The sequence below is a fragment of the Labrus mixtus genome, chromosome 4 (assembly GCF_963584025.1).
Source record: "Labrus mixtus chromosome 4, fLabMix1.1, whole genome shotgun sequence".
Lineage (NCBI taxonomy): Eukaryota > Metazoa > Chordata > Actinopteri > Labriformes > Labridae > Labrus > Labrus mixtus.
The window spans coordinates 21,173,231-21,295,759 of NC_083615.1; the positions used below are offsets into that span (position 1 = coordinate 21,173,231).

Below are 122,529 nucleotides of genomic sequence, written 5' to 3' on the forward strand. Positions count from 1 at the left end.
TCTGTGTGGCATTGACCTGGTCTCTAATCTGAGCTGCTGTTAACCTGCGATTTCTGAGGCTGGTGACTCGGATGAACTTATCCTCCGCAGCAGAGGTGACTCTTGGTCTTCCTTTCCTGGGGCGGTCCTCATGTGAGCCAGTTTCTTTGTAGCGTTTGATGGTTTTTGCGACTGCACTTGGGGACACTTTCAAAGTTTCCCCAATTTTTCGGACTGACTGACCTTCATTTCTTAAAGTAATGATGGCCACTCGTTTTTCTTTACTTAGCTGCTTTTTTCTTGCCATAATACAAATTCTAACAGTCTATTCAGTGGGACTATCAGCTGTGTATCCACCTGACTTCTGCACAACACAACTGATGGTCCCAACCCCATTTATAAGGCAAGAAATCCCACTTATTGAACCTGACAGGGCACACCTGTGAAGTGAAAACCATTTCAGGTGACTACCTCTTGAAGCTCATCAAGAGAATGCAGAGTGTGTGCAAAGCAGTAATCAGAGCAAAAGGTGGCTACTTTGAAGAAACTAGAATATAAGGCGTATTTTCAGTTGTTTTACACTTTTTTGTTAAGTATATATTTCCACATGTGTTAATTCATAGTTTTGATGCCTTCAGTGTGAATCTACAATGTCAATAGTCATGAAAAGAAAGGACACTCATTGAATGAGAAGGTGTGTCCAAACTTTTGGTCTGTACTGTATATACCTATCTATTACACGCACACACACACACACACACACACACACACACACACACACACACACACACACACAATTAAGTATAAAATGGAAGAACACTGGTCATACAAAACCGCCCCATGATGCCTTGTGGCTCTTAGACTGTACAATCGCAGAGCAAATAACAGTAGCCATACTGAAATAAGTTTCACATTTTAATGACTACGTAGCTACTGACTATTAGTGATGATCTAATGTATGTTGTTGTTGAATTCGATTTATAGACTGACAATCGCGCTAGCCCCACATCCGTTCCCAGTGGCTTTCAATTATATTTTAGTATTCATTTTTATAAGCCCCATACTGCTATGCTAGGCTGCAGAAAAAATGTCACATATGAAAAATAATTTATTTAAAGGGATACTTCACCCATTTGCATTAAGCTTTGTATCATCAGAAACCTGGTAGTATTTTTGAATGGTCGTGCATCCCGCCCTCATTTTACCCTGAGATGGGAAAGATCTGTATTTCTTGTCTGAAAAGGAGCCTCCGATGATGCGAAAATCCTCATATTTTCGACCACTGAAGCTACAGACCTATCACAGATCAGTGGGTGGGACCTCACTCCCAGAATCAAAACGTAACGTCCACCATATTGCTTGGAAGCTATGCTAACAGGCTCTATGAAGAGAGCTGATGAAAATCAACAATGGGCGAAAAAAAGTATGTTTCAACTTCAAACTGATATGGATGAAGGGGATTGTGCTCAAATCGGATGTTCGTGGCTATCTCTATGAGCAGCAATATAGCGGCAAAGCGGCTGCTGCTGACAGGCGGGTCTTATGCCTCAGCTGCTGCTGCTGCAGCGTCCGTCTGCTGCAGCAGCCGAGGAATAAGGCCTGCCTGTCGGCGGCGGTGAGGACGAGGAGCCGGGGCCGGCTCGAGCTGGGGCGGACTGGTAGTGTCGGTGCTCTCACTGTTTGCCAATGGACACAGACATAGAGTCTGTTTTCTGCCAGAAATTTACAAGATGCCAATTCTTTCTGGAAGAAATCTCGGAATCAGTTGAGGAAACGGCCGTATGTGTTGTAGTTAATATCTGTAAATAGAGCACCCTAGCTTCAGTTGGAGTTGCCTGTGGTGCTGTGCATTCTGGGAGTTGTTGTCTTTCATCAGCCAAAAATACACTTCAGTCAGGACCACTTTGTCAAAAGAATACTTTGACGCAATTATTTATATTTGGCGATATGGCTCTGTGAGGGATCTCCCTCGCCTTCCACGCTCTTAAGCATTAGGCAGGACAGCCCACATTCCTGCCCTTCCCGTGCATACAAGGAAAGCTATAAGGCAGGGAGATAAGCAGCAAACCCCCAAACAGCAGGCAAACCTGTACAAAGTACAAGTTTAAGTGAAAGAAATTAGCATGAGGAGTGTGTGCTAACTACATTCGGGAAAGCCTAAAGAGTTAAATGAACCAATCATATACTGAAACAGTTATTTAAAGCTGGTAGATTAAAGACTCAGCTTTTTGAGCATCTAAAATAGCTTGAGCCTCGGGGCGGAGATAGCGTTTAAAGGTCGATGATGACCAACTGCCCGTAACTTTGAGTGTCAAAACAGGTGCGATGTATGAAGTGATTGTTCTGCTCTTATACGAATGGAGTGAGCAGAGTAGCGATCTGGAAGAAGCCCACAGAGGAGGCAAAGAGTGAACCAAGCTCTGGATATCGGTTTTCCCTCATCCGTGGCAACGAGTGGCTCAGAATGGCTGGCTTGCGGTCGGCTTCTTAAGTAACGCCTCATGCAAGACAGGTGACAAAAATAGAACTAGTTTCAGATAACAGAATGATGTTCATTTCCTGGTCCTATCGGTCATTGAATGGTTAAGGAAGATAGAAAAGAGTGTGAATTAATATAAACATCAGCAATGTGAGGTCATGTGATGGATCAAATGCAACTGTGCATGTAGTGAATTCTCTACCTCTGAGAAACCTGTAAAGGCCGTGAGCAACACGGTTTCTAATAACATATCAGAATAAGGAACAAAGCACCGTGCCCTTAAATGGGTGATTAATTTGTGCACAAGTTGGAGAGTGAGAGGAAGACATGGTTTTTTCCTCTTCAGGACATTTAGCAGGAGCTGGATGGAAGCATTTTCAAGCAGGCTAAAGGTGGATGGATCCAAACACTGCAGTGAAAATGAAACCCTCTGATGGGGATAATGGAGGAGGGCTGCATTTTTTTGAACTTCAAAACATTGGACCATACGCTATTGAAAAACCCCCAAAACCAATGGAAGAGGCTGCATCTGTAAATAGCTTAATGGCAGATGAAGATTCAAGATTTTCATTATAGAAGAATGAGATGCCATCCCATTTATTGCACCGAAGGGACCAGAATAGGAGCTCGGATCTGCAGCCTGCATCGATTTTAACACATCCTGGAGTTTCTCTACAATTCTACAATTGCTTTGGCAGACGTTTTTATCCAAAGCAACTTACATCGAGAGTAAGTACAACACAAGCAAGGATCTAGAAAAGAGGAAAACAATGTTAGGAAGTGTAAACGATCAGCTTTAAGTCTGATCAGACCCAGGTGCTGACAGGAAGAGACCAGAGCAAAGCACAACATGACGGCAGTTCTTGAGAATTCTAATCAGTATAGAAACCATCTTAAAATCGTCTTTATCAAACAAACCAACATAACTGTTTCTCTACAGTTTTTTGCAAGGTCTAGGAGCCTGGATAAAAAGGAGCGGCCCTGTGGAATAACACGTATAGCAAATTAAGATGGCCGAGCAAAGAAAGTAATTCCCATATTTGCTGCCACCTGCGCTATATTCATAATTTCTCGAATGCAAATTCATTTCTCAAGAGGCAGGGAGGCTTGAATTAGGTTGCTATCCAAAGTAATGCTTAGAACTCTAAAGACTTAAGTGGGCCTAATGTTTTTTCTTCTGAATTTATATGTGGATAATCCACTTGCAGGAAAACATTTAAGAGGTGAAGCACAAAAGAAAGCTTGCAGTTGTTTTGGGGAATCCAGCGAAGCGCCTCTGGTGAAGTATCAACAGGGATGTGAAGATTAATCGTGAGGCAGTTAAAAATAGATTCAAAGTTGCCAAAGGTTCACATCAGGATTCTGGAAAATGAATCGCAGTAATATCGTGAGCGTCAGCAGCTGTAGAGCCGAGCGGTTGAATGTAACAAGCAGGCGTTATCATGGCAGCTGCGGAGACCAACCCATACTAACAAGCGGGTTTGCAGCCCCGCTTTCTTAATTAATTTAATGGCATCATCACGGTAGCATTACACATGGAAAAGTGGGCTAAACGAATAAGACTGTTAATGCTTTGCGTTTCATCATTACAAGGAGCAGATGGACAATGATTAGACGTTTTTTCCCAGAGTATTTGCGGCTAGATATACCTATGGAATTGATACGAGTAGTTGAAAAAGCTGATGTATCAAATGGAACGATCATAATCCATCCTCCAGCAGAGCATCAACTACCTCAGCCCTTTTAAAGCATATTGTAAATTATTGGAAGTGAATGATACTTTTGTCAACCAAGTCAGACCAGCCAAGAATCTTTCAACCAGACCTGTAATCAATAATCAACAAAACAACGGTGAGGAGCAGAGCAGCACTAAATCAATGATACTTTCAAGGTTCTGGCTTCTTAGGCTGGGGGAAATTGCAGTGACCCCTGATGAGATTGGGACTGCAGATACCAGAGTTCTCCTCTGATTCATGACATCACCCAGCGTACAGGAGTGACTTCATCGATCCGCGACGTAGACGCAGAGGCGGCCTCACGGCTGAGGCGGAAGATGGAGTGGATTCGAGGGCCTGGAACCTGGAGTTCATGCCGGCGAGTGACGACTGGTTGCTGGCTAAGCTGACAGACTGGATTCCCTTCAGGATTGGTGACGCTGGAGCTGGAGCTGGAGCTGGAGCTGGGGTCCAGGACACCAGCACTCTTGGACAGCGGAGCGGCGACTGGAGCTGGGATGGCAGCAGAGTTGCGGGTGCAGTTTTTTTTCCGCGGTGGATTTCTTGCCAAACGAGAGCTCCGGTGAATGGAAACTGGGCTCTCTTCAAGAATCGCTCCCTCTGCTTCAGATTGCTGATTGTGTGTCCAATACAGTCGATCTGCCATGGATCCTCAGCGTTGACGGGGACCGACATGACGAGCAGCAGAGTAAGTAGAACAGTGTTTACCAGTGTTTGTCATTGAGCTTGCAAATGCAGCTTGCAAATGCAGCTTGCAGAGGGAGCAGCGAAAGTAGGCAGGCTAGAGCATTTTATTTAGGGCAGCATGTACTATTTGGCCAATAGGACGCTTCGAAGCAAATCAGCTGGCCATCAGCTGATGCGGCTGCGTGAGATCAGCTGTTACCGAAACTTTGGCATGATACAGAGCGTGACTCCGTGGCCTGCCTGAACTAACGCTACGTTCCATTTTCTGCCATTTCTCGGTCACAAAGGCACCAACTTCAAAATGTATTTCACATTTCTACTACATATATGACTCAATGTCAATACAGATTCATCTTTCAATGGGTAAAGTATCCCTTTAAGGGAAGAGAAAGAGATTCATATCTATTGTGCATTAATGATGACAAAGTGATAGTACTGTATAAGCCTTCATTATTCATTCATACAGTGACTTTTTTCTGTCGGGAGCTGCATTTGTTGCTGCTTTGTTGATTTTTGTTTGTTGATTTTTGTCGTGATTATGTGCTTAACTCTACTGTAAGTATCCATAGTTTTCTCTGAGCTTGTTAAATGTGATGACTACAGACTCATTCATAGTGAAAGGATGTATGAATCTGATTCTGCCCCTCTTTGTGAACGCATCCAATAGAAACAGAGGGTAAACTTATTGGGTTGATAACCAGCTTGTGAAGGGAGGTGAGACTGAACCATAACACAATGTCTGTTTATTCAGAAAGGAGGTCGGTACACAAGAATCCAAAATCACCAAGCAAAGGTATAAACATCAGGCTAAGGCAGGTCAAAACTTCAGAAACTGGTCGAAATACTAAATACTTAAAATACATTAAGAATGCTGGAACGTAGTCACAAAGGAACGAGACGAACTGGCACAAAAGGAGGAAACTCGGAGACTAAATACTCAAGGGGAGTGAAGACAATTAGACACAGGTGAGACACATCAGGTAATCACAGATGCGGGAGACACAGACGGGAGGGCAGGAAGCAAAGGATCTGAAACGAGACACAGGGTAAATATCAAAGTAAATAAGGAAGCACAAGACATAAAACATGAGAATAACAGAAGAAAGAAACTATACTATCCTGGAGACGTAACAAAGTATTGTATTCAACAAATTCCATTAAACCAGGTGATGGGTGCTACATGATATGAGGGATTTTGCAATCATTTTTTCAATCAATGCAAATCTTGCAAAAATTAATTTAGGACTGGAAATGTGTCTTCTGTGACATAAATCTAGGGAATACAAGCCTCACCTATTTCTACCATGTTTTTTTTTTACATTTAAAAACATATAATTTATTTAAATTTTAATTTAGAATGTATCATTCAACCTCACAAACCCTGAAGCTGCTTAAGAGAAAGCAGTCGGTAGGGTGTAGCTTGGAAAGCTAATGGTTTTTTTTATGGGTTTCTGTGGAACCAAAATGGTGGATGTGGCTTCTGGTTAAAGACGCTAAAGATTTACAGTATGTCAGACACAGCCTGACGTTTGCTACTGTACATTGAGGCTGCAAAGACATTATATGCAAATCATTTCAAGAATAGAACAAAAGTTGTGTTGAGTTACTCTGTGTAGTTGCTGTGAAGAAGCCCTGACTGGCACTGTCGAGGCCAAAACCACAAAGGTGTTGGCCTCGTTGAAAGAGGGTGGTGTGGAGAGAGAGGGGTGTGGAGTGGAGCAGTGATGGGAGGAACCAGACTCGCTTCTATATGAGGCCTCCTAATGACAAGGCGTCTTTGAGTTTGAAGATATAAATATTTTTTTAAAAAGCTGTTCCAAGCAAAATCTGGAAAGAGTTCACCATCCCTCCTTAAAATGACAGGGTGGAGGGAAAAGGAGTATGGGTGGGGGTGTGTGTTTGTGCAAGTGAGTGTATGTGTGTCACTTAATTCACACACTGAATGGACGGTGTGCCTGTTTTACTTGTTCTTTCATCCACAATGTGTAACTGTGGCACAGATGTTTTTCATGTTTAACACCCAGCAAACCCACACACCATCATCTGCTGTAAAAATGTGACGGATTTACATTCAAAACATGTTGTGTTACATACGCTGGAATGAGTTACTGTACTTTAAAACACTTGGTTTGGCCCATAATTCAAAATCCTATTCCTGTTGAACAAATATTTACACAGATGTCTTCCTTCTGTTGACGCATGACCATGTACACTGTGCAGCTAATCCAAAAAATGGCAAGAGCAGCTTTTACACTGAGAATCCTTGTTTGTGAGATACACACTTGTATTAGATTTTTTATTATTTTTGGTGTGTTACCCAGCCCACAAAATTTAATGAAATATTTCCATAACTACTTGCAAGTGTTTATTATTTTTATGGGTTCATAGATTTACAGATACTTTCAATTTACTCATACCTATCTTGCCTCCACCTGAATGTGCAGTACTAGCTTGAATTTATATAACTTGTTGTTATATAAATTCATACACATAAAACTTACTACAATAAAATTCATATTCTAAAGTACTAAAAGCTCATAAAACATTGGTTAAATAGTCTTATGGTTCTTAACAGACCTGTTAAAGGATATTTTTTTAATTGCATATTAAAATACTCTTATTCTGTTGTTACAACAGCTCACTCTAGAGGCCAAATGTAATCAAATAGATAAAGTTATGGAAAAATAAAAGAATTCTGAAATAATAAAATACAATAATAAATAAATATATAGAAAATGTACACCTTCCCTTGTGGGAAAAGATGAACCAGTTTTCAAAACACACATGGTGTGTAGCATGTTGATATGATAGCAACGTTGTCTTTGTCTTGTTGGCTTTGAGCTTTTGGTGGTTCAACTAAAAAGTAAAGAAAATGTTCATGATGACCTGCCTGTACTCCTGTTTGTTTTCCTCAGAAACACACCTAACAATGGCTCTGTCATCGGAGTAACTCCTGCAGGTGATAGCTGTAAGTGTTATGTGTACAGGGTGAAGAGAAAGGGGGCGAGTACTGTGCCCTGTGGGGCCCCTGTGCTGCAGATCACCATGTCAGATTCACAGAAGCCTCACAAACTGTGGTCTGTTGGTGAGGTAGTCCAGTTTCCATGCAACCAGATGACAGTTTACTCCTGCTCTTTTTAGCTTCCCTAGCAGTGCAGGTGCAGGCTGGGTTGTGTTGAAGGCACTAGAGTTAAAGAACATGACTGCCAGTGTTGCCAGTTGAGCCAGGGATCTGTGTTGAAGGTAAATATTAAGAATGTAAAGCAATTTTTACCAGAATCCTGATTTGGATATTATAAATGAATTCAAGGAAAAGTACTTTATTATCTTGAATTTTAGATGTATTACTAAAATAAGTGCTGCACTGCTACATCAGATTGGTCTGAAACTAAGACTTTGAAACAGGAGACAGCTCCAAAGTGCTTGTTCTGTGACCTAGAGTGTTTGTTTTTACTTTTTTACAAGGACAACACTGTTACACATTAAGAAATATGCAGAAGTGCATGTACAAAATAACTAACTGACGTCCAGTGATCCCTGGTTAATGCTACTGCATTTGCACTTTTTAGGAGTTCCATAGTTGCTTTCTCTGTTTCATATAGGTCCTCATGAATCAATTGTACAATGAAACTATTGTTCCCAGCAACATCACACAACATCCTGAGGGAATTCCTGTAGAAACCTGAGTCTTTCACAAAGTTGACTTGCCTGCAGTCAGTTACAATATTCAAACACTACAACATAGTGCTCTTTGGTGATGCTGTTGCCCTCTGATGTTTAGCTTGTTGGTGAAACCTTGAACTCAAAGTACTTCACGTTTGACAAAAGGTGCATATTACATTTGACTTGTCATCTGAGCCGTCCAGATGTTTGTTGAAGTGAAATGAGCCATTCAGAGGAGCAGCAGTGTTGTTCCTTTGCATAACTGTGGCAGCAGGAAGACACTAGGGTGGCTCAACTACGGTACGCTGAAAAATAGCATTAGTAATGCATTTTTTTAAATTAATAAAATACGAATTTCGGACCTCCGTCACATTGCAATCAATGTGTTCAAACTGCCCTTTTCCTAGTGTTATAGCATACTACCATAAAAAAATACTGTGTATGCTGTTGTCTACTGAAAGCGTTGTATATTATGTCCATAGTTTTCCTAACATTACTTTGTTGGGGAACGTAGGTTATTGTAATAAAGAACTGAAGAGAATTCTCCTGGACTGATAGGGTAAAGCTGCTGAAACTGAATTATTCCAACGGTTTTTGTGGCAAATTTACGAAGTGATTGCAGCAGCACCATGAACTGCGCTCACATGCCATCGCTCAAGGTAATATTTCCAATTAACATTGTGACAATGATACTGAAGCACAAGTATAATCATGAAGATTACCAGCTGAGTTCAATTCCCACTTGCTATGGGCCGGATTGCAGAGAAGACATCAGCACTAATACTCAGTGATGTGAAAGCCACATCATGCTGAGTTCGTTTCCACCTCCAGAAAGATGATTGTCTGAGACAGAAAGGGGCAGCACTTTGCACTGAGATCACTGGTTTGTGATATACAAAACTTCCATTCAATTTTTTTATTATTTATTTTTTGAAGCCCAGATTGACGGTTGTGCTTCTGGTGCAGGCCAGCTAGAGTAGCTTTTACTGAACACATAATGATTTGAAAAAGTGTTTCTATCTTCCAGGACTTTTGCAGACAGTATTTGCTAACCCTTTTTTTCTTGTTAGGTCACAAAAGCTGGCACATACTGAGCACTAAAAGCAGAGGCATGACATACTCAACAACAGTTCCTCAGTAAGCACAAACCCTCTGAAGACCTTCATTATTTCTCTCCTTCTGTGTTTGGACATTAACCCTCCTATCTGTGACTTGGACATTTTTAAAATGAGTCTACTCAAATGTATGAATATTGCCTAATTCAAGCAAGTAACAGTAGTGCACCAATTCGGTATTTGTTTTATATTGTAGTTAGATTTAATTTTATTTACACTGGTTCAGTGACCCCAAAAAAAACATGCAATACTTGTTGATGAGATGTTTTCAGACCAAATTAACCCTGGTTTGTGGTCTATACACTGTATCAGAATATGCAATATCAATCAGTCAACCAATCAATCTTTGTTTGTAAAGTCCAAAATCATAATAAATATTATAATTCTAAAAAAAAAGAGCACACTGTACCCTACCCCACTGTAACACACAGTGAGCAAAGTTTCAGTGGCAAGAAAAAAATATCCTTTAAAGAAATTCGTCTCTGAGTGCATCTTCACCTTAGGACACACCTGTTATTGCTACCTCTCTTAGACAACACATGCATTTGTTCACAAGAAGATGGTGCCAAGCCAGTGACGACGATGTGAGAAGCTAAACAACCGTGTTGACTGACAAGGTAAAATATTGTTACCGGATTTTGTGCAAATATGTCTCTGCAGGCGTCTTCAGCTCGTCGTTTGCAAACAGTTTGCATGTGGAGTATGTTTATGTGTATTCAAATGTTACCATGTTGTCCATAGACCGTGACTAAATGACTTCATTGCAGAGGGTAATTTATAACATGCTAGTTTAGATAGGTTTGTAAGGTTCCAAACTTATAAAGCTAACTTCATGATCAACAATGAAATGGATTTATGGATTTGGACACAGATTTATTTTTTTTATTTGTAAGCAAGCCTGAGACATAACTTGGGTCAGATGACTTTCTGCAACTGGCAAAGCTGCTAAACATTAGACCACAATGACACCGATAATAATACAGCCTTGTGTTACGTTGCACAAAGTTATGAATAATATCTGCAGGGATGTACACCCTGCTGAAAGTTTGATACTTTCCTGTTAGCCGTGAGACGGATCATTATACTAACACTTGTTTCTGCTGCTGTTCCCCAAAGGTCTCACCAATGTGTAAAAGCCTGCCCGATATTTACTACACTCTTTTTTTCTCTTCTTGGCTTCATCCGTCGCCCACTAGATCAGCAAATTAACAAATTAATCCAATAGGGACGTTTACATCAATGTTGGCTTCCAACAGGAGCAGCACTCCATTCACTGACCTGTACGGTCCGTGACCCACCTCTTCCCTCTCTTAGCCTCAGCCATACATACAGTTGGTGTCGCGTCATTGTTGGGAGCGGGGCGTCAGCATGGTGGAAACAAATTCTTGACCCCAGCCTGCAATGCTGTGAATGCTGCGATTGCATGGATTTTTAACTCTGAAGCTTATGCTAACAGGCAGTCATGTCCCACATTGAGTCATTACTGTCAATTGACAAATAATGATAAAATAATAACTAAACAGAACAGGAATGGATTGTTGACCATACATTTTATTTAAGACTGGACTAATGATCCCACTCAATGGCACAAAGTGTCTTTCCCAGATATCTTTTGCTACCTGGTTGAATCAACTGGTAAAAAACAATATCACATTTGCAATAGATATTATTAATTAAACTTTACACGAGTACCCATAGTGCTACTGGACTAGCATGTTTTAATTCAATGCCTTCCTATTATTACAATTGAAAATGTGCTATATCACGCAGGGATTTACACAGAACAGCCTCCAAAACTACGGATCCCTGGAGGCTCATAGTTTTTTTACCAGTGGCTTTGTTGGGTTCTGCTTTTTCACAAAATGTCAGCATCGGACACTGACCTGTTCCAGTTTGATGTGAAGCCATCCATGAGGGTGACAGAAAAGCTGCATCAGACGTGGGTCTACAGGAGGGAAGGTATATCCCGGCTGCCCTCTGGGACTACATGGCAGGGGAAGTTGTGTGCATGTGTCAATATTAAGCGTTATATATTTAAAAATAATTCAGCTTTTTGTATTTTTAGTCTTGTTGAAGTTGTTCCCATGTGGCTGCTGTTCTTCTTAAATTAGAGGCTTGTGTTCTGATGGGGATCACTAAAGTCTCATGCACAGGCAAAGCTTGTGAGTGGAATACAATGTGTGTTAAAAAGATTGAGCCCATCCTTGTTGCAGAGACAAGTTTTTACACGGAAGCAAAAGAATAGACATTGTTTCTGAATATTTCCAATCTTTCTGAGTGCCTCCTGCTGATCCACTTGCAGACGCTTTTTGCAAAAGCATCCCTCGGTGTCCTCCATTTTTCTTTGCAAAGATCAACTGAAAAAAAACAGAGATAGGTTAATTAAATAATCTCACATGTAACTTTTTATTTTGTTTATTCCCTCACAGATACTTTGCTTCTGGGGACTCGCTGATCGGTCTTTCATTCAACTATCGCCTGGGTCACACAACAGACATTAACGTAGTTTATATGGTGTGTGCAGCAATAGAAAAAGTCACGATGGAGAAGTTCCTACCCAGGCCGACCCAAGTCACCTGGAAGGAGGTGGCAAAGTACTTCCGAGAAAAATTAACTTTCCAAATTGCCTTGGAGCCCTTGACGGAAAACATATAGCAATTAGGAGACCCACAATTGTACGATAGCCAATACTTTAACAATAAAAATACTTTTCTATTGTGCTTTTGGCTCTTGTGGATGCAGAATCAGAATCTGACTTGGGCAGAGGAATGAAAAACAAGACACTAAATGTGCCACCAAGTACCTCTCTGCCTGGTGCTGCTCATCTAGGTGATGTGCCTTATGCCATGGTGGCTGATGCAGCTTTCCCTCTGAAGCCTGACCTCATGAGACTTTACCCTGGACAGAATCTCAGTCACAAAAAGAGCATTTTTAACCACCAGAGCAAGGATGGTGATTGAGAATGCCTTTGGTATTCTGGCATCCCAATGGAGGATTTTTCATTGTAGGATAAATCTGCACTCAAAAAATGTGGACTCTCTTGTAGTGGCTGCATGCATCCTGCACAATTTCCTCCTTGCCCTGACCGAAAATGTGAGGCTGCTGGAAGAGGCTGAGGAGCTGGGCAGACAAATGGCACCAGTGAGAAACATGGGAGGAAACAGGGCTTTTTTAAGGGAGGCTTGTGCTGTGAGGGAGTTCTTGGCAACTTTCTTCACCTCCCCCACAGACACTGTATCATGGCAGGACAGGATGATGTAATGACTTCACAGACATTGGTGTGGGCAATTGTACATTTGTTTTCAGGTTGGGGGTTGCTTATTTTGTAATGTAAAGAGTTGTAGAAGTGTGTGTGTAAATAAAGAATTTGAAAAAACATTTGATGGAGAGGTTCTTGTCAGCCCACTCTCAACATTTGCACCTGTGAAACGACCCCCCTCCTGTGAAGAGAGGCCACGAAACCAACAAGAGCAAGGTAAAGTGTACGGACGCTTCATCTCCCCACAGCAGACTTTAGTTGAAAAGTATAGCTTTTCAAGAAACCTTTTAGAACTTTATTTTTTAGTGATTTTCAGCCTTTTAACAAATGTCAAGCAACGTTATAAAATAAATGGTTAATTATAATTAACATTAAATTATTACATTAAAAGGGTAGCTTTTCAATTCACATCTCACAGCACTGTAATGATGTTATTTCACTTTTTTTTAATGGGTTTTCAAAATGGATAACTACATAATTGCTCTTGAAAATCACATGACTATACAAATGAAATGATTTGAGTATTTACAGAAAAACTGACCATTGACTCCTATAACTCCTGATATGGTGTTATATCTTTTTTAACGTTGTCCTTATAAAAAAGGATGTGTGGTGTCATAAATAATTTTGTGGTTTTCCACTTCAATTCTAAGTTTCTCCTCATCCATCTTGTCGTCAGTGGCCTCTGAAAACCTCTGACGTGTTGACTCTGGGCCTTGATCCGCCCATTATGACGTTTTGTTGATGAAGTACAGTGAAATAAGGTTTAATGGTCAAAACGGAATGTTTTATTATGAAAATTCACCGCACGACTGACTTTTCTTCTGCTCGATCTTTTCTGTGGTAAATTGATGCCTGGTGCATCTGGCAAAAGCCTTGCTAATATCTGCTGCTGAGGGCTCCGGACTGCCGGAGCTGAGACGCAGTGCAGCTGAGCCAGTGAAAGCACACACATTAAATAAAGTGAAAACCTATCAGCTACGCAGCCATAACAGAAATGAGACAGACCGAACGCACGTCATGTGGAATTTGGACGTAAGGCTCTTATTGGCTATAATAGCTTAGGAACAGTGAATGGAAGGTCCTGATTGGTCAAATGAAGTGTTGCATGCTTTGTACAGAGAAAATAGCTGAACAGACATGGCAGACTATTTTAATCAGTCAGTGGATATTTCTGTCTTTATTTGTTTGGATTAAACCTTTCACTGGATTTGGATCATGAGGACCGTTGCCAATGCAGGACTGTTCTATATATGTATACCGTCATGGAAACAACTTCTTTCTATTTAAAGATATACATATAGATATATGTAGCCTATATATCTATATGTATATAGATATATAGATGATGTATATATGTATGTATTGGAATATAATGACAGGAGGAGTAGCCTACAGTAGATCTTCAGATGGTAGGAAAAATGAATCAGAACGATTTGTTTGTTTGTCCGTGGTCTGACAGATGTGTAAATCGTGGCTGTGGTGTTGGTTAGATCTATAAATGATTTACATGGTCAGAGTCAAGAACCGAAGGTTTTTAGCCATGTAGCATGTGTGATATACACTGAACAGCAGTAGTTTACACGACGGTGATAATATGAAAACACACAGACGGCCTGCGGATCAGGGGAGGAAATAAATGAAAACAGTTTCAATTACTTTTAGATATTCAACACAGACAAGTGTGTCATTTAGAGTTTTTCATTATTACATTATATTATATTATCATTATATTATAAGTCATTATGGCCTCTTCAGAACTCACATCTATTGACATTACAGAAAACTGTTTTTTTGTTGCTTTTTGGTAAAAGTGGTTAATGTTTACATTACTTTCAACTTCTTTTAAATATGAATGGATATAAGGGATTAAATGACATTGAAGTTAACGTCTTTGTGACGATACTGAAACTATACAATATCAAAAATCTCAACACCAACAAAATTGACAAAATAAGATCCTGACATGACAGAAACTAAGAGCTCTAAAAAAGGAACAGAGGAAATGTATCCACCCTACATTTGACCTGTTTGATAAACAATTTGTCAACAGCTTGTTCTATCATGAATTGATCAACATTCTCATTGTAGAAACTAACTTTTAATTGGAACTTTTACTGCTCTGCTCAGTCTTTTTGCATCTCTTGAGTCTTTGTCATACTTTCTGTTGTTTTCGAACACAACAGACCTTGCTGTTCACATATGCACCTCACAGCGGCTGCCTCAGCTGGGGGGTTGCAGATTTTGCTGGCATCTGTTTGGGTGCCTTCTGGTGTGGGAGAGAAGTTATGCTAATGTTAGTTACAATAGTTTGATAATTCAGTTTTATAGCACATAATAACAATATACACAAATAACAGTGACTGTAAGTCTGGCACTTAGTGATTATAAAAGCTCATTATTAACCTGCACAATACAGCAGTGCACCAAAGTAGATTGAACACAAACCACAAAATACTCGGAGGTCTGCACTCTGTATGTACGTATGGGGTCATGTAGTTATGTTGCTTATCACATTTGTGTATACAGAACACCGACCTTGCTTGCAGCTACTGATTATAACCACCAGAACCGCCAACTTTCTGCTCGAAACCGTGACGGACACAAGATGTAAGAATTTAGTATTACAGTTGTCTAACATACAAACGTATTGTTGCTGTTACCTAAACAGTTTTGAAAATATGAAACCACTCTAATACAAAATAATATTATTGTCCAAGGTCCTGAAGTTGCTGCAATAAAAATCAAAGAGCTGGAGTGTGAACGCCTTGAAAGAGATGAGACTACGGCCATTGATGCAAAAGAGAATTGAAAGATGAACAGGTCTTCCTACAAAACAGAGTCTGGTGCTGATGATCAGCAGACATCACCCACAGCTGAACTTTACTCACATTTCACAGGGGGAAGCTGCTCCTAAACTTTCTGCCTGCCTGTATCTACAGCTGTGCATCATCAGAGCTCAGGTCCATCATAACAAAGCTCCAGGATGGTGTAGAACCCCCTGAATCTTGAAACCTTGATAATGTTTTTGTTATTATGTAAATATAAATAAGAAGATAGAACTAAAAATCAGTGAGCAATGCACACAATTACTAATTGTTATAGCCATTACCAGTACAGGTCAATTACATGTACTAAATGCAATCACAACAATAGAGTAGAAGGAAAGGATATCTGTTTTATTATGTAAACTGGTCAAAACAAAAGACTTCAAGGAACTCAACATACAAACTCAACTTGAAATGGCACAAAAATACTGAACAAAGCCACAACAGGTATGTATGTACAAGTCTGTAAGACACATTTTTACACAAGGCAACACACCCTGTAGCCAGGATACTGTACTTGGGAAAGCATCTCTGATTTTCCAGACGCAGCAGCTTTGATTCATAACTCTGTTTCCCTCTCCCAAGCAGCCATGCTATCATAACACACACTGTCTATATGCTGCAGGCCTGTGATGCTGCTCCACTCCAGGCTCCTGCTCATCACTGATGGCGAGTTGAAGTTGAATCCTGGAATAAAAGGAGAACCGATGTTGAAAAACAAAAACCTCATACACTTATTTCATATACATGGTCGCAGACTAGTTATAATATTGCCCAAACAAGTCGGTATTATGATTCTTCTCACGTCTAATGGGAAAGCATTAGATGACAGAATGAACATCCTTGCAGATTATGTATAACAGATAGAGAGATAACGTGAGGCTGCATCATTTCCAGTGTCATCGTTGTCTCACGTTTAGCAGCTTTACCAGGAGCAGAAAGTCAACACAAGTTATGTCTCCGGTTTGCAAACAAATAGGTAAATATATCCATCTTACGTTGTCTCCAAAAAGTTTATAAGCTTACAAACCAATAACTATCATACATATAGTTATTTAGCTACGGCAGTGTTTCCCCTACCATTATATTGGTAGTTAACCATTAGTTAATGGGTAGATAGCAGTAACTTCTCATCCAATTCTATAGAGTAGCTTTTGATTACTATATATATATATACTACTATAATATAGATATCATGGTAACAGTTGAATACATACTAAACATTGGACTGCAGACATCCAGGTTTTATCAAAATCTGGTAATATTACTGTACCTTTTGAGTCAACATGGTTCTTTATCTTCTCACGGCGTATGTGTCGGTTTCCTCACCCTCTGCTTGTCAACAAATGCAACAAATTGTTTCAGATTAGAAGCGTAACCGTTTTACGACAGTGCAGTTGCAGTCAGAGACCTGCTGTTGGCGCCAAAGTGCACCAAAACTGAAAAGTTTTATATTATATTGGGGTTTTAAGTGTTGAAACAGGTGTTCCCCCGTGAGGTAGCAACGGTAGCACGGCAGGTTCTGCACAATACCTGACGCTGTGCAGCGTCTTCTTAAAAAAACAAAACGACTCCACACAACCGACGTACTGCTCGTCTTTGACACAAAAGTTTCCGCCGTGCCAGCTAGGTTCTGCTGAGCATGAGGCCATTGTTCAAGAGGTCGAAGTTTGACGTGCCAAATTGCTGCCTCCATTATAAGCCGACTCCTCTCTCTCGCTTGCATGTGACGTGACCAGAATGTAATCGCAGCCATTGCTGTTACAAAATCTTGTATCATATTGCGATATTATCGCGTATGCAATTAATCGTTCAGCCTTACTCCAGATCAAGCCACAAGGAACAAATGTATATCATCTTGCGCTGTGTGACATTGCAGCCAAAGCCTACTTTTTAGGAATTGTGTTAGTTCAGGAAACTACAGGCCTTTCAAATGTCATAAAACTGGAAGAGCTACAGATTCCCTTTGACAACTGCAGAGGACAAGCCTATGACAATGGTGCAAGGAAGGGAAGAACCAAGGTGTACAAGCAAGACTGCTTAATAAAAACACTAGAGCCTTGTTTGTACCTTGTGGAACACATACCATGAATCTCGTCATAGCAGTTCATCAAAGGATGTAGGCTATTTTGGTTTAGTGCAAAAGCTTTCACATTCTTCTCAGGAGCCACGCAGAAATGGAGCATCTTGTCCAACCGTTTGAATGTGACACTGAAGTCCTGGAGTGATGTGAGATGGAAAAGCAAGCTTCAGAGTATTAAAGCTGTCAGACATCAAACAAAACAGATGCTCTCCTTGAAGCCAGGGAAACTGTGAGTGACCCAGCTGCCAAAGTAGAGGCACAGGCTCTGGCTGAAGAAGTGGCCTCATACCGATTTGTGATGTTGTGTGGTTTGAAATTCTCTCATTAATAAACCTGGTTAACAAGCTGCTTCAGTCAAGTTCAATGCAACTTGGCATCGCTGTCACACTCCTTGAAAGTGCAAAAACCTCTCTCTCCATGCACCAACAGTCTGGATTTGCTGATGCTCGGGACACTGTCAGGGTCTCTGTGAAAACCTTAACATAGTGCCTGAAATGAAGGCGAAGAGGCTGAGGAGTACTAAAAAGCAGTTTGCCTATGAGGCTGCTGATGAGCCCATCAGTGAGGCTCTAAAAAAAAACTTGAAGTTACATTCTTCAAAACAGTTGTGGACTCTGCTCTCACCTCTCTGAAGTCAAGGAGAAATGTAGTGTGCCACTGTATTCAGCAAACTTAAGGGGATGCCCAAGGAGACCGTGCAGAAAAACTGCACCAAGAAAGAAAAGACACTGACTGTAGCAGGAGAGTCCGATAGTGATGGCCCAAAACAACCACCCTGGAGATGTTGTCTTTTCTCCATGAGAACCATTTGCAGGAACTGTATCCAAATCTCTGGATTGCCCTCCGTATTGCATTAACTCTCCCTGTTACTGTTGCCTCTGCCGAGCGAAGCTTTTCAAAACTAAAACTAATGAAGACATAACTCCGCTCATCAATGTCACAAGAACATTTAAGTGGTCTGGCAATCATAAGCATCAACACAGAATTGGCACACCCCTTTCACGCAGAGAAACAAATTAAAATGTCGTTCATAAAGCATCGGTATTAATAGAAGTTGGTATTGTATCGTTTGGTATGACATTTCCATCCACATCATCCATTTGTCAATTTGCTGCTTAACAACCAAATGTGACAAATTGAACATGACATAATATTTTGAAACAATAAGATGAAAACACACCATGGAACTGTATTTTTCCACCTGACTGATGGACGGATGTACAGATGGACTTTCATCTGTTGACCTAGGCCTCCAACCTTCTTAAATGTTTTCTTACACTTTGAAACACTTTCTTTTACCTAAAGAATAATTGTACCTGTGCCCTCTGTTGCAGTGTTTCTGCTTTACTTCAAAAGTATTTGTGACATTTCAAACCCTGCAATGAAACTTTTGCGCTTTGAAAATGTCTGTAGTGCAAATTTCTCTGCCTGTCATGAGAATAACTCAACTTACAGCATTTCCACCTGTGGGGATAACGCTGTGTCCTGTGGTTTGACATTTCTAACAACATCAATGGCCTTTCTTCCTTTTGAAGGACAGTAATGCAGCATTAAAACTTTTCATTTTTTTAAACAGCTCAAGAAAAGGGGGAAGTTATTGATGCTTAATGGTTTATATTAAGCTGTGTCATCCACTGACTTTAGAAGTTGTAAATGGCAACCAATCATCTTTATTTTCTTTTTCTTTTTTTAATCTTAACCACTGGTGTTGCTCTGTTATCACAATTGAGAGAAAAAAAGTGTGGGTTCTGGTGACAGGCAAAGTGTCTCTTTAAACATGGGGAAAATGCCTATAAGATATTTAAGCTTGTATAACATATTTTATTTGTCTTTTTTAATATCAAAGTAACCTCACTGCACATTGAGCACCTCAGAAGCTTTGAACCCATTTTAATTTCTTTGTTGCAAAAGAAAAGATCTGACTTTTTCCCTCAGGAGTTTGTGGAGATCTAATTTGAGCTATAAAAAAAGAGAATATTAAATTTTCTTTTATTATGTAAAAACAAAGAAAATACTCTGTAAATGATTACACACATGACCATGATTTATAAAAACAATAAGAAACTATTTGATAATTTAAAAAAAATTGTCTTTAGGATTCCCAAAGGTTTACATGATCTCAATTAATTCCACTTACTCAGCGAAGTAATGAACTTGGGATTGAGTTTGGACATCGCTTTTCTAGTCTTCTGACTCAAAGTGCTTGGTCACATTTACCCATTCACAGCGCATTGACACAAGGATGGCAGAGGACTCTTTGTAAAGTGTCTGTCAGTATCAACCTTTTAACCAGACACACATTCACACAACACTGATATTGCAGTGGGTTTAGTGTCTTGCCCAAGGATGCTTTGACATTGGACTGCAGGAGCTGGGGATTGAACCCCGAGACAATCAGCTCTGCCACTGACCCACTTCCCCCCAACAGTCACAATAAGAGTTAAGTTCAGACATTGAGGCATAAGGCAAACGCTTACTAGCACAGACCTGTCCTGTAAAAAATCAGAGAAAGAACAGTTTAATTTTCATGACATGATCTCCTGCCCAGGAACTATACGACAATCCATTTGGCACCAATGTTTTTCCAGGAGGCAGGAAAAACTAAGATATCAGGAATCTGGGCTAAAGCTTGGCAAGTTAAGCGGTTGGTTGTTGGTGGTTGCAATTGCTTTTTTTCAGCAGTCAGCACATTAAAGCTCTCAACAATGGTTTTAGTACAGACCTAATCCATGTTGTTGCCAAATGAGGTGTTCCTTGGCACTGATCAACCTATCCATTAGGGCTCATCAAGTGTTGGATTAAGTGCCTTTATTGATGATTCCTTAGATAAAACAATTGTAAGTGGGTCCAATGGTTCACTATCATGTCAGTAAAAAAATGTATAACTATAAATCCAGCATACTGGGAGATGTGTACTAAAACGATTTTAGATGGAATCAAGAACAAGCCTGGAGGTGTCCACTCAGGGTTAGACAAGACCCTTTTCTCTTCATTGGAGCCCTGATTACACTTTCAGGGTTCCTTTCAGCTATACCAATCCACTATACATTATTCTTGTTACATGTGGGTGTGATAAATACCTGTGTCGGATTAGCCAATTACGTATAGCAACAGACTGCTATTACGAGAGAGCAGACAGTTGCCATGACTAACTGACCATTGCTAGGAATGCGGCTCTAATAAAAGACTCTAAGGCCTAATGTAGCTCTAGCCAAAGTTCAGTCAGGAAGACTATATTCTGCATGCTGGTTTATTGTTTATTCTCATACTGTGTCACATGTACTCCTCCACACATATAGTACTTACTAATTTTCTTGTAATCATTAGCTGTTTACATCACCTGGTCAAATCTATCCCATAATACTGCTCCAATCCTCTCATTGTTATATTACTGCTGTCTTTTTTAAATACAGCTTTCTCTTCAACAACTTCATTCATGCCATCATTACATGCTACCCTGTGGGGCGGCTGTGGCTCAGATGGTAGAGTTGGCTCTCAACCGAACCATCAGCGGTTCGATCCCCAGCTCTCAGAGCCACATGTACGATGGGTCCTTTGGCAAGACACTTAACACCAAGTTGCTCCCGCTGCTTTGTCGCCGGTGTATGAATGTGTATGAATGAGTTTATATTGATGGTCACTTAACATAGCAGCCTTTCTCATCAGTGTGTGAATGGGTGTGTATGGGTAGGAGTAACATGCAGTGAGTAGTCATAAGACTAGAAAAGCGCTATACATGCTCAAGTTTCCATTCAACATTTATCATTAATCCTCCACTTCCCCGTCACCACTAAGCTTTCGCAGTTCCATCACCTTCTTCATCCCATCAGCCTCAGATCACATTCTCAACCATCTTCCCATCAACCCCTGTTTTCACAGTTCAATCAGCTTCTTCCTAAACCCCTGAGCCTCAGGCGACATCATCACCTACCCGCTCCAACACCAGTGTCTGGACTCCACGGGGGAATTGATCTTTTTGGCACTCAGGGCAGACATCTTTGATCACCCTTTCTCCCTATAACGAGTTCAAACACAAAAGATTCTCTGACATCATATTAATTTTTGAATTATTCATTAGTCTCTCATTATTGAACTGTAATGGATATTCATCTGAGATAGCAGTCAGGTTTATTTTATGTTGATTTATTTGTTTAAAAATGTTAAAAGATCTGAAAACTGCAGGCAGAGAAATCCACAAACCTAACCATGGAACCAAACCCTGATGGCTATGTTGCTGTTTATAGACATTTAGTAGAAAATAAATATTCAACCAACACTTTACAGTGATGAGACATGCACTACTGAAAATATCTAGATCATTTTAGGAGGACTGCTCCTGAAATTCTCCTGAGATTCCTGTTCACATATAAGACTCAGCAGAAAATACTTTTCTATCTATTATTGTGATTCTGTCTTTTATGATTGTATGCTAAAATGATAATAGATGAATGGATGGATGGATTCTGAACATTTAAGGGTACATCCCATGTATATGCTATCATATCACGTCACATTGTAATAAATAACAGTGTTATAATGTTGGTGTTGTTATGTAATTTAAATTCAGATATAACTTAAGTGAGTCACACTTTTTGTATGATCATAACTAAGTTAAATGGTACGGTAACTGTCCAGGGACTTGTACAAAGTGCAAAGAAACTCCGGACCGAGAAGTAACCATCAAACCACCACTCTGCTAAATACACAAGATAGTTGACATCTAAATAACTGGCAACCACACAGCATCCTTTGCCAAAGGCTCTTCAAAAAAAAGTGAGGGTCAGTGATAATGAGCTGGAGCAGGCAGAAGAGTGAAAGCACTTGGGGAGTGGATCGGCTCAAAGCTTAATCGCATAATCCTTATAGAGTAGCTCTTGTTAGCTGGTTTTGGCCCAAGAGGCAAGAGGCATGCTGCCCCTGCTCCTCTTTTCAAGACTATTAGCATCACATCAAAATGCAGGGGCACAGACCATTGACAGCAATATACACACTTACAAATTACACGTTCAGATGCTTAAGGCTGATTAAATGAGTCCAGATTGTTGGATAACATGATACAAAATGTTTGACTTAATTGATTCATTAGAGCATCTATCGAATATAACATGTCTTTTTGTGCCACTTCTCTCTCATCCCAGTATTGTTAATCACTGACTCTGCTTTTGTAGTAGTTAAACACAATCTCTTTACAACTTCCTTTTTTCCCCAACATCTCCCCATTCTATTCCCCAATCACGTTCATGGTTCAGCCCTGTGTAATGTCTCTATCACTCCCGGGGTTAGGACTGTATCATACATCTCTCTGACGGGGGACTTCCATTTGCCAATAACTGGAGGCTGCTCCACACAGTCTTGGTTGTTTCTCTGTGAGCTGGCAAGTAAAAAATGGTGCAGTTTAATTATTGGGTGTTTTTGATGATACTCACTTTTGTAAAACTATTGCTGTTTGCTTTATTCCCCTTACATTCAGTTGCTTTTTCACTAGTCTGCTTGAATTGCTTCGAAAAAAGAAAAACAAAAGAGATGACTTGAAAACAGAATGGTGTTTTGGGATTGCTTGCACCATGCCCAGTTGTTTACTGTGAGAAGGCAGACTCAGAGGGAAGAACAAACACATAGCTGTGGTGGAACTTCTGTACCTATTTAGATTTAGATGTACAGACATCATTTTGTTTATTTACTCAGAGCTGATACAGTGAGCTTTGACACGAGCAAGGACAGCTTAACGTGTCAAGGGTCCTCCCCCACATCTGCAATATTGTTAGGCTTAGTGTCTGCCTTAAATTGTCTGAAGACATAACATCCTAGTTTATGTAGGGTAATATAACCCTGACATCAATAACGTCTATCAGATATATGCAGAGCCTTTGAGAGAGTCTGGCAGAATTGACTTAGCAAGACAAAGTATTGCACTCTGTTCTGTTAGCTCATTCTCCTCCGGTGTCTTGTATAAACTTTCATAAACTTAAGTCATCTGAGTCTCCCGGAATCATTTCTTGTGTGAAGTCAAGTTCGTACTTATTTCCTCAACACTAGCTGTGGGAGTGTCACCCACCTGGGGGAGGGGTTACTGCCCTTTGTGATGTCATGAAGGGAAAATCTCCAATTGGCCTGTTTGACCACACAAAGTGAAGCTGGCAAATGACGGAGAGAATGTACTTTTCTCATAACTGGGGGTTTGTTGACGGTCTAGGTACACATATTTGTGTTATAAAAACATGGTTTTAGTTTATTTTGCATAATATTTGGCCTTTATTATGCTCTTATTCTGGTTAGAGCTAACAATGTTTTATAGTATGACCACACAATTTACCGTAATTTGTGGGATAAAACCAATCTTTCATAGAGACCACATGTAAGAGACAAGCCTGACAAGTTGTAGGCTTGCCTTAATAGATAGAGTTCAAAACGTCTTTCTTTTTTATTTAACTATTGTATCCGCTTTCTCATGGCCAACCTTATCAGTGAAAACTTGTTTTCTATGTTGTTTTTAAAAATCTAACTACTTTCTTTAATTACTTCCCCATGCCTCCTGTCATCTGCAGGTTGTTGTTTGTGTGTGTGTGTGTGTGTGTGTGTGTGTGTGTGTGTGTGTGTGTGTGTGTGTGCGTGTGTGTGTGTGTGTTTGTGTGGTAGCCTCTATAGTGGAGGCTGTGTGTAAGAGGATCAGCGGCTTCATTAGGGAGAGCAGCCAGGCATTGACAGCAGCTTTGTGGACCAAATGACTGCTGAAGCGATAAGAGCACATCAGGTAGACCGGCTTTCCCTCAGTGTCTCTGTAACAGCAGCTCTGGCTCTCGTACACAGAAACACACTGCTCTTCTTTACAACAGAGCTGAGCCACTGATGGACCCAGGGGATAACTCCTTTAACTTTGTTTTTTTCAGACTCAGCCAAGAGTATAAGAAAACATGTCTCTTTTCAGTTTTTGGACCTGTTCAAACTTTCTGGGCTGATGGCTGACCAAACAAAACTTAAGATTTCTCCACAGTGGGGTGGATGGACTTAAAGAGGAGGGGTATTCGGCATTTTGAGAGTTTAGATGAAGGTTTCCTCTTTTATGAGAAGACACTACAGCATAAATATATTGGAATTATCTAACAGCATGTCTATGTTCTCTATGTGAGATGTGATTGTCAGCTGCCTGGCTCAGAGCCTGAGGATGGGCAGACGCACCTTTTCCACTGTCATTCCTAACACTGGAGCAGACTATAGGGCTGTGGTTTAGCTCTCTGCTGTAATCCCTGTTAACACACAACACAGCCTCTCATGAATTTGACACCATCACCAACACAATTAGAGGTCCTACCTGAAGAAAGTAGAGGGCTCCACCTGCTCGTGCTAGAACGATAACATACTCCTCGACAACACAGCAAGTGTTAGAGACGGAAGAAGTAACACCACCAATGTTTTATCAAAGGGTCCTCGTAGGTGAAGTATCTTGAAGGACGGCCTGGCCTAGGAAGCTGCATAGTTACTCAGAGGTGAGAACAGGTAGAGACTGTTTCATCCAGATGCTTGAGGAGTTTCAGGTTGTCCCCATAAATACAAAAAAAAATGTTTTTCTTGCACCATCGACAGTGGTGCAGAGAGTGGCAGGGAACATCACTATCATACGGAAAGTGCACTAAATTGCAAAGAGTGGTAAAATAATCTGAACAAAAAACAAACTGCCTCAAGGATATGTACACCAGGTACTTGTAGAAGAAGGCTAAGTGAAGTAGTTTGGATCCTAACCACCTGCATAATGGATTTTACTCTGTGTGCCGGAGGGGAAGAAGACACTGGATACACTAAGCAAGCACTTATAGGTTCAGGCAAGACAAGGTCGCTGCCTAAGACATAAGATGATGCATATATTTAAGATGCTAGTATTGGTGTAACAGGTAATGCAGCTACATCTTCTGAGTACGAAATAGTGGCAACAGTGGAAACTGATTGACTCTACAGAGCTATCATGTGATTCCTGATGAGCAATTAACAGATTATTTAATGATATTTATTAAGTTCCAAATAACAACAAAAGCTGAATCCTGATCCTGTCGTTATCAAGTAAGCATAGACTCTACTCTTTGTATTCCTGCAGGTCCTTGGATAAGACTTGCTTTAACAGTAATTAGATTGTAAGCCATGTTAATAAGTTTGTTGGTGATTATGAATCTATTACCGACCCCCATCCATAAACTGCAGATTAAAATCATACATCAGTTGAGTATTGCATAATAAACCTAAATACAGGATTGATAAACAGGTAAGAAAAGGAAAACGAGATGGACAGATGGAGGATGAGTCATAAAGCAAATCTGCAAACACCAAATGACATGTTTTGTTATAGCACAGCATATTTGACTCATTTCGTTTGTTCATATTTGTTATTTCAGTTATTGTTTTTATTTCTAATTCTTAGTCATTGTCATCAATCTGTGTGTCTATGCCTGCGTTACTGTTTGTTTTTATGCATCTCAGATAGCTGCTTATCTTGTGTTTGGTGCAATTTTCAGATTTCTTTTTTTTTCTTCTGTTTTACAGAGTTGTTGTATCATGTGTGTTATTTCCTAAAAGCCGTCCGAGTTACAAACAATGTGGAGTGAGAGAGACAGTACATTGATGTGGTGGAGGCTCCACTCAGCTTCATCCTTTGAATAAACCCAACCCATGTAGTCTTTAGTTATTCCAGATCAGAACATAAAGGAATGAGTATGTGAATATGTACTGTCTGTGTGTTATTCATAAGAATGTATTGTATCAGATTGTCATGGATGAACTATCTGTGAATGAAACAGAAGTCCTGATAAACATGACATTGGCAGAGCTTATCACACAGCTTATTAAAGTCGTAGTCTCTGTGCACTTTTTGTTATTGTCTGTGTCTTTAGGATATGAGTTTTGGTTCAGATATCTGTGTTTTAAAGCACCGACTGATGCCAGTACGTCACAACACTGTCAAAGAAATATTAGTAGATTTGGCTGATGTTGGCTCACTGTACTGGGACTGCAGGTATTGAGGTTTAATTCTGTATGGGAAGAATAAATGGCCGACTGACAGTAGGTCTATTCATTCCTGTGGATGCCACCATGCTGGTCAGCAGCTGATGTTTTCAATTTAATGAACTGTCACCTGCCAAAAGGACTTCTTCTCTTCTCTTCTCTTTCTTAGTTGCCTACCAGTGTGGTTTCAGTTTAATTAACTGAACTCTGGAGTCCCTGTGGCCCGCTCTGAGAAACATGCTTGTCTGAAAAAAAGACTTTACCAAGTAAAACTTTCAACTAGTTGGCTCTGCTGGAGATTTTTTCATAGCTACTGTCTTCAATTGCTTGCTCGTCGTTTAATCTTAGGAAACATTGCAAATGATATTATAAGGTTAAGATCTGCTCTTAATCTGCTCTTAATAAACATAAATGAATTGACTTGACTTTGTTTTAGTGAGACCAACTAGAGGTTTGGGGGTCTCCCCCTGAAAATTTTGAGTACCTAACATCTATTTTCCTGCATTCTGATCAGTTTTTATAAACCAATTTGTGCCTTTTCTGCACAACTTTATAATTATGATCCAATCTTTTTATCTTTTTAAAAACGTTTTAAGTGTTCATCAGACACATGTTCAAACAAAGAAGAATGCATTCATTTGAATACTTTTATAAACATGTGGACTGGGGGGTTGTAGTGTTTCTGCACTGTTTCGGCCCTGCAGAAATTCCAAAGTATTTTTATACAAGTAGTCTCTGTATAGCTGATGTATAATTTAGTATTTAGTGTGACATTATTTTGGTTTGTTTATGCACTAGTTAGATAACAATATGAACATTTAACATAATCCAGAATTTGATTCATTTCTGACACATGGTGATGTAGTGAAGACATGATCTTTCTGGGTTCCTGTTTGTTTGTTTATTTATTGAAGAGGAGTCAGGACAATTTCAATGACAAACACACTCGCACCAGCCATAGAAATGATTGCCAACGTCCAAACCCCTCTTAATTGTCTTTGGTGGCTCTGTGCAACACAACAAAAGTTCCAATCCTGTAATCGCAACGTGTGACCCGCGTGCCGGGAGATTTCACATCAAGACGCAGCAAAACCAAAAGAGAGCCGAATCACATCTGCAGCAAGCAGCGGCACAAAACGGGAAAATACATTGTTTGTTGTTTTGAAGGTCTGAAATTAAAGCATTTAATCACTAATAATCGCCTTCTATTTAGTCCCTTTAGACCACCATGGATAAGCCTCTGCAGTGTCTCACAGTGATGCAAAAGAAGGATACTCCTGCATCTTTGAATATCTCTTTTGACTTTATGGAAACTTCTAGACAGCTCAGTTGACGAGTCAAAAGTAACATTAAAAATTTCACTTTTTTACCGTTCCTTTTAGCTGTTTTAATTTCGTTTTTCATCCCTAATGAGTTATTTTTCCATGGTTACGTTAATGTAGTAACCTTCAATCTACCAGACAGTCCTTACTTCAAAATAAAAGCAGATTTCGCTTCAAACAGCAAGTAAAGTACTTTCAGCTTAAGACAGTGTAAACATTAAAAATAAAAGATTTTCAGATTTAAATTTGAAATACGAAATAATGGAATTTCAAACAAATAAAAAAAATTCATTAATTGTGTTTAACTATTGAAATTTTGCTTTTAATCAGGATTAAACATTTTAACTGTTGACAGTCCTACTGTGTGAATATCTTTTCAACAGCGTTCCCAGAGCTGGTGATGGCTGAAGTTTTAATGATAGTGTTTTGAGGAAAATGATGACATAGGGTTTGTACCAGAGGTATGCATTTCCCTCTATGTTTTAAGTCCTTGTTTAATATAAATCCTGGTTTTGTTATGATTGACTTGTTTGATTAATGCAAGCCGTTACACCCTTTTGGACCATCCCCCATTGAAATGTACGGTCAATGTTGGCAGGTATGCCTTGAACAGCACACATGTTAGGGCCAAGTAGGCTATTTGGTACTGTGGATGCTTTACAGATCCAATTTATTCCTCTGAACAGCTTGCAGACTCACTCGGGCCACCGCAATCTGGATGCTAACGTCAGAACTCTACAAGCAGGGAATGAGAGAGAGAGAAAGAGACCACACTGCTGAAAGCGTTCCAAGCAGAGGTAAACATTGTAGCCCTGAAACGTTTGTAGTGTCAGCCCTGCTTATTCAAGTTAAACAGTCTCTTCTCAAGGTTCATTAATAAGCTCTGTAATTAGTTTGTTAACAACTGTTTCCCACAGAACGAGAGTCTATTTGTGGTAGCTAATTAGAGAGGTTTTCTGTTAGACAAAAGAGCTAAGATAGCTCGATGACTCCACACTGAACACAACTTCAGGGGAAAGTCACTCAATATACACAAAAAAATCTCCTTCAATTTATAAATCTTGCTTAGTGTTTCTCTGCTACTTAATGATTTAGTCAACTTGTCATGATCTCGCCTGTACCTCCCCTCCTCGTTCCTAGTGTTTCTGTGTTTTACCCCTCCCTTGTGTGTGTTGTTGTTTCCCTGTTTGTTTCTGTGTGTGTGTCTGGGCGTGGCACTCAATCACACTGGGACTCATCCGCACATCAAGCTCCTGCAGTATTTATACCCGGCTCTACACACCAGTGCTCAGTCTTCTGTGCTGTGGCAAACCTAATTCTTATGTTTTACAAACCAACTTTTGCTCTCCCTGTCTTTCATCTGGACTCTCAAGTCCTGTGCCTCACCCTGCTGTGTTCTCAGCTCCTGCAATCCACCACCACTTCAACTAAACATCTCCTCCTTCACCTCAAGTATCATTTAATAAATAACTTCTACCTATAACCATCTGTTTCTGTTTTGGGGTCACAGAAGTACTCAACCTGACATAACTTTTTACCTGAAATTTGTTTTTTTGTGCCTACCTGCCTCTGCATGTGAACTTTCTCTTTTTTTCTAAGAATCCACTTCTCAAACCTCATGTGCATTCGCAGCGATATATGCCATGAATTAAACTAAGAAACTCGGACATTTCACCATCAAATTCTGCGTTATTAACACACAAAACATTTTGATCTTGTGCATTCTGAATGTAGAAACGTGAACACATTTCTCCACTCCTTTACTTGTCTGAACAATAAACAAAAACAGTTTCTAAGGATCCTAATTCCAAGAGAAATATGCAAGGAATTTTTGCATTTCATCTACATGTACTTATTGTTAGTTTTGCTTATTGTGATGGCATTCTTAATAATGTTGTTTTAATTTTGTGTCAATCTAAACTGTGTTATGCAGACATAATCTCCCACAGCCACATTGACCATTACTTTCTGTTTGTCTGTTTCACAGCAGAGCAGAATGTCTGAGAGCAATTTCACTTCCTGCAAAGTATTACATTAATTGGTGCAGACAGTGTCCACAAATTTGCAAAGAGGATGGCACACAGTTTTTTATGCAGCAATACTATCCGATTAAACCAGGCTGCAGCTTATAAGTGTAATGTAGACCAGTGGTTCCCAAAGTAGGGGTCACAAGCCACCAAGACAAGGGTCGCAAAATGCCTTCCAAAGAATTTATAAAAATGTAAGGTTCTTTAAAATTTTATATTTCACCCTTTATTGTAAAAAATACATACAAAAAAGGAGTTCAATTTCAAGTAAAGCCATATCATTAAGTGAACTGAAAAATTAAAAGTAATGTTTAAAAAATCTTCAAAATGTAAGTTTGCACATTGTCATGTTTGGGAGACTAATGACATAGAGAACTTAATGTAACAACAATAATACACCCTAGAACATAGAGGGACACAAGGATACAAAATTACAAAATAACACAGGAAACACTGATGACTAAACTGGGAAATAAAACAAGCAAATATAAACTCTGAAAATCTACAAAATGTAAAACCAAATCCGACCAAATCATGACACACATGACAACAAGGCATCCTCATTTTATCACATTTTGTATGTCAACTCAGTGCTTAAGTCTCTACATGCAAATTACTTTTATTCTGCTTCTTGCCTTTCTTACAATAAAATACTATATGGACTAACTGTATTGTGTTTGTTAGGCTGTTGTAGTGTTTTGTTTTGTTCCTTAGGGTTACCAGTGTTTGGATAGGCCTATTAGTGGGTGTGTGGTGGTGCCCAGTCTCTGGCACCCGTATTTTGGGGGTCTCGAGCTGACAAGTTTAGGAACCCCTGATTTAGACCACAAATCCGTCTCTGCTTCATGTGTTGTTACATTAATGAATATCTTGGGGAGGGTAGCAGATAAACTATAGTAAAAGTTCAAATAGCATCAGGACTATAAGAAGGTCAGCCATCCATTGCTACTCCCGTCCTGCTGCCGTTAGTTTAGCTCACTTGAAAGCTCAACCTCAAACAAGCATCCACCTGTAGAAACTGAGTCTCACATTTCCTTCATGTTTTCTGACAACCGTCCCTCGTACTGATACATGAAGGACAAAATAGTCAAGGTAAGAGGAAATAAGGTTCTATGTTTCAGCTCAGAGAGCAATATCTATGGGCAAAACTTGCAAAATGCATGTATATTGTTTATTGATTACCTGTTTTCAAACTGTTAAATCATGTTTAATCACCCACAATATAATGAGGGTATCTTTTGAACACTTGAAATAACTCCTTCATACAAAGTCCCTCAAGGTTCAGTAAAGAAGAAATACAAAGACGTTTATAAATCCATTCCCATAGTTTACTTATCAATGCCTGGATTTACAAATCCGTGAGCACGATTTATTATCCGTTTGTAAATCCCAGGGATTTTTTAAAACTGTGCACTTGGATTTGCACAAGACACATGACTTGTAAACAAGCTGCAGGTGCTTCACATACACACACACAGACACAGACACATCGCACTGCCTTCCTTTACATTTTACAGTGATTATGTCTTCACACCTGAAAAAAACACTGTTATTACCTCTAAAGCCGGCACAGCAGTGGGACAAGTTGGTCCCACCATTAGGCTGACATTTACAATGAAGGTGAGATTTACAGGTGCATAAATATTCCACCATGAACCTGTAATATAAGGAGCGATAGATTATCATCAGTATTCAAAGTGACCAATAAAAGATTGGAGACAACAATCACTGTCGTTTAAATCCCAACTTCAAATGTCTAACTTGTCACTTGTCTGTGCTAGCTTTTGTTTTTGCAGAGCAGAAATGCTTCCACCTGAGATGCAAACCATCAGAGAAGCATCTGACAGCATTTTACAGAGCTTCCTGAACAAATATGAAAATGACTGATGCTGATCTATGCAGTGTTTCACATGCCTTTGTGCCTTTGTGTGTTTAATCTACCAATAGTTGCAATCAATATAAATGGAGAAATCAGGGCGGTCAAGGAATTAATAAGGCATTCCTGCTAATCTTCCTTCCAGACAATTTTCAGCCAGACTCCTGGTTTAGAGAGAGTAATAACAAATATTGCTGACTTTTCTTCCTAATAATTCTGGCACTCTGAAGCAAGTCAAGGTTTTATGATTAAGGTTGTTTTCCTCCTGCCTCCATGTTTATGAAAAATTACAGCCCCTACAAGTAAAAAGCACACACACACACACGCACACACACACACACACACACGCGCACACACACACACGCACACACACACACACACACATACACACACACACACACACACACAAACACACACACAACAGTGTACACTGGTTTTTCCAACTGAATGTGACTCCCTCATCTTGATTCAGCTCCATGCTTTCTGTGATGATCAATCAGCGAGTAACCGGGCTGTAGTCTGTGGATTGATTATGAGCCAGACAGGAAATGTGTGCTTGCAGACTCTGGTCTTCCCCTCATTCGCACACACAAGAACCACCAGCTTGTTTTTGCCTGAGCAGGAACGACATGGTAAATGGGCTCTCAGGACGAGAGGCTGCTATGGGACTATTTTGTATAATTCATTTGAATGACTGTAAGATGAGTTTGCACCCAGTTAAGCTGTATCTGCTCTGTGTGTGTGTGTGTGTGTGTGTGTGTGTGTGCGTGCGTGTGTGCGTGCGTCAAAGAGTGTTTCAACTTGACAATCTATCAAAAAGCATCTAAAAGCACTTCACGGTGCTTCCCAAGTCTGTATGCCACATAAACACACCGCAAAATGCTGCTCTCAGCTCACTGTCACGCAGGGTGGTGGATTGAGAATTTACAAGAAGCGTCAGTTTGACTTCCCGCCAGATGTTGTTGGGTTGTTGTTTTTTTTTTTTTTAGAGTAAAGAGCTTCCTGTTGCAATAACTGCACTGTTACCTCTCCGTGCTGAGCAGGTGTGGACAGGTGATCTACCTCCCACCTCACTAAAGAAGCCATCACGTCAGCTCGATGCTAGAGCAGGCTATAGGGACACATAGTGTTAGAAAATCCTGTATTTTTTATGTCTGATAAATCATAACCATAAGATGTTTCATATTGCTGTAGTCACTGGACAATGGCGTATGTTGCAACATTGCCTATTTTGGCGGTAAACAAATGAGATACATGAATAGTAGCAGAAACAGAAAAAAACATTCAATATCAACGAAATCGCAACTTTTCAGCTACATTAATGAACAAAAAACATAATTCGGTTTTCATCATAATGTCTCCTCCCTATTATTGTTTAATAACATAGAGAAAAGTGGGTGCTTGTTTAGCTCAGCTGGTTGAGCACTCTCCTGTGTACAGAGGCAACTTGAAACACCGATCGCTGGTTCAACTCTGCGACCATATGGTGCATGTCATCCATCTCTCTCTACCCAAAAACCCAGTTAGAGCAATCACTTTATTTCGTCCAACCACTTCCTCTTCCGAGATGGAGACTCAAAAAGAGGGGATAAAACTTTTTTGGTTCTACTCCTTAGTAATGGAACAGTTAAACGATCCACAAAACAACTGCTCAGTCGCTTGACACTTTCAAGAAGACCCATCTTTTCTCTATAGCCTTCAATGGAGCTAAGCCCTTCATACTCATATGATACTCCATGCACTTATTGTATTCTTGCATTATTCTGTTTATGGTGTTATCTTATACCCTCATTTGTTTTAATCACTTTATTACTTTTTAGGGTTTGTGTTTTCCTGTGTACATGGGTGCTATATAGTCTTCTAGCAGGGATTTAATCAGATTTTCCCACCTGCCTTGGTTGCACAGCTCTTTGGTCAACATGCCTTATTCATCCGCTAATAATTATTCTTGGACAAATTGTGTATCCTGTGCATTAAAAAATATGTTTGTTTTCTTAGAATTGTCGTTTTTGGAATCTCAAGGATCTACTTTGACAAAGTAGTCTCTGCTGTAAAGGATTATCCCCTCTACCATTAACTGAAGCCAGGTGCTGCTCTCATACTGCATGGTAAATCACCTTAGACACAATCTGACTCACAGATCAGCCAGCCACTGTGATGTAAGCTCCTACAATCCCTAATGTCCTAAATTTATTGTTGAAGCGCTCATCCTTTGCCTCTCCACCTTCTCTAATCACTCAGAACTCTGTCTGCAGGGTTGCTAAGGACTACACCTGTAACTCACCGGGCTGTGCCTCAATATCTCAGAGCAACAAACTCTCAAGGCCTTCACTATTCCTCTCTATCCCATAAATCTCATCTGTATTCAGAGGTTGTGCTGTCTGGTCAAAGTTATAATCCAAGGATTTGCTCTCAGTTAATCATTATTTTAGTTAAGATGATGTTTATTTTACATAAACTGCAGAATCCCTCAGGGTATAGTAATATTTGCTTATTTCCTGGATGTGGAAAAGGCATTTATAAAAAACATCAGACTTTTATTGCATAATGAAGTACTGGAGACTCAGTTCCCCCCCTGATATCTGGACTAATTTAACACACAGAATGCAGCATTTTGCAATAGCAAAAGCGCTGCTGCTAATTAATACACAACATTGTTATTGAGTTAAAAAAAATGTTTTTTATGGAAATACATAGATAAGATAAATGTGATTCCTGTGATGCTCTGTCCATAAGATGCACAAAACGTTTCTAACAACTTGATTCGTCATTCATCCGGTAAGACAGATGGGCAGAAAAATACAAGACAGGCTTTGAAAAAAAAAATATTAATATTAATAATAAAAAATATCTAATCTAAAGACATTTAAAGACCTTCTTAATTAGCTTGAGGAAATGACCGACTGGTTAACTCACTGGTGAATCGTAAAATGGTCAACCAAACTGTCCGCCATAAAAATCCATAACACTACTATGCAGTACAGACCAACTTCCAGCTGAAGCATTAGAAATTAACTTGTCAGACATGCTTGATTTGTTATTGTTTAAGATAATGTGGCATTTGCAGTAGAGCCTAACCGATCCGCAATCCAAGAATATCAGACGAAATTAGCATATCAAGTGACTATCGGTATTGGCTATACGAGCATGAATTACTAGATTTATTTAAAAGTCAAACAGCATCCAATTTGAGTATGATTGAATGACACAATAACACTAGCAGTTCCCTCTCTGGCTTTCACCAGCAGAATGTGCTATATGGATTACAACAAGCATTGTCACTCCCGAGAGTGTCAACTGGTGATGCCCGTACATTCTCAGCTATCGCATCGGCCCCAAAAATCCCATATCTGTCGGCACTTAATTGGCAGTATAATTGCTACTCTCTTTGTAAATCTCAGCAATTTCCTTGTTGATGACTTGTGACTGAGGCAGAAAAATACACTGATCAGCCTTGGAAACAAAGTGCAAAGATAGCTGACTAAACCCCAGAGCCAGATCAACCATACCACAGCAAATGATGCAATCGCCCCAGGGAGCGGGGGTAATAGCTATGCTAACCTCTCTTGGACCTTGGAGGAAAACAAAATGATTAAGACAAGATCCCCTTTGTATATGATAATCCTGCAGGATGGCTGAATAAGGAGTGTGTATGCCAGTTTTGCATGTCACAAAGAACCAAACAAAGCCAGCATATTGCTGCCCCAGTGTTCAGCATGCAGGCTTTCAGGAGCAAACAGGTCATGAGTAACACAACAGATATCTCCAGTTAGCTGCTTGTTTAGCTCCATAGGGGCGGCTGTGGCCCAGTTGGTAGAGTCAGTCATCTTTCAACCGGATGGTGGGGGGGTTCGATCTCCAGCTCCTGCACCCACATGTCCGATGTGTCCTTGGGCAAGACACTTAACCACAAGTTGCTCCAGCTGCTTTGTATAAATGGGATCAGTTACTCATGATGGTCTCTCTACAAAGCAACCTCTGTATCTGCCAGCCAGTATCTGATTACTGAGTACAGAAGTTGTACAATAAAACACTTCTTAACTTTACTCCAAGACCTGTGTCAATATTGTGGATGCAGATTAATGTAGAGGGCTATAAGCTGCAACAGTAGCCCAATAAATCAAAGTTGGTGTTCTCTGAAATTTAATCATTTGTAGTCAAAGTCCATGATTTATATGTACGTACATTTGGACTGCTCTTTGTAAATTATAAGGCACTAACCATGCATATAAATCGCCATATAAAGATACTTTACTTAATTGTCTTATGAAGTAGAATAAGTTTTGCTGTGGCATCATGTTCAGTTCAGTTAAGACCTGTATTATCCCTGGAAGGGAAACTTTTATTTACAGAAGTGGATAAAAACACAACAAATAAAAAGACAGACAGTGCAACACAATTTGATGAAATACAACCAAGAAAATGAAGATGTAACTGTTCTTTAAAAATTACTTGTTGTGGCAATATACTGTAAATAAGGTGCTATAGTGCTGCTGGAAAGTGTACTGACTGCCGGAGAAAACTCCAACACGCTGTAACTTTGTTAAAGTAAATGTTGCTTTTCTGGATGCTACCAGGCAATAATAAAAAAGCCAATTGATTTACAAACAGCAACTCCAGCACCAAGCTACAGAGAATTAGTTGTACTACAAACACCGCTATGTACGTCATAAATGCCCATCACAGCACTCCTTTGACTGTAGCACTAACAGCCCATAGTTAGAGTTGCCACCACTCGGAGAAACACATCAATCCATCAAACCTCATCATCACAGGCTGCATGAGGGCCCCATCATGTGTGATACCACAATGACAGATGGGCTTAACTAAATTTATGCTTGCTTTGATGTCGTTAGAAAGACTACTCCGCCTCCAGAAGACCAGCCGCTGTCATTATCAGAGCAGATAAGAAACAAACCCTGCTCAGAGGGAATATGAGTGAAGCTGTTGGGCCTGAAAAACACTCATGTCATGTAGTTTGAACAGGTGCCAACTAGGCAAGGCGAGATTATATAAATTGCACATTTCAGCACTAAGGCAATTCAAAGTGTGTCTCACAAGACATCAAAAGCATCATGACAAAAAGAAAAAGAGACATTGAAAGAAGATGTAAAAAATCACCAAAATAAACCAATCACAGAGAAGATTAAATATAAAATATGTGTTAAAATAAAAACAATCAAGATCCAAAATAAAGAAATATGACATTATAGAACACAACATTCAAAATGAGCCCTTGGTCCATCACCCCCATAAGTGCACACTCACTGCAGGACATGTATGTGCATTTACTGCTTGTACAACAAGTTAACACAAACTAGCACAAGCTAACCACTGGTGTTTGGCCCCTACCTGTCCAACAGAAAGCAGGCCAACTCTGCTTCTGCTGGTAAAAGCCAGCTGGATGTTCATCCCTGTTTTGGAACTAGTTTAATCTGCTGGGCATTTTGACTCACTATAGCCTTGGTCCACCTAACATTTTTTCCGGGTAGAAAAGTGCTGGCTGTGCGCTCGGGAGAGCTTACATGAAGCGTTTGGTGCGCTAGGTGGAAACGGGGCCTAAGATTGTATATTCTCTTCTTTGCCGCTTACGTCAATATACGTTATGTCCGCCTGGTTGTATCATGATGAATTGTATCCACTCACCTGCAAGCAGTCATTGTCTGGGGGAAATACACCATGTTTTGCTTGTCTTTCAGTGTTAGTGCGCTGAAGTCCCTGACTACATAGTCTCACCTTCCCAATGGACAAAGTTTCACTTGCTGGTCTTGCCTAATTAAAATGGATTTTGCATAAAAATGCACCCTAGAACGTCTTCTGGATTAATTTGGCTCACAGTTTGCTCTGTCTTTGTCAGGCACAGCCCTAAGGTGCCCTGGAAATCCCACCAAAGGGTGCTGTGGTGGTGGAATCCATACACCAATTTGTTATCAACAATAGAGTTGGGACTGTCAATAATGGTGAACGATGCTGAAACTGGTTCCCAGCACATCAACAACAACTTATGTTGGCAGACGACACCAACATCGTTGGCTAGATTTCACACATATAGGGAAGCAGAAGGTTAATTAATTTAATTTGGGAGTGATGCATGGGGAACAACTTCTGCAAAATGTTAACCAAATCAAGGAGCTAATTGTTCAATTAAAAATAATGACACTAAAATAAATAAAAAATAAATAAATAAGTGCATCTTTAAGGTGCATCTATGACAATATTTTGGGATATGGTTAACAGATATATCATCACCAAAATGAACCATCATACTTCTGTAACAGATCAGGTAAAAAAAAAGTTAAGTTATATTGTGTTATCTCATCTATTGTTTTGGTACACTCTCAACTAAAGGATGTTGACAATTGATTCAGTTCAATTTAATGATGAGGATCATTACATTTCTGATTTCCTGTGTTTGTTAAATGGACTTGGTAAATGGACCAAGTGCTATAAGCTCAAAGTGCTTTTACACCGCAGGTCACACTTACCCATTCACACCCATTCACACTGATGGCAGTGGTTGCTATGTAAAGTGGCCATCACAAATAATTAATGTAATTCATACACATTCATACACCACTGAAAAAGCAGCAGGAGCAACTTTGGGTTAAATGTGTTGCCCAAGGTCACATCAGACATGTGGCTGTAGGAGCTGGGGATCGAACCCCCAACCTTCGGGCCACGGTTACTCCCAGTAATTCATGAGCCTCATGTTGAACCACTTGAACCACAGTGTAGGTATTCTGTTGTGTCTTTTGTCTATAGTTACACTTATTGTACATAGTTGTTCCGATTAAATGCTATTGTTGTATTACCTCAGTACATATTTCACTCCAAAATATGTACCTATCCTCTGGAATGACAATAACCCTCATCGAATCCATGGCTCCTTGAATCTACCCTTTACAATTACCAAGGTAAATTAATGTTGCTAATTTTGTGAATTCTTTTTTTACTCCAATGTTAATAAATGAGTTCCCTTCAGAATTAGAATTAGAGGTAAATAGTAAAATAAATATTCAGAATGTGTGAGTAATTACAGTTAATTGCTATGATTTACAGTTATGAAATGATAATTAGTAACAAGATAAGACTTGACTGACACCTTGTTGTTAATGCCTTGCTCATTGATGTCTTTGGTTGTTATTTGGGGTTGATGTAAAAAGTTGTAGATTAGATAAAAGGGTTGTAAAATGCATGAATCAATCAAGATGTTTGGACAAATTAGCTGTGCTTTTTTATGACACTGTAATAACTCATTAATTCCCTGCTCCCTTCTCACTATACAGTGAGTCGTACGTAGTGGACTATAAAGCGCACTTTTCGGAAAAATTTCAAAACATTTCGGACGCTACTCGCTCACTCACCAGCCGCCGACAGTGATGTCATTGTTTTAGCAATAACAACGGTAAATAACGGCATGCATTTCAGTAATAAAGTATATTATACTGAATGTATTTCCACAAAACATTTATAAATAATGAATAAATATAGAAACATATTTTGGCACCTAAACACATTCATTTGTGCTCACAGACTCGTGTCTGCCATCATCATTTGGACAAACTAACGTTAAACCGCAGACCATCTTTAACTCTTTTTAAAAACAGATTGATCCAAATATTCATTCAGTGTTCACACTGGCCGCTCCTGTCATCAGTCTGAGAGTCAAACGCCACTTTCTACTCGCACAAATCTTTGAAGCACAATGCATCATGGTATGTATTGTGATCGGTTGTACAATACTTTTCACAATGCGTTGTGGGATACGATGAGTGGACTATATAGTGGATAATCATAGTATTCGGACACGACTTCAAAATGGCGTATTCACTATGTCGTGTACTATAGTGAGTGATTTCAGACACAGCCTAAGTCTCTTAGAAATGTTTATCTCATGAAAAAAAAAAAACCTAAAGCAGTAAGCTTTTATAACATAGGCTACAACATAATATGTTCAAATAGTTAATACATTTTTATTCTGTGGCCTAATGACCTAATGATACAAGAACCCCACCCCCTCTCTCAATTCAGTTCATCAAGCTTTATTGGCATTAATGTTACATTTACAATATTGCACAAGCATCAAATAATAATAAGAAAAAATACAATAGTTATAAACAATGTTATATAGTAATAGTAATAATTATATCAACATAGAATAAATATTTCTTTACTATACAAATACTAAACTATACTATAAAAATTCTCTCTCTCTCTCTCTCTCTCTCTCTCTCTCTCCCATCGTCTTCCCAGAGGCGGTAACTAGATGAGTGGGCGTGGCGTCGTAGCCAGGCAGTGACGTCACTTGGAGCTGTTCAAATTGGTGTGGTGCTGAAGAGACAACTCTCCTCGCCTCTGCTCGCCGCTCAGTCGGTTCAGACAGTCGCTCGCTCGCACGCACGCTCTTTTCGCCGGCGCCCATCAGCTGGATTTCACCTCCTCAGAGCTCGTTAATTAGCGCTCAGTACGTGAAGATACAGAAACACAAATCCAAAACGAACAGCTCCGTTTGCACATCGTCTGAAGCTCGGCTGAGGGAGATTTACAACAAGTAAGTCGCATCTTTTGTCTATTATTCTCTGTGTAAATTGTCGGATTTGGAGGGGTAGTCTACTTACAACCTTTCCTGGGTTGATCGCGCAAATAAATAAATAAAGTGAGGTAAGTAGTAGCCCACAGATAAAGATAGGCTATTTCACTATTGTGGGTAATTGTTAGCCCGTGTGTGTCCACTGTGGCAAGGCTTCCAGCCGCGCCTAATTCTTACTCTGTGCCCGCCTAGGGTAAAACATTTGACTCATATTTGCATGATCCAATGGTCAGAGAGGCTCTCTCTCTTCTCTCTCGCACTCTCTCTCTCTCTCTCTCTCTCTCTGCCTTTCTCTTTCTCGCTCGCTCTATCTCTCGCTCCTTCTCTCTCTCTGTCTCTCGCTCTCTCTCGCTCTACAAACAGCAAATCAATGCAACTAAATAGAAAACACAAATCTAAAGCATCTCTCCTTGACTAAAGGAACATCCCATCACTATCCTCACACGAATTATTTTCACTTCTGTACTGTCTATGCATTTCCAGTGTGCATAGACCCACTGTGGTGGTTCTGTGGTTTTACTGGTTTAAAGAAAGAGACCTACTGGGACTGGCCAGTTAGGCTGCTGCATCACAGCTTGTGTGAAAATGTACAGGAGACTGTGATTCTGTTGGGAGTTGTCTTTTTTTATTCTAGACATTTAGGTGTGGCCCTGCTGGCCTCTCCCCTTCTCTCACTGCTCTTTCCCATTCTCGTTTTCTCATCTAATCTTATTGCAGCCTTCCTGTCTTGTTTCCTTCTCCCCCTCCACTTTTCTTCCATCCCCTTTTGTTTCTTCTATGCCTCATCTATTTGTATTTTATTTTTGTGTCATCCTCTCTCTCTCACCCTCTTATATCCTCTCCTTGCTCTCTTCAAACTTATCTTTTTCTCTCCCCTCAATCCAGTTTTTCTCTTCTCCTTTCCTTATTTTTCTTCCATGTGTTGTTCTCCTCCGTCCTCTTAACTCCTGCCCTTTTTTCTCATTTGTCTCCTCCTTGTGTTTCCCACTTCTCTCCCTGCTGTGTCCTTTCTTGATTCCTTCTCCTTCCCTGATCTTTTTTCCACCTCTCTTTTCACTCCCTTATTCTTTTCCCCCCTCTTTTTGTTTCCTCCTCTCAACTCTACTCTCTATCTTTGCCTCCCTCCCACCTCTCATTTCTTGAATTCCCCACTCTCACCTGAATAAGGGTCCTTCTCTCCTATTTAATCCCTCTCTGTCGTCTCCTTCCTCTAATGTACTTCCCCTTTCATGTTTTCCTCCTACTTTCTCTTCTATAAACTACTTCTATTGCCTTGGCTCTGTGTGAAATGCCACGTATCAGTTTTATTGTCTCTTTTATCCATTCGGTTTCCTCATTCATCATAAAACAAGAATCCATCTACTTTAGGCATGAATACTTTATTCGTTTTATGTTTCAGACTCACGTTTAATACAGTAGATTTTAAAAGAGGTGCTTTAATCCAAGAAGGAAATACTGAGATATACTAAATTCGGTTCCCAGTATGGATAATGCAACTCAACAGCACCTTTCATTTAACCCTTCCTGCTTTATAAATGTCTACTTTCTTTACACACACTTTCAGTCTATCATCCAGTTTTCTGTGGCAAATGCTTCTACTTACAACAACATTAAATATAGGGAAGCACCCGACTCAGAATTTAGACAGCCAATTAGAGGATGTTCGTTGTGAAGCTTATATTTGTTTGTCATGATTCAGCACCGCGCCAAACTCCTGTACCAGCTGATATGAGTCTCATGTTTATCAGATTCTCCTAGATATTCAATCATTTTAATTACATTACATCTATCAGTTAACAAGAAGGATGACTCAGTAAAACTAATGTTCAGACTAAAATAAAAACGTGCATACAGAGCATCAGAAAGATAGAAGATGGAAGATTTTAATAGTAAACTCTATTTGGCCTTGAAGTGTTTTAAATACGTCATGTGTTTGTTAAGGAAAGAGGGATATTTCTGTTTTCAAAGTCCTTGAAAAATGAACACTCGAGATTTGTTTTGAGACTATGTCTGCTATGCTGTTGCTCCTTCATGATGCAGGTTCAAACTAAAAGTTCTGATATTAAAGAGGACATATTAAACCCCTTCTCCACCTTTTCAAACAGTCCTCTGTGGTCTAAATGAAACATCTGTGCTGTGCTTTGGTCAAAATATAACATGAATCAAGCAGAGGAGGTTTGTGACCCTGTATAAACCAGCTCTCTCAGAACGCTCCGTTTTGGTGTGTGTGTCTCTTTAAATGCAATGAGCCCCCAATGAGTTTTCCCGGAACATCACTCCTCTGTAGCGAGAATAAAAATGGCAGACCTGCGCAAAAGTTTAGTTCTAGGCTGGGGATGGAGTCTATGGGTGGAGATACCAGGGGAGAGGAGGGGATTTTTTTTTTTACCAGAATCCAGCATGTGACATCACAAGTTGAGTAAATTTGAAACAGAGCCTTTTTCTCTGTGTTGTAAGACTTCTGCAGACTACAAACAAAGGACTGGATGGGTTTATTTCACATTTTATGGGTCAGTAGACACTCAGGTTACCCAAATATATGTTCAAAAACACTTTAAAAGAGGATTTTTCATAATATGTCCCCTTTAAACTGAAAGGTCCAATTGACTTTTATTCTACTCCTTGACATTAGGGGGGCACTTCATAGACACAATAGACATTACAGACCTCTTTGTAAACAGACAAGGTAGAAGTCGTTGTAATAAGTAAACTAAACTTGTATGTTAAGTTGAAGAGGAGCCCTTTAACTGTCAAATACATGAAAAATGTTTTGATTTTAAAATGTTTGAACCCCTTATTGTTGCTCCCTTATGTTGACAACCTCCACTAATTCAACTTCTATTTATCCATCATAATTCAGATTACAAGATTTTTAACAGGATGCTGTGGTGACAATCGTGTCCTTGTTTGCAGAATACAGCAATTGCCATATGGATGCTGAAGAAGCTATTATCAATTAGACTAAATGTATTTTACAGAATCGTTTGAACTTGTCATAGGTCTCGGTGAGGTGCAGAGCATCTGGGTGCTCACAGGGTGCAGCTGGAGCTGGCTGTGCTCTCTGATGTGAACACATCTTGACATTTTAGCACACAGGCAGATATGTGAAAGGTGACATTGCTGACATCTTGACAGGGCTGCAAAAGTACATGATATAGGTTTTGAGTGTTCATGAAGGGTCTAAATATAAGTGGATGGAGAGCCACTTGGTTTTTTTTTCTTTCAGTTTATAGCGTAGTCAGTTCTTCTGCCTCTGGCTTTAGATCTGGGCCTGTAGCCAAACACTTCTCACATGTACCCAATCATTGCTGTATTAGAGTAATCCTGTGCAAAATACAACATGTTTGCCTTTGATTCTGGGATTCCTTCAATAACGTTCTTGGCTTAGGACCAACTTGCCAAAAGAGGCAGAAGGCTTCACAATATGTCAAAAACTTAATCTTGAGACTATAACCTTGTCAGACTGGCTTACATGACATCTCTTCATTTGCCAGCTTGATTGGTTTAATCATCACCTTCTGTAAGAAAATGTCCTATTAAAAATGTCATCTAGAGCTCTTTGATGAGCCTGTTACTGCTTGAATGTGTTTTCTGAAGTGTGGGGTTTCTGGTTGTGTAATTTAGCAAATAAAAGGCCTGATGTCTTTATTAATCTCAGTGGATGATGAGAGATTACAGGCTCAATATCTTAAAAAAAGGCATCTGAGGCAAAAAAGCATTTCATTCAAGAATAAACATTATTCTGTGTGATGGGCTCGGGGTATCGATTGATGGATGGATTCATGTAGCTTGGGTTTGTGCTGTACCTTTAAATCACAAAAGAGAATTGCAGTTTAGTTTTATCTGAGCTGAAGGTTTTTTTTCATAGACCCCCCACACACACTGGCCTTTCTGTTGTTGGAAAAAAAAAAAAGGTCAACCGCCAACCCTGCTCTCTATCCACATGCTCCAAACAGTCCTCTGGATATCAGACTGGGTTTCTGTTCATGACAGAGCAGGCAGGTGGCTGAGTTGATCTGGCAGGCAGGTTGGGGCTCCCCCGCAGGTCCTTGTCTTCAGCGACACCTGATAGTACAGGATCTAGTTTCTCTACCTGAATGCTGTCGGATAAACATCAGTAACACTCTTTAATAGTTAACAATGTACAGTACTGTGTAAGATGGAGGGACTGTAGTTTTAATAGACATTTGTTAAATGATTTCCAATCATCCCAGAGAGTACTGACACAGTTGTGTTGTTTTTGCACATGAACAAAAGTCCTGAAAACTTCCTGAAATAACAGGTCATGCATGTGTGAACACAAAGAGCTGTATTTATCACACGACTTTACACAAAATGTTTCTAGCCAACCCCATGGGTAAAGAAATTGTTTGCACGAAGTTGAGATCAGCCGTCGCGAGAACTGAGCAGGAAACATTCAGGAAAATTCACCATGAGTGATTAGGACGGGATTATGTTTATAACCTGCAACCAGTATGCAACTGGTGCGATCTCCGCATGAATATAACAGCAAAAATTGTCATCAGAGCATTTGATTTAGCCTTTTGTGAATAATAGTGTCCAGAGTGTGAGCTGGTCGGCCTTGGATCAACTTATATATAAAAATGAACAACTGTTCAGTCTTTGACTTTGAATTTATGTTTGTGACCTGACTTCTGTATTTTTCATACATGAATAAATTACACTAGAGAGAACCCACAGCATCATATTTGTACCATATTTGAAGGGTTCAGAGTAGGAACAGTATTAATATGTAATGAATTGAGGAGAAAAAAGAAGAAATTGGTCAAATGGCTTGGAACTCCCCTGAACTCTTTTTGGGTATCCCCATATCTCCTCAAGAACTCTTCTGTCTTCAGTTAACTCTCAAACCTGTTCGTAGACAAGCAAGTCCACCACCAGCCACATGATGAGCAAATCACCCACTCTCGGCCACTTCTCCATGATGCTGAACTTCAACAGGGATACTGTGATTGTGTTTCGTGTTTGCATGCTGAGACTTCAAACTGTAAGGCTTTGATAGATTGTCGCAGGCGCTGGAAAGGCTACATTTCCTGTTAGATACAAGGTCTGGCAAACCCAAACAAAACCCAAAGCTGCCACTTACAAAATAGTTTGTGGACACACTTTGTTACCTTTTGAGGCATCGAGAGGTCTACAGCAGAGATGAGAGACTGGTTGTGGACGGCAGAGTGGAGGCCTGCTGTTTTTGAATCAGCCACTGCTAACCTTTAAAGATGTGTGATACCTGTGGGACTCTATGCTTTTCATTTCAAACTGTGAAGAGACAAACAGGGTGTGAAATGTGTCTGCTGTGGCTGACTCTATCAAAACAAGCCTTATTAGAATCATGTCACATGAGGATGGCTTTGAAATGTTATGCTCTGGGTCAGTCTTTGTTTTTTCTCCTCTATAATGCTCAAATCCCATTGGCTGACACAAAACAATGGTTAGGACATTTAAGTGAAGGTTAGAGCCTGCATTAACCTCATCCATTGTGACCTTTCCTGTATAGCAGATCTGGATCCCTTTTCAACTAAAGTTTTAGCAGAACATTATGCATGCACGCTAACGCACAAAACAGGAACTTCAACTTGTCAAAGCAATAAGTGTGTGTAGAAACCACTCCAGGTCCATGAATGTCAATTACTGACATACCCTGAGAGCTCCTCTGTTGCTGCACAGATAAAAACAATGTTTTTTTTAATTCAATTCATAGAACACTGTGTTAATCTCGTCAACGAAATAAATGACGAAAATATTCGTTGACGAAGGTCTTTTTAAATTAGTCAACTATGACGATGACGAGACGAAACTGACGAAAATGTGACGAAACGAAAACTACATTACAAGTGAAGATTATCACGTCCCCCCTCAGCTGTTCTCGAAGCATTGTAAACCATAGCATACTTCATCAAAGGTGTGCGTGTGTGGTGAGTGCAACAATGTGCAGCCTGGAGCCTGGAGCCTGCAGGTGCGTGAAGCCCCGCCCCCTAGAGCTTCTGATAATAAAAATAAAAGCTCGCGTCTGATTTTGTTGACTAAAATATCTTAAATTTTCGTCAACTAAAATGATGTGCAATTATAGTTGGTCACTTATTGAATAAATTAAATCAATAACAAATGACTAATATCTGACTAAATATAAAATACATTTTCATCAGGGGGCCATGACTATGACTAAATTAGAAAATGGTGTGAAGATTAACACTGATAGAACAGCATTTCATCTTAAAATGCTCCTGCCATCAGGTGTAGCTGCAGATAATGCAAGAACACAATTTATTGTGCAAAGCAAAAATCTGTGGAACTCCCCTGCCTCTCATAAGACAGTTTTCCACTGCCTGCCAAACATGGCGATCAAGGTCTGGTGACATGGAGTCTGTCAGCTGCAGGCTGAGCAGATCAGACAGGCAGACATGCCTCTGGGATTAGCTATTTCATGAGGATTGTCTCTCTGATCCTCTACGTTTTGTCAGGACGGCCTACTTACGGCCACATCTGGTCAGCATGTTAATTCGTTTTATAGTGAACTGTTGGTTGGGGAAAAAAATTGCTGGAAAAAATGGTCTAATAACTAACTTATTAAAATCAATACAACAAAATTCAGAAAGAGTGAGGAGAGGGTGAGAAGCTAAAGCTACAGTTAAAAGTGAAGCATGTGAAGGTCTTTTCTTCATTTGACAATAGTGTATTGGATTACATTGTCATTGTCCAAAAACTGAGTGGATACATCTCTGGAGCTGCGGTCTGGAGGTGTTAAGCCCTGCTTGACATGAGGACTGGAGCTACCTTGAATGTACCTACCAACATGTCTAAAGCGTACACTTATTAACATGCACCTCTAGGGAAATGTGAATATGATTTAGAGCTATGGGGGAGTTAAGGCATTCTGGGTTAACAACATTCAGTGGAACAGGACTGCTCAATCTCGTCCAAAACCTGAACCTTTGTTTGACTTATTCTTGCAGCTCACTTTCTAGCAGGAAGCACTGAACATAATACAGTAGATAAACAGTTTTTTTCAAGAATAGCTAAATCACATGCCTCCACATAAAGTTCCTCCTTCATCCAGTTTTTATTGTAAGCTATAGGCTAAATATGCCCATGCAGTCTCCAGCTCACAACAAACACACATATGTGGAGTGTAATCATATTTTGTTGTCCATTTCTGGTAAAAAAGCAAATCATGAACAAACAATGTTTTTTCTCATCTTTTCTTAACTGGTTGACGTTTGTTTACTATTTTCTTGTCATTTGAATTGTGATACCTGAATGCAACAATGACTTAGGCTTGTTCTGGGAACTTTTTCTTGGAACCCCCCTTCCTTCTCACAAGAGGTTTACTGAGAGGTTTTTAAATGTAGCTGTGATGAATTAAAACCCCTAAGTCTTCTTACATTTTGGAAAATGAATAATTGATGCCCAAAATAAATGGAACCCCTCTGGTGCTGCGGGGAGTTACCATCATTATAGTTGATAATAATAATTTGCCTTGCAGGTCAGTCGTGTCCAGAAATTAGAAAAGAAAAGTAAAGCCGTTATATGCTCTGATGTCAAAAGAACGCACCCAATCATTTTGGTGTTTGCCCTTGCTTTGTGAATATAAAATTTGGGACAAAGCAGTAGAGACTAACCAACATAATGAGTTGGACCTCAAGGTCAGGGAGTGTTCCAGCCTAAGGCTGTGTTTAGCATGAGGAATAGATACATTTATATATGCATGTAGATGGACTATATGATTAGAGAATATGACTACTGCAGCCCTAATTAGACCTTGTAAAGCTGATTAGAGAGAAGACCATGTAGCACCATTTACTTGCCATCTCTCCTCCACCCTGTTCACTCTCTTCTCTCTCATTTCTGCTAAGCATGGACCTCATGGCTTCATCCTACCATCATGTGGGTGTGTGTCCTTTACATCTCTCTCTCTCTCTCTCTCTCTCTCTCTACCCCATCTCTCTGCCAAACTCCTATCTTCTCTGTATCCTCCATCTGTCTAACTAGTTCCCTACATCCACTCAGGCTGCCATGTTGGCGCAAGACCCTGCCAGCATGGCAGCCTGGGTGGATGTCTTCTAAACTCTATAGCTCTTGGTTGTGCATTGTACAAAGAAAAGCAATGCTTAAATGCTTAAAGCTCTATTCTCATGGGATGTCATTTTGGCTAGAGTTTATTTTAGCTTTGGCAAATAGCTCAAAGAACATGATAGATGTTTCAATCCTGATCCTAGTCAAGTGTGTTCTACCAGGGAGATGAAAGACAAAAGCAGCCGTGTTACATGTGTCTCTTCTGTAAATGAAGACTTCACGTTTCATTTAGTCTGTGAAGAAAATAAGAAGTTTGTTACAAAAAACTACCTAGCAGCTCATCTTAATATGTAAAAAAAAAAATTGATCTGGAAGAAAGACTGTGTGACTTTTTTGATCCAGTAGATGTCGCCCTTGAAGAACCTGCATTAAATCAAAACAATCCGTACTGAATCCTCCGCTCTCCTCCAGCGAGTCCAGCGTCACACCTCCAGCTCTTCGCATGACGGAGTCAATCCCAAGCGGTGGATAAAATTGTCCTTGGCTTGGGCAATTGCATTTGCCTGGCCTGCATTGTTGTGTTAGCAGGCTAATGTTCGCACACTTTTAGTAAGCTAGTAGCTTCAGATTGCACATGAATTTACAAGGACCGACTGTGATCTAAAAACCCTTACGTTAAATTAAAATAAGCAGTGAGTATGTTATCCTTCTTTTCTCTAGCCCTTGACTAAAACAGCTTGTATAAGAAGTGGAGGAGCCGGCCGTCCATGTAAACACAGCTGCAACAACAACAACAGCCAGAGGAGCGCTTCTCACTCATTGTTAACAGTGATGACTCAGCGAGATATTTACATAAGATATACTTAATTTCTGCTCACTTTTATACTTAAAAAAAGATTTTTAGTTGATTTTTTATGTTTTTATTGTAGAGTAGGAGGACAGTGGATAGAGACAGAAACTTGGATGAGAGAGTGGGGAATGACATTAGGCAGATTGTTGACGTATAGATACAGGGGGACTACAGCTTTTGAACATGGTGAACACAATGGTCAGTAACCGCTTCACATCATAAACAGTTGTGCTGCACAAAATGTGACTTTTAAAAGCCAAAAATAATCTACAAATTTGTACCAGAGGTTGCCAGATGTTTCAAAAATCTTTTTTTCTGCTGCCATCACTGAAGGCTTATACATTTGAATAAAAGTTGTGCTCACACCAACTAAAGCTGCTGCCTTAGAATTCCCCAGCTTTATAGAATAAAGCTCACAGGGGTAAGCACACCTCCAGGATGACAGTGGGGGGAAGTAGCAAACAATTCTAAACATCTTATAATGGCTGTTCACACAGAGAAGGAAATGTAGAAGCTCAAAGCAAAGTAACAAAAAAAGAAAAAAGAGGAGAGGAGAGGAGAGGAGACATTACCAAGGTCACCGTCCACAGCAGGGACTGTAAGTGCACACATATACGCTAACATAGTGACTACACATTAACCTCACTTGTGCTCTGTGACACATAGAGGAGATTATATAAATCATCGTATTCGTCATACATTCAGTAGTAGACTACACAAACACTCATACACACACACACACACACACACACACACACACACACACACACACAATCTCTCCTCTCCCGTCTGTATTATAAATCGTTGTTATAATTATAAATGTAACCATGAGCACAGGGGAGAAGAAAAGGTACTGTGACCGCTGGATGAACTGGTCCCTCCCAGTCCTGCTCACTACTAATGCTGTGTCTGCATGTGGGTGAGAGTGTGCTGCATGTTCATTTTCCCATTCTTTATCTTGCCAAGCTCTCCAGCTATCCAGAGCATGGCAAGGCAGCAACCCTGTAAACTGGTTTTAAATGTTACATTCTGCTGATTTATAGACTGGCAGAACAGAGAAGACAAATGAGTCCTAAGTCTAAAAACATGACATCTTTCATCTCTGATTTACTGCTGAGAAGATCCACAGCATACAAAACCTCAAGCCACATTCTCATAAAAGATGTTTGTGTGATAAATCATCAGTGACTTCTGTTTATGCAAGTGGAGGATCTCCAAAGTCTACTGATAAGATCACAGATAGAGGAAATACTGAAATAAAGGATAGATCTATGTGGTCAAAGACGGCTCCCGTACTGTTGTCTCTTGACTTTTTGATCTGATACTGACAGTTTACATTAACCATGAAAGTAAACAACAATGTATATGGTAGACTTGTTGGGGTTGGAGAAACTATGTTTGTTTGTGGTCCAAATGTTTAACAGCAGAGCAGAGTCATTTCTACTAATTGTTTTTTTTATTTTCAAACATTTCGTTGATTGGTTACCATTTGTGCCGGGGGTCATAAATATGCCTTTTCCCACTTAGGAAGAGGTCAGCAATCCTGTCTTTCAAGTGCAAATTATTATTTATTGTCTAGTGTGCACATTGGTGGCGCACATCATGCAAGTGAATGCTAAATTAATAAAAATGTGTTATTTAAAAATATTTACTGTTAAATTTGAGATATTTGGTGAAAGTAAGGCTACTACTACGGACAGCTGTGGCTCAGTTGGTAGAATCGGCCGCTTTACATAGAAACCTCTGCCATCATTGTGTGAATGGGTAGGTGTGAAATGCGGTGTAAAAACGCTTTGAGTAGTCTGAAGAATAGAAAAGTGCTATACAAGCTCAAGTCCATTTACCATTTACCATTTAATACCCCAACATGCCTAGGGACTGCAGATGTAAACTAGCTCAAAGCTAATTCTGGTACAATAAATCAAATGGCAACTTTTATGTTTAATATTGTACGTGGTCCCTTTGCAAACAAAAAAAATTCAATGAAAACATTTTTCTGAGATACGTTGGGTGGGGTTGAGTTAACTTAAATCCTTACAGGAGAAGATCTTTCATCTTTGAATGGGGTGCATAAGAATCAGCCTTCCTCCCCACATAAAAAAACATTACATGCAGTCCTTAAGGAGAAATAAGTTCTGCATTTTGTCCCGATAAAAAAGTACGACATTTGCTTTAAATTAACCAGTTTTCTGAATTTTGAAGTGTAATAGTTGCTTAAATAACCCCCCATGTAAAAACACAAGTTTTTGTTACTGTTACTTGCTTTACTTTCCTCTGCCGTGATTACTTTTGCAAATGTAACTTTCTTTTTTGGGGTGGGTTTGCAGAAGAATTTGGAATGGAATCCCTTCCTCTCTGTAATCCAGCTCAATGAGATTGGCATGAGCCATTTTTAAACAAGACTGTAGTCAATTTTTAAGAAACATGTGCGTCCCTGTAAAGCTACATTTCAGCTGGACAGCTGTTCAGTGTGTGTGTGTGTGTGTGTGTGTGTGTGTGTGTGTGTGTGTGTGTGTGTGTGTGTGTGTGTGTGTGTGTGTGTGTGTGTGTGTGTATTTGGGGATGAAGAGGGGGTTGGTTTCCTGCTTGCTGTTGTTGGCATGTCAGTGTGAAACGACTGTGTGAGCATGGAGAGATTATGTTTCCACCGCTGGTTCTGTGTTTATCACTGCTGAGAGTACACAGACAGGATTTTAGTTTGGTTGAGTTAATCTTCCTGTCTGAGGTTTATATTTAGAATCTGTGCGAGTGTGTGTGCTGTCAGTCATTAACCCCCTTCACCTGATTAACTCAGAAACACCGACATCTTTCGGACTATTTTTGATTGTTTTTTGGTATTGTGATAATGGTATACACATGTCAGCATGCAGTTATAGTTGTGTTGCCAGTTGGCCTGCCCTGGAGGTGCCCCCCTGTTCTTTCATCCACATCTTCAGGGCGGAAAGAGGTGCTTTGGGTGGAGTCCTGTATGTCTGTCAGATGTGGTTGGTGAAACTGAACCATATGGGTTTAGAAATTCATGCAGAACTGGCCACACTCTGATAACGGGGATGAAACTCAAACAAATGGGTACATGTGAGGACCACACTGTGTCATTCTGGAGCTACACACACAGTCTGTCATTACCTGCATGGACTACAGGCCTTGTTCTGACCTCAATGAGCGAGTGTGTGTGAGGATGAGAGAGGAGCGGTGGTGGGAGAGAGGGCGAGAAGCGGCCCTGTACGGTAATTAGTGAGGTGCTGAGGTTAAAAATGACATCAAGGCATGGTGGGCTGCAGCTCTGTGCTGCATGTTAACCTGATTTTCCGCTTCCTCCTCATTCTCTATTCTATTCTCAGCCTTCTATGTGGTGGGTTCAAAGTGTTTTTATTGATGAGTAGATTAGAAATGTTAAAAATCTAACAGAGGCAGCAAGTGCAGCTGGCAGCATTGATTTGGTGGGGTACAAAATAGACTCAACAAACAGAAGGAACAGCGACTGTATGGAGCCAGACCCAGTGTCATTTGGCCACAGCCGACCTGTTGCTCAGTCAGTCAGACTACAGCCACTGCTTTAATAGGTTGTCTTACCAAGTTAGAACCTCTTACAGACTAGATAAGGGTAGTCAAGACACACAGATGGTAAACTATTAAAGATCTGTCACCCTATAAAGGATTATACAATTTCGGCAATCAAATTTATATCAAGGGTACTAAAAATTAAGATGTGCTCCAGTTGATAGCTTCAACCAGCAGCATCAAAACCTGATTTAATGGCTGCAATATAATATGTATCTGCAAATCAAAGGATCAAAGTATGTTCAATGAAAATGTTGGATTTGCCTCTGACAGGCTCAGATGTACTATGGGGTTTCTGACAAAAAAGCTAAATCTGCTACAGAACAGAATTTTGGTTAAGGTGAAATCTCCTTAACAGATGGGTGACGTCACTCAGGCTTCGTCCATTAATATTTACAGTCTATGGCCGGCACACTAGTCCTGCTTCTGACTCATGCGTGAATCTACTATTTGGGCTGCTAGTAGATCTCTTTGCATTTCAAAGTGACATTTCCTTTTGTTGGAACTTAAAGTTATGAATTTGGACATACAGCTTCTTTTGTAATGCTAAGAGAATATACAGTTAGTTCAAAAGTGTTAACGATTTAAAAAACGCAGCCTTATAAGTTTATTTTGGGGCTTTTTATGCTTTTACTTAGAGATAGGACAGTGGATAAAGTAACAAATCAGGGAGTGAGAGAGTGGGGAATGACATGACACAATTTGGATATTTCAGCCTCCAGCCTCCGTACATGGAGCACGTGCACTAACCACTACTTTTGGACATTAGAAAATAATATAAAATATTTTAGATACTTAAATGTTAGTTGTTAAGAAGATATGATAAGTTTGGTGCTATCTCTGCCTCTGCCAATTGTGTTTTTGACTCAAATGGCGAATTTAATAAATATTTCAAGTAATGTGCATCTTAGCGAAATATTCTAATGCATCCTTTGACTTTGCAAAACGTCCATACTCAGCTTGTAGTCCAGAGCTTTCTGATGTTAACTTATTACAAATTCATTCATCACAGGCTCCTGCCTCAGTCAGCCGCAACGCGAAGCCAATATTACGCATGTGCAAATAATTATGTGGGAGCATTATAAATAACCAGTGCCCCGCTGTAGATCACAGGCAGAACCAGCAGGATTAAATGGTACATGAATTCTGACGATTTAAGTCTTTCATCCAAACCATTGAATTAAAGTCAGCAAAACCAAAACACATTTCACACCACATTTACAAAAACAAAATTCATGATAACATACAGTGAGACAAGAATGTGGGTTTGTGCTACAATCAATCCTGAAAAAGCATTTCATGAAAGTTTTACTAACTAACTCAGTCAAGCTTGTTTTATTAATTTATATAGTTGTATGCATTGTGGTTGAATTTTCAGAAATCTCGGTTTTCAGTCGACATATTTCCTACATTTACCTCTTAGAAAAGAAAAACACCACACTCTTGAGATCGGTCATATTAGAAGCTGCAGCTTAGCCCAAAGATTGTTTATTTAGTCTTCCAGCAGGCTGACAAAGATAAAGGCGAGACAGTTGCACAAATGTGTTGTTCAGAGATCAGCATAATGTAATCTTTAATAAGCTTTCTTTATTTGGTCCCATGTTACTCATATAGGTCTGTATATTAACTGCTGAATTCAAGGCCAGTGCTTTTTCCCTGCCACATCGTTTGCTCTTAACATGGTCGTAACATCAGATGAAGGCAAGGATTACAGAGCATCCCAAGATTCATAATTCAAGATGACTTTTTTGGTGCCTCAGGGAAATTTGTATGGGACATGAAGTAAGGACATAAAAATAAAACAGTTTGAGGGCTTTAGCAATCCCATTGCAGTACAGGGTGTAACATGCAACCCATATACACTTTACAACACAATCGCATGCCTTCACCAAGTGTTTTGTAGCAGTTCATAGAACATACGATCTCTATGTAGAAGAAGTCACATCACATTTCAGTGTCTCTTTCTGTGTTACGTAATATTCATGAAAAAAAAATCATATTTCATGAAAATCCTGGTACATTTCATTCCTCTGAATACATTTGAACTGAAGAGTAGGATGAACCTGCTCAAAAGATAAATCCAAGCGTTAATCTTCAGCTCAGCAAGCTCTTAACCTGTAATACTTCATACATCCTTGTCATCCCTGTGATGGCATCAGGGTGCATTAGAGAAACTGCTTATATCTGACTCACTTAGGTCAGTTATAGGTTATTTAACTGTAGGGTTCATTTCAATGGTACAACGCAGTAACTAGTGTTGGTGAACTACTATATTATATTTCAGCATTTTAGGAAATATTATTATTTGCTTTCTTGGCCATGAGTTAGATTCCAATTTTACTTTTGTGCTAGAACCAAGAAGGCCACTAGCTTAGCTTCTGCAGTTCATTTCCCACCTGCTTTCAAAACAGTTTGGTAAAAAAAGACTAAGGGCCTGATTTATGTATTGTGGCCACTATAGCTCCATTAATTGTACATCAAATCATGGGATCCGTCTCAAGGTCCAATTCACAAAGCTAACGCGCTAATGATAGCTTGGTTCTGTGCAAAGTGAATAAATAAAGGCTTAAAGAGCAGCATTTTATTTGCATGGCTAAATAAAATGTAAAGTTATGTTGTGATGAAAAATATATACAGTCTATAAAACATATTATGGAACTAAAGACGTGTTCGCACGTTTATTTTTCACTTCAGACAGAGCCAAGCTAGCAGCTAAGCAACTTCCTTGGTACAACTTCATATCGTACAAGCACATTTCGATGCATATTGGTATCTTATACTTTAAGAAGAAATGAGTTAGTAAATGCAGACATAAAAGTGTCAAAGTGTTCTGTAACATTGACTTTAAAGTTAAATGCTGTGTCAGTTAATTCTTGCGGTAAATCTCTTTAGCTATTACTAAAGATACCAAAAGATACCAACATGTACAGCATTCTCTGTATGTGTTGGTATCTTTTCACTTCATACCATACTTTTTTTAATTCATATGATTTGAGTCTTGGGTAGTTCTTTTTTGCACTCGTATGTCTCTTCCCTTTCATACAGAAGATTAAGCCTAATTTAGTCTTAAACCAAAAAATGTCATTATTAATCATGAACATATGATTGGTACTAAATTGAGATGGAAAAGTTCATTTCATTTTCAGTCTCTCTGTCACTCATCAAAAACACTTACCTGTGTTTGCCATGGCCTGAACTTTGGGCTGTTTCCATAGCAACATCTACCACACAAGTGACAACGACATTCAGTCGGCTCCTGCCTTTCCTCAACATTCACCATTTATATCCACCTCTGCACCCCTCCTTTTTCATTTGGTATTCCCATCACCATTCCCTTTAGCACCTCTTGAGTTTGAGAAGTTAGAAAGTCTGTCCCTCATTTAAAGTAATTCCTAATTTGGGGGTGTTTAGGATTTAGCTTCATCATTGTTTTTATAGCTGGAGAGTGCTTTTATTAATTAAAGATCCAATCATTAAAGGATCAGTGGGGAGGGTACCTGAATCCCCTCCAGGTATTACCGAGCAGAATTAACTAGACCTGTATAACTGATACAAACAGTATGCAGCAGACGGGGAGTGCTGTCCCGCCTGTAATAAATAATAACTAGAACAGGAAGAGGCTTTGGTTGTCAAGGGGGAGATCTGCACAAACAGAAGCAGTAGATACGGTGGGAAAGTGGTACAGTATGGTTGTGTTGGTTTTTCTTCAGGACCTTGTCCAAGAGTGTCGCAATTTTTTTGTTTTTGATAGGAGAAACCCTCATTACCTGGGTTGTTAAACTGAACACATTAATGGGGTCAGCATGAATACTTTACAACCTTGCTTTTTCTTCTGGGACAAAAGTGCAAACCCCAGAGTCACTGTGACCAGACGAAGTTGCTCTCCTTTTTGATGGATCAATACATCAAATACAGAACTCAATGAATTTTAAATGTGTTATATTTAAGCCCCAACCCTTAGAATCTTAATGGTAATTCATATTTTCTCATTCAGAATACTGTACTCAACGGTGATGATGACATATGACAATAATAGAGGCGGAAGTTCACATGATGCTTAGAACTAGTGCAGAGTAACTGTCAAATGCCCTGGGTTTAAATATGTTTGGGGGATCAGGCCTGACAAATTACAGTAACAAACCATACATTTATTTCTTTAACAATTTTGGTTTAGATAAAATCGTTTAAAAAAAAAAGGTGCTAAACTACAGGAAACAGGCAACCAAACCAACACATCTTGAAATGTGGTCCTTGCTTTACTTTAACGTTCATATTTTAATATTTTACCATAGACGGCTCCAATTTAAGGTTTTGAAAAAAGCTAGGTTGAAAATTGTTTTGGTCTTGCTATTTCCGAATAGTATTTCTTTATTTCTGTACTCGTTTCTTCATCTGCATACACGTGTGTGAAGCAAGTCATGAAACATCCTCAAATAAGTTATCTGTAAACATCATCTCATGGGGTGGCTTTTAAACTGCAAACCTCTTGAAGGGACATTTTGTGAGTCGTGACAACACATTTTGCATGTCTCATAACACTGCTGCGTTTATCAAATCTACACTGAAGGAATGGACAAAGTCAGTCGGCATTTGCGTTCATTTCACTGCTGATCTCCATCATCATGGTAACTCTAATAGAGAAACACATTGGTATATAGTTTGGTTGGGTGTAAACAACAAAACTGCTTGGTTAGGTTAAGAAACAAATCATGACTTATGTCAAATAATAAGGTTATTTACTTAGAGGCAGCCTCACATTCATGCAAACACTGACCTTCTTGGTGAAATGTTGCCTATGTGTCTGCCCCATCGATCAGCCCTGACCTACTCCCTGGGTCACGCAATCATGACTCAACATGAGTAAAAACTAAATGGTGTGAAAAGCAATAATATCCATTGTGCAAACATTTCAAAATTACTTTGACTTTGGCATGTAATTTATACACCATTAGAATGCGGCTGTGCATAGATTTATGGAGCCTTGGGTTAAAAAAAAACATGGAACATTTGCTCAAATGTCTCACTTCTGTGTGAAGGAGAAGTTGGAAGGTCTGTTTAAACATCCCACTTGGAGAAGGACATTTAACTTTACTGTTCAATCAACAATTGAAGAAAATTCAGGGGGGGAGAAGGGCTGGCTAAAAAAGTCAAGTCACTGTGGACTACGACAGTCACTTTTGTGCATCAGAATATAGTATACAGTAACTTTAGTTAAAGAAAAATACCATTAATTACAGCCTGAGTGAGTCTCACAATCATGGTACTGTAAGGTATTGTAATTACAGGTCATGATACTCTGCACTTACAAGGAAACATATGGATGATTCCAGCAAGACTACCATTCTCATGTAAGAGAGAGCAGCATGTTGTACTGAAAGTCGTTGTTTTCTAAATCTCTGCTACAGAAGTGATGACTACAAAATAGCACATATCTATGGACATGTAACCCCAATGAGAGAGAGGCTAAGGTAGGGTCATATTTCCTGAGAATACAGAAGCAACCCTAAAACTGGTGGGAAGCTTTTCAAAATAGTCATGAGGAATGACAAACTTGTTCTGGCCACTGAGTTGTAGCGAGCACAGATATATTCCATTTACAGTTTGTACTTGTTGCTCTGTTTCTGACTATGTGCCTTTCTATTTTCACTTCAAAGACAACCACTTTCCCTGCTGGTTTGGCAATAGCAAATACAAATTTCCCTTCGCAGCGCAAGAACACTGTGTGGGAACGCATTTCAGCTTTTTTTCACTTGAAAGTTCAGCCCTTCACAACCTGTCAGGGAGCTGTAAAGGCTGAGTTCCTGTGTGAATTTCTACCATGTTCGTGGTTTTCATCTGACATAGAAAAATATGACCTTGCTACTGGGCGCACGCTGGTGATATGACCACAGGCAGTATGTTTTCTAATTTAGGCCACATGATGGTAGGTTTCTGTTTTTTGGCTGCTGGAACAGACAGCCAAATATAATTAAAGTCTTAGGTCATCAGTAACGTCGAGGAAGCGGCGAACAGAGCGAGAGCTGCTTGTGAGTGGAGGAGTGCCCATGTGGCAGGTTGATCTCAAACACATTCCCATGGTCTGACTCGGGTTGTTGTTGTTCTTGTGTGATTGCGTTGTAACAGCAGCACAAAACAAATGTAGAGCAAATCAATGCTGAACAATCTATATTGATGTGTCTACAGGCAGACCTCAGAGCAGAGGAAAGTGTGGGAATATGGTTTTGACTAATTTTTCTTAGTGTGTTTGTACATGTGTGTGTGTTCGCAGATCATGTGTATGTCAATGCCCCGGTCAAGTATTGATGTACACAGAGTGAAAACGCTTGTCTGACTGCTTTCATGTCGCCATGCTTAGTATTGGTTGTCTGTATGTTGGGGTGTTTGTGTGTTTGTTCATGTGTGTGTGTATGAAGGCTGATACAGGGGGGAGGGGACAGAGGTCAGAGTTCAGTAGGACAGGAAAGCATGAGATTGAAAATGGAGGGAGAAAAAGAGAAGAGACAAAGCAGGAATAGATAGGATAGATATGTGGGAAATAAAACAACAACAAGAGAGGATATAATATATTAAAATGTATAAAATGTGTACAGACTCATGTATGAGATGTTCTCTCCACATATTGGTCCATCTGCTGCTGTACTGGTACCATCCAACTACATGTTTCTCTACTTATTATTTGCTTATGCATTCAGCTGGTATACAGTATATAGGATTTGTACTCGATACAAATCTCTGCAACCATCTGACGGAGGATCTACAAATATCATACATTCTGTTTATAGCAACCAAAACACAGAGAGACAGCAGCAACATGATTTAATAATCTCAGGTGTTTTTCCTGTTTTTTAATCTGCTATAAATCCAAGTGAAATTCAACGATGGCTAACCACTATGACTTGTTGATCTGCTGTAATTTTTAATCGAGGGTACCTGCATGTTTGCTCAGTTACAGAAAGATGTATTATTAACAAATTGGTGGAAGGTCAACAGGAAATACACATAGTATGAATGAAATAGAAAGAGGCGGCGAGTGAATTTATGGAGAGAGGAGAAGTTTGTGTTTGAGGCAGGAGCAGAAGATATGGAGTTTGATGACCATTATAAAGTTTAAACGGTAGAAAACACAAAAGAAATTACATCATCAAGTTATATTTATAGTCATAATGGTGTCATATAAAGAAACAACCAAATGAAAACAAGGTTATACAGTGTTTCAAATATTTTAAATGGACAATATTTATGGTATGATTTACTGTTTATTTGTAAAATAATAAAAAATAATCTGGATGACAGGTTAATCCAACTATCATTTAAATCCATAAACAGTATTATGTAAATGTATGAGCGCTTTGTAGCCATTAATCCATGAAATACTCTGTGTGGACCCCAGATCCCAAAATATGTACTTGGGCCACTTGCTGTTGAAGCTGAAAAGCCCTGATATAAAAGATTCTGCTGGAGAGAAAAGAAAGAGATGAGGGAGGCAGATTTGAATGCAGACCTTGAGACCTTGATTACATGAATGTATGCATGTAGAACTTGGAATTTTCTCTGAGGGCAGCTGCTTCATTAGCTTAAGTTACATTACAAAAGTTGGTAATGTAAAATACTTTCATACCCCATATATTGTCCTAGATGAGACTCAAAATGGTTACTGATGTGGATGTTGGTAAAGTCTGTGACTTTCAGTTTGTTGTGGTTTTTTCTTTTGTTGTGTTCAACAGCCACTGCTCTGCTTTACATATGACTACAAATCAAATAAAGGCTACATTTCACTGTATGCGTCGGACTACAAGCCAGTGGCCTGTCCTCTGTCCTGTCATGTAATATTGAGCAGACTGGTGCAACACTGAACCCTGTCATTCTGAGGTATTGATCCACCACGCACAGTCTGCTCTGGATTACACAGAACAAACCCAGCAGCAGCAGCAGCTATGCACACATTCACACATTGATGCAAAGGTACACACAGATGGAGGGAATGTGCACAAGAAAACCCACAGGCACACACGGTAAGAATAAACTCTATACTGCTGCCTGCTCTGAGCCCCATACAGAAGCTGGCCCAAAGAGCTTCAGGGAAATTGTGAGTCATTACTCTAATCAGCTAAATGCTAACTTAGTGAGTGTGACTGTCTTTGCAGTCTATATGTCTGAATGGATGGATTGTCTCATAATGGCTGTCAAACAGCTGTGACTGAGAAGATAGATAATGATTTATGGGAGAAAAGAGGGTTTTAACTATTTAACTATTGTTAGGGGCAGTCAGTGGCTTCATTGTTTACCTAACTGCACTTTGAAGGTTACTTCTTTCAGCGCCATGATAAAATAATAAATAGGAGCATCAACGATAAGAGCATCCAACCTGTGCTATATCCTTTGTTCTTTATGTTCAGGCCCTCGGGCAAAGTGGACCTATAAGTCTGTTTTTGACCCAGTAAAGGCCAATATAGAACAACTATCACCTAACAAAATACTCAGTATTAGCTGTATGTAAAAATATAAAAATACAGTCAATGGTGTTGCCATTGAAGTTTATTTTCGAAGTCAGTGAAAGACTGAGGCTGTGGCGGTTGATTACAGGCAAAAATCAATACCAGGTCAGTATTTTAACTTAGCCTTGACACTGGATGTGAACCATGAGATGCGATTTTAATCAATCAGAGTGCAATTCCTGTTGATACAGCATGGAAATAACACATCTATGCTGCATAAACTAATGAGTGTAAAAATTGATCCAACAAACTAAAGTGCAAGTCATACACAGTTGATGATATAGTGGGTCCTCTATGGACTTGAATGGTAAACAGATGTGAGCTTTAAAGCAATTTACTAAAGTTATGACAACTCAAAGCACTTTTTTACTTTCATACCCATTCATACCACATCGGATGATGACATCATCGTGCCACCAATGAGGTAGCGGGAGCCACTTGGTGTTCAGTGTCTTGCCCAAGGACACATCAAAAATGTGGCTGCAGGAGCTGGGGATAGAAACCCTGACCCTCCAGGTGAAAGACGTCCAACTGAACCACAGCCGCCCCTTGTGGCTGATAGCAGCCTTGTGTTTCATCAAAGTCCAGAGTTGGGGCATTATTAGATCATGTACAGGAAAACGAGATGGTGAGTGCAACAGAGAGAGACAGAAAGCCAGACTGAGACATAAAGGAGAGGACGTCATGAAACAAAAGGCCATGTTTCAGAATCAAACCATAACATCATTCAGTTAAAGGACATTTGCTGTCCTATTTGAACACATCCGATCCATTTACCGTATAAATGTAATTGCTGACTGTTTTCAAAACCCTATTGCTGAATGTGTTTACTCACATTTTATATCGTTTTTCATACACAGTAAATGCCCTTTGATATGGTGATAAAATACATGTGACTACATGTGTGAGAAAGATCATGCGTCACAAAAAATGTTTCCTGTCAAAGCTGGTTCAATCACCACGTTCTGACTCACAGCTTGTCATATGCAACCATAAGCAGCCAAATACAAAAAACCAAGCTATCTATTTATTTTCAGCGCCACAGGGAAGTTGGCAAATATAAATACAGTGTACAACATCCAGTTAGCTTTATAAAATCCAGCTTGTTAAGAAAGATTTTATTGTTTAAGTTTTGCATGTAAATATTTGAAATTTTGATCCATCCAAATGGCATTTAGTAAAGCAGGACTGTAACTCAACTGACTTCATGTTTTTCTAATCTTTTCACCATTCAAAGCACTTGTACCCTTCGTGTCACTTTCACCTATTCAAACACTAGTGGCAGAGGACACTGAATCTGAAAGAGCCATTTCAGATTCATTGTCTTGCCCAAGGACACTTCCACATGTGAACTGTATGAGCTGAGATTGAACCACCAGCTTTTCAGTTGTAAGAGCTTTGGAATTTCAGATTTTCAAGAAATAATAAAATCACCCTTTTCAATGTCTTCCAGTGTGCTTTTTAAATGCACAAAAAAAACGAAAAAAACAAGAGCCTCATTTGTCCCTCCTTGTGTGAGTCCGCATTATCCAATGCATTAGTTGCCATGAGAGCAGCAATGATGAGCAGGAGCAGGTGGCAGCAGGAACAGATTGAATTATGCCGCTGATTACATTGTCTCTCATAGTGATGGTATTATATTTTACACTAACCACATAATACAACAACAATTACCCTGACATCTAGAGAGAGACAAGGACAGTGGAAGTCTCCTGATAGCTAAAGATATTCAAACGGTAGGTTATACTGTAAATTAATCTGATAGCAGCACAGAGAGAGTGTGAATATTAGATCCTAAACACTTAACACTTTTAACCCTTCAATCCTTGGCTCCTCATTGCCACACAATTATTGGAATAACATTGTGGCGCTTCAGTGTGGCAAAGCAGTCTTTGCAATACAAGCAACCACAGCGACATGTTCAATCCTGTCACAGCACATTGCAAACCAGAGTTAATGTTTTATTTATAATAGTGTTACAGCCGCAACAGATGCAGTCTGCACTTAGTGTCAAATCACAGGAGCTGGTCTTAACCTCTCTTAACATTCGAGGTGCTTTATTGCACCAGAATGAGAGTCCTGATGTGAACACCACCCTCCTCCTGGTGCATCAGTGTACAAATTAATATGAACTATCACCTGTTTCCAGGAGCAAGTGATGCCCACTTTTAAATGAATAAAACAGTTGTTGGGAGACATTGAATTTACTGACTTATAACTAAAGATGTGCAATACGTTGTTGTAATGTTTATTTTGTTCCTACAGTTGCACCTGAACACCAAACTAGTTATTTTTCTTTATTGAACCATTCAGCTGTTGTTTGGAGGGTGACTATTGAATGGATAGGTACAATTTATTTCTAACAGTCATTATCCAGAAAAGATCAAAAATAACAGACTTTGGTGATTTGATCTGGTAGAGTTATTTGGTGGACCTTTTTTGTTCAGATTAAGACATCTTGACGATTACAGTATTTGGTTAGACTGCCATCAAACTTCTTACAGAAAGTTACGGTTCCTTTTTATGATACATTTTAAAGACCAAGACCCTTGTGGACCAAAGCATGTTCTCAAAGGCCTTTAATAACCCCTTCTCTTTGTCATCACCCGAAAGTAGACTTTTTAATGTTTTTGTTGCATATTTCACAATGGATAGATTTGAAATGTATAACATTGGCATTCAGAGCAAAAAATAACAGCTCCGTGAACATAAAACAGAACCCCATAGGTTCAGATGAGCAGGCCAAATCCCATGCACACTTTTGTGGTAGAAGAACTATCATATTTGTCCCTGCACAAAATGATTTGAAAAATCACACACATCATTAGACAATGATGCAATTCCCCATTGCAAACAGGATCCGTTACATCCAGGGAGGGCTTATGGCTATTAGAGTGTGAGACATTGTCGCTCCTGTCCTATCCCACTCCCACAAAAATACTTAAGAGAAATTACTCCCCGGCCAATTCTCAAGTAAATGACTCCTTTGGCTATGGAGTCTTGTGTTATTTGAGTTATTTTTTACACCACAAATGATCAAGAAAACTGCAGTATGAGCTGATGCATGCACACTCACATGTAAAAGCACCCTCCTGAGACCATCTTTACAGTAATAACGCTGTAAAATACTAACAGTAATTATCTAGTGGCTTTTTCCTGCTAGATGATAAATAATTTGACAGTTTATCCAGGCCAGTTGAGAACCCAGAGCTCTCTTGGGAGTTGTTGTTCCGCCCAGCAGTCCCATGGGCCTGATCTCAGCCCAGAATGCATTGTTGTTGATGGAAATGTGGAGCAATTGAAAGAGCCACAATTCTTAATTGGTTGGAAAATGACCATCCGCCGGGAGGAGATGTATCACAGGTATTTTTATTATCAAGAGAAAAAGCATGAAGTAAACACCTGACATGCTGCATTGGATTGTTTCATCTTACATGCCCTGTGTGTGAATGTGTGTGTCTCATCTCTTTCTTATATCCTGCAAACATTTCAGTTTGTATCTGAGAGCCAGACAGTGCTGCATCCTCACTGTGTGCTCTCTGTACACTGACAGGCGGCCACACTAGTACAGTTACTAAGTGCATGTGACTAGGTCACCATGACAACCAACCTCCCTGGAGCATGCTGAGAGCAGAGAGACGTCACTGGCCTTTGCCTGCTTTTATGTGTTAGGTGTGTGTCCGGGTGCCTGTGTGTAAGGTGTGTTTGTTTGCGTGTCTGTGTGTGTGTGTTCATGTGTGTACACTACATGTGGCTCTTGCAGAATTAACTGCTGGTGTTGCAGAAGCTGCTGGGGTACAACAGACACAGAAAATTAAAAGAGAAAAAGAAGAAGGAGACGGACAGAGAGGAACAGGATAAGACCGCTAGATGAAGGGGCAGTAATAACACTGGTGTGCACTCCAGCTCTATTCTAATTTCTGCCAGATGGTCTAGTTTGTCTTATCAGTGTACCCTCTTCAGAGTTTTCTTCGATGCGTGCGTCTGTATGTGTTTTATGTGGCTCAATGCTCTATTCTCCCTCCTACAAAGGGAGGGCATTGATCACTGTGATTCTCCATTCAGCTACTGCACTACTTTGCACTGACACACACCCACGTACATCACATTCACATAAACAAACACGCACCATGGTGTTGGTCTCACACATTGTGCATGCACACATACACAGATGTCATGCACACTCACAAAGGCTTACAGAGTAAACACACATGCTATTGATTCGCTCACACACAAGCAAGTGAATAGGAGCCTTTTGGCTATCAATAAACACGGTGAAGGGGTGGGCGCTCACACATAGTTTTTTCTCTCTGTTATCCAGACAGACAGTATTGATCGGGGCCAAGGGGGAAATTCTCAGAAGCAGATGTGTGAGGGAACTTTTAACAAACTACAGTTCCCAAGCTGACATAGTCATTCATCACTCACTTCCTGGTTGTCGATTTGTGTGGAATAATGATCTTACCCCGTGAAGTGAGCTGTGCATCCTATTATGTGATGTGTTCGGGTGTTTCATTACATCTGTGAAAGTGTTTCACATGCTGTACTGCAACGTTTTGTTGCAACATTGTTTTTTTCCCTGTACACTGTTAATCTGTACTCGTGTCATGAAGTATAAGCCATGAGAATAAATGTATTGAAAGTTCTCCTTTTCCACAAGAAGCATAGCAGCTTATTCTGTTCATAAGAAGATGGGGCATAATGTCTTGTCATGGTTATTTTCGTACCTTTTGACACCTTCAGTTTGGCATTTTGTTTTGTGAGTTAATTTGATTGACATTAGTGTGCTAATTAGCCTAGCCCTGACAGATCCTGACTCATTGTTTATTTTACAAGAAACGAGAACTATAATTACAAAATAAACATTGTGCTGTATAGAAGAACACTTCACCCACCTATAGAGACCAATTAGTCATTAGGAAATATTTCCTGAGGTAATAAATCAAGGAAAAAGATGGATAGACTCCTATACAGTAAGACCTCTTCTTGCAACCAGTGGGATAGTCCCCTACTGGCCACTGAAGAGAATACAGGTTAAATGCACCTTGTAAAGTCTATGCATACTGTATATTTTCAAACAGGCAAATGAAGGAAGGAATTTTACCACATATTATCACCAGGGGATTTTATTTCCCTCAACATGCCATCCTCTATTCTCTGATGGATTCCATTCACATTGTTCATTATATATGCAAATGAGAAAAAGATCATTTTGAAGTACTGTTGTTTTTGTCTGTTTAGGGACTAACACCCACGCAGCTCGTTGATTAGAGCACCACTTGTCACATTGCATTTATATTGGACGCTAGCTGTGAGTTTTAAAAACTCAATTATGATAAACAGAGCACTCTCTGGGGATTCATTAATAAAAGACACACAGCCAACTGAATAGTAACTTTTTACAAAAGGCCACTCCAGAAAAACTATTGTTCTATAACAATTTCTCCCTTGGTAATTATGTTACATAAAGGGGCTCTATAGTCAATGATCCATTACAATGCTGTCAGTTTTCCAAATCTGGCTTTGGTTATCATATCTGAGTCGCTCACACATTGTGGGAACACCAAGGTGCTTGATTATAAAAAAAGATGATTAAACCAATCAAGCATTGTTGCACACATGTAAAACGTTTACCTCTTCCCATGGTAAAAACAAGCCTAATAAAATGTTTTGGTCAATTGACTTAAGGCAGATTCAGTTAGTAATAATTAGCTAGTAATAATTTAGCACGCTATAGCACAAGCTAAGCACTGGTGTTTGGAACCTGCCTGTCCAACAGAAAGCAGGCCAACTCCACTTCACAGCCAACCCAACGTTCACCCATATTTTGGAATGAGCCTTATCAACTTGGCAGTTCTTTTATACCATCAGCATCCTTTTTAGGGCAGTCAAAGCACCAGCAATGACGTGGGACTCACAATCACAGCATGTGCACTAAATAAAGAACATTATCTGAACAGGCAGATGATTCCATAATATATGCGCGTGCGTGCGTTTGTGTGTATGTGCGTGCGTGTGTGTGTGTGTATGAATATCTGAACAGGCTCTTATGTCTTGGCTGAATCCTGTTGCTGCCCAAACTGTGTGTCTCTGTTAAGTTTCAATCTTTCAAACTCCAACCTAATACCTCCTTTGGCCATACCACCATAGCTGATGAATACAGAACTACAATAGTCATCAATAATCTTTAATCAATACAAGTAACGGCGAAAAACCCAGACCCTCGCTTTACATGAAAATTCCCTTATGACCCCCAGAAATGCTGTTTATTTATATTTGTGTCTGCCATATTCGCCTGTTTGAATCGTGTCTAATCGCTGAAATGTATCAACTCCCAAACTCGCCTGCGCGTTGTCATTGGCTGGGGGAAACATATCAACTCCCCACCCAGAAACAAGCATGTATAAGTCTCAGCCTCCATGCATTCACTATGTAGATGGGCTGTATTGTGTGTCCATGTGTGAGTATTTAGTTTGATTTCCACTTAAATGTCTTACTCACTCAATCCTCTTGGATATTCTGCAGTCATGTGTGTATTTCAGCCCCATCCTATAGGCCTGTGTGTTAGTGCATGAATTATTCACTGCTGTGTTTCCCTGATAAGGCTAAGTGTGACAGATTGTGCTTGCTGATATATCACCTGTGATTGACGGTTGTTTTTCTGTAGTTCAAAAAAGAGAAAAACATTCACAGAATCAGAGGAAAAAAGACTGGTTGAAGAATGGAAGCGTTTTAAATGTTTTTGGTTTTTTTTAACTTGGAGTTATGGGATTCAACACAACCTGTACAGAAAGCCCCGAAACCCAACGTAACCGCATCCACCACCTGTCAATCATTTGGGATAGCTGTCTTCCTCAAATCACATCTAAAGGTGGGAAATGCAGTCAATAATAATCAAAGGAGTGCATATGTTTTGGTTATCTTAACTGCTTCCCTTTTTCTACTTTGCTTTCTTTGTTGTTCTGTGATTGTCACACTGTTGCTCCTGACTCAGCATGTAGTTACAAACTACTCCACCAGCGTACTCTATAAAGCTCTATAAAGGTAGCAAAACTTCTAATTTAGCACAATATATCACGGTTTTTATTAATCAAAACAAAATCCTGAAAGGAATCTTTCACTGGAGCTTGAAGTATTTTGTCATATCACAGTGACGTCCTCCTTTGGACAAGCTGTAAACATTCTGTGTACATTTGTAAAAGCAAAGCCTGAGGTACAGACCTGACTATAACGTTTATTAGACAGACTGACATATCTTGTTATATAAATGTGTTAAAAATATTGTTTTTAAAAAAAAAAAAGTGAATCCAGATGGATATAACACATTCTTGTTATATGAGTAAATAGCTAATTTATCAATTGCCAGTTCATCTTCACATCTTCAATGTATGACAAAAAGACTTGGGATGGTGGGGCGACTCTCTGCAGCTTAACAGATGTGAAACAGAGGGGGGAAAGTGGTGAAGAAAAAGGTTTGTGTTTGGGTGGAGCTCCTGTTGTTTGTTTACATGGCAGGCCTCTCATGCCTCCAAGTGCTAAATGAAATCCCACACTGGGACATCAATATTACGCTATCAGTGGAGTGCTGGCGGTACTTCTTAGCAGCACTGTTGTGAACTTGCAAATTGGTAAAGAGGTTATGATTTATAGTGTTTCAGAAGTTGTTTTTTATTTTATTTTTATTGGTGAACAACATGAAAACAATAGTGGCAGAGTAACAATTGACAAAATACAAAAAATAGAAATGTATGGGTTATGTAGCGCAAGTGTGACGGGGTAGGGGTGTGGGATGTGAGGTGGGGATCCTTGGTTTGAACAGTACTACTACTACTTATAAAAGAAGCAAAATATTAATAGAAAGAAAAATACAAATCATAGAATAATACTAATGATATAATAGTATAGTATAAAGCTACTTTATGTTATAACGAATGATGGATTTTTGGAAGATGTGCGTGGAATCAGTTCCCAGTGGTGGTAGGGTTATAATTAAGAAGGTTGAGGAATGGGTCCTATGTTTCCGTGAAGGCCGATATATTGCTTCTCTGCGAGGCTGTCACTTTTCCATTGTTATAAATTCTGTTATAAGGTTGATCCAGTGGTTTGTTTTTTATGACTGCTTGGATTTCCAGTTTAGAAGTACTGTTTTTTTGGCGATAGTTAGAGATATGAGCAGAGGGTTTCTGTGTTTGGTCGGAATTTCTTGTGTTTTTTTATCTTTCAGAATATATTCTGTAATGATTATAAAACATATTATGAAACATTACAAGGTTTAGGTCTCTGGCATGAGAGTCCAGGGACTGGCTCTGGCTTGGTAATACTGTCTTTGTAATGAGCATACAGATGTCAGGGTATTATCCTAATAATATATCTCCTAATAAAACAATTACTGTAAGATTGTCATTTAGGAGCCATTTCATTACTTCTAGATTTACCTTTTGGGTCTTTCTTCTGCATTTTCAGATTCTTCATTTGAGTATAGTCCTTTAGACCGTGAAGGAAATTAGATAATGTGTTATAATTCTTCTTTCTTTTTTTTCTAATCAAATGCAATGCACATGGAGGCATCTAAAGATTTTAAATAAATTAACTTGAAGTAAAATTCCAAATGGTGAAATAAACGTGCGTACGGTCAGGTGATAAAATCACCACAGTGTCCTTTTTTTAACCCTTCTGTTTATCACTGTGAGAGGCTGCTGTAAGCAGCAGAGTAGTGTTTTTGTTCTCTTTCCTATCAGTGGCAGCATTCTCTGTCCTCACTTGGATGACCCTCTTCACTGAAATGTGGTAAACTATGTCCTCCAGCAAAAAGACAATAAAAGCTTTTCAATATCAAAAAAAGTCATCATAAATATTGTGTAAGTAATGAATTCTATTTGGATTAACCATGTGTTGTTTTTTTCTTGTGAAACGGGGAGCTATAAATAGCTCTTCTTTTTAATGAGGAAAGGCAGCAATTTACATCTTAATTGCCAGGCAGCAGAGCAGAAAGGGAGTTTATGTGAGGATGCAGCCGTCTGCTGCTTCCTGCCATTAATTCACTGACTTTTCTTTGATTCATCAATCCTCTATGTAGGCCTATGCGCAGTGTCTTTCTGAAAAGTGCACTTTTTACCCAGTAATCAATCTCATTTACTGTTCTACATATACAGCTACCTAAGGCCGTGACCTCAGCCCGAAGAACATCAAAACATCCAGATGCTGAATATACTGTGATAAAAGTCAATTATGTTATTGCCTGATATCAGAGAGAATAATAAACTTATAAACATGGTCGCCAGATAGCCTAGCAGATATAATGGTGCCCCATGTACCAAAGCTATAATCCTGTATATGCAGTCGGGGTTCGGCTCAGACACTAGCCACTTTGCCACATGCCTCATTACCCACTCTCTCATCCCTGTTTCCAATGCTATCCACTGTCTTCTCCCCAATAAAGCCATAATAACCTGGGGTTTGTGGATTCAAAGGTTGGGACCTATAAGACTGGCTAATCATATAGACCACAACACATCAACTCAGACCGCCATTTAGACGGACAGTGAGCCATCATGTCGGTTTGACCTACCAGTGATCAGTGAAGAAGATTCCTGAGTGAGGAGATGGTGATTATTGTTCTTCTGATAATGTGCTATTCAGAGGCTCAGCATGTCAAACAAAAGAGTCTCATTTTGGGCCTTAATGGTAGCCTGTGGTGACAAATTGCTCACTCATTGGTTTTCTTTTAAAAAGTATTTTGTCTTGAAAAGCTAGAAATACAGACCCTGGTAAAATACATTTAAAACGATGGGGTGTCAGCCTTGTGTTTTAGTGACAATGTGAAGGTGCTGTTATACTTCCATTAGGTCATGAGTTGGATACCAGTTCTTTGATGGTGGCAACAAACTAGTACAATTGAGTAATTGCTGTTTCTTCTCATCTACAGCATTTTTAACATGACATGTGTGTTTGTTAGCATAATGGGTGAACATATGGTGAGTCCCGGCTGCGTGCCTTGATAGATTTTGACACAGCCTTCACTTAAAAGCGTGCTGCTTCTCTCTGGTGGTCCTTGTGGGACTTCTGAGGTTACTCTGAGGTCAGAGTCTCTGCATCTGTCTGAAACCCCCGGCTGTTAACATGAACCAATTCATCTACTCATTATTTATTCATGCTGGTGGATTTGATGGTTGGTATAAAATACGCTGAGAAGCATTTGAAGGACTTGAAAGCCTTAAGCCTTTTATGGGCAAGAAGCATTAAGATATTTAATACAGCGTCTGTTTGTGCTGTATTGATTGTCAACGTTTTTCTAAACATTTACCACCTGTCCTTCTGGGAATGATTTCAAAATTTAAGGCTAAGTTCCTGCCCCGAATTAAAGAGGTTTCTAATGCTCTATCAATTAAATAAGGGAACTCCTGCACTCCTCTCCTCTCCTCTCAGGCACTCAAAGATTGAATGAATGTTACATCTTCATTAGCTATTAAAAAACATTCAAAACACAAACATACATATAAAAGCTCTGTGATCGCTGGTTTACCATCCAAACACACATGGTAAGAATTTTTAATTAGAATCTACAAGGGGGAAAGGCAGTCAAAAATTGCAATAGAAGCACCATGCTTGGAATAATGAAAGATTCATAAAATAGGGCTGTCAAACAATACATTTTTAAGCTGCGATAAATCCCCACGTCAATAGTTTATCGTGATAAAATCACTTTTTTAATCACATGTTTAAAACTCCATTATTTTGCATTTGAAAATAAAACTTCTTAGGCCTTTATTTTGAAAATGTGTGCTGTCTTTAGCTGAGAGTCCTTTACTTTCTGTTTGAATTCAACCCTGCTTTTATTTTGAAATAAAGTAAGACCTTACGGTAGATTGAAGGTTACGACATTAACTATTAAAAGGAGCATTAAAAAGTCAAATATTTTATGTCATAAGGTGGATAATACTTTTGACTCGTCAACTGAGCTGTCTGGATGTTTTATTAAGTAAAATTAAACATTCAAAGTTGCAGCAGCATCGTTCTTTTCCATCACTGTGACTAGAGGGAGACACTGCAGAAGCTTACCTACGGTGTGCCTAAAGGGACAAAATAGCATGTGATAAATTGTGATTGAAAAATGAATGCATTAATTTCAGACCTTAATTCATTGTGATTAACTAGTTGATGCTGACAGCCCTAATAGCTATTTTATTCAAATTGCCATATTTTACATTAAGAAAAGAAAGTCCAACACAATGTTATGACATTGCCTTTTAATCATTGATGCATGTTTCGTATTGCTTAATTTATCACAAGTGTAAAACTGCCCTCCTTTTGATGTTGTAGCAATAACAGACTGGACAAACATCTTTTTAATAATTTGTTCTAGGCTTACAGATCAAATAGCTAAACCTTGAAAAATGTAGAAAACAGATGTTTTGTACCATGATACATATTGTGTTCCTTGAAAGTTTTGTTTCTTTTATTGTGAAGACTTTGTTGTGTGTGATTTGAACCAGCATTAAATGTCAGGGTTTTGAATGAATATTTATGCTCTTTTCGACTCATTTCTCCTAACTGTATTGTTTAACTCAATCAATTAATGTAAGATACACAAGAGCAATGGGCAATGTTGAAAATATGTCTTCAAAAAATACAAAGAAAGGAAGACACCGTACAGGATTCTTTGATCTAAAAGGCAAGCTACAGCTGTTGTCTCATGCCTGTGAAGATAGCGGCATCATTGGCTACATATATTCAATATGTTAAAACATAAGGGGACTTGCAAGCTTCATTTAGCTCCTGGCATGTTAACATAAGAGAGAGTCCATCACTGATCTGCTTCCTCTGTTTCTTCCGCTCTCTCGTCCCACCCCCTCCCCATTTCCTCCCTTTTCTCTATTGATCTGCTCCCTTTCTCCAGGTCCTCGGGGACATACCAATGTTTAATGGTCTCTCCCTCCTGTGGTCTTTGGAGTCCTCGCAATCATAGATCCAACAGGAAAATTGTCATCATGGAAACCTCCTGCCTCCACGCTGTGCTCCTCCACTCCCCCTGCAGAGGCTGTTACTGCTGAGAAGGGGCACTGAGACTGAGACAGGCTGATCTGTGAAGACATAAGTCACCCAAACCATGTAGTGTACCTCTCTGCAAGAAGGGGGGAGGGTCTACATTTGAGCCGGATTTATTTTCTATTTATTTATATTTATGAGATCTCTGTAGCAGATTTGTTTTTGCTTGCTTAAAGTGTGTATGTGGGTGGCTGCAGAACGTGTGAGGAGAAAGTGACAGAGAGGAAGAAAGAGAGAAAATAGAAGAGGAGAGATGGTCCTCCACATCACCCCGTACTCCGGTGCCTGTCTGCACTTTCTGGATGGCTTGTCATGGAGCCTGGTTTTTCCTTGTTACTGGCTTCTGGACCGGCTCCTGGCATCCTGTGTGCCCACGTCGCTGGAGAAGCGACAGCGCTCTCAGGACCCCTGCTCCTTCCTAACCCTGTGTGTCCTGATCTCTGCACCTCTGTACCTGCTACTCCTCTTCGCCTCCCTGCCCTTTGCTCTGCTGGGCTTCATCATCTGGGCTCCCCTGCAGGCAGTCCGCCAGCCTTACCTGTACACCTACCGCAGGTTAGTATTTTTTTATTTTTTTTCACTATTATACCACCAAAGCCTCCTTCTTACCATTACCAAGAGCTCTGAGTGCCATAAAATCACATCCATAAGTTACTCAGGCTTTGGTTGCTACAAGCCATCTAGTTGTTGTTGTTTTTGGTTCCTTGAGAATTAAATTGGAAATAAAAGTAAGAGAAAAATGCAGCATTTAGTTATGATTGGAACAACCATAATGTAAAAGAGGCAATCAGTCATCAATATGAAATCCTCTTACAGTCAAATTGGATAAACACTCAACTCAATTTATCCTTTGATGGTCCTTTTTCCTGAATTTCATATTGGGTGTTATGGGAAAAAAATGCCTATTTCCAATCCAATTTTCTGTTCAACTTTGCATCAGAATGTGTTTCTGACCGAAATGGAGGAGAAAAACAGCCCATTCTATTTCAGCATCATGCTTCATTATATATCCACAGTGCCTGCTGTTCAGATTTGGAGATTTCAAGAAGCAGGAAATGGAGTGTTTATCTTCTGAAGTGATAGTCTGCTCATTGGTCTGAATGCCATGTGCCACGCTCTACCAGTTTCTAAATGGTTACCCACCGTAACCAAAACTATGATATACTGTACTTGGCTCTGTTTGCTGTGGAAGAGTGGCAGTCTATTCCTGTAACTTAGCAGATATCCTTTTGCATAAATGTGACAGAAGTTTCCTTTGTTCATATCCAGTAATTATGCTGCTGCCACAACATGTGGTAATAGTTTGTCAAACTTCATGGGTAGCACCATGTTTATAGTTTAAAGTCAAAGAGCTGTGATCTTTATTGGGGGAGGAAGTAGAGGGCAGTAACAGAAGGAGAATAGAATCAGATTAAGTTAGAAGAACATTTATTTCATTGAAGTATTTTGAATGAAAAATCTTTTGACCTTGGAATAAATCTATGGTTTTGTGTCGAGGGTAAATCATACTTTTTGTCTTGTGGAAATACACAGTCTTTCAAATGCCAGTCAGCCACTGTAAGGATTTAGCTAAATGTTACACTCCACTGGCTTATAGCTGCTGCTCACATCAAATTCACAACCCTGTAGCTATCTTACAAGACAGTGACACAAATGACTCCCTCATCCAGGTCTACAATCCCTCCTGCCCACTACGCTCTGCCAACGAAAGACGCCTGGTCATACCATTGCAACAGGTCCTTAAGCTACAAGCTAGACTCTTCCCTTCTGTAGTCCCCGGGGTAATGAGTTACAAAACTCCATTTGATCTGCATTTGAGTCCCTTCCATCCTTTAAGAAAAAGCTGACGACCCAGCTCTGTCATGAACACCTATGCACTTAATGATTTGGATACTGCTCGTGATGTGAAGATAACAATGACATTGAGGATGGTGTGGATTAAGATATGATGATGATTATATTGATGATGAAGCTGTTGATGATGATGATGACTGAAAGAAAAAAAATACTACACACCCTGACTTGAATCAAACATTCTAATCTGATGATTTTCCTCTTGTCTAGATCCTTGCTTGTGTTGCACTTACTCTCAGATGTATGCCCCTTTGGACAAAAGTGGTCTGTATTGTAGAATTGTAATTAGCTTAGCTTATTGTGGCTTGTTTGGAAGCAAGGGGAAACAGCTAGCTTGGCTCTGAAAACATTTTTCTTGACTCTTCTGTTTGACTTGATATTGCATTTTATTGCTTACCTTTTGCAGACCAGACAAACACCAGGCTGAGGAGGGCCAAGCTGGACCAGGTGGTGTTGGAATTGGAGAATGGAGGCCACAGGGAAGAAGCTTCTGTTTCTGCAGTGCCAACGTATGCCTGCTGCCTGACTCCCTGGCCAGATTCAACAACCTGTCAGACACCCACAGGAGAGCCCGGGAGGTAGGGAAGAGGATCCGCAATGGTGCCAGTCGGCCTCAGATTAAAATCTACATTGACTCACCTACCAACACTTCTATCAGGTGAGGAGAGCTGATTTCATTGCTTCTTCTGCATATGTATTAGCACCAATTTAAGCATTCATTGTGGTGATTACATCATTAAAAAAACATATTCTTTCTATCTGTTTCATTCATTAGTGCGGTATCCTTTAGTAGCCTTGCTACAGGTTTCCGTCGTACCTCCTCTCTGGACCAGCGTCCAGACCACACCCACACCACCAATGGCCCAGCAGACACAGAAACTGAACCCCTCACAGAGTGCCCAATTCATCCCCCAGGTGCCATCGATTGCCCCGTTCACTCCTCTTCTGCAGGAGACCATGGCTCATCTGACTGCCCCCTTCATTCAGACGGGGCAGACACCACAAAAGACTGCCCCCTTCATACTGCAGAGAGTAATGGTGCCTCAGACTGTCCAGTCCACACCACAGGGGAGGCTCATGACTGCCCCTTGCATTCCAATGGGGCTCAGAATGCCCAAAGCCATCATGACTGTCCCATGCATGGGGAAGCAGTTCAGCCAAAACCATCCCCAGATTGCCCACTTCACACCTCAGGGGTTAAAATCAGCATCAGTGCCCCAGAACCAGACCCCCAGGAAGAGGAGACTGAAACAGGAAACCATCGGACAGGTGAGCAGGCAATGGGAGACACAGGCAGCATGACTGCTTCCAGGGAATCCCTCGCCCGCTACCATGCAGGAGACGGCGGCATAGGGATATCCTCCAACAATACACTCTCTCATGTTCCTCGCACGTCAGTCTTAAAGCGTCCTGGACGCAAACGCCGACATGGAGATGAGACGTTCGACCATGAAATCTCTGCCTTTTTCCCTGCCAATTTGGATTTCCTGGCTCTACAGGAAGTGTTTGACCACGGATCAGTAACTAGACTGCGACGACAGTTGCATCGCTACTTTCCCTACGTACTGAGTGATGTTGGCCGGTACGGATGGAAAGGCTGTTGCTCAAGGTTCAAATTCCTGAACAGTGGGCTGATTCTGGCTAGCCGCTATCCTATCATCGATGCACGGTACGAGTGCTACCCCAACGGAAGGGGAGAGGACGCACTCGCAGCAAAGGGGGTGTTGTTTGCCAAGGTCAGTAATTCACCCTCTCTACCTTCTCTTCTACTTTACTGTAATAATGCACCATGTAAGTTTAAGTTGTGGCTCATGGATTGGGGATTCTGGGGATATTTTGCATGCCTTCTTCACAAGAGAGCTTAGCTTAGCTGAAATACAAGAATGAAACAAGCTACCAGCTAGCCTAGATCTCTTCTTAAAAATGTTGTGGAGGAGTGATGAGTAGGATAAACCAGATAGATTGGATAATTAGGGAGATTTAGAGGGCTAATATTTTTGTTTACCAAGTATGTTTTATGGAACGCTAAGAGAAGCTACAGTTGCACCACCTGATTGGCATTAAGACGCAAGCAAACTCATTATATGACATCAATTACTACCAGAGTTATTATTGAATCCATTTACCACTTTCAGGAGGAGGACAGATCTCTTGAAAAAAATGACATGAAATGTAGACTTTATTAAAAGTGTAAGTCATTCTACATCCTTCCATAAACCTAGCCTTGGAGCATTTACTGTTTTCATTAAAGCATATATGAAGTCTAGTCGTTCTAGACATGATGCTGAGGTAACAAGGAAAAGATGTTTCCCCCTTCCCTCATTTCATTCAATTTCCAACGGAGTCAATAGTGAATAGAACTGCACTAGGGGGCCTAATTTGAAACTTTTCCTTAGACAGAAATGTGTTTTTCTGCTCCTTGCCGATTGGAGCCATTTCAGCTGAATTCTAATCTTATCATCTCTGATGTTCCTATCCATCACATTGACAAAGTGGTAATTGAATCTGCCCATTGACTGTAGTTATACTAAATTAACTTATTATACATTTGTGAAAGAGAGTGTGAGTGTGAAAGAAGGAGTGTGAAAGAGGGACAGAGAGTCAGAGTTAAAATTACTTGCCAGCTTTCTATATTAATAACCATGAATCTCGATTGAATGGCCAAGGAATTACATTGCAAAATGTTGTCTTTGTAAACCACAAAACCTGTGCACCAGTATTTTTCTACTGTATTTCATTACCTATTCCATGTATTCAAATACAAAATGCCAATCAGTAAATGTTTGCTGCTCATTTGATACGTGTTAGATTGATGGGGAATCAGCAGATTGTAGACAGTACTTGGTAAATCACTTCACATACACCCACATCAATTCAGACGTAACACATCATTCATGAGCGCACACACCATAGTAATTATAGAACACACAACCTCTCCACATCACCCACTGAAAAAAGATAGATGCGGTCACGTGTTTTCAGCATGTTAGTTAGTAAGTGGCATAACGCCATGGTTGTTCTAAGAAAACACAATGATGATGAACAAAATATTGTTGAATATAGGATCATTAGCATCTTAAAGATTCTGTTTAAATGTTGAAAGTTATGTTTACTGGATGATTTTATACAAATGTAATCATATTTTAAGGACTGTGTCAGTTTATATAGTTGGAAGGGGTTGACGTTTGAGGAGAGGCGGTGTACACCTATATAGGTTGCTCAATTAAAGAGCTGGCACACAGAGACAGAAAAAACGTTCAAGAGGTTCCACTTTAAGAAGCTTTTCCAAATTGGAAAAAAGATCTCTGGCTGGCTTAGAACCACAACAAATTATACTTTTCATTATTCACTGATCTCCTGATATTTTTTTTAAACCAGCTTAGTAATGATTTAGCTGACAAAATGTCTGGAAATATTCAAATTAAATTCCCATCACAAAAGCCCAAAGTGATGTGTACAAATTTATTTGTTTTGTCTGACTAATTAACAACCCAAGCAGCCAAGACTCGTATTTTCAAGAACTAAGTTTGGCTCCTATTCTCATAAAAGGACTTAAACAAATGATCAACATTATGATTGCATTTTAATACATTTCATCTATCATTCTCTATCACTGCCCAAATGTTTAATTGGGATATCATCATGGCAAAATGCTCTCCATATTAGAATGAATTATATCTTTAAACATTATTGGGGATGTGTAATATGTTGAAAGGATGTGGCATTCAACCTGGACCAAAGCAAAGAGCCAGCTGCTCCAGCATCATCAGTCATTTAAGGACTTCTTACATGTTTTTCATTCTCTAACAAGAAATATGGAAGAGTCATCAGACATCTTCTAGGTAATGGATTCCACTTGCCAATTTCAGAGGGATGACAGTTGTCATGTTGTTATAAAAAGTAATGTAGACTTTATGCATCAAAATAACTAAAACCCCAAAACATTGGTGATCGAGATGCTGGCACTCAGAATCGTTTGAACACGTATAGTATAAATGGTATTTCATTGGGCTAAATGCATTTAAAATACACCTTCTGGCTTCCTCAATAAGAAATAGGATCAAATCTAGGGAACATTTTTTGAGAAATGCTTCCCATTTGTGTTTAAAATATTCATTCTCATAACCAAATGAAAGGAATTTGTTCAATCTCAGCTCTCTTAGAATCATGCCCTAACTCCATTAATCAGACATGGTGACAATATTTAAATGTAACTTCAGCTCTTTCTGGGAAAGTTTCTCGAGATTAAGAAACAGTTTACGCGAATCTGCCATCTGGGAAAGATGCTGATCCAAATCAAGAAGTGTGTCCCCTCGTCCTTGGTGTTGAAGAATGACTTGTTGTTGGCCATTTTTATCAGGTACTGGTTCCAAAATGTTCAAATGAAGAAAACGGAGCTCCTCCTGTCCAGGACAGCCCAAAAATGTCCTTACATGTGAGAAAGAGAGACAACAGGGGTGCTTATGGTATCCCTTAAACCACCAGTGCTCATGCTTTCAAACTAGTTGAGGTTACTTTATGTTTAATGCATTGGAGCTGGATTGGTTCGTGACATGGCTGCATTTAACACATGGGCTGAATTCAGAGTAATAGGATTTTTCCAGTCGCTGCCAGTGTACTTTGTCTTGCTTAAGTTTGATTCATGCCCCTTTGAAACCACACTTCTTTTCTGTGTAATGAGAAAACACAGAGTTCTCCTTGGCGAGGAAACAGTAGAGTGTGGATTGGAGCTTATAAACTCAACGTGCACTGAATCAGTGATGAAGTTGGAAGTTTGTGTGTATTTGTCTATGTGCTTGTGTGTTTGTGAGTAATTCCTGTATGTGTGCTTGCCTCTGTGATGAGTGTTGACAGCCTGTGTGTTCATTAATCAGACACGTCCTGTGGCTGTCAGGATGTGAGCCTGGATCTGAGCCAGTTCCTGCTGTCGGAGCACCGCTTTATGCTACCTGATGCTGTGTGTGAGCATCTATTTGTTTGTGTCCGTACATGCCCTTCCATATAGCAGACCTAATAAAGACACACTCCATCACAGCTTGCATGCTGGCTGTCCCATCCTGTTAGTGCTGCTGCCTGTGAACTGTCACTCCAGCGTACAAGCTGACCTCACATCCCTGTTTCACAGCCCTCTTGGATAGGAGGTCTTTCCAGGTCCCCACGACAAGCTGGCTATCAGCCAGCTGGCAGGAACATGTCTCAATGCAAGCTGCTTTCACTCTCATCTCAAAGAGAAGAAAAACAAGCAATGTTAAATAAAAGGAATATCTTTACTACCAGAACATGGTATGCTAGACTCTCAGTCCGATCTGACAGAGATTTCTGCCCCTAATCTTGTATTCTTATTCTTCTATTCTTCAGCTTGTCCTTTACACTACAGGAAAAAAAACATGAATAACGACTGTAGTATTTTCAGGGCTCCCAGGTGCCAATGCTATTCTGATTACCCATACATCTTGGCTTTTCTAGATTGGACTGCCAAAGCAGCATGCTTGTGGACTGATTACCTACTTTTCAAAACTCCACACGTTACCCCTGGAACTGAGTCAGAGCCTTTGCTTTGAAAATCATGACATAGTGGTCATATAATGTGGGAGATGTTGGTTTTCAGACCCAGTACCTCTGGTTCTGGTCTGGGGTTCAAACACAGTTGATGAGAGTTAATTTACACTTTTGTTAAAGCTCCTTGCTGTTTTATTGAAATTGTGTGATGTGATATGTAGCTTGAGCTGTATATAGCTTATACGTGTTTTTGATGATTCACTTGTTCGTTTCTGGAGTGTACCACAGAAAAGACTCTAGACTAGTTGGGGATACGACTCGAACATCATCAGACAGCCAACATGATAGCTGGGGTGTTAACTCCTACAGCGATTGCCATCATGGTATTGAATGCAGTGCTGAGGTTAATTGCTGCTGTAAGCCTTGATTTTGTTCAAAAGTAGGTTTTTTTATAGCATTTGTTGGGCTTTATGCCTTTATTGCGAGGATGTGACAGTGAGAAGAGTACTTAATCTTGGATTAGGGAGTTGGGAATGATATGCTAAAAAATGCAGAGGGTCAGATTCTAACCTGATTCGAGGCCTCTGTAAATAGGGTGCACGATATAACCACTTGGCTATCTGGCCCCTATTTATAAGTTTTACCTAAATAAAGCCCATTTCTTGTCCCCCGAATCTAAACTGAATTGAGTATTTAGAGTCGTGATACCTGTGAGGAGAATGCGTGAAAGGTAAGTTCTTGGCCTGAATGTCCTGTCCTCTTTGACCACCTGTAAAATAAACATCCAACATTTTAATAAAATATATGTGAAATAAATTAGATACAGTAAGTCACTGTAATGATTGGCTGGAGATTCATAAGGTCTGTAATTACATACATTCATATTGCACATTATTTTATAAGCCTTATGCCCACACAAGCCGACCCTAATGTGTAAATGTCTTCATGGTAAAGTGATTTTCAGCCTCAAGTGCCTAAGCAAATGAATCAAACAGCCGCAGTTCAAATGGAAATGTGTGACACTTTGAAGAGCCAGTTTGCGTGCCTTGCTCTTCACCATCAGTGAAGGAGCTTTAAGAACCACACTGTTTATTTTCTGCTTCTTCATGCTCTGTTGTAACTGCGTGTTGTTGTTCTCATCAATGAAACACCGCTCACCATTGGCTTGGCAGCTGCAGGCTTTGATGTTCCTGCTTTTCTCTCCTCGTCTCTCGCCATCCTGCAGACGTCTTGGCGGTCCTCCAAGGCAGCATCTTGTTATAAACCCTCACTTCCCCTCCGTGATCCTCTGGTCACTCTGCCTCATTGCTAATAGAGACTCTGGCTCACCTTGCCGCCAGCTGGGATGCATCTCATTAGAATCAGTTCATTTGATGTACCTGATGTTCATGCTGTTTTTCTGCTCACAGCTTACAGAGGCCCCATGTTTGTTCTTTAATATCCAACACAAACTACCAAGCTGAGTCAAAAGTCAATGTTAAAGTGATGATCCTGAACATTTTGACTTTAAATTTGCTTTCAACTCATCCGTGCCATGCCTTAGAATTTTTTTGTGAGACATAATCATGGATGGTGCTTTTACACCATCTTCCAATGATTCGATGTTGATTAGGTTTATATAGGTGAACTTTTCTTTGTCTATTCAGCGATTAGATCCATAAGTATTCATGCAAACAATTCCATTTGACTATTTACTTCAATCACTCGAAACAGCCTGTCTCAAAGGAAAAAAGCTTAGTCATCCAAAGTCAAATGTTTTAACGTGGTACACGTACAGAACAAAAAACCTGAAAAGATAATTCCTACTCAAAGTATATTACCTAGAGGTTGTTCTGGTTGTGGGAGTCCAAGGGAACATTATTTTGCTCCCATTACTTTGCAGGGCTTTGCACGTGTCCAAAATTTCACAGTGACGTTAATAAATCATGTCAATGTTGATTCACAGATTTAAATGACACGTGTGTCTATTTTCCTTAAACAGAAGTAAAGTCTTGATCGTACACAGCTCCAAGTACAGCACATTTTCAAAGCTCTTGTGAATAAAAACAGACTAATTCATCAAATAATTGATTAAAATAATAGTTAGTCTATATAAAGACAACTGATGGACTTAATTGGCACTCCTTAATCTATCAAAAACTGTGTCACAAAGAATGCATGGACTTGTCATGGTGTTGTTAAATATCCCCCTAACTGAATCCAACATAAGCAAAGCATGTATTTGGAAACTGTCAAACCTTTTATGTGGGTAATAAGAAATGATGTAGCCTAAGGGATTAACCATGAGGCCTACTAATAAAACGTCAGGCCAAGCAGTCTCGTGTCTGGAGGAATTACGCCCCTGTTGGTTGATTCTGAATATCAAGATTAACATCCAACTCAAACATTTAGTGCCAGTGCAGAAAGAAGTGAGTGTGTGTCCTGAGGCTAACAGCTAAGGATGTGGAGGTCAGGGTGATTGGGCGTGAAGGAGATCTGACTCCTTACAGGATACTATAGTTGGTCTCCCATCACAGTCATGCATTTCAATGTTCACATTCTGCAAAACACGATCTTTCACTGACCTGAAAACACATGTTTTAGTTCAATAATCTAACCATACCATCACTTCAACCTTTTCATATAACCACACACTTAATCTGTAGTTATTCAAATATTGTATATTATCAACAGAATTTGCATAATCAATCACAGCAGATATTTTTTGTCTGACCATACGGTTGATCTGAGTATGTTTTGATTTTACATTACTTTAAGATGAGAGTCTCTTGACTTTTTAATTTGTCATTAATTCAGTTTGGGTTACTCTTGGTCAAAGCTTCAATCACCTGACATCATGGTTCATTCAGCATCATCCTGGTTTCAAGCTGGGTGTGTATGTAACACTTACTCACTTGGGAAATTGGTCTTTTCTAAAAAAAAAAAAAAAAAAAAAGTTCTTGAAACGGACTCCTTCATTTTTTTGAGTACCAAGCAAGGACGATGATGCTTTCATGGCATCCATTGTGTTCAATGGTGCGCTCAGTAGATGTGCTTAGTGCTGAAATATGGAAGAAGCACATACACATGAACATGCATGAATGTGCAAATATTTAAGTGTCTCAGTGTTGAGAATGTAGTCACTGTAGGTGAAGGCATCGAGCACATTTAATGGAATATCAAAAATAATTAACTGATGTTTTAATCATGATGTCAGATTATGTTATTTAAGCCATCCTCTTCTATTTTTTTGTGTCAATAATAAACTATTTTAATTCTGTTATTTTATGTGAAAGCAGTCTTAGTGTATGGGGGCACAATCACATTCTCATTATTTACCCGTAGATGTATTTACCTGGAGAGCAACATTAGGTCAGCAACACAAGTCTGAATTGACTGAATTGTCAAGGAGTGATGCACTAGAAAGAAAGAGGGAGAGAGGGTGGGAGGGAGAGCGAGAGAGACAGAGAGAGGGAGAGACAACGAGTGAGAGAGATGGAGAGGCAGAGATAGATTATTAATTAAAAATGTTTCCCTAAAGAGAGAGCCAGCTCTGGCTCCGTAATTAAAGCTTTTCAGTCCCAACATTTATCCCCTCTTATAATTATTTCAAACTACTAAGTGCATGGTTGAAGAGTCGCGTGTGTGTGTGTGTGTGTGTGTGTGTGTGTGTGTGTGTGTATGTGTGTGTGTGTGTGTATGTGTGTGTGTGTGTGTACAGTTTGAATGCTTTACAGAAGATTAGGTTTCCAAACAAGGACACACTCCAATCTAGATTGGATAGAAAAGAATCAATGGGAGTTTCCCTGAATCAACCCTGACCTTATACAACCAAAAGGACCTCCATTCATTATTAAGGTCAACTCAAATTATGTGCACAAATTGCTCCTCTATTCACGCCAAATAGATTTCAACTTGTCTATTATTGCAAAACCTCAAAAACACTGCCCAATGTTCGAGCAACACAACAGGCCAAAGCTCCTAACAGTTGTCTCTTTTCACTTTAAGATTTGTATTTGCATCCAAATGCTGTTGTCTAACCAGAACAAAGATTCACAGTCCATTTGACAGATGTGTTGTGAAAAACTACAAACAATCTCTCAAAGAAATCAACAGAACTTTGCAAGGAAGTAAGTCATTATATTGCTCAGTAATCAGAGACTCAAAGATGATTGATCAAATTGATCAGAGACCTGAGTGAGTGCTAATCTTCTCAGCCAGAATTTCATCCATATTGTTTTCCTCATTGTCTGTGTTTCGCTGCAAAACACACAACGGGAGAGCCAGCTGAAGATGTCAATAGTCTTTCTTGATTTTCTTCTGAAAAACGCTTTTGACCAAGTGAGTTTCTGGGAGATCTCGTGTCTGGGAAATCATTACTACAAACGGCAGGTTTGTGGTCTCCTAGTCTGGATGAGTCATCCGGTGTGTGCATTTGAGGATTATATAAAAATCAGTTGAAACTTTCCTTATGTCGATGGTCTTCCACATTTTTAAAATTGGTTAAGATGTGAAAATCATCTAGTGTGTGGCCAGCTTAAGTGAAGTAACACAATCTGAAAGAGTTAATTAAATGCCAGTCTGCTAAATACAAGAGTCTAAATCATCTTCGTAAAGATAACAGATGTGCTAAGTTTAAATTGAAATGACTGAAAATTAAGAATGTGGTCAACCACAGCTCATCAGTCATCCTGCAGCCTTCTGCTGGCTGGCTGTCATCACGACAATTTGGCTGCTCGGTTTGAAATCTCAAGCGACTAATGTGAGGTGAAATCTCTGCTCTCTCTTCCTCTGATGGTAAAGTTTAGATAATTAGCTACAGCAGCCTCGGAGGTTTCATAATTAGGCTTTTGGTTTGCTTCTAGTGTGAAATCGTCTCTCACGGCTCACTCCAGTTCCGCTCTGTTGTGTTTCAATGCCGCGTAATGAGAGGAAGGCATGTCATATCCTGCATCTTGACTCATTTGCTGTTTCAATTTTAAAGAAATGTAGTTCATTACATTTCCCTTTTTTTAGTGCTAAAGAGCACAGGGGGTACAACACTTTCAACACATATCAGCGAGAATTGTTAAAGGTTTCTTATGCAGATTTGCAATGAGCTTTTGTATAATTTAAATTTCATCCTTCGCAGAGAGCGTCGACACAAAAACATTGAGAGTCCTTTCTTTCTTGTATGCATGGATACATAGACACACACACACACACGCACTCATAACAATCCCTTTAGGCCACTTGTCAGTTTCAGGGTGCACACACAGCTATTGAAGCATAGATAAGGCCCTGAAATATTAATAGAGAACGCATCATGCAGATAGAGAGACGAGAAGAGGAGGAGCAACAGAAAGGGAAAGAATGAGGACAGTGTCGGAGAGAGAGAGAGAGGGGGGGGGGGGGGGGGAAGGAAAGATGAGATGATTAGATTAAACTTTAATGATCCCTGTGGTGAGATAAACTCAAAGTGAGAAATAAATAGCATCGGAGAAATAAAAATCATGTAATACAAACAAACATTGGATCTTATGTAATTTTTACTGTGGGGTTTATGGATTTAATTTAAGCTAGCATACTGTATTATATCTAAAAGAACTGATACGTTATTACAGTAATTTGCGTTCCTGCTGAGAGTTAGATGAGAGGCTTCATACTACTCTTATTTCTGCTCACTGTTTATGTGTGTGTGATATAAAGGGTAAATGTTAAATGGGCTTAAGCTTTTCTACTCCAAACTTTTACACCGCAGGTCACATCCATTTGACACTGATGGCAGAGGCTGCTATGTAAAGTGGCCATCAGTATAAACGAATCCCATTTATACGTCGCCGACAAAGCAGTGAGAGCAACTTGGGGTGAAGTGTCTTGCACAAAGATGACATCAGACATGTGGCTACAGGTGCTGAGAATCGAACCACCAACCTTCCGGTTAAGAGATGGCCAACTCTACCACTGCACCACAGCCGCATGTTTAAATGCATCAAGTGAGAACAAAATAAGGACTTTAAATATTTTGATATATTGCAGCTGGGTTGTAGTGAAAGATGAAGAAAATGTGCAAAAGTGCTTAAAGTGCAAGCATCACATGTTTAGTCCGTGCTTGACTGTAGGGTAGTCCAACATGGATTGATATTCAGGACGTCCTGTCATCCCATTTGAGCAAATGTGCAGGCCTCTTCTTCCACAGTCTACTGTCTGTTCTTCCCATTTACTATAGACAAGGTAGCCCTTTTATTTCCCCCTCTAAAGGTACCTGCAGAGGAGCATTGTTCTTGGAAAATGTAGCTGAGTAGATAGCGGTTGCCATTGTAAAACGTTTTAAAACCTTTGTACTACACAAAAAAAGTATGTTTCGCATAGCTCAGCAATCCAACACAGCCCCACAATTTTTCACTGAGTCACATCTTGTGCAAGATTTTAAGAGAAGTTAATGTACCATCTGCATTTAAAAAAATTGGACAACTTAATTTCTTCTCTTGGCCACCCATTCTAACAAAACACTCATTCCATTAAGAGCAATTGAATTAGTACCTCAAATATTCAAAGGGAAACGTAGGATCTTTGCTCTGAGGTGTATTTACTGTACTTCAAAGTGAGCTGCATGTTTGCTATTTAATTCAAGTTAATCAGGCTAATGCTTTATTGTGGCTTTTAAGATTTTTTTCATTTAGAGCTCCGCGCAGACAGCAAGCCAAAACAGCCATCCCATTATTGCCTATCAGCTTCCATTTGTCTAAATGAAAGTCCCCCCTCCCCCCATGCTATAACACCATGATTCATTCACCACAGAGATACATGTTGAGGTTTGTTCTTCATTCTATCAGACATGATTTGAGCTTAAACAATGCACATTAATTTGACTAAAGGAGAGCGTCACAAAACAAGCATGTTTTTGAGTCACTGTTAAAGAGGTCACTGGAGGGAATGTGAGGACATGTAAGCAGCTGTAACATAGCAGTTTGATTCTTATTCAAGCAATGTGCATATTTTTCAAAGGGAAGTTCTGTTTCTCCACAACTTTGTTCTAATATTTGAAGAACTTGCTCAGTTTATTGTTTTTAAGTACTTGTATTGGGAGCACCAGTTGGCCTAGTGGTTAGTTACCATTTATAATTCATATTATCAATTTTTTGTCGATCTCAAAAACATCTCAAGGCTAGTTGATGACTGTCCACTGCCACTTGTTAATTTACCCCTCGTTTTACAATGGAATATAAGACAGTGCCATCATCTCATGAAAAATGGAGGCGTTGGCTTTCTTTAACATTAAGAATGCATGTAACTGTGGTTGCAGATTTGATGGTAGATTGAAACAGGAATATGAAAAGAATATTCTCTATGAACAGTGAGTTTCCATGGGGTCATTCCAATTAAAACTTGTAAAAGATATAAAGTCACTCCTACAGTTGATCACATTCAAGCTAAAAGAGAGTAAAATAGGCTTATAACTATGTTTTGTGAAAGGAATAATATAGGAAGGAGTATTCTTCTGTCTTTCCCCCCCTGTGGTCCTCAATACATGCTCTGTTTGTACTACATATCCGAAAGAGTAATGCATCATCCAGAGTGTGGCTGTCATGTCTCTGTCCTCTAACTTGTTCTCTATGAAGTTTTAGTTTCTTCATGTGGCTCTCTTTTCTCAGTTTAGAATAAACATCATAGACTTTTAATATATAACCTAATGCATTTCCTCTTCCTGTCCTCATGCAACCATCCATCTTTATGTCAAACACTTTCCTCACTTTGCTCAGGGTTGCCGAAAAATTTGCCAGACCTGAAGATGTTGAAGCATCTTGAAGAGCTCTACATGGCATAGTATTTTTTCGATTTCTTACTATTAAGTGGGATAATTTCAGAAAAGCAAGGCGAGGGAAACTGAGACAGACAGAGAATTCTGAGTTTGTACCTCTTTTCCTCTGGTAGACATTTGGTAAAATAATACTTGAAAAAGATTAAATATAATGTTTCCAGCTTTCAGCCAGGCTTCCTTCGTTCTTGGTTGCATAAGTAGAGCCTATTTTTCCCCTCTGGCAGGGATGGTTTTCAGAGTCTGATGTGTTGGGTGTCCGTATTATATATAGTTTCACATCTCATGCGCCCTCGGTCCTCAGACACATTCTCTATCTTCACCTCATACTCGTGGCAAGTTTGGGTGTGAAAAGAAAGGTGGCAGAACAGTTTCCAGACAGCTCTCACTGCAAGTGTCATTTTGTTGAGTGAGGGATACTTTTCATCATTAGAACCTAATATCCTGGGTTCACAGTGGCTGTTTCTGCGATCATTTATGTATGTTGAGAAGGGGTTGGCCTAATTAGCTTCACCATTGTTTCTGAGTTTTTCCATGAACGTACGCCAACTGTAGCAACCCAGAGAGAAAACTGACAGCCCTCTTTGGTAGTCTGTACTTTGTGTTTATCTATCTCCCAATGCAAAGATGATGGAATGACATTTTGGACAGCTAAAGACTTTCAAATAGAGGTTTCAAGGTGGATTGTGTCTCAGGATAGGTCCTACATTGTTGGCTAATTATATCCCTCAAAACAAGTATCCTTGAACTGGAAAATGGACCTTGTATGCGACTCCTGTCCAAGGCTGTCTTTAAGGTGGCCATTACAGGGTGTATTCAGTCCCGTCTACAAGTCTCCATCGACTCCATTCAGCCGCCTTTCCACTTAAAACTAACCACCCCTTAATCATCATCTCCCTTTCTTTGGAACCCTTTATTCCTCCTCCTCCTCCTCATCATCAGTCTGCATCCACCCACTGGCACTTGAGCGCTGCCAGCCTCAGCCAGGCTGCGTGTCTTGTTTCTGTGAGGCTGAAGGACTCCTCAGCTCTGATGCTAAAGGTGTCTGATTAAATCTCCAGTGATGTTCCATTTACTGCAGCTTTGCAAACACACACCACTGTTCAGGGAAGGGAGGACTGCTGTCTGGAAGATTTACTGAAAAAATATATAAAGTGAACGAGGACACGTTGCAAAAAAATTAAATCATCAGCTGTGTTTATCATGTGCAGAAGATCCAAGATACAGAAGATCCATAGACGGCCACTTAGGTATAACCAACGCCTTTTCATGACAGCGATCAATATCTGACATTTTTTTCCTGCTGAAGTAGAATGTTCAATGCCCCTGGGAGAACAGCAGCCCATTCATAATGCAGCACAAACATCATCATTGTTAAAACAGCCCTCAGGCCTCATGTTTTAATTCCTGTGTGAAACCAGTACACAATGTGTACACTCCTTTTCTGAAGCTGACTCCTTTTTTGTAGCTTCTAATGTAACCTAAAATCCTAGTATTTGGTATGCCTAAATATGACAATACTGTATCTGTTTAGCAATGTTATTAATGTTTTTACATATCCCGAACTCAAATGTTTCTTATCATGCTGAAGGCTTTAAAAACATTTCTAACCAGGCATCGGCGGCTGTTGCTCAGTTGGTAGAGTTGTTTGGGGGTTCGATCCCCGGCTCTTGCAGCCACATGTGCCCTTGGGCAAGACACTTAACCCCAAGTTGCTCCTTCTGCTTCGTATGAATGTGTATGAATGGGATTAGTTACTTGATGGTCTCTTTACATAGGAGCCACTGCCGTCAGTGTGTGAATGTGTAGGTGTGACATGCAGTGTAAAAGCACTTTGAGTAGTCAGAAGACTGGAAAAGCGCTATATAGCTCAAGTCCATTTACCATTAGAAATGGTATAGCTATATCTTAACTGGTGAGCCTTGCGAAAACTGACTTCTTGAGTGAGAATATTTTGCCATAGCATATTATTGTATAGACTAGCAATGACAATTGCCTTTGCATTTTTTTTCTTTTATTGACAGTGTGAACAAGCTCTTTAATGTTCTGAATTACATCATGTACAACATGGCTAAGAGTCTAAATAGCCGTGCTAGCAGCTCTGAAAAGCTGTAGGAAATGCATCATGAGACCCTCAAAGCTCCGTTTCATCAGGACTTTAACAAAGTGTGTGCTCAAATGCCAACCTCAACATACTAACATGTTAACAATCACTATGCTCACATATTGTTGCTGACAGATACAATGTTTCACATGTTCTCAGTTTGTAAAGCAGCTTTTTAAACAATTATTAATAAGCACAATTCATAAACAATACAATGTATCTTGAGGGGATCATTGATGTCTTTGTCAAATGATTCTTGATAGAGTTGTGTGGAATGTGGACCGAAGCTTGTGAGCAAACTGACTGACAAGACTATTGTGCTTTGACTTAAACTCATCAAGAGGGGAAAAAAGAAAAACTTTAATTGAATTCTTGGTTGACAACTGATTTCTGTAAAGTGTAGAAAAAAACACAGCTATGAAGAGCTTGAAAGGGAGGCATTATTTAAAAAAAAAAAAACAGCTTTAAAAGTGAAAAGGGAAATTACTGTGGCATATCTGACATTCTTTTATTACATAAGGCTAGAACTAAAATTATTTCATTAAACCAGGGTTGAATGAAGATGATTTAGCCACTGAAATAAAGAGGGAAAGTGCTTCTCCATGTTTTAAACTCGACACAGGAGCCAAACCTCGCATCTAGCTGTTGGATGCTCATCAGAAGAGACAACAGGGCTCTCAGCAGACAGCAGCACTTCCTGCATCTTGCCTTTTTATAGCTGCATCAGTCAGCTGCAGCAAGATGCATGATTATGTCCCTGCTGCAGCAGCCTGTAATCATGTGTGGAAACAGTCAGTGTACAGGAGGAGGATTGCAGACATATTGTTTCATTCATATACATTTTACTTATTGTTTAGAACATCACGTGCCAAGTAAATGTTATGATCAAAAACAAAAGCATTATATCCAGCCTTAAACTATAAATCCTTCTCTATATTTATATAAAACCATTTCCATCCATTGTTATTTTAAAATGAGATATTCCAGTAAAACGTCTACTTTAAGTTTTAGCAATTGTCATTGTTTGGTTAGTTTATTCCTTGGTTTGTTGCTTAGTTGTCATTTCCTGTCTTAATTGTTCATTTTCTTACATAGTGTTGCTTGTTTCCCTAGTGTTTATTTTTATTGAATTTACATTTTTCCTGTTTTATTTTGCCATTTCACCCTCCTTGTGTTCGTGTTGTCCTTGTGTGTTTCTTTACTGTAACATTCTGAAGTGAAGTGTCTCCTCTTTTATTTTCTAGTCCTTGCCCCTGTGTATCATGTCTTGTCTTACTTCCTCTCTTTGTGTGTTTCCTTCCCTATTTGATTGCCTTCATCAGTTTCACCTGTGTCTTGTCTGTCGCACCTGTGTTTGATTAGCCTGTCAATTTGTCTTCCTCCCTTCTGTGTCAGTTCATTATCAGACTTTCCATGCTGTCCCTGTATTCTATTGCTGATTTTCTTTGCTACTTCTTGTCTTTTTTTATCTGTTTCATGGACTTTTCAGTTTGGACATTTTTGTTTATTTTGCACTTTGAAATTAGTTATCTTTATTTGTATTACCTTTTTGTTAAATAATTTGTTTGGTTTTTGTCTGCACTTGGGACCTCCTCTACATTTGTTTTTGAATGCGAACATGACACCAATATTTATTTATTTAACTATGGCCAGTCCATCTTTTTCCGTATCCGTAATCTCTTATATGTAGTTGACAAATAACATGGCAGCAACTCGTCAATCACAGACACCCACACCCTTCAAAGCATATTCAGCTGTATTGTCGATTGAACTCTAAATGGGAACGAACATGCTTTACTGAAGACTTGAAAATACCAAGAGGGGCCAGAAAATGATTAGAAAATTAGGTTACAAATCACCTGAGAAGTCGTATTCCTCACTGCTGGTCATTCAAAAAATATAAGCTCAGCCCACTTCACCTCAAAACCAACTGGCTATGGCCCATTATTAATATGCAGTCTATCACAGGGAGAGCATTATAACGATGGGCCTGGTATATGTAGTTTCTATACAGATGGACTGTGTATGAACTGGTTAGTAATGATTAAAAAATAACAAATGAATTCCATCATTTATCACTTCATTCTGTATTGAATGTTAAGCGCCTCTCATGGCACATATGTTTATTAGTTAACCTAATGCTGTTTTGTATAACTAACCCAAATTTGCGGCAATTAAATTAGTACTGTAATGACTCAATCTCCCCGCAGGGATCAATAAAATTTCACCTCATCTCATCTCCTATCATATCATATCAGCTAATTGGTGGTGTTGTTTATTGGCACACTTTACACACACTTTACACACACAAACACACGCGTTAAGTGAGCCTTGATGTGTCTTCTTTGAACGCAGTGAAGTGACTTCATGTCATGTTTGTCTCTGTTTCCCTGCAGGTCCATGTTGGCACCTCCCATCAGGAGCAAAGGGTTGTGGGATATCTCACGTGTACGCATCTCCATGCCATTGAAGGTACAGTCTTATGTTTTACAGCTGCAGCCCTGACTTTCCCTCTGTCCCTTCGTATCAAAAACACACACACATAGATTGATATGATTTCATTTTGGCCTTTTGCTTTTTTTCCAACGCCGGTTTAAATTAGGAGTGTAGAACATCTGAGCTATCTGTGTTTGTCTTGGTGATTATCTCTCTCCAGAGAGCTATGGCCATCCAGCTTTCCACACAGTGCCCAGTGTTTGTGTAAGTGTGTGTTTGCATGTCCAGATAGCTAGATAAATGGGCACATCAAAACCTGTGTGTGCCCCATCCTGCTGTTCCCATGGTGACCTGCTCAAGCTGTTTAAGGCGTCACAGCCCTATATAAAGCCTCTGGTTGATGCCTCCCTCATTTTTTACCAAAGACACGTCTCCCCCTTCTTGTGCTATTCTGAGCTCCTCCTACGCTTCTCTCTGGTCTAAATATAGCAGTGCTTGGGCTGTTTCTAAAGATACATCAAACACAAGGCCTTTGGGGGAATGGGGGTAGTAGGGGCAAGACAGCCAGAACCGGTCTGAAAATAGGGGATGGAGCACAGAGACCTGATTCTTTTCTAAGAGAAAGGAGTAGTTGTGCGTGAGGATTCACTAGCTTTGCTTGATTGTAAGATTATGTGATGCTGTTTGATTGACTAAATGCAGAACAAACACTGTACTCTGATTGGTCAATTAGTACTTTGATTACAAAGTGGTTTTCATGTACTGTATGCTGTTCTCCACCTAAGCAAAAACATATAAATATATATTGCAACATAGCAGGGAAAATAAAATGTAATGGTCAGGTTTTCAAAATATCTAGAGGAAATGTAATGTGTTCAAAAGGGTTTCATATCGCTGGCATAGTATTGATGAGTGACGGAGTATACATATTTATTGAAAAGAACACCAACAGCAAAATGTGACTTGAATTAGCCATTTGGCATCAATACACCGTGTGGTGTTCTTAAAATATCACTGGATGTCCTAATGATTTACTAAAAGACTGATGCTGTATTGTAGTTGTTGATGTGATGTAGTTGTTTTTGAACATTTGATATTTACAGCTACACTTGGGAGAATGGGTTTCTTTTTTGTTTCTACATGGGAGTTTGATCAGGGGCGTTTCTAGAGGAGTGGCATCAGTCCTCCTTGAAATCTTACTGGCCACCCAAAATGTCTTATCACTTGCCTTGCCAGAGGTGTGACATATGTTAAAATCAACCATTCAGGCTGTGTTGCAACATGCAGCTCATATTTGTCAGTGTGCAGATATTTGTTGGTATTTTGTAAAATACCTTAAATTGTGACTTTTGACGTTTTTGACGTTGTTTTGTTTAAGCCCTTGAAGAATTATGTTTGGAAGATGTATATGTTGCCATTGTCTTGTGTTCCTTAAAAGTCGATGTGATTAGTACAGACAGAAGGAGTTGATAAATGCTCTTTATTTATGTGTGTGCCCCCAAAACACTTTATTTATGTGTGTGGCCCCGTTGTTGGGCCAACCCAGTCAAAAAAGTCTGGACGCCCCAGACTTTAATTGTAAATAATGTCAGTGAGACAGCAGCTTTTCATTTAGGAAAACCATGAAACTAAAGTCGTTTTCATTTATTTAATAACTAGACTCAGGTCCAACTTATTTGGAGCAACAGGAAGTTGGTGGCATAGGTGGTGGGAACACACAGTTCTTACCATAAACAAACATAAATATAATCCTGTAACAATCAGTCATCACTTCATATCATCGTCACGGTTTGTCTGCCTCGTCATTTCATTTTGGATAGTTAAAGACCCTTCCTTACACAATGTAATGTGACTAAAACTATGGTTTAGAAGTTTGGACATAGATATGGATCACTACACCATGTCTATTAATGTCTTTTAAGAGTTCTTAGATCTTTTGAACACAATGCAAACCATTCACAAAGTTTAAATGACAACTGTAAATGGTAAATTAACTTGAGCTTGTAAATCGCTTTTCATGTCTTCAGACTATTCAAAGTGCTTTTTACAAAGCAAGTCACACTGACCCATTCACACACTGATGGCAGAGGTTGCCTTGTATGTAAAGTGTCCATCAGTATTAACTAATTCAATCATACCAATCCACACACCGCAGACAAAGCAGCGGGAGTAAGATGGTATGGCTTATTTGGAGGACCTTTCCAACTAAACCATGTGATCTGATCTGATAGGGAATATGACTGCACAACTAATCAAACTTATTACATAAGTAATATGTGCGTACAAATTATCATATTGTTTAGTCAAAACATCATCCAAGGTTTCTCACACCAACAGAAAGCATAACTTAACTTAGCTTAACACAGACATAAACACACAAAAACACACATGCAGGAAAATGTACAAAAACGGTGCCCCCGCATCTTCAACCTTTCTTCATTTCTTCTTCTCTAACTGATGCAGGAACAAAAACAGAAAGAAAAAAAATACATTTCATTTCACATGTACTCGAGCTGAAGCTGAGAACAATCAAAGCCAAAGCCACCTACTCACCCACCAACATCTTGACACCTCTTTGTTTCTCACACTCTCCACAATTCAGCTGTTATTTCTCCCTCACACATTCTCACATACCACCTCCCTCCAGTCGCCTCCTCCCTCCTCCCCCCTCCCTCCAGCTCTTATTTTTCAGATTTACTGGCAGCAGAGACCAAGACGAAAACACTGCCAAAGCAAAAACAGCACCAAAAGTGACATAATATTGTGTCACCAATATTAGTAACATAATACATCTGCTCAGTAGAGTAAGTCAGTTCAGTGAGACACAGTTCTGTGCAGTTTGTTCTGATAACATGTGAAAGAACAACATGTTAAACTCTGTGTAGTAAAAGGATGAAACTCATTCACTGTTTGGGTCTGGGGGAAAGAGTGAACGGTGTGGGGATTTATTAGAACTTTTGCTGAGAACAGACTCCTGCTGCTGCTGCTGCTGCTGGAGCAACAATGATGAAACACATCTGTAAAGTTGCAGACCTGGGAAAGAGCAGAGATGCTAAGACACTCATTGAAATATGCTGTGATGGTTGATAGTTCTCTGTGGTTTTGAACATTTGAACATCATTACTATGAGATTTTACCCATCTCAAATAACATGGTCATTTGTGCCATTGCAAAAAGATAAATATTGACCATTGCAGCTTAAAGAGGACATATTATCTCCCTTTTCTACCTTTTAAAAGAGTCCCCTGTCGTCTAAATGAAACATCTGTGCTGTGCTTTGGTCAAAATATAACATGAAGCAAGCACCAGAGGAGGTCTGTGACCCTGTATAAACCAGCTCTCTCAGAACGCTCCGTTTTGGTGTGTGTCCCTTTAAATGCAAAGACCCCCCCCTCCACTGAGTTTTCCTGGTAGACATCAGTCCTTTGCTAGTGAGAAAAAAAAATGGCGGACCTGCGCAAAAGGTTTGCTTTAGGTTGTGGGTGGGGTCCATGGGTGGAGATATCAGGGGAGGGGGGGGGGGGTATTTTACCAGAATCCCACTGTGATGTCACAAGAACAGCAAATTTGAAACAGAGCACTTTTCTCTGTGTTGCAAGACTTCTGCAGACTACAAACAAAGGACTGGATGGGTTTATTTCACATTTTATGCGTCGGTAGACACTCAGGTTACCTAAATATATGTTCAAAAACACTTTCAAAGTGGATTTTTCATAATATGTCCCCTTTAAAATATCAGTAATGTGTGTTTATGGGTTAAGCTTAACAGTCATTATACCTGCATTAGACAATGTAATTCTTTTAAGTTCTTTATTCAGGTCATATTCTGACAGATTATGATATTAGTGACTTCAGTGTTCTAAGTATATGGGCTGATGTTTGTTGAAGTTCTCAGATTCACAAATCAAGGACTGCAGTGGCTGATAGCACCTCAAATTGTTCATCACTTGTTGCTGCTCTCTGCCTGCTCAAGGTTTATTTCAAAATCATACAGCGCTAATGAGACTCAAGTGACAACACAAACGTTTTGCGCCGCTCTTATTTTGCATAATGATTGTGGAGACGAGCTATCAGGGCCTCAGCTATTGCATGCAGAGTTCAGTTACGCAGCCCAGATGGATGATGAGTTTGCGTTAATGGTGAAGTGCAGAAATGGTCGATTCAAAATTGGTTTGCGTTTCCCCCACCAAATGTATGCATATTATTTGATTTAAATGCAAACTGCACCAGGAGGACATTTGCTCTGCAGCACATTTAACGGCATTTAGCCTTTCACAGACGCTCTGAGAATCACTATTTATTTTGTCACATTTTTACGGGCTTGTAAAAGCTGCAGAGTTAAGTTGTATGGAATTGAATCGTATGCTGTATAGATAGATTTATTTTTACTGGACTTTTATCGTATAAGATTGTAGCCTTTGGTTTCAGATCAGAGAGGACTGGATTTGATCAGTGCACTGGACTTTTGTTTTCTGTATCATTTTGTGTCTTCTTAAGCAGTAGTAAACACTGTCTTAAATTGTATTACATCTTATTGCCTCATTGGTGTTCAGATAGTTAAATATGAAAGTAGATAGACCCTACAGATAATAAAATATGCTGTAAGGTCTTTCATCATATTGCCTGCTCCTCTTCCGCCTTCCTTAGTTTCTTTCAGAAAAGCTTTGGTGACTTTACTACAAACACTCTGATTCACTCCCTTTCTCTCGTGTTTCCCTTCTCTAACACACACACACACACACACACACACACACATACACACACACACACACACACACACTCACACACTCACACTGCTCTGTCTAACAGGTGATGCATCAGTACGTTGTGAGCAGCTCGACCTGCTGCTCCAATGGGGGGCTGAGTTTCGCCAAACCTCATCCCAATCACCTGAAGGAGAGAAGGTTCTGGAAGACCTGGTGGCATTTGATGTCATCCTGGGAGACCTCAACTTTGATAACTGCTCCTCAGGTACGCAACTGTCGGATCTAAACTGCCCGTTCAACACCAGCATGTTGAAGGCTTCGTTTCTTAATTTATCATCAACTCACATGGCATACAAAGACCAGAAGCACCTTCATCTAGCGATAGGGTAACTCTATAGAAGTAGAAATCCTCCTATAGCTGTGAAACAGAGCAGCTGCATAGTGATTGTCTTTATCCAGATGAAACTTATGAATTATTTATATATTTAGCTGTGACGTAAAGGACTGAAGGTGAAATGCACTTGAAACAAATCACTCCTCAATAATCTATTTTAGATTAATTCCCACTAAGTTAACTGTTTTCAATATTCTCTTATCAATCTAAATGTAAGCAAGAAGTACAGCTCTTCTCCAGTAAACTATTAATTTATTCACAAATTATTCATGGTTACCTGAAAGTGAAACTAGTTTTATTGTTGTGCAACTCAAAGGGACTGAATGTGAAATTGGCCATATTAAGTGAAATATCGCACACACTTTTTATTGTGTATGTCTGCTTTTACTAAAGCATTGTTGATTTAAATTGCATGTTAATACAAAGTATAAGGGCTCTAGTGGCCTGGTGGTTGTACGGAGTCTGCAGTTCTCCAAACAGGCCGCCCGGGTTTGAATCCGAATTTTGGCTCCTTTCCCACATGTCAGTCCCCACGCTCGCTTTGATTTCTGACTCTATCCACTGTCCTGTCTCTACAATGAAGGCATAAAAGCCCAAAAATAAATCCTGAAAAAAATATTCTAGACTTTGTTCAATTTCCTTTATTAAACATTTTTTTTCCATCTACAGAGATACAAGAAGCACAAGAAGGAGAAAAAAATATTGATATAAGTTATTTTATCTTAGCTCCACATTTGGTTTCCAGATTCATGTAGTCTTACTTATTTCTCTCTTTTTTCCTGGGAAATTATTCCTGAAGAAATTGTGTAACAGAATCACCAGAAGTATCAGGAATTGTAATGTTTTACTACAACCTGTGACTCTGTCTAAAACTATACATGCATGTGTGCTCCTGTGTTTTTCCAGAGGACAAGCTGGAGCAGCAGCATGCACTTTTTACTCAGTACAAGGACCCATGTCGCCTGGGGCCAGGGGAGGACAAACCGTGGGCTCTGGGTAACAACACACACTCACATGCACACAAATCTACACAAGCACAGTCACGAGCTCCACTAAGGACACAACCACACGTCACATGTCCTCTATTCTTCTAGCTCATTTACATCTGATTTATGCCAGCATTCAAAGAAGACATCTTTGAGTAAATAAAAACACACACCGCAAAGTAAGTAAAAAAACTGTTATGTTACATAAGGAAATGCAGGTGTTACTACACACACAGCCTCAATGGCTTAGAAAATGTGATGATCCATAGAGCGCCTGCCGAGCAGAGCGGACTATAATCTGGCTCTGTTGGGATAAATCAGGATGCACCCACAGTGTGAATTAAAATACACCCAATACAGCCTGCTGAGACATGGGCATTAGTGACGTAAGTACTGGAGGGTTTTGGTCTGGATGTGAAGCGTTATTTAGGCCAGCTGTATTTTTATGGGACAGTGTTGGCAGGACGTAGTGAAAGGGCTCGTTCAGAGGAGGGCTTATTTATTTGGACAGCGATGTTTTAGGCAGCGAATCAGGGGAAAGATCTGCCCCCCGCTTGGTTTCTATTAGACAGGAGGAAGGCAAGAGAAAGGAAAGACTAGAAGAATGGATCAATGAATCAATGAGAGAAAGTGAGGACGGATTATCCCATTTCATAATGCCTTTCCAAAAGAGATTAGACCTAAATGAAGACAATAGAGGGACAAAATAATGCAGGCAGAGAACCAGGTGGACAGCTATTGTCCCATGTTGTCTGAGCTGTCTATTGTCTGTGTCCAGATAGATTTCATGAAACCATTGCAGAAACAGTTTGGACAGGCCAATCGCTTGTCCCACAGAAGTGCTGTTTGCAGCACTGCAGTATGGCTGTTTGCAGCATGAGAATGGCTTATCTTATCGAGTTCACTAAACAATGCACTCTATTGGGATCTCAGTTATACAACTGCCAAGCCTGAAGACAATCAATATATTGAATATCAACACATGTGATCGAATTTCAAAAACAGAAGTACAGCCATTCCTTGGTTTAGTTAAATCAGGAGAGACTAGTAAATGAACTAAATATAAATATTCATTTTACATATATGACAATTAATTATTGTCAGAGAATCTATCCCCCCCCCCTGGAGTCCAGACACTGGTGGTGGAGGTGTTGGCTGATGATGTTGTCTCAGGCTGTGGTGTCTCTAAGCCCGAAAAGCAGAAATAGATGTCTCTATCTTAGTGGGATCTTTGGCATTGGTAGGTGGCAGCTAGTTTCTCATAGGCAGGGCAATAGGAGTGGGCTGCAAGGCGTAGGCAGGCCACATGGTGTTCATCAGTCATTGTGGATCTGTAATTGGACTTGATGATTTTCACATGAGAAAAAGCAGACTCACACAAATAGGGTGATCCAAAAAGAGCTGTCAGGTTCAAGGCATATCTTCTAAAGGTGGGATACTTTTGTTCCAGCAGTAGGTTCCAGGACTCTCCGTTCATGCCAGGTGTTGCCCTGAATTTGATCTAAAAGTCATTTCACAGTGTTAGAATCTCATTTTCAGCAGCAGAGCGATCCAGATGGAACAGTAACACTATTTTGGAAGCTATGTCATCTCCATCACTACTTGCACTAAATGGAAATAAACATAGCTGGCAACAGGCTCAATGCATGCAAAGTCAGTAGAAAAATTCTGACAATATGCACTGAACTTGTTCATCATAATGGGCAATTTCAAGCTGTGCAATGTCTTTTCCTTGACGTACTTCTGCCTGCATGTGAGGAGAGTTCCACAGGTCGTGCAGTCTTCTACAGCCACGAACAATGCTTCTATCACATCTTCCCTGTTCTTAAAAAACGTATTGTGTTAAGCTAGAACGTGACTTGATAGGATGCTATGGTTGCAGTGTTACCCTTGGTAATAGTTAGTAATAAGTCTTTATAGATACACACTGAACAGGGGGGTTGAATTTTGTAATAACTTTCCCGATATGAGTTATGCATAGTTAGGGGCATGACAGACTAGACTGTAAGCTGCAGCGTTGTAGGGGTTTAATAGATGGCTTAAGGCCTATCCCCACTCCAGCTCTTCACCTATCGTTAAGATGACAGAAAGTTTGATTGAGTCATCATTTCAGATATGGCAGCTGCTATGGATAGGCTTCCAAAACAGCCCTTCAGAAACCAATGAGTGACGTAACTCAGGCTTGGTCCATTAATATTTACAGTCTATGGTCATTCCCCACTCTCACTCCCCGATTTCTATCTTAATCCAATGTCCAATCAAATAAAGGCAAAAAAGCTCATTGAAAAAGGTTACTTGCCAATTAATGATAGCTTTTTTACCTCTTCCAAACAACTGGACACACTGTAAGTATGATCTTCAGACAGACATTGGCGTGTCAGGTCAATGGGATGGTTGGTTCTCAAGATCTGCCAAGGGCTGACACACTGACAGCCTGAGATCTTTTCCTTGATAGAAAAATATTTTGAACTCTGAGATCTCCAGGATTCTTCTGATGCCAACCTCCAAACCAGCCACAGCTTGCAGAGCTTGTGCTGCTTCAAGTCTCATGGGAATTATGGCCGGCCTGGGAGCACTCGTATTCAAACAGCAGTGACATGGAAACACAGTCACACGATGGATGAAGTCCAAATTAAAGGTTCCAGTAAAGATCTCACACCATGGATCATCTCCACTCATAACTGAAATGGCTCTTTTTGGTGATGTCTTTGAGTTCATGTGTGAGGGCAGATTAAACATGTCAACCACAAACCAAAAACCCAGAGAGTACACAGAGTGTGGCTTCCACCGTATTTTAGGGGTTGTGGTCAGAATTGGTGTGAAAGAACATTCATTTTCTTTCCCACACACACACACACTAGAGCCTTTTGGTGATGCTGGGATTTATGAGGATAGTTAAACTGAGGTTATGTTAACCACCCAAAATAGGGAATCCCATGTATATTGATGCTTTTCCAAACAAGCTGAAAGTCTGGGCAGCCAGTCTGTGCAGATGAGAGCGTCTGCACCACCATCTTTGTTTCAGTGATCTGAAAACCTGCTCTTAGACTTGTGAAAATAGCTGGCTGCCCATCAGACGCCTACTTTTTTATAAGAGCGATCAACATGAACACCAGCACTGAATTGAGAGTAACTCCAGAGTGCTGCTCTCTTCATATGGGGCATTTTAAACACATTATCCAGCCCACGGCCTCACCTCCTCATTGTCAGAAGGATCTCTAAGTGCATGTCTCTCTCTCTCTGGCTGTTTTATTTCTCCAGTTGATAACAGTGGAATAGTGGTCTGAGAATCATACAGATATAAGCTCTCAGAACAAGGAGCATTCACATCCAATTTACCACAGTCAGAGAAGTAAAGCTGTACTTTAAGTACAGCTGATGAAAGAAAGCTGGTGCATGTTATAGTGCGGGGTAACAATGAAAAGCATATCCTGGAACAAAACAGATTACTGAAAAAATGTTGGCCCTTTTTCAGTTTGTTGTTTGCAGTGTACGACAGCCATGTAGGGAGGAAGCTGGAGGGTCAGTTCTGAATATTTTCCCCAGACAACTGCACATAAAATAACATCCCACCTCCAATCCCAAGAAACATTCCGAGCAATAGAAAACCTAGGTCAAATAACAGCTGGTCCACTATTGAGACCATTTTCCAAGACAACGGAGGCATGGTTTTAATGGACACCTGCCTGCCTCTATAAACAATAAATAGATGTGACAAAGAGCATTTTGCAGTGAATTAGTCAGAATCATGATAGATGATACATATCACTGATTGTATAAATAGTGTTGTTTAGATCCATTACTTGTCAGATGCTTACCATTTTGTACAAAAGAATATAATTTGGGGGTCCAGTGGCTTTAAATATATTTTCAGCCTTTTAAAAATCTACAGTGTGGAGGGCATTAATGGCTGTCTGATTGTCAGTTTAAAAGTTGGCAAAAGATGCCCATCTTCTACAATAGCACTCTCTTTGGGATTCACTGAACTCAAAAATGCATCTCACTGTGTCATTTATCAGGTACTTTGCTGGATCCCAGTGGCCTTTATGACGACGAGGTCAGTTCACCTGAAAGTTTACAAAAGTAAGTCACACACGCACACACCCACACACACACATTTACCTGTTTTATTTTATTTTTTTCTCTTCTCTTACTGACATTCATTCATTTCTGGCAGACTTTTCTGGACCTTTATCACAACCAAAAAAACAGAGGTTTAGTTTAATATTCCCAAGATGTAATTGGTTGATAAGCTCGCTGTCAATTTTGTTAAACCAAGCGGCAACCTCTGGAGTGTTGAAAAATAATGCCAGTTTGGAAGTGCAAAATCTGGCTCCAAAGGCCCTGAAGTCACATACACACCCATATTAAAATGCAAATTTTGACTGCAGAAACAACAAGATTACAGCCTGTTATAAAAACTGATTTTGTTCTGAAGAGTTTATGTATTTATCGGCAATCACTGTATAATATAACTCACCTGTTTTGTTTATTAACTCTGACTACAAGAGGGCGTGTTGTAGCCGTTTGCCAGGAGGCTGAAGGCCCCTCCTCCTTGCCTGTTACTAAGTTTACTGAAAGTAAAGTTGAAACAGAATTTTTAAAACAGCGGCCGCCACTGTAGGCTTCAAAACTCCCCTTCAGTGACCAATGGGCGACATCACAGAGACTACGTCCATTTTTTACACAATCTGTTAGGAATGCATGCACATTTTTTACATTTTTACATGTGAGGATTATTTCATCCGATCAATAAAAATGTCTAGCCTAGACCTTCCCTTTACCTTGACCCAAACCAAGGATTGATTGATTGACTGATAAATCAAGAGTGATCGTAGGCTTTAACAGAAAAATCGACTCAACACTGCAAAAATAAGGGATACGGCACATCAACAGTTAATATCTGTATCTGTGAGTTCCACATTTATTCAGTCTATAGCCTTCAGGTATTAGTGATCCCATTTACATTTTAATTACCATACCGCTCTAGGCCTAGAAACAGTTAACCTTTGACATTTGAACCACAGTCCACAATTTTTCTTCAGGTTCCTTTTTTTTAATTTACAAGAGAAGATAACATTATTTCGGTAATTCCCTTTAAATTCTTGTTTTATCACTTTTTGTCACCTATGTCTGGACCCTGTGTGTCCTTCTGTCTAAATGTCATTCTCCCAAGCCTTTTGACATCCCTGTGTGTCTTTTCCAGAGTGATGGAGAATGAGGAGGGGAGGAAGGAGTACTTGGTGTTTCCTCCTAGTAAAAGCCAGTGTCCAGCCAACAGTCAGAAAGGGAGAAAGATCCCACTGAAGGGCAATGGACGCAGGATTGACTACATCCTCTACAGTGATGAGCACCTGCAGCAGGACTGGAAACAGGTACTGTTTATTGGAAAATTGGTGGAAAAATTAAATAACACATTGCCATCAGAAAGTGTCCCAAATTAAGATAGAAAATTATTTTTTCTTTTAGAACGTAATAAACTTTTTCACTTAAACACTTTATATAAATTCTTAAATGAGTTTAAAACCCTTTATCAACATCACCTTTATGAATACTAGTTCCCTTAATCACAGGAAATACACCTTGGCCCCAGCAAAATTAGAAGTTTGACTTGTAAAAAGGATAAAAAGATTTAAACAGAATAAAAAAACAGAAATCACTATCACTATAATCCTAACTGGAGAGGAAAGACACGTGGGCATTGCTGTGTCTGTGAGTCTGTGTAGAGAACTGGAAAACCAAATCACATTATTTACATAGAGCGTCTCTCCCTCTCCTTCCTTCAGTTTCTCTTTCTCACTCCTCACTCTGTTTCTCTGAAATTACAGCCACCTAATGCCCCCTTGTGTCTGAATGATGTAACTGTAACACCACTTCAGGTTATCTTCCTGCCTTGTGAAATGTATAAATTCCTCATAAACAACACTTTAAACACATCGAAATGTCTCAAAATATTGTCAATACTTTTGGGGACACATATGAACATTGAGGTATCAGTATATCTGGTTTTGTCAACAGAGTAAACTGATTCCACTTTTACTTTTAGATCCCCTAAAAACAAAAATGTTTTTCAAATACTTATATTAAATTGAACAAAATTCCACATCATACTTGTTACAGGTGTAGTAGCAGAGATGATTGAGGTCCATACAAGTTATTAAACCATAAGACCATCTAATGAAATTGATACTGTGTTCTATTATGACTTTTGCGACAGATTTGAGATCTTGCAGTTTAATGTGGACCTTCTTATGCTGTTTGGTTTTTAAAATAAAACACCCCTTGTTCCTTTTCCAATCATGTTAGACTTGCTTTCTTTAGAGAAACACTCAATAGATGTCAAAGAGGAACCTGACATGTTGGCAGACAAACCAGGGCTAAAATGCTAGTTGAAATAAAATATTGGTCCTGGTAGTGAGTAGCCTGTATGTCCAGTAACAACTGGCCATATGCAGTCAGAATTTGATTTTATGGTTGGAAAAATCCCCTTGGTTCCAACGAAGTGAACTGCCACTGTTTGGGGAATGCCCTATCCTGATTAAACATGAAAACACCTCCTGCAGACTTCTATTTAAGCATTTAAAAGCAGCCGAGAGAATTCAAGGTTTATTACCCTGAATAAAAATTGGCCAACAACTGTAATAATAACATCTTTAATTTTTAATGGCAAAGATTTTCTAACAACTATATTGTTAAGATATATAATAACAACCCGCCTTATTCATTTCCCATTCATTTTCTGTATAAACATTAGCTTCCACCTCAAGGTGCTCAAGGGATGAGCTTTATCTCCATATAACTAGATTTTAATGTGTTTAAATGTGTATTTAATATTTTGTTATATTACTGAATGCTTTAAAGAGGGACTTAAAAACATTTTTAGCATTAACGTTATAATTTTGAAGTTTTCAGTCAAACAATAATCTTTAGTCAGTTTCGTTAAACCAACGCTGATTTAGTCCCTATATCTCCTTGAACAAGCATTTGCAGTTTACCTTGGTAGATGGGAGTGGGTGTCGAGTTGACATTCCCAGGGGAAAAAAACACAATTTGGATCCATCACCCAGCAGTGGTTTGTCCGCTAGGGAGAGAAGACGAAGCAGTTTTCTTGGTTTTGTCAGTTCATTCTACGTTCAATGAAAACATTACAGAATAAAAGCTAATATAAAATAGACGACTCAAGATAAAGGGATTTTCAAAAGCTGTAAATCGGAAATTATATCTAAAAAGAAACAAATTTGACATTCAGATGGAAACAAACACTAAAAAGCCTCATCAAGGATGCTGTTTGGTCCTTGTTAGAGTGGGGCTTTCAGAAAAAGACCAGCAATTACTTGTTATCGCCACAGGTGCCAGGTTGACAAAATGATTAATGCTGGTATTGATCTGTATCTTTGATCATTTAATACATGGCTTCAAACAAGCTCAGAATTTTTTTTAATTTAATTTGAAATTATAGATGTTGTCAGCTAGTTATATACTGCATGCTGCCCCAGAGCACCAAAAAAATCACAAGAACTGGAGATTACAACGTGATGATTTACTGACAGCTCTCTTTTTCGTCCTGTAGGAAGTGGAGGAGTTCAGTTTTGTCACCCAGTTGGCCGGCATCACTGACCACCTGTCTGTGGCCATGCGAATGGCCGTCAGCACCGGGGAAGAGGAGCCTTAGATTGACAACCAGAGCGTTGTTTTTAAATACTGCCATGGAAAAAAAATGACTGAAGAAAAGAAGCAGAGATCAAGAGTTTACCGATATGGAGCTGCTTTGAGAAGGACATAATGCAAATCTGCATGAGGATTGAAGGGACAGTGAAACGGACAAATGAATCATTGGAGGAGCGCTCAGTGGATAAATGAATATAGAGAAGGAGAAGGAGAGCAGCATCAGTGGAGTGATATGATGAGGAAAAAACTCTTGGGAGGAAAGATAAGCAGGAGAATTGAGTTTAAACAACCAGTGAGGTATTCACCGTGATGGGTAAACGGCCCACAAACACACACAATACCTAACACACAAACAATTTACCAACATTTATACAGTTGAATATCACCTGGCCTCTCCACTCTCCTCTTCACAAACTGTCGGTATGAACATAGAGGGTTTTATTTACAGTCATGTAGCCATTTTAAACACACTCCTTCTATTGGATTTGTTTTAGCATAGAAGTGTAAGTTAGATTTTTTTTATATATATATATATTCCTTCAGGGACAGTTGGATCCTCATTCTTTAGTGTTGAAAAAGGACCAGTAATGAGGAGAATGACGCATACATGCCACTGACTGGCCTTTACACTGACCTCATGTGTCCTTGTGTTGTGCTCCTTCCTGAAAGGCCATTGTTCTGCTGTCATTCAACCTTGCTACACCCATGTCAGTCCCAGGAACCTCAACAAGTGTCTTTTTTTTCTAAAGAAAAAGAAATAGACTTTCTTAAAGGAGAAGAATAAAATGATACAATTTCTATTGTTGCCACACCACTTTTTCTAAGGAGTTTAAATGCCTGTTTAATACTATATGTATGTTTCTATTAATAGATATTGTATAAAGGACCATGAGATTGGAGAGAATTTGTTTGTTCAATGCAATGCTTATTGCATGTTTTCCAACCATGACTGTTGACAATTTGGACATTGTTGGTGAGCTAGAGAGAACTGAGGATTTGTTGTTGCATGATGGGATATGACACAAGTTTACAACCTTAATATAGCAGCTTAATACTCGTGCTTGCCGGAGTCTGGCTGTTTGACGAGTCAAAAAGTCTTTTGCCCTAAAAACACACACTTACTGTATGACAGTGTGACATTTGTGCATGTGAGACTTCACCGTGCTGCTGACACCGAACACACATTAAGGTATTCTGAGAAACAAAGTGACGATTTAAACAAAGCAGGTTGATATCTAAACATTATTATCAAAGGGAATTCAGGTTATGTTTATCCCCTGGAGGCCATATTGGAGGTCCTCTAATTACAAAGTGTGACTTGGCTAAATATTGATAAATACAAAGCCTTGTGACTGGGGGTATATTGTAGCTTGTTAGCTAATGTACCACTGTAGCTAGCCTATATGGTTAGCTAGCAAACACTTTGTTGTTAGCATGTCGGATTACTGCTCTAGCTAATTAAAAAACAATCACTTTGTGGACCTGCAGGTTGTACACACTCTGTAAAATATGCCAAGCATTCCTATATTTCTGAACACATTTTGTAAAGTTCCAAATAGTCCCAAAGATTAAAACAGCCCTATTGCAACTATACAGACCTCAAGTAGAGCAATGGCTAATAAGTTTGGACACAACAAGTACAACAAACACGAATAATATGTGCTTCAGAAATGTAGGTGTGCTCATCCTAAGAGCAAAAACCAAACATAAGACATGGTGCAAATTTTCATTCAGTTTTACAGCACAAAATAAGTAAAAAGAACAGCATTTGCCTATGTTATGATAATTTCAAAATAAAGCATTTTTTTTCAATCGTTTATGACTCCAAGTGATGAGCAAAAAACACAAATAAGTTGAAGGGTTTGTACAAAATAACAGAAATAAACATTGTGTTTTAGGAAAAGTTCTTCACCATTATGTTGTTAGCTAGCTAAAGCTATAGCTCAGTTGCTTGTATTCGGTCTTAACAAGGAACTGTGCTCTACTGAATTGTCTTGACCGACAGAGCTAACAGAAACATTTCAGGGTAGACAATTGGTGAACATATTGTCATAGAAAATATCCCTTTTTGAAATCTGTTATAACTGAAACATTTAATGATGTTAAACTTGTTTACAAAGTGGTCCTACCTATCTGACATTTCTGCTCTACTTATTATATGTGATGTGTTGCTTTGCTAGCATCTCGGAGACTAAACCAAAATCTCCCTAACAGCGACATTCAGCCTTGAAGTATTACACAAAATATAAATAACTCCCTGACCTACTGTAATTCTTTCAACCACAGAAACTTAATAGAGATACATGATTTCAACAAGCTAATGCAAATGTTGACTTAAATATCAGAGGGTCATGCCCTTATAAATCCGAGTAACAAATGTCTAGCTATACACCTCCTCTTTCAGATGCTTTATCTCTTTAAATCACATAAAAAAAATCATTTTCCACTGTGTATTGATACTCAACACCCAAATACACATCACAATCGTTATCTTCCTTGTTCTTGTCCATATTTAGTTTCTGGTCATTTTATTGTTCTGCTAGTCCGGTCTGCCATGCCCCTTGTTATAAATAACTTATATCCTTCATAAAATCAAAACTGACGAGTTATAAAAAAGTTCACTCACTGTACAGTGTTTGCCGATAAAGAGACAAGCTATTCAGACAAAATGTTTTTTTAACCAGGATGTTATATCTGCTGTAAAAATGGGTTGTTTAAATGGGTGTGTATTGACTTTCTGGGCTTTTGCGGCCGGTGTCAAGTGGACACTCGAGGAACTGCAGTTTTTTGCACTTCCGCATTGGTGTCATTTTTCAACTCCATAGGTTGGCGCTTGGTCAGAACTTAATGTCAGTTTGGTCACGTTAGCTTGAGCATTCATGTTAGGTTATGGCTGTAGCAGCAAAACCTCTGAGGAGGTTTAATTGGCCAATGCCAGTTTTATTTTATCTTCATTCAGCTTTAATTTTAATAATATATTATATTATATTAAAACGTACACATTCTAATTTCAAACATGATTTGGTTTCTAGCCATGGCCTCCTGTTTTTAACACTATGTTGTGTTAGCAGGAAGTCTAGAACAACATACTTTGGAAACACATGGATCCTGTTAGCACACATTTTTGAGCTGCCGACATTGGACAACTTTCAAAAACATACTGTATATTTCTTTTAGAGATGTCTGTTAAAGTCCAGAAAGCATTTGATTGCCATGGTCTGCACAGGAAACAAAGTTTACAACCATTTTTTAAATCTCTTTCTTGGCACTAAAGAGAAGCTTTTCAAGAGTGAGTTTCATCACAGATATATATGTTTGGGCAGCTCATTGTGTTTTATTTGTTTCATTACATTATGTGCTGATTGGTGTTAGCCACCAACATGCTGTGCTGCGATGTTTGGAAAGTCCAGTACAGATGAGGGTTTACAGATGTGGTTTCAAGAGTTTGGTGTGAGTGAATACATGAAGCAAATGGATTGTTTTGTTATTTATGTTTTAACTGTCATTTTTACACACAGTATGACTCCACGGGTCACCTGGTTGTCCTGACTCGCTCTTCCTCATTATGAGTCATCCAGGTTTTTTTTTTTGACTAATATATTCCTCATTTAAATAAGGGTTGCTTCTGTGCTTTTTTACAATTCAAGCTTCAACAACTTTCATGCTTTGTTTTCTTGGGTTGAGTCAGACTCTTTAATGAATAACCACATTTCAATTGAGATTCAGTGCTCAAACTTCTACTTGGTAATTAAGCCATGAAAAATACACTTAAAGTTTCTCTGGGTTACTTTTCAACTCTATGTTCCTATTATAAACTGAATACTGCTGAGTAATTCATCGACATGTGTTTAGAGACAATGCAGCATGCAGTGATACTTAAGTCATTTTTTCAGCATAAAGAAATGGGTGAGGAAAGAAGCATGGTGAGCCCTTAGAAGAAAGCTTCGCGATCAGTTCTTCATAGTTCACTCTGTACCTAGGTGTGGAAACTAAAAGGGGAGGACTAATCTCACCAGATGGTATTTAATCTTCTTAAAGATTTGGTTAATGGTTGTAGAGTTACAGAACATAATTAAGCCTTTTCACTGCAATAAGCCATCTCCTGTGATACTTCACAGAAAACAAAAGGAGTTGGACAAAACAATTTGCTGAAAGGTGCTAAAATGCTCTGTAAAGTTGAGAGGAAATACAAAAGCAGCCAGGCCCTCTGCTGTTGGAAAAAAGATGTGACTTATTCACAATACACCTAGTATTGTCATGAAAACTATATTGATATGTGCAACTATTATTTCTGCGCAAATTATGATAAATCCATTGATACGAAGTCGATGTTAGTGGACTGTTGTTTTGAATTCTACAGTTTGGCATTTTGGCTGTCACCATCAAGTTTTCTGGTTACCATATTTGGACAAGAGCTTAAATACGCAAATAAGCCTTTATCCCGATCGACAGGTTGGCAGCAACTTGTCAATCATATGTAGCCAAGCACTAAATTCCTGCTTTAGGACAAGTTAGGACCAGTTTACAAAATGAACATCAGACTATATTGGATAAAGACGTGAAACCAGGGATTAAGATAACAAACTAATTGTAAAAATCTTACTGAAGTAGTAAAATCTTATTTACAGTAGACTTACAAATTACTTGACCTTTTTTTACAAGTCCCCCTGCCTGTGATTAGAAAGAATGCAGGCTTTAGGTACTTCCACTTTGGCTTTTTTTAAACTTTTGAGATTGTCTGATGATCATATTATGTGTTATGTGATGATAATGTCGACCCCAAAATAATCTATAAAATAATCTATTATCTAAAATCTCTAATTTAGGATAACTAAACAGAGTTCAGAGAAATAAGAAATGACTATCAAACATGAGTAACTCTCTGCTGAATATTATCAATGGATTTCAGCCGATATTCAGCCAGGAGTTGTGCATTATTTTTGTGTCTATAGTCTGAAATAAGCTAACCAATGGGTCAGTTGCTTACAAATGTCAATCAATTTATTTTTTGGGGGATAAGATAAGATAAGAAATCCCTGTGTCCTTATTTTCACATGGAGTTCAGGACAGATGATTCCATGGATGGTCACAGCACAGCAACTCCAAGGGGAGCGCTTTGCTTTTGTAGCTGCATGTACTGTAATGATGCTTCAGACTTGTAGTCTTGGTAGAAGTGATGATTTCTGGTTTTATTTTCTATCATTTGTGTCTGTTCTTGTTTTGTGTTTTTTTAATTGATTTCTATCTTTGGATGAGGGGGGAATGTTTCGCTTGCTCTGTCTCTGAACTGTGGCTGAAGGATCAAAAGCTTTTGTCTTTCTAAGCTTCCTCTACAAGACGCTTATTTTCTTCTGGTTTTTAAAAAACAAAGATGTTTTCCCTCTTTATCTGTGTCTTGTGTTGTTATTCAGGCTCTTGACATTCATGGGGCATCCACTATAGCTGCAGTCAAACAAACAGACATTTGAGGCAATGTGAAAAAAATACATGCTCTGTGTCTTTTTGATGCAGTCTTATACACAACATAAATATCACTAGATCCAACTCAAGACAGGCTATTTGAAAACAAGAGGTCAATAAAGAGAGGAATGTTTAACCCTCCCTTAAAGGACACATTATGAAGAAGTGAAAGAAGCTTGTAGGAGTCCTTCTGCTTTTTGAACACAGGGAGAAGTCTCAGATTAAAAATGTTCATACACTACCTTGTCAAGTGAAAGAAACCCCCCCCCCCCAACACCGAAACTAAAGTCTGATCAGCCTCATATGACACACACAGAATCATTAGACTGAGAAGCTACCAAAGGGCATTTTTTAGTTTCTGAGGAATTCCCTGTACATGTGAAAAAAAAGTACTTCAGATGGGTTTTTTTAATTTTCCAGTATCAGTATGTTGAGCCAAATCACATCTAAAGACATTTTTTTAAATCCACCAATAGCTATTTCACAATGGACCTTTCAGAAGTAACAAACAAATACATTCAATTGTTAATCTTTCACTCAAAATTAAAGAACGTTAAATCTTTTTTTACCTGTCCTTTGCTTCTTTAGTTTTTCATACCATGTTCAAGAAAACCAACAGCTGTCCATTTCTTAATAAGATTTATTCTATGTCTGACTCTCTTGCGTTTATAACATTAACAACATTATAACAAACAGAAGTAGAAATAGAGAACACAAGCATGGCTTAGTCTTTGCACACCACACTGGCTGACTAGTCTAAATCATTTCATCATATCCGCCTCCTCAGGCGGTTTAATGTTCACATTTGACTGGTCTAAATTTGGCTACAGGAGTACTATGAGTAAATGATGCTGAAAATACAGAGCAGCTGTATGACTCAGACATAGACAAAGCCTAGTAGTGTAGTACACTTCAGCACCCCTGTTACGATTCAGTTCACACACTTATGAAGAATACTGCTGCTTTATGTGACCACTGTACGGATTGAACATTAAACACACACCCTTATTCTTGTTGTAAAAAATAACTAGTTTAGTCAGTTTAATCATGTTCAAATGAACAATTCATTGAGACTAAATTCTCAATAGCCTACTTTTCTCAGGTGAATCTCAGGTGAATTTTGGGGGGCTTTCCTTTATTTAAGAGACAGGACAGAGGATAGAATTAGAAACCGATGAGAAAGGGAGTGGGGAACGACATACAAGAAAGGAGCCAAAGGTCGGATTCAAACCCGTGCCTCCTGCTCTTGAGGACTTCAGCCTCTGTACGTGGGGCATGAACACTAACCATTAGGCTACCAGCACCCCAATAGCCTACTTTAATGGTTAGATCTTCCATCCATCCATTGTCAATCAATAAAGCACCTTTCATACAAATCAAATGCTATTCAAAGTGCTTCACAGTGGAAAGAAGAAAAACTTTTAGAAAATGAACCATACCGCTTATCCTGTTAGGGTTAGCTGTGGGGTGTAGCCGATCCAAACTGTCCTACTGAGGTTCTACCTTGACTGGTCAGGCAATCACAGGGCTGATAGAGACAAACAACCCTTCACTCTCTGGGCAATTTTAGTAACCAATCAACCAACACTTGGTAAATTTAGGGAGGAAGCTGGAGAACCCGGAAAGAACCCGTTCACATGAACAGGGAGAACATGCAAACTTCCCACAGAAAGGCTCCTGTTCAACCAATCAAATGTAGGTTGATGATGTGCTAGAATGATAAAAGCGCTTGGTTGAAAAAAAAAAAAAAGATAAGTCATGAGAAGTGATTTTAAAGGAGTAATCTAATCAGCAAGCCTGGGATCATCAGCAGTGACTTTCTAAGCAGAGTGACCCTGACATGAAAACTCTTTGTTCTGACCCAAATCTCCCAACCTCAAGATCTGACTGAGGCTGCTATCAAACTAAATGGATCAAAGCAATTTAGCAATTTTACTCAGAGCTCAACCATGCCGTGTTCAAAGGTTTATGAGAACAACTTAAAGTCAATTATGACCAGAGAAGAGGGGATAGGAATATGAAAGCATTTCTGTCTTTTAAGAGTTTAGGACAAGCTGCAGGCAGGAGAGCATTTAACTCATGTTGATGCTAATGACACAGCATGAATTTGCAAAATGACTGGGTCACATCACATATTGCAATCTTGGACAAACTTTGGAATCATTACATCACAGCAGAGTGAAAATGATTTCAAACTGTGATCAGCCACTTTCCCCAAAGGCAAAAAGTACAATTGATCAAAACCTTAAATGTGTTTGGTCATTTGTTTTCATCTAGAAACTAGCTAACTATGTGAGTTAGCAAGGTGACTTGCTAACTGCTAACAAATAGGCTTGTAAATATTTGTTCAAGATTTGTTTAGAGTTCAATTCAGAAAGCTTCGCACGACACACAAGGACTTTTCAAATAAGTGATATATCAGCACAATAGTGGTGTCAGGAGACTGTGACTATGTGGGACTGTGGGATTCTTTTTTATTTATGTTGTAATGTTCTAGAATATACCATTTTAATGCTCTGGAGAAAATACATTTGATAAAGATGTTCATTACATGAAAAAATCATAATTGAACGACTTCTGTTTTCTGGCTGCATGTTCCACATTTGTACATAGGAAGCCCATATGTTTTTATAAAATAGGGATGGGAAAGATAATTGTTTTTTCAATGGGACTTTTTAAAATTATTATTTAACCTTTATTTAACCAGGAAAGAAAGATTAAAAATCTCCTTTTCAGGTGTGCCCTGGCCAAGACAGGCAGCAGCACAATTAACAGAGTTTCACACAAACAACAAGCAGCCAAACATACAAATACAAAAATACATCATTAGCAAATGTTTTTCAAAATCATCCACAAACACATCAGGGAGAACATCTACAGCCAGATGTGTCTGCCTCCAAGTCATTCAGCATCCTCTTAAAAGCATTCACAAGAGAAGCTTGTTAAGTTTCAGCTTTTTTTGTAATTCGTTCCAATTAAAGGGAGCAGAGAACTTATTAGGGCCCGAGCACGAATCGTGCGAGGACCCTCTTGAAACCCTAGCAATTCTTCTTCTTCTTTTTATTGTTCCTCCTTTTTGCGGCCACTTTTGAGGGCCTGAACGTGCCCAAAAACTCACCAAACTTTCCACGCTCATCAGGTCTTGTGAAAGATTTTATATTTTGGTGGTTTTGTAAAAAATAATCGCAAAATGGCTCAGTGGCGCCCACTTCAAAATTTAAAAATGGCCTCCCCATAAAGGTTTTTTTCACACGAAAATTGGTATGCATATTAAGCTTGTCAGGACGGACTAAAAATCCTCTTGCTGTGTTTCAAAAAACCCGACAGGAAGTCCACAAATTAAAATTGAATTTCATGATAACGGCCCAAAATGGCTCAAAATCGCTGATTTCAGCCTTCCTATTTGAACGCACTTGTCCGAGGGCGCTCATCCCATCGACGCAAACTCAGTGTCAGTGCGTTCTAGACAGGCTCAGCATATCTTGTTGTGCTCCGCACGTTATTTCGTCAAAGGGCGTGGCCGTGGCGTGCGTTTTAAGTTTTTTGAGCATTTTGGCAAGTTGCCAAAAAAGTAAATGCTTATATCTCTGCCATCTAGTCTTCAATCATATTATGATTTCTCATGCATGATACAGGACCCGCCCTGAACACATCCATGATTGACATTTTTTGATTAGTCACAGCGCCACCTGTTGACAACAGGAAGTTACTGCTTCCCAATTAGCATTAGCCATCAAACAGGAAGTACTTTTTTCACGGGCTTAACATAGTCGTACTGTCCCGAAACGTCATACATATAATCCTGGTAGTAAAGTCAAACATGTTATACCGTTTAACTGAGTGGGCGTGGCTTAATGGCTCAGTGGCGGCCCCTACAATATTTCAAACATTCAGCCCCCGCAGCACGTTGAACCTACAATTCTGAATTTTACTATGCATTTCCAACATGACAAAACCTACAAAAAAGGCTCTTGCACCCACGCCCAAAACTCAACAGGAAGTCCACAAATCACATCGCCATCAAACAGGAAGTGGCTGTAACTCTTATATACTTTGTCTGATCTTCTTCAAATTTCACAGGTATGATCAGGTTTGGCCTCTGAACACATTGACATAACAAGTTAACTTCAACAATAGCGCCCCCTACTGCAAGGACTAAGTACTACATCCTATATACTTTGTCTGATCTGATTGAAATTTCACTTGTATGATCAGGGTTGGCCTCTGAACACATAGACATAACATTAGTCAACTTCAACAATAGCGCCCCCTACTGCAAAGAGTAAGTAATACATCCTATATACAATGCTCAATTTCCTCCAAATGTCATAGCTATCATGACAGTGCCATCCTGAACTGCTCTACATCAAAAATTTCTGTGATCTTCATTACGCTGCCTATTTCAGCATACCATAGTACGACTTTTACACAAATCGGACTGCACGGTCTGCTGCTTAGCCACGTTCCGCTGCTGCTGCACTCCCGCCGTCTCAACACACCCCGACATGCACAGGGGTGCGAGGGCCCTTCATCACCGCTTGCGGTTTTAATTATAATTTATACTTTATTAATCCCGCGAGGGTAAATTCAGTTTTACACTGTTTAATGAACATGAACACACACATAGGTCGAAATACACACACATTGAGACAAACAAGATCCTAGAGAGTGAGGGGCCTGCCCACATCCGGTGGGGATGTGTGAACCGGCGACCCTCCAGTTCCCCACCCAAGTCCCTACGGACTGAGCTACTAAATGCCTTTTTCCCCAGTTCAGTTCTGACTTTTGGAACAGACAGTAAGAAAGTAAGACGATTAGAAGACCCTCTACTCTGAAGGTCAGAAGATATGAAGGGAGTAGACCACATTCAAGTGTGTGTCTTCCTGGACTTTCAGCTTTTATACACTATGGAAATCAAATCAAGAACTATTTCCTCTTTATGTTAAAAAGGACTAGATGTTGCCTGAAAGTAGTCACATTTTCTATTATTCTCTGTTTGCACAGACACAGTCTTGTATAATAGAACTATTATTGGATTCCCTGTCATCTTAATAAGCCATAGTATATGTTTAGTAATGCAGGTAATGACTAGCCTTGGTCAACCACTGTGGTTAACACTGAGCTGCTTCAAAATGGTAATGCAAGCTGTAAAAGAGCACTTAACAACAATCAAAGGTCTGTAATGTCAGAAAAAACACCCAGTAGCTGTCACAGACTATACTGCTGTTTTTTCAACATGAAAGTGGAGTTTAATTCCACTTCTTCATTTTGAAGGTCAGTTTATTTCAGGAACAAAGATCAAACTCGGTGAACTCCCACAGGCCTGATTACAATGAAAGTATCAAACACGTCACCCCAAAATATCCGTGGGATCTCCCCTGACTGCTAACTTAACTGTATAAATGTGAGGGTGGTGGAGCTCAAACAGCAGAGAGGACAAGCTGATACAGCTAGACTGAGACTTCATCACACTGCTACACTGAAAGAAACACATTCGCACACATCAGGATGGCTGCTCTTCGTCTCACTCTGTCTGTGTTTGTGCTGTTGCTGGCTGTCAGTCTGAGTGAAGGTAAGACAATCATATATTCAGTCGTTAAGTGACAGAGATGCCTCAATGCTTTTCAAACCTGCATTTTCTTCTAATGGCCAGCAGGGGGGGAACTGCTCCCCCCCCCCAAAAAAAGAAATAAGTTAACTATAATAAATAGGAGGTATATACAACAGCAATACACAAGAGTTAAGTGAACTATACAGGACGGTTGAAGACGTTCTTTGCAGTAAATTACTTTCTACATTAAAAAATGTAGACAGCAGTGTAACAGTTCAACATTTGAACATGGTATAGTATGGAGAAATACAGTGTGATATAAAGTATACAATATTATATATTATATATATCAAAATGGTAATCTAGCATAACAAAATACAGAGCAGTGTATGAAATGGAATATGAAATGTGGTGGTTATAATGTAAGAATTAAAGTTAGAGTGTAGTCATATGAGAATAGAATAGAAGTGCATAGAATAGAATGTATATGTTGTTATTGTAATTGCTTATTTATCAGGGACACAATTATAATGTACATATGGTATCAATTGTAGTATCACTGGTAATAAAATAGTTCAGTATAGTGCAGCAGTTGTAACAGAATCTCAGATATTATAGGTTATTGTCAGGGTTATATATATTATGATTATGTTTATAGTTAGCAGTGAAAGTATAGTATACTATATTATAATAATAGTAGCAGTGGTTTTTGTCTATTAAGATAGTCTATGAATATAATATTAATAGTATAGTACGGTAAACATGGTACAGTAATATATACATATATATATATGAAGATAAAAAGGTAGCTTAAAGGTATGACTGTCTGTTCATAACAGGTAGATAACACAGCCATCTGTCAACCAGGAGTGAAGTTTGACAATGTGTAAAGATGATAATAAGTAATAATATCTTATTCTGGTACCCTTGAGTGGCTTAAAACAATCTCTTAATTCAGGGTTAACAATTAGGAAACCTTTATTAATGGATTCAGCACTACATACGCCTAAATGGATTTTACTAGACCTCATTCAGAAAGAGAAAAAAGGCACAAGTATGAATTCATAGTTATTGTATGATATTAAACATCTTATTTTCTTATTAAAAGAATGAACCTGTTATCTGTGAATGGGGTGAATCAGGATTGATCGCTAGTTGGTCAAGTGGTCGGAAGTCTAAAAGGATGTTACGTCATATCATCTATTTACCATTTAACAAGCGTCACATTTTGACGTATCAAAATGGAAAAACCGAGCATGGAACAAACTAAAAAAAAAAACTGTTTTAGATTTTGCCTCATACAGGCCAACAGGAACTCGAAACAGGAACAAAGAAAGGACCAATAACAGGATGTCTCTGAGTCTGCATGTTGGTTCTAAGTTGTACATTGTTCTTGTTTGTTGACAGGTATGCGTGGTGTGGGACCAAAGAGATGCTGCTTCAGCTTCAATGAGACCCCGGTGGTTAAAAGCAGAGTGGTAGGATATGTCAAGACCAGCCAGCGGTGCTCCAACCCTGCCATCCTGTAAGTACACAACCTGGGAGGAAAAAACATCACCTATCAACATATCATGTGCCAGAATGCACTGAATCTGACTGTCTGTGTTTATCTTTTGTGTTTCAGGTTAAGGACAGTAGCAGGTCGTCAGCTGTGTGTCAGGCCTTCAGCCCCATGGGTGAAGAGTCTCATCAGCTACCTTGATGCCAAACTGCTCCCAGGACAAACGTCCAACCTGTAACCATGGTAACACCATATCCAAAACAAGAGCATCCAGAGAACAAAATCTTGCCTTTGAGGGGTGCCATGATGCTGCAACTTTTCAAACTTTAACTTGTAAAAAAAAAGTATTTTGACCACAAATACCTTTTACTACCTCCAACATTTTGTCTGCAAGGAGGGCAAACTCCAACTAAAGCTATCTTTCTATCATCATGCAAAATATAAACCTTAAATTTGGTTGTGTTGTATAATATGCTTTTGGATAAAATCACTGGGATGTGTTATTTTATTGTTAATAATAATTTAGTTTTGAGTTGAAATTGGTTGATTACTAACTATTTTTAAATCATTAAAAATTGCAGAATTTCAGATCCAAATATGTGTAATTACTGTATTAATAAGTATAGTTATTTTAATACTGCACTGAAAATATGAGAACCAACACTGTGAACTACTTCTAAAAAAGAGTTATGTCTCCCAACTCCACTTGCTGTCATCAGTAGAGTATAAGCTATAGGTTATACCCAACTGTTTCTACACTGTGAGCTCTTTTTCAACACAGTTACACTGTTACTTATAGAGATAAGAGTGTAATTCAATTAGAAAATGTATTTATTTCTGTGTACTTCTACAACTTATGTGATTCCTTTGAATAAAGCCAAGACAACATACCAACGTTTGTTTCTGTCATATATTCATTCTTGTACATTAATTCATCAATGACTTCATTAAAAATTGAAGCCGATGACCAAGTGCTAAATCCTGCAGTTCATCGAGTGTCCACTTGGAGGCTGGCTGCAGAAGCCCCGGAAGTCACATACACAACCATTTAAAAAAGCCTGTTTTTACATCGTAAATGTACACGTTTACAACGTGATTCAAAAAAACAAAATAGGTCTGATTAGCTCACGTCTTGATCAGCACACATTGTACGGAGTGTGATTTTTTGACAACTCATCCGTTTTCATTTCTTGAAGGATAAACGTTAACGCAACAACCACCGCCGTCCTCAATCATGCACGGCCTGCTCCCACCTCCACCTCAGCGGCAAGGAAGTCACGGTCACGGTTTGGGACTAATAAACTCCGCCATGTTTCTAGATGATAGAGCTGCACCATCCAAAGTGGGTTGAATGCTGTCTCTACCTAACAGACCAGGTTTCCCTGAGAAAGACTTCGATGAGACTCCAGAGCCCTGCAGTAACAGGTGGGTGATGTCACTTTCAGGCTTCTTGAATCAATGTTAAATGTTGAAGTGATAGTATTTGCTACATCCAAATGAATATCAGGTATTGTAAGTAAGCTTGATACTCTTTCATTCTGCTTTTGATCTTTTTTTATCTTTCTTCAAGTAGGCCAAGGTCTTTTTTCTACTAATAAGCAGTTTTCTCACAGAACTGCAGCGTAAGATCTGTAGGGTCCTCTATCTGTCAGATAATACTTGGAACTGAACAAGAGTAAAGTAATAAGATGTTGCTTTGAGAGCCAAAAGCTGATTTTCCTAGAGCCAAACTAATTAACTTTTTGAGAAAGAAATAGCACATTCTTCGTCAAACAAATTACTTTTTGAGTATTACTGCATTTTTTAGATAATGACTTTCATTGCTTTTTCTTGGTCGGGCATGACAAGCAGTTTATGAGGGCAAATTTTCATAAATTTTTGCTAACTTTAGATAAATATTTCTCAGTAATGCTGTTCACCAATAGAGTTTAAGACTTTACACTAAGTGCACCACTCTTTTTCATGGAATCACAACTTGTAGCAGGTGGCTCATGTATGGCAGATAAAATAAATGTAAAGTGCACTAAGAGAATAAGAATAAGAATAAGAATTGAGGGCATGTTGTTTTACTGTGAAAGGAATCCGTTTATGGAACAATCTCAACAGAGAAACCAAATGATCTAAATCAATCATGATATTTAAAAGAAAAAGTAATGCCAGTTTGTTGAAGAGATGTGATGAAATGTGTTGACAAGGTTTTTTGTTCTTTTTGGTGTTGTGACGGCACGAAAATTAGTTTGTGATCTGCTTTAAATATAAAGTGAATTGTTACCGAGGACCTTCTGGGGCTGTGAGTGGCTGTGTTTGCCTGCAGACAATTTATTTTATTTTAAATTGATTTTGTATTATGTGTTTTGTTAACTAATGTCTTGTGGAAGAGGGGCAGATTATATAAGATTACTCTTCTTTCTGCTCCTTTTCATTAAAGATTTGAGGTTTTATGTTTGTTTTTAATTGTATTGTTACGTCGATGAAATAAATAAATTAACAAATAAAATTAAAAAATAGAGAAAAAAAAGTGACCCAGAACTAATCATCTATGGTTTAAGTGATGACAAACAAATGTAAAAGACAATATTGTTAATATGATAACATGATGCAGTTGCTTTGATGACCACGAGAGGTCACCAATGTACCATACACTCTCTCAAGTCTGAGCAACTGCAAAGATATGATCATTAGTGCATCTAGTGCATCTTTGACATAGTTCACGAAATAATAGGCTATGCAACAAGAAAAGATAGCTATGTTTATCAGAAACTCAGATGATTCCTTGGATGTTGTTCCCACTTCAGAATTGTTAGCCCCAGGAAAAAGGCAGATAATGGGATATCCCATCTTGTCAATTATCGTAGGGACAGAAAAAGTCATCAGAAATGTTGCTTTTAATCCCAGACATCTATTCCCAGTAAAATAGACGGAATGAGATGGATCAGAATAAGAATTAAAAAATCCTGCTTCTCATGAAATCCATCTTTA

At 39.4% G+C, this 122,529-nt stretch overlaps 2 protein-coding genes across 2 annotated transcripts; both read left to right on the forward strand.

Moving 5' to 3' along the window:
• The first annotated feature begins 40,373 nt into the window (after positions 1–40,373).
• On the forward strand, positions 40,374–107,836 carry smpd3 (sphingomyelin phosphodiesterase 3). Its single transcript, XM_061036315.1, has 10 exons — positions 40,374–40,593; positions 73,466–74,169; positions 75,875–76,126; positions 76,244–77,204; positions 93,245–93,320; positions 98,094–98,255; positions 99,291–99,380; positions 103,390–103,453; positions 104,577–104,745; positions 106,941–107,836. Exons 2-10 carry the CDS (start codon positions 73,868–73,870, stop codon positions 107,040–107,042), a joined length of 2,178 nt encoding a protein of 725 aa, XP_060892298.1. The 5' UTR covers positions 40,374–40,593; positions 73,466–73,867; the 3' UTR covers positions 107,043–107,836.
• A 10,053-nt stretch (positions 107,837–117,889) lies between these two features.
• On the forward strand, positions 117,890–120,440 carry ccl35.1 (chemokine (C-C motif) ligand 35, duplicate 1). The gene is made up of 3 exons (XM_061036317.1): positions 117,890–118,070; positions 119,457–119,574; positions 119,674–120,440. The coding sequence occupies exons 1-3, from the start codon at positions 118,007–118,009 to the stop codon at positions 119,786–119,788; spliced, it is 297 nt and encodes a 98-aa protein (XP_060892300.1). The 5' UTR covers positions 117,890–118,006; the 3' UTR covers positions 119,789–120,440.
• The last annotated feature ends 2,089 nt before the right edge of the window (positions 120,441–122,529 follow it).

Bases quoted from the DNA above. Each gene is read 5' to 3' on its own strand.
- ccl35.1 (XM_061036317.1), top strand. From the start codon at position 118,007: ATGGCTGCTCTTCGTCTCACTCTGTCTGTGTTTGTGCTGTTGCTGGCT. The intron at 118,071-119,456 runs GTAAGACAATCA...GTTTGTTGACAG, and splicing joins GGCTGTCAGTCTGAGTGAAG to GTATGCGTGGTGTGGGACCA. The intron at 119,575-119,673 runs GTAAGTACACAA...TTTGTGTTTCAG, and splicing joins TGCTCCAACCCTGCCATCCT to GTTAAGGACAGTAGCAGGTC.
- smpd3 (XM_061036315.1), top strand. From the start codon at position 73,868: ATGGTCCTCCACATCACCCCGTACTCCGGTGCCTGTCTGCACTTTCTG. The intron at 76,127-76,243 runs GTGAGGAGAGCT...TTCATTCATTAG, and splicing joins CCTACCAACACTTCTATCAG to TGCGGTATCCTTTAGTAGCC. The intron at 93,321-98,093 runs GTACAGTCTTAT...TCTGTCTAACAG, and splicing joins GCATCTCCATGCCATTGAAG to GTGATGCATCAGTACGTTGT.